Here is a 122752-nt window from a genome sequence, read left to right as displayed (position 1 = left end):
GGGCGGGGCGGGGCGGAGGCCCTATGGCCCTGCAGCTGGAAGTGTCATGTCTCCGCGTTCAAAGGGCGTTCTTTTTGTTTTCGGCCCCGTCGCGTCCTCGGTCTTCACCCAGCACAATAGCAACGATCTCTTCATTATTTTTTTATTGTAAAAAAAAATTATTTTCAAGCGCCTGGTTTTCTTACTTTAATTAAAAGGAACCCTTCAACCAGACGGACACCTTTGAGCGAAAAATGTTTGTTCGGCTGCTTCCCGCCGCGTTGGTTCCGCTCGCCGCCACTCGGTTTGCGCTTAATTCGGTTGCCGGAGCGTCAATGCTGCGAAAACGTCCGCCACAAGTTGTCCCGCGCCACCCCTCGCAGTCCTGAGACGCGCGAAGAGCACACGACGACAACCCCCGCCCCGCCCCGCCACGCCCCGCCACGCCTCGCGCCAGAGCGCACGACCCAAGTATGGCACAACCCTGTCCAAGTTGTTTACTTAGTGTGCCTCGGCTGCCTTGCTGCACAGTCTGCTGCCCGCCCCGCCCCGCCCCGCCCCGCCCCGCCCCGCCCCGCCGCCCCGCCCCGCCACGCAACCCACATAATTCGCGCCATAACAAGAAGAGCGCCGGCGGCGTGGGCCTCGGCGAGGGCGGCCTTGTCCAGCTCCGCCACGCCCCGCCGGACCTCGGCCCGGCAGCCTGGCCGAGCTGGCAGCCTGGCCGAGCTGGCAGCCTGGCCGAGCTGGCAGCCTGGCCGAGCTGGCAGCCTGGCCGAGCTGGCAGCCTGGCCGAGCTGGCAGCCTGGCCGAGCTGGCAGCCTGGCCGAGCTGGCAGCCTGGCCGAGCTGGCAGCCTGGCCGAGCTGGCAGCCTGGCCGAGCTGGCAGCCTGGCCGAGCTGGCAGCCTGGCCGAGCTGGCAGCCTGGCCGAGCTGGCAGCCTGGCCGAGCTGGCAGCCTGGCCGAGCTGGCAGCCTGGCCGAGCTGGCAGCCTGGCCGAGCTGGCAGCCTGGCCGAGCTGGCAGCCTGGCCGAGCTGGCAGCCTGGCCGAGCTGGCAGCCTGGCCGAGCTGGCAGCCTGGCCGAGCTGGCAGCCTGGCCGAGCTGGCAGCCTGGCCGAGCGCCTGGCCGAGCGGGCAGCCTGGCGAGCTGGCAGCCTGGCCGAGCTGGCAGCCTGGCCGAGCTGGCAGCCTGGCCGAGCTGGCAGCCTGGCCGAGCTGGCAGCCTGGCCGAGCTGGCAGCCTGGCCGAGCTGGCAGCCTGGCCGAGCTGGCAGCCTGGCCGAGCTGGCAGCCGGGCCCCGGGGCCGCTGCCTGCCGGTGCCTGCCGCTCGAGAATGCCCGGCATGCCAGCGACCCGCCCCGTGTAGTGCTGTATCAAAAAGCGCGCTAAATTGGTTTGTTACTGGCAGAAAAATAAATTAGCGTCGGCGGCTGCTGCTGCTGCTGCTGTGTGTGCTCAAGCAAACAAGCCCCGCCAAACTCTTTTTAAAGTTGGCCCCTCTTCGCCCGGAGCAGGTTCCAAGAAAGAGGGAGAGGGCCAACAAGGAGCCGCGCGGCGCGCGCTCCGCGGGAGAAACCAGAAGCGAGGCAAAAACGGCGAAGAGAACAACAGCCGCGAAAAAATGTCCCACGTGCTCCGTTTATTGGGAAAAGGGGGGCCGAGGGGGCTCGTCCAATGAGAGCTTTCGCGACAGCCGGAAATCCAGACGCCATCGGCCTCAGCCAGTCGACCTTCCCCCTCCCGGAACGGGGCGAGAGACACAGCGGCTTCATGGACTCGCCTCCAACTCATTTTGGTTCATCGTTCGCTTCTGTCGTTGAAGATTCAAAAGTGGTCCAGCGGCGGCGGGCTGGCGTAGAGACGCCTGTGAACTCCAGGGTAGGCAACCCGCTCGCCACCAGTGCGGGCCACACGGCAATGCGGCCTACCTGCCAGGCGCTGACTGCCCCCTTAACCGTTCTTGGAACTGCCCAAACCTTAGGCGGATTATTTTCAAGACGAAAAGAAGGAAAATGCGGTGTAATCGCTCCTCCGCCATCCCCCCTCCCTCCAGTCACATCCGATATATCTGACGTCGCATTGTTTCCTGTCGCTTCCTCGCAGCGTTCCGACCGGACAGCTCCGGATAGTGTGCTCGCTGGGGCTTGCGCATCTGCCGGCCGGCCGGCCGCTCCCTGCGGGGGAGCGAGAGAGAGGGAAAAGCATTCGAAAACGCGGTTCGGGACAGCGGACGCCAGCAAAGCGGATTCAGTGGGGCAGCAAAAGTGGGGGGGGGGGCCTTACGCTCGAGAAGTTGCCAAGTAGACGCGGCTTAATCCGGAGTCGTTCAAAGTCGCACCGCCACTTCAGGACAACATTTTAAAACTGCAAAAACAAGCACACTCGCCGCACCACTTAAGAGCGCTGCTTGACGGGAGAGAGAAAAAAAACGATAGAAAAGACAGCTTTTCCGCCACGTTCCAAGTGGCGCCCTCAACCTGTCATGTCGCGCTGCCTGTGACGGTGGTTAATTCGAGCCATGCAGACGGCCAGCATCCGCCCCGCCCCACCCCGCCCCACCACGCCCTCCGGCTGTTGTGTGCCAGTTTATATCCATGCCATTCTTCTCCCCTTTCTTCTTCTTCTTCTGCCGCTTCCCCTTTCCGATAAACCATCAAGGAAATAGCGCTATTGTAGTAAAGGGCCATGATGTGATCCATCTCTGGGGCGCGGCGCGGTGCGGTGCAGCGGTGCCAGGCGGTGGCCATGCCAGCCCGGCAGCCCCGCCACTACAACTTGGCCGACAGCAACTAGCGCCACGGCCCGGCCGCCCACCACCTCGACGTAATGAACTGTGTTTTCCTTGGGAATTAGGGAGGGGCTTTTGTCTGTTTAGAAGCACGCCTCCAGGACTGTAACCAGGCGGGGCGGGGCGGGGCGGGGCGGGGCGGGGCGGGGCGGGGCGGGGCGGGGCGGGGCGGGCGGACGTCGGCAGAGATTGAGCGAGAGCGCGCGGTGGACGGCCTGCTGTTCCCGCCCCGCCCCGCCCCGCCCCCCCCGCCCCGCCCCGCCCCGCCCGCCCCGCCCCGCCCCCCGAAACCGCCGCCCCGTCGGACCGGTCGTCTTTCGGCCCTGAGGGCATCCGGGGCCCCGCGGATCCCCTCGCCAGCCCTCTGGACACAACATCGCCTGCGGTCTCCCCCCCCCTCCCCCTCCCCCTCCCTTCCCCATCCGCCTCTCTTTTTTCCTCCCTTTTTCGGCCCTTCGACGCACCCCCACCTCCGCGGCCGCAGCCCTGGGGTCACAACAGCCAATAGCAAGAGTAACCCTCAACTCGTCCAAAGTTCAGTCGCCGTGGCGTGGCGGGGCGGGGCGGGGCGTGGCGTGGCGTGGCGTGCCCGTCCAGCATCCCCTTGCAGTGTTTTGAAAGCACTCCCCGCTGGCCGGAACACGGCGCCCGTCCGGCCAGGCACAGCGAGAGCCCAGCCGAGCCGGATAACCTTTCTCCAAAACTAAAACGTCTCTTTTTTACAGAGGGACAGAAGACCGGCGGAGGCGACCGAAACTCTAGACGTGTTTTGAGCTACAGAGTCGCTGAAGAGGGCTCAAACCGGACGTGTGACCCCCCACCAATGGATTGCTCTCCGAACGACGAATCCATTGGTGCGGTCACACGCTCGGTTCGAGTCCCAGTCAGCGACTCTGGAGCTCAAAACGCGTCTGGAGTTTAGGCCGCCGCCTCCACCGGTCTTCTCGTCTCCTGCACGGTCCCGCGCCCCGAGTTGGCCGCACTTTACAGCGTGGCAGCGGGGCCCTCTTTTAATTGGCCGGGGCGGCGCTGGCACACTAGTGTGCGCGGCTTGCGTTACCACGTTACCACCACGCACCACGCGTCGCCGTCGCAGAGTACACCGAGTCGGCCGGCACACCAGATTGCTGATGACAAAGTTGCAAGAGAAACAAACCGGCCAGCCGTCCCACTGATTCCGCACACACATCGCCGCTGTCTCTCTCGCACTCACGGGGCGTCGCGTGTGGGTGCGAGAGACTGTAGTCGCGCTCTTCACACACCGTCACTCACCGCTCGGCCCGCTGTAATCCGCTGCCCGCCCCACGCTAAAACGGGTAGCTCGTTAAAAGGCCATGCAGGCCATGAGGGGCAGCCTCGCGGCCTCGCGGCGCCTCATTGCTCAGGTGAACAGGTAAAGGCGCTCCCCATAAATCATTCATGAGCCGGCCTCAAGTTTCTTGCAAATTCGCTGAATTATATTCCGCCAAAGCCCCACCCTTCCCTGGCGGCCCGTGGCGTGGCAGTGGCGTGGCGCCGCGCCGTCTCCCATATTGCAGCGACCGGGCTAAGCCCCGGCGGGGGCCTCACACGCGGCGACGCGGCGACGCGGCGACGGCCCCGATGAGCGCGGATATGAAAAATGTTGCGCTGCGCGGCGACAGACTCGAGGGGCGGCCGCGGTCCTGGCGGCTTGTTGGCCCGGCTTGTTTTTGTTCCGCCAGCTTGAGGAATAGGAATTAGGATTATGGTGATGGTCCCGGGGCGGCTCGGCGCGGCGCGGCCCGGGAAGAGCTTTCCGCATTTACCATCATCAAGCCCGAGCCGGACGGCCCAGCGGCCCAGCGGCCGAGCCCTTGTCCAAACGCCCCGCCGCGCCGGCCGAGCGGCACAAAGTGGCCAAAGTGACTCGCGGCGGCGGGATCGAACCCGAGGCCCGGGCCTGCGAGCCGGGGGCGGCGACCGGGCCGAGCCGGTCACTAATGGTCATTTCTCGTGATGAGGGGGGCGGGGTCACAAAAGACCATCTCCTTGGAGGCGGGGCGGAGCAGGCGGCGGCAGGGGCGGCCCTGCCGGGCCTCGCCGGGCCTTGCCGAACCCCTGCAGCACCTTGCCGGCCTGGCGGGCCTGGGCGAGGGCCTCGGCCTTCTGCTTGCTCATCGTTATTGGCTCTTCGATAGTGCTGGTGCCTGCTGCGGCCGCCCAGGCCGTGCCAGTGTGCCAGCCCGGGGCAGGGCAGGGCGAGGCAGGCCCTGCGGGGCCTAAGTACGTTCCATTAAGGCAAGGTAAGTGAATGACGGCGAATAAAAGCCACGTGCATCCGACCGCCCCAGCCTCGCCCGGCCTCTGCCTTGCAGTGGCGCGTCCCCGCGGACCGGCCAGCTGTTGGTACGGTGCGCGCCGAGCTTGTTCGGGACAGACACATTTAGCAAGTCGTTGCGACGGCGACTCACCAACTCCCAGTGGCGTAGAGCAAGGGGTAACGGCGGCGCTCTGATTGCATCGGCGGTATCGATAAAGGCGAACGGGCGGCCAGGGCCACGGCAACCAACGCACAGTGGGCCAGAAGACCGGTGGAGGCGGCCGAGACTCTAGACGCTCGAACCGAACGTGTGATCCCACCAATGGACTGCTCTCCGAACGAGGAATCCATTGGTGGGGTCACACGTGAGGTTCGAGCGTCTAGAGTCTCGGCCGCCTCCACCGGTCTTCTGGCCCACTGTATGCAACGCCAACCAGCGGCCTGTGGTGTTGCGGTCACGTGGCGTCACACTCCATTCGCCACAATGGAAAAGCCTTCCCCCTCTCCCTCTCTTCATTCTTTCATTCATTCCTTCATTCATCCTGGAGGTGTCGCCCAATCCATCTGTCTGCAGCTTTCCGCACCCCACCCCACCCCACCCCACCCCCCCCCGCCCCGCCCCGCCCCGCCCCGCCCCGCCCCGCCCCCCCCCGCCCCGCGGCGCACCTTTTGACGTGGCTCCCCTCGTGTCTCCGTGTCGGCACGCCGCGCTTCCTCAATAGAGACACCGCCCGAGCACCGAAACAAATAAGAGCGAGAAGAAAAGAGAGACGGAGTGAGTCGCATACCGCGTCTCTTCCTCTTTCGCTCTTTTGTAATCCGTCTCTAAATCCCTCGCATTCCTATCTCAGCCCCCCTCACGTGGGGCCCGCGCCCGCTGGGGAGGGGCGCCCCAAGCCTTGCCGCCCCCTCCCACTCTCCTTTTTTTTGGCAGTGCTGTCCACGCTTATTACTCCCCAAAACTCCGCGGCCCATATTTTATGCATCGCGCAGCTCTCATCAAAAAGAGCCTCATTGCGGGGCTCACGATGCGAGTCCGACGCCTCCCCGCATACCGCAGCGCTCTGTCTCTCTCGCACCCCGCAGCACAGTGGGCCAGAAAACCGGTTTTTTAGGCGCGTTTCCAGCTCCAGAGTCGCTAATCAGGACTCGAACTGGACGTGTGACCCCACCAATGGACTCCTCGTTCGAAGAGCAATCCGTTGGTGGGGTCACACGTTCGGTTCGAGTCCCATTTAGCGACTCTGCAGCTCGAAACGCGTCTAAAATTTCCGCCGCCTCCACCGGCCTGCAAGAAGAAGCCAGCACCACCCTTTGAAAGTCAAGGAGGGCACGGCCGTCACAGTCCTGGGGACAACGACCTGCGCAGGGGACGCCGGCGCCGCGCCGTCAAAAAACAAAAGGGCTTCCGGGGACCTGCGCGGCGCGGGCTCGCGTTGCGGACTTGGAGAGCGGCTGCAGGCTCCTGGCGCGCGCGGTTCATAGAGTTTGCAGATTTTCCCGGCAACTGACGCCTTTCCCACGGACTGAGGTGCAATTGTGAAGCTCTGCGATGCCGTTCGGACGCGCGCCTTGTTTGGAATGACGCACCAGACTCAGACACTTTAGACAGACAGACAGACAGACAGACAGACAGACAGACAGACAGACAGACAGACAGACAGACAGACAGACAGACAGACAGACAGACAGACAGACAGACGCGAGCATGCCGATGCGATGCGGCGCGAACAGTCGGCAAAAGTGGCCGTGCGCGCTGTCCGCGAACGCGCCGAGCGAGTGCATTCATGGTCCATTCCGCATAGCGACGCGTCGGCCCGCCCCGCGCCGCGTCCATTTCGCGAGCCAAAGTTGCGCCCTTTTTGCTTTTGGCTGCAGTGGACGCGGCCTCCATTCGGAGCGGCGTGCCTCTCATTCCAACTCCGAGTCAAAACGGCGGGAAAAAAATGAGGAATTCGCGAGTGGGGAACGCAACGCGGGCAGGCAGGGTGGTTCCGAACGTGGCTCTGTCTCTCTCGCTCTCGTGGGGCGTCCCGTGAGGGTGCGAGAGAGACAGGGGCAGCGAAAGCGCCTCACAGTGGGCCAGAAGACCGGGAAGCCGGCCAAAATTTTTAGGCGCGTTTTGAGCTTAAGAGTCGCTTAACAGGACTCGAACCGAGCATTTGACCCCACCAATGGATTCCTCGTTCAGAGAGCAATCCATTGGTGGGGTCACACGTTCGGTTCGAGTCCCATTTAGCGACTCTAGAGCTCAAAACGCGTCTAGAGTTTTGGCCGCCTCCGCCGGTCTTCTGGCCCACTGTGCGCCTTCCAGCATGCCAGAGAGGCGCATATCGACAATGAGCCAAATTGAATAAAAGAGCGCCACTTTCCGTCCTCCGTCTCGGCAGTCTCGGCCAGGCGGCGGTGCGGCGAGGCAGCGCGACGCACCAGAGATTTCCTGATACGGCTGTCGAACGCGCCACGGCCAGCCAGCCCTCCGTCGCCGTCTCCCTCGCACCCCGACGCGACTGGCGCGACGCCCCGCGAGTGCGAGAGAGACGGAGCGACACGACGGCGCCCCGTGGGGCGGGCCATAAATTAGGCAGCGCTGTGTGTGCAAAGCAAAGGGCACGCCTCAAAGGGCCCGCCAAGGCCAGCCAATATCACGCCGCCCCGCCCCGCCCCGCCCCGCCCCGCCGCGCTGCACCGTGGACGCTGATCGGTGATCAGGCAGAGGAGGGTGTTGAGCGCCCCTGTGATTGACTGATTGGCTTTCCCTCTCCCTTTTTCCCTTTTGTAAACTTGGCGGCCTGGGGGAGAAGTTTCCCGCGCGAGGAAGGCGGTGGTGAGCGGCGGGCGGCGCGCGGACGGCAACGACGGCAACCGAGTGAGGGAGCCTGCGAGGGCGGCGAGGCGAGGCGAGGGCCGACACAGCACTGCCCAAGCCGCGTTGCCTGCGGAGGCCTAAATACAAGACTTTCTCGTTGCCAGCGGCCGGCGGCAGTGGCGTAGCGCCTGCGAGGTAGGCTCGCCGCGCGCGGCCCTGCGTGGCGGGACTGCCTACCCGGCGGTCCGCAGGCGGCGGTGGCCGCCTGGCAGTGTAGCACGGGTTCAGTCAGTCCGGCCCTCCGCGAATGCCGAGAGTGGAGCAGCACGACAACGACAACCGCGGCGCTCATTTCATTTCATCGCAATAATGGAAATTGGTCGTCAAGGGCCGCGGCCGCAGGGATCCCATCACCACACAGCCGCCACCACCGCTGCAGACTGATTCCCAGAGTCGTTTTCGTCCCTTTGTCTCTCTCCCACTCACGGTGCGTGCCGTATGAGTGCGAGAGAGACAGAGCGTCGAAAACGACTCTCGGAATCAGTTTGCAGGGCGGGCCGCGCAGCGGCGCACGACAAACGGATCCCCGGGCCGCTGGGCCCGTTGGGCCCGCTGGGATTCGAACCCCCGACTTGTCACTATTCACTTATTCACCAGCCCCTCGCCGCGACCTCGCCGGCGCGCCCCGCCGAGAAAGCGCGCTGCGGCTTTTTCCCCGCCACGCCACTGCAAGGCCCGGCCGCCACTTTGATCCATCCGACGATCATCACTGATTCTGATCCCCGTCACGTCCGAGTCGGCCGAGTGCCGCCGAGGCCCGCCCCGCCCGCCCCGCCCCGCCCCGCCCCGCCCGGGGGTCGTTCCAGCCTTCATATCCACTGCCTGATCAGCACCGAGCCGCCAGCCGCCCCGCCGCCCCGCCCCGCCACGCACAGCAGCCCCATGCCGAACAGCGCTGTCGGCGCCCCGTCTCTCTCGCACTCACGGGCAGCCCTCCGTGGGGTGCGAGAGAGACAGAGCACCGACCTTGCCGTTGGCTTGTTCGGCGTGCCACTGTACAGTGTGCTGGCCTCCATGGCGGCCTCAATGCAGCGCGGCAGCACAGCGCGCTAGACACCCATTCTGCCCCGCGGCGCGTATTCAAAGAGTTTATACGTTCGATTTGGCGGGGTGCCATCTATCAGGGAATGCAGGACACGCCAGAGTACCACCCCCAAACACAGACACACACAGACACACACATACACATAGACGCACACACACTCACACACACACACAATGTGGCGCCGCTTTCCATGAATAACGCGAAAAACTAGCGCGGCGGCCGTCCGGCGCAGAGTATTGGCACTGGAAATGAACAAGAATTTCACAGCGAGCGGGAACAGCGGCGGAGCGGAGCGCCCCGCCCCGCCCCGCGTCGCTAAAGAAGGCGCTGCCTCCGCACAATAGGTCTGACTGATGGCCTTAATTAAAGGCCGTTGGAAAGAGAAAGGAGAGAGAGGGGGCGGGGCGGGGCGGGGCGAAAAGTAGTGTGCCGGACCGGCTTGCGCGCTCAATGGGGTTCGCGACGAGGGTCGGCCCGCTTTGACGCTCTGTCTCTCTCGCACGCCTTCGAGCCGCCACGCGAGTGCGAGAGAGACAGAGCGGCGCGAACACTGGGCTGCCGGGCGGTACGCTAAAGCAGCCTCGATTATGGCCCCGGAGGTCAGGCGGGCCAGGCGGGCCAGGCGGGCCAGGCGGGCCAGGACTCAGGACGCCACCTCCGCGACGGCCAGGACGGCCACGACGGCCGCCTCGCGCCCCTCATGGAGCCCCTCGCCTCCTCCTCGACACTTGTTCCTCGCCATAAAAAAAGCATAAAACACAGAAATATTGACCCTCTCGCCTGTCAGGAGTCGTTTGGCATGAATGGATGGACCCCATTGTGAGAAGCGAGCCGTGGGGCGGCATGGCGAGGCGAGGCGCGGCGAGCCGCGAGCGAACGCGCGCCCCAAACACACTCAGGGGGGGGGGGGGGCTTTCGTGTTGATGTATCGGCCGGATGCGGTGCCGTCGGCCGGCCAGCGCGTGCACTGTGCAGCCTAGCCTGGACTCGCGGTCGCGGAAAATAGTCATAATTGTTAAACGGGCCAAGGAGAGCCGAGACGCACCCGCACGCGCCCCGCCTCCGCCTCCGCCCATCATCTCACTGGCACTTCGCACCCCTTCCCCCTTCCTCCGCCTCCGCGCGCGTAAAACCCACGCGGACGCCCCGCCGCGCCGCCGCCAGCCCCGCCAGAGCTTCCCTGGAATACTGGGGAGGAATTCACGCCGGAGTGGATGCACTGGAAAGAGTGCGAGCGGGTTGGAAGAACGGAGCGGGTTAGGTGCTTCGGGCACGGTGAAAACGGTACCTGGTTTTCCCAGGAACCCCCTGGAAATCGCCTATGTCTTTACCACAGTCTCCTGGGAAAACCAGGTACCGTTTCTGCCGTGGGTGGAATTCTGAGGGGTGTAAGCACTTTGGTTGGATTTACATAAGGTGGAGTTCTTGGGGGTAGAGTTCTTGGGGGGTGGAGTCCTTGGGGGTGGAGTCCTTGGGGGTGGAGTCCTTGGGGGTGGAATCCTTGGGGGTGGAGTTCTTGGGGGTGGAGTTCTTGGGGGTGGAGTCCTTGGGGGTGGAGTCCTTGGGGGTGGAGTTCTTGGGGTGGAGTTCTTGGGGGTGGAGGTACTTGGAGATGGGGGTGGAAGTGCATTTGCCGAGGGGCGGGGCGACCAGGCGAACCTCTCGAAGGGAGTGATCCTGGAGGATAGCGTTGCTGGAGAGGCGGTGCCGCCACCACGCCACTGCGGGCTGCTGCAGGCCTGCAGGTGCACTGGCATCCTGGGCTATCTCGGCGTGTGCGGCCGGCACTGCCGCTGCCAGTGACATACTCAAATGGGATCGGGGGTTAGGTGCGGAATACAGTCGAAATTGGGATTAGAGATTATGGTCAGGGCTGGAGATGGGTTGCGGCTGCCGTGGCCGTGCGGTCGGAGGACCCGAGGACCTCGTCTGGGAGGGGCGGGGTGGGGGATGAGTTAGTGTCGTCATCGCCCGATCGCTGATCTCCGCGTTGATGGATCACTCCGCGCATAATGCGTTCCGCGACACCGACGATACGCGCGTCCAAATTATGGGCCTCCAGGACGAGCACAGCGATTGTCATCTTGGCTGCAGCGGAAGGTCCAAGAAACTGGGTCGCCGCGCGCCCGGGACAGGGAGAGGGAAGAGGGCATAATTTTGGCGCGCTTTCCGAATTTTCCGCGACGGCATATATAGACCGGGCGGGCGTATCGCCCGGCGCTGATGTATGAGTTGGGGTCAGTCGATCGTCGCTGAAGAAATATGCTGGCGTGGCGCAGCGGGGCGGGGCGGGGCGGGGCGGGGCGGGCGGGCGGGCGGGGCGGGGTGGCTCCATGTCTCCGTGCCCGCGTCATAAATCACAATGCGGCGGCAACCCCTGCAATGCTGCGCGCTCGCTCACACACACATACACCAACACTACCCCCCCCCCCACACACACACACACACACAGTGCCCCTGCATCTCGACCCCTAACCTGCACCACTGCTGCCCCCTCCCCCCTCCTTTTTCTTTCCCCAACCCCCTCAATCTGAACGTCCAAGGGCCGCAGGGATACAAAAAAACATCCCCTCCTGAATCAGAGATTCAAACCGTTAGGAACAGACAACCCTGTCGAGGTGGGCGGGCCCCGGTCACTCGTGCAAAACCAGGGTTCGCGAAGCACACCGCCAACAGCCCCACACTGTTCATTTTTTTTTCAGCATCATTTGGAACGTGTTAACAGGTTTGCAATCTCGCGGTTCGGGTGGGGCTAAAGAATCGGCCGCGCCAAAGAAAAACATCCGAATGAGTTTAGAGCAAAACGCCTTTGATCAGTCAGGGGCGGGGCGGGGCGAGGCGGGGCGGACACAGCAGGTGTCGCTGGAAAGTTGAAGGCGGCCCCCCGCGGCCCCACGCGGCCCCACGCGGCGCCCAAACAGCGCCACCTAAGGCACTAAGGCGACGCGGACACCCCCGCATTAAAAGTCGGCGCGCCGCGGCGTCGGAGTGGCGCGGGGAATTTCATTTGCGTATTCCCGCACAACTTTTCAAGAGTTTTAATACTGAGAAAGTCGCAGTTTATGCAGACGGAGATATAATTTGATGAATTTTAATTAGCACTTTTCAGGCTACCGCTTCGCGCTCCGCTCCGCTGCGAGGTGGCTGGCGGCCAGCACACTGTGCAGCAGCCGCCGGGAAAGTGGATTTGTTTTGGTCTCGAGAGTCTCGGCACTCCTCTCTTTCTCCCACTCAAGCTGCGGGCCGAGGCCGTCGACAGGGAATGCCCAGTGTAGGCAAGGCGGCTCCAAAACCAAGGACTGCCGATCTCCCTTGCTGCAGGCTGGCGCCGCGCAGCTCGTGAGTCGCAAGTTACATGCGTCTGGCCCATGACTATTTTATCTCGAAATTGTTACGCTATCGATAGGTCCCTTCTTTAACGCTCACCGTTCCAGAGACATCGACCGCTAAGCTGCGCTGGCGTCCCACAGTGGGCCAGAAGACCGGTGGAGGAGGCCAAAAGTCTAGCGCGAGGGGTCCCACGTCCGGTTCGCGTCTAGAACCTAGGCCGCCTCCACCGGTCCTCTGGCCCACTGCGGGGGGGGGGGGGGGGGGGGCCACTTCGGTGGGATGTCTGGGAAGCCGTAAATGTTTCCAAAACATTTATACCGACTGATAATTTTTTTTAGTGAGAAAAGTTGATCAATCGATTTATTTCAACAGCTTTCTCTAAAAAGAGGGGACTTTCCAGGGTCGAAAAGTGTTGTCCTTGCGGTAAACGATTTCACAAAAAAACTCCACCAAACCAGCGTGGCAGTGGCCACGGGTTGCCACATACCTGTAGCATGAAGATGACGAAGAGAATGGACAGGCTCGGACGATCGGTGTCTTGCGGTGTGTTGTTACTCCAGCACTTTGCTCGCAGTCACAGGCTCACTCGGCACACACGACGACACGGTACGGACCGGCCCGTCCGCTTGGTCTGACTGTTGCGTGTCAAGACCGTCGAGATACGGCAGTCCGGCAGGCAGTCACGCCACTGTCACGGCAAGCCAGCAGCGGCGAGGCGAGGCTCCAGGCGCCCTAACCTCACGGCCCCGCGGCTCCGCCGCGCTCCGCTCCGCGCACCCCCACTGCACCGCCTCCCCTGCGCTGCGCGCTGCTGCGATGCGCACCAGACTCGCGCAGCCCCTCCGCAGCCTGAACGCGACACGGACACTGCCACGGACGGCAACAGGGACGGAGCGAACCGTGGACCGTTCCGCGAAGCACGCAGCACACCCTTGCCGCGCGGCACCCGACTGAGCACTGGCACTGGCTGCTGCGCCCGCCGCCCGCCCTGCCCGCCCGCAGCCCACGGTGCCGCTCCGCCCCTCCTACGCCCCCGTGCCGTGCGCCGAGCGCCGTGCCGTGCGTGGGAGAGAGACGGAGAGGGTGGAAACCCGAGCGGCAGCGGGTGAGAGCGCCCCGCCCGACCCCGCGGCGAAGCAGTGAGGTGCCTAAACCCCGACCACCCACTCCTTCCCGGTCCTCCCACCTTAGGTTCTAAGTTGCCTTGTCCGCATCCTGACCTCCGTTCCAGCGTTTGAAGCTTGTGATTCGTCACAGTGAGTGTCGGTGTGTATCTCATCGTTCCCATGGAATCTCTCACCGGGGTGACGGAAAGGGTTGCTGAGAACAACAAGACAGAGTTTGCTTTTGGGTTTTTATTGTTTAATAGAAATGAAAAGTTAACATCATTTTGTCATGAAAATGAAATGTTCAATACAAATGTTCAGAACAGAAAAGGTTAAGAAAGGGACCAAAAGCTAAAACCTACAAGAACTGGGATTTTCGTTGCCTGACAATTCAGAACAGCCATGGTTATTTATGCAACATTCCTTGCAAAGTTTATTTACAGTTCCTGTGGCTCCTCAGTCAGACTTGTTTTTGATTGTTTGGTCAAAATTAAGTAATACATTCTTTGGATTGAACAGTCTGGCAAATGAATGTCTATGAAGTAAGGTATAAAATTGATTCAGATACAAAAACCTGCCCCTCACGATTCCAGGAACAACAAAAATACCTGCACTACTGGAAATATAGGGTCACACTCGCCCACAATTTAAACATCTACATGACTAAACCACTTAAAGACTGCATTGAGAAACACAAAAAAAATTAACACGAATCAACTTAATTCATGCTACTGTAAAATTAATCACAATAATAAAATATTGAAGAAGGTACACAGTATTTAAATAAAATTGGCGGCCATGCAGAAAACCATCTTTTTCATATCGCAAGGTATTGAATGCATTTCAGCAATACCTTCCTATTTCACACTATAACCACACTTGCCAGATACAATACTCCAATATTTCAGATGAGGCGCATGATGAATCTCAGACACATAAATTGATGAATGTTCATAACATACTAACCTTGTTACACGATTCAAAAATAGGGGGGAAAAGCCACCACTTTATCAGAAATCACTCTTTTCAGATTCATCCACTTAAAAACAACCACTTCACTTCACTTTCTTAATAATTAAAAAGGAAACATAGCATCCAGATATTTAGAAAGATGTTAAATTTACATTAGCTTTTAATTGAAACCGGTAACTCTTTCTCATCCTGACTATCACTTTCTTCACTTGCTGATGAGGCCAATGACTGATCTGAGAGGTCCTCGCTAGGTAGATCAGTTGCAAGATCTCTCCTTTTGATCTCAATCTTCACAGATTGCCTACTTCGCCCAGGATTCGGCGAAGTGTGAAGCAACCCTCACAAGTAAACAAAATTGAACCTAAAGATAAAAAGATGAATAACAAATCAATTTAAGTGTACTTCAAAGAAATAAAAATAACAAAAAGATTTTAACACACCTGCAGAGGGCTTGAGGAAGGGATGAAATGATGGGGCCGTATCCCTGAGCGTTATCGTACAGTTCGAACAAGGGAGCAGCAACTAGCTTGTAGTTCTTAGGAACTGCAAAAAGAGCTGCAAACAAAAGAGTCAATATAAGATACATGGAAGAGGTTCCTGCACCAGACAATTATAAATCATACACATAGAGTGGGTTTTTATCTATGAATAGTTTTCACCAACTAACGGTACACAACAGATAACTTGGAACTGAATGAGGAAATCAGTGTAAAATCCATTTTATTAATTTACCTAAATTTTACTATGATTTAAGTCTTTTATATTTTAAAAACAATTTATTCTTGCCAAGGGACACTGGGGGTCCATCCAATATAATAATAAGGTGATTTGAAGCCCCACATGCCCTAAGTGTCCTCAACTGTGCAAGTGAGCATGATAACTGTTTGAATAACCAATCAAATTATAAATCATTTGGCTAATAAAAACGAGTTATGTAGTCTCCTGTGACTATTATATTAACTTATGTCCATCCTCATGCAGTAAGGTGAACCCCAACCACTGATAAAAAGCAAAGCTCAAATTTCACAACCAGCAATAGTTATTTCCTTCAGATAGAGTCTTAACAGAAAGGAGCTACAATAACATCATGAGCCCCCTCACCCAACACTCATAACAAAACTGTATATCCTTCACTTTCACAAATACCTTCACTGGAAAACAATACAAGTGACTTTCCTGCTATAAATCTAATAGCCTCCTGTGTAGGATCGTAAGATATACAAGATCAGCCAAGAGTGAGTAATCAATTCAAAAATTTGAACAGTAGTTACTGGAATTCCTTCACTGATGCTATCATTGCAAAAGAAAACAAGTGCATAACAAATTTGTTTCATCGCCACCCGCACAATTCAACAGTGAGCGGAAAAGCCAGACAGAAAGTAAAGTCCCTTAAGAGGGGCAATAAATGATGACAAACAGAACATTATCAACAGACATTTCAGCATACCCTGCTGCTCTTGGTAATTTATGTTTAACCATCTTTTTTTTATTATTAGCAAAGTTGAGTCAGAAATGTTTATTTTACATTGAAAAAGAATGAGTTGGACAAGTAGATGTAAGGAAAGGAAATAAAGACAGCTATATTTTGAACTTCACGAAAAGACAATGTAGAAACATGGACGATATAGGATTCCCTGACAATGCTGGCAGCAATTCTACCACGCACAAAATATTGACAAAACAAAAACAAGACCAAAAAATAAGAGTAGATGTGATGGGTGAACAAAAATGAGCACTAATAGGAGAAGTGTATTATGAAAAATATGAAGTGAATATTGAAACATTTTTTTAACGTCACATGCAAGGAAGAGATCCCAACCGAGTAAGCAGAATAAAAAGCATGGATAGTATGGTGCTTGACAAGATAATTAGTTCTATTGCCTCGAGTTAGTATTAACGTACAACAGTAAATGAAAAAATTTCAGACTACTGATGCTAATAATCTGAATACACCTCTTGAATTATTTCAGTGAAATGAGGAGACATGACAATGCTGTGACTGCCCATCTTCAACATTAAGTTGTTTCAGTAACCTGAGTTCCAATATAACAGATGCTTGCAAGTTCAACAAAGCCAGCCCCTCTTTAACAAAACTTGAAACAAACAACAATCTCCTATTATTTAAACCCAAAATGTGCAATCCATTCAGGTTTGACACTTTACCAAATTATTGGGAATTCAGAATTTATTTTTAAAGACACAGAATAGACCAAATACAACTGAGGCAGCTCAAGGCCATGCCCTTGAATAACTGTCATAGATTTGTGACATGCTTCTTATAAAAATACATAAGCATGGGAGAATGTCACAAATCTAGCTTAATATATTGGGGGAAGGGAAAAGTAACACCATTATCAAATGGAGGGTATGGAGCAAAGCTGAATTCAAGAAGAATACAAGATATTTTGCATCAAAGAATAATGCGTCCACTTCACCATGACCCTAAGATCACGACCCTATGTTAAAAGAAAAGACTAGAGAATACTCCAGTATGAAAGTGTTAAGTGCATTAACCGCTTTTTAACATGGGTCCTCCATTTGAATAAGATACTTAAAATTACAGACACTTAACATTAAGTTTAAAAATATGTATCTACAAAGCAAACATATCGCTGACAACTGCTACAACCAGTCAAGATATTTTTGACAGAGGTGAACCAACATTACTGAAGTAACAACATGCAAAACTGAAAAACAGTCACATCACAGCATGCAAATTCTTGTAAGAGAAAATTGATTGAAGCTTCTGTGGGTTCCATAGCGTCAAAAATATCTTTCTGGACAGAAATAACAAGATCAAATACCACATGATATTCCTACCCTTTTCGGCCAACTGGACAAGGAAAAGTCGCTTGTGCTCTTTCGGCTTGGTGATGTGTGGAGGCACGTATGGGTACTGTGGAGGCTCAAAGTTGGGTCGCCACCAGTTGCCTATTGTGTCCTCGATCACCCATTCTTGCTTAACACCATCCTGACGACCGAGTGTCTGCAACGAGGAAAATGTCGCCACGCCCAACTCGTACAATCTTCAAAATACAATCTTCATAGAAGATACAATTAAGAGAGTGACACTAGCATGCAGGTATCCAGAATAAAAAAAAATTAAAAGGAAAAAAAAAGGTGCAAAGTGATAGATACCACATTATTGCAAAATTTGGATTCCTTGATAGATAATTTTTTAACATTAGGAGAAAAACACAAATGGGCTGTCAAACCCATGATTCAGAATCATCAGAACTTTCAAGGGATAAAAGTAATTTAATCATGAAAAGAACCAACCAATACACATTGAGTAAAAACCAGAGCTAACCAGAAGACGGATTAATAGCATCAACATATACTAGAAAACATGACAGTGCATGTTTGCTATTATATATTCATTTTTTGTAAAACAAAAATTCCGATCATTTACAACTTGCTAGGATCCACTTCACTAAACTGAAATTAAGGACTAACTATGAGTTCATGACACTTGATGATCACATCCTTTTATCTTCAACAAGACATCAAATAACAGAAACCAAGGTCATGGAGGGAAAAGAAAGAGGGCAGACAAATATGAACGTAAAACCTCAAACCAATCAGTCAGCACAGCACACAAATAATTCAGAATATTGGGTGGGGATAGTTAGGAGGGGGAGGTAGGGTGGGAGATAGTCAGGGGGAAAGGGGTATCATTTTGCTTCTGTTAACGCTGCTGACAACTCTGACAGTAACAACACAAGGCTCCATGTTTATATATATGTATATTGGCTACAAACCGTTTTAAGAAACGTCAAAACAACAAAAATTTCCAAATCTCTTGTGGCTAACTGGAAACCATCTTACTATTTGAAAAATACTAAGTTGTCCAAGAGATACAAACTCCTCATTGAAAATCACAATTATTAAAACTTAACCTGCCTCACACGATTGTGAGTAACCCCATCGCACACTTAAGATAAAACATTTTGCTATGTTAATGAACATAAGCACTGCGAGACTTTAAGCCAACTTTAAGGGGAAGTAAAAACAACTTCAAATTAACACTGTCGAATGGAAAAGGTCGTGATATAGGTTTCAGCTACATGAAATAAAACCACATCAACATAGCATAGAAATTATTTCTGAGGATAACAAATGCCGAACTTTCTTTTTTCTGATCAATTTAAGGCCATCCTTACTAAGAAATAAAATTGTCAATTAAGACGGTAACATTAGGCCCCTTTAGATAGAGGGTAAAAGTTCCACAAAAGAAGTCTGAACTACGGTAATTTGAACAATGAGTCAACTTCAAAAATACGAACTCAAAATATAGACAACATTAGAAAAAGGAAATTTGGTTGACATTAGTTCAAAGATGAGACAAATAATAGGGCTGATACTCAACAGAAGGATCAGTCACACCACAGTCCTGGTCAAATAAAAATTAAAGTAATTCTTTTGGTTTCCACTCTTTGCCATGACAAAAATAAATGGCAAATGACAAAAATTAGGATAAAATGTCAAAATGTAGATGTGGTACAAGGAACTTCACAATCCAACGAGACACATGACAGCGATAAATTTAGTTTCATTAACATCAAACGGAACATGCTGACTACTATATCTAGAAAAGGAATGTAATACACTATAAATAAAGATTTTAAACATACCTCTGTTAAAAGGCGCTTTAAACCTTCAACCTCATCTTCACCAGCATTCAATTCACCACCAGGACTAAACAATTAGAAAAAAAGAGCGACATTGATTAAAACATTGATATTATGGGTGGTAACGCTCATTCAGATAATGAAACTACTTACAGCTTAAAAAATGTGGTGCCGAGTTGTAGAAGAAGGACATGCGGAAGGCCATGTTCATGAACAAGCAATACTCCCTCAACACTGCGTCTCATACCAATTTTGTCGAATTCCTCTCTCATTCTCTGAAATCTCGCAGGGACAGACGGATCTTTTTCAAATAATGGTTCCTTGGTGCCAAAAGTGTAGTTAGTAAGAGGATACCTGAACAGAATTTAACAAACACTTCAGTACTCAGTGGGCTCAGTAGAGGTCGACGTGGAAAGTGAGATATTCAGAACAAGAGAAACCTGGAGGAAACAGCTACCTAAACAAGTATACTAACGAACATAACCTCCTTAAAACAAAGTACACAAGTCCAACAAAAAGCTGTATATCACAGATCGCAGTAAGTCAAAGGTGCCGCAAAAATTATGTTACTTAAAGAAAACGCGAGCCGAAAACAATCCTAAAAGGACTTGAAGTGATTACAAGCAATTTATAAGGCTTCTCCAGGCACACATGAACGGACGCCAGGCTACTCACAAGTTGATTGGTCTGTTTATCGCCGTGTTTGTTGAGTTGGCCGCAAACTTTTGATCAAATGGAGATGTTTGACTTGCCCTTCGCGGCCAGCCACTACCTTTAATTTGGGTGCTAGCCATATTACACTATTTAAAGACTTTTAAATCAACTGAAAAAGCCCCTTCTCTGAAGATGCCTGAACCTCTGCGCCTGCGCTTCGCCTGCCTCGCCGCTCGCCGCCGCTTCGATCCTTCACCACCACCGTACTACGTCAGTCAGGGCCAATAACTTGTGGCCTCGGTCCTTTCCACAAAATAGCCCATAGAAATGCCAATGGCCCAAAATTGTCCTCAAAACAGCTGCTTTTACTCTATTTTCGTGCGTCAATTTTATGATTTTGGAAAAATACTTTCGAAATTGTTTTGGTAGTTACTTGACTGTTTGCTTCTGTGTCCGTTTCCTGATGGTGGGGCGCCAAACTCACGCAAAATGTGTAAAATGGGCAACAAATCGAGTCATTTTCTTTTCGGCCTTTCAATGTTTAGCGGAGAATAGGGATGTTGCTCTAATGTCACAGACCAGTGTTTGTATTTTCTACCTCTCATTAAGTGTGTACAATAATTCAGTTTCTCCAGCTGCATGGTGCTTCTGCTGAAGATATGAAATGAAATATAAAGGTCTCAACATTAAAAGTTTGCATCTGTTTAACTTCCTCAACTGGGTTTACTGTAACTAATTGCAACACACAAGGCTCACAATTTTATCAGATAAAAATACTGTAACATGCACACCACTAAAAATACATCAAAATTTTGTTTAAAATTAAAACAAAAGCAAAAAAGCAATGAGTGATTACATGTCATAAAATCATCTTGCTACAAAAAGCTTTGCTGCAGTCAACAAACTTGCATACACAGGATGACCACATTAACATTAAATTTCACATTGAAAGGCCACAGTTCACAGAGGATGGGTTCCAAAACCTAGATGCACTTTCAACAAAGTTACACCATTTTGTCCCACTCTACATGATCTCATTTTTCTTCGTTTGTTTTGAGAGTACAAGTGTTTGTGAAAGTGAATGTGCGCTATGCAAGTACTTCAAACATTAATCAACACCCAAACCATGAAACTGACTGACTGACTGACTTACTGACCTTTCTCAAATGTTCTCTGACACAATCAACCAAATACAGTATTTCAATTTTAATTCATTCCCTCCCTGAAGCTGCTAAAAAAAATTACAAGTGATCAAATGTGTTAGAGGTAACCCTGTTCACTGAAATGTTTTTGATGTTTTGTTCATTTGTTTTAGTTTAACTGAAACATACAACTTCAAAATACTGCTCATAGCTCAATGCAATTGGCAGCCTATTGACATAAATTTTCAGTCAAAAGTTTACAAGCATATAAGGCTAAAATTTAACACTAAAAACCTATTTGGTCTGACAGATGTTAAATAAAAGTCTGAGTGATCACAAACAAGTAGCGCATTAATGGAAACAAATGTCAGACTTCAATCTTTGTCAATCATAAGTAGTTTACTCTTGGAAAACAGAGCTCAGAAAATTAATGCAAATTGAATGCAACAGTGATTCACAGATGATCCAGTCACCAACAATGAATGCAATTTTAATCTTAAATTAGTATAACACAGAAGTTTCAATTCCAACTAACTACTAGGGATTAAAAACAAGTATACACTTATAAATATCCATCACAAATACAATGAACATAGTAAGCATGTCTTGCAGAAGGTATTAAAAAGATACAAATGAAAAACTGAAGGTAAAACTCAATCAAAGGTGTATTTCAAACAATTGGAAGAAAATTGAATGATCTCCTGCATAAAATCTTAACTATAAACATTCACAGACATTTGCCCTCAGAATAAGGTACATAATTTTCTCCCCTACCCCTTCCCTATTTTGCATCGAAATAGACAAAAATAACAAATTAAGATTGTATCATATACAAACAATCACAATCAACACAGGCTTAAATAATTAGCGCACTTCTTGGAACTATAATTATTACATATACAGGTTGGGTTACAGAAATATTTGACCACTTTCTCAAATATCAGAGTACACATACAGAAAATATGTAAACACTATGAGGGCAACAGTGATTTTGGTTCCAGAGGGATTCACAGTTAATACAACAAATAAGCTGTTCGAAGCATATCACAATATACTGCTTTATGAGCAGCATTTACTAACAGCATATTCTTTATGAAAGCTCAAAATTTCCACTTGTCTTTAATTTAATCCATGTGAAGGGACTCGCTAGACCCATAACACAGCAATATTGTACTAAAGAAGTGTTAATCACTTTTAGCCATACAAAATTGATTTACACAACATATTACAGGTAACTCTTGATAATTTAATACATTTAAAAACAATCACAACTTTTTCGAACCATATGTTGAAAATTGAGAAGCTGGTATCATGCCAAGTATCCCATCAGATTCTGAAAGTTCTAAATCGTCAGACACAAATTGAGCAAAGAGATCTTGATGTTAAGTACAAAACATACAAAAAGAAGCTCATTAATTAAGGGTAAAGAATATTCTTGGCTTGATGTTGACTTCCAATTGAAGCTATAGTGAAACAAGTTAACACAGTAACTAGACAGGCAGCGATTCGTTCTATGACAGAAAAAATCAATTCAGTCTGCTTAACTTTCCTGAAAATCCCATACTGGTTTGAAAGCAGTTACACAAATAACATACTTTGGTATAGCCACCTACAGTACTTATGAATGCAATCAGTACTTACAATATAACTTCCTTTTAAACAGGGTGCCAGTCATTCACCAAACGTGTTTAACATACCATATTTACATTGTAATCAATTACTAAACACAGATAATTATCCGATATGCACATTGAATGTTTTTCATTGGTTGTGTATTGCATGCCTCAAATGAGATCTATATCCAAGTCCAGCTTCACATATGCACATATTTCAGCATACTTCCATTCTTTTAAACCAGATGAGCTAAACATTTTCACTTGATAAATCTTCACTGGTGGTAGTGTCTATTTCCCTGAAAACACAAGCCAATGTGTAAGATAAAAGTAAATCCTGTGAAAAAGCAAAAACCTACTGACATCATACCTCTTTTCCGGCAAATCCTCTGAGGCAATAGGTTCTTTAACATCTTCCTCTGAATGAACATGGACTGAAGCATGACTTTCATCTTGGGCCCCTCCCAAAAACCTGAAATATTTCAAATTAGCCATAAAAAGTAAGTATTTTTTATTTAGTTTTGTATTATTGTTTTGTTTGAAATTGAGTACGAGTTCATCAATCAAGGCCAACCCCTCAATCAAGGTGAAAATAGGTCGAAGTTTATGCCACCATGAATAAAAATTAATACCCTTTCGTACCTTTGATTATCCAATCCAAGCTTATCTTCCACTACCACTCGTACTGCAGCTACAGCAGCTGTTGCAACCTCATCAACCATAGCAGATGCTGTGGAAGTTACTTCATCTGTACAAGTTGTGGGGTTGGCATTGGCATCAGCCTTCACAAAACTAGAAAGAACACAGAAGGAAAACATAAGAAAGTAGAAAATCAAAGGCAATGGATAGACTATATAGGGAAGGTAAATGCCTTCAATACCTCACTCCTACTGCAATCGGCACAGCCGAACTTCCCGTTGAGGTGGAAATTGGATCCTGCACTCCTTTAACATCCATTTCAGAGGTGGAGGGTAGAGTTTCAACAGAAATAGCAGTGTTGTCAGGTACTACCATCTTCTCAACATTTTCCAGATCTGTTGTCAATGCAAACAAGTACATGAATAAAATTCATGGAGTTTTACCATTTAAGATTCATCTAGTGCAAAGGTTACCTTCAGGATCATCTTTTGCTGACATATCGTCATGAAATAAGTCTGACGGTTCTTGAGATTTTTGAGCATCATTAAGCTGGGTGCTAGAACTAAAATTAGTCTCAAAATTAGAAAAATCTGCCCAGCCTGCGTCTGGGACACCAAAGGTGTCTGCAGGAGGTGGTGCGGCTGGAGAGCCTGAGCCCCAGGGGTTTTGAAAATCGGCTATTGAATCAAGGGTTGCAGCACCAGATGACCAAACTGTAAAAAAAAGTTTTAAGCAATGTACATATTAAACAAATTTAGAGCAAAAATTTCACATTGTTTGAGGAAGAAACATACTGTCATTGACGTCAACTTCCATTCGAACACTTGCTTTGGAAGGCCCTCTTATATCGTCATCCTTGTCATCGCCCTCTTCTTCTTCATCTGAACTGCTGTGTTCAGGAACCTCTTTCTCAAGATTCCACCTGCTGAAGTAACAGGTTAAACAACATTGTAGTACATGCATCAACTGTTTATCTTAACAACAAAAATTAATAAAATAAGCAACATAGAAATTCAGCATTCAAGCAGAAAAGTTCCACATCTCTCTAAAATCAATAAAAATAATTCCATTTGATATGCAGTAACCAATGTTAAAAAATGTGAACGCTTCTCCCCCCTCCCTCTCTTTTTTCCCTTAAAACAAAGGACCATTCAAAGAGTAAAAAAGACAAGAAAAAACTGTCACTGAAAGATGAAGATGAAATATTCTAAAAGATCATGGGTGCAACCTTCTGGAGTTTCTATAACAACTCCAATGCATGGCTGAGTAAAAACCACACCAAGAACAAATGCCTAAAACAGGAATAATATCGAACATATAATTTGAATGGTCCCTTGCCATGTTTGAAAGCTGCATGATGCAGGATAAATAGTATGCAAGATGTAGGATTAGATACATTATAAATGAGTGAAGCTTATTTTGGTGAGTGGAGGCATTCAAAACATCTTAACTAACTGCTAGTCACATAAAATACACAAAAGTTCTCAATTTTCAAAACTTGATTCGATGTACCTGGGTTATTAAAAAAAAAATGTGCTGTAAGTAAAGCCACATACTCAAGCTTCTGTTTATTGATAGATAATAATTCCAAAGTGAGGGTAAGTGATGTAGCAAAATCTCCAGAAAAGGAGTTCTAAAACAGATGCGATATATCAAAGATACTTTAATGAAAATTCTTCAAGATAAGATCATTTAACTTAAAACGTCACAACATTACAACACTTTTAAGAAGTTTCTCCACTAAAAATTTAAACTAAGGGGCACTATAATCCAAATCTCTTCAAGAGCTGTGAACTATATTCAAGCTGGACTGTTAACCACACTTTGTTGCAAGTAAAGCACCAATAACACATGCTTTTTTATGAGGGAAAGGGGGAATAGAATTAAAAGGGGAGGGGGAGGGGGGACTGTTAACACAAGATCTGAGCGTGCTGCACCCTTTCTCATGCCCTCTGCGTTAGTAAGATCATCAAGCCATCCTGCAAACAGCTAATTCTTGTCAATATTATATCAAAAGGGACCACCCTCGATTGACTACGGAAAATATTGGGGTTTTGTACCTAGATTCATTTTCAGAGGTTTGAAAACTGCCTAGGTCGGTATCCTCCCAAGCGTTTTCCTCAGCATCTTCAAGGGAACGTACATTCTTTGCGCAGACATGCTTAAACCATTCATATTGTCTGTCCTCATCCTCATTTAGAGCAACTGCCATGTCAGGAAGGCGATCCACCGATGAGCTGTATAAATGTGGCATATTTCAATGTTTCAAAGCAATTCATGAAACTGATTGATAGTAATCAAAAGCCTAAAGTGCCTCAAGACAATATCAATTGACAGGCCACTCTGGAAATGTGTTGGAGTTTAAAATCACAGTATACCTTTGAGCAAGACTGAAAAAAACAATGTTGCTTTGAGGCTGTGTGAAAGCTCTCCTGCTACATTCCTGGAAGGATGGGTAATAGAAACCTGTACACAATTAAAAACTTACTGCAAAGTGTCCTCTGGGTCGTTGAACTCATTATCATGAAATCCATAGTGCTCATTGAAATTGGGAGCCATATCTTGTAATTGATAATCTGTGTACGCCTGAAGTAAGAAGGCAACATCAAAGAATCAGTAGAAGATAAAATATGCAAGAATAAATAGTACCTAGGTTGTGGGAATACGCACTTCATGATGTGATGTCTCAGGGGGGAAAGCAACATGTTTGTAGTTGGCTTCTTCTTTGTCCAATCCTATTGCTAGCGTAGGTGGAGCTCCGCCCTAATTTGAGTAAAATAAATTAAAAATATGGGTTGAAATATCTTAAAATTTGACATAAAGATAACAAAATTGGAAAATATTCCACTCACCAAAGCTATATTGTGAGTCTTGTTAATTTCACTTAGAGTGCATTTGACAAATTCTTCCCACACAGCAAGTACCTCAGGAGGCAGCTGATTGGCTAGCACAGGCCTTAAGGAACATTTCTCCACTTGTTCTACAACAAGGTTGGCTATCTTAATCAGGTGACCCATATATCCTCGTCGTTGACACTTCTCTTTAACCCTTTACAGAACAATTCAAAACCAAATTTAAGAAAGAGAAATTAAGCAAAATACCGGTAATTCATATGTCCTTTTTTTTTGTTTCGTTTGATGTTGGGTATTATTTCATTGTGCACTTACTGGTTGGTTTCATTCTCTTCCCAAGCATCTAATATCCTTTTAAACAGTTCACACTTCACTAATAACTGCAAAAAATACAAGGTTATGAGTAGGAAGAAAAAAAGATAATGCAATTATGCACAGATATGGAGGCTTACATTTTCAACAAGACAATGCATTTGAGGATCTCCATCCCCAGAGGCTTTGGTCTGGTTTTTCAGGGCAGCAGATACACATTGCTCTACTTGAGTGTGAAGGAAGTTATTCCATTGATATTTAAAAAACAGGTTCTAAAACAAAATAAATAATAAAAAAAAAACTATTATTGCCAACTCTTTGAAAAACATACTAATTTCATGTGGAATTCAGTTTTACCAGCAAAACATCAATAGTGCCCAGATTGGCTAGTTCTTGATTCATCACAGGACTGTTGGTTGCTATAAGAGCAGCAATTAGTCTTGCAACTTGCAGACGAGTGTTGCCCAGTGGAGGGTCTAAGGTCCCAACAGTTGTTTTCACGGGTGGTTTCTGAAATAAAGAAATGCTTCTTATAGTGGATAGCCACGGCAAAACAAAATTTCAGACTTCATATCTACCCAATAAAAAACTTCAAGCAAACACATTCAAAGTACCTGAGGTGGATTGAGCAATAAGTCGTGAAAATCTTTAAGTCTTGGTAAAATAGCAGAAATTGTTGTGTGTACAACAGGGGGTACAGGTGGCACATCTTCTTCTTCTTGAATTGATAATGATGCACCATCATCAGCATAGGGAGTTGTGTCCACAGGCCTAGAATTTAATGTACAGTCAGTCAATTGTGGATTGCTGTGACAGAATCAGTTTTCATTTCAATATTCGCTTTGGATAGCAAAAATTACCGTGGTTGTGGAGTTTCCATTAACGTCAGCAAAACAGCAATGCCACCCACAATAGCAGATTCACTTTTGACTTCTCCACTCAAAATGTTGTCCAAAAGCTCAGCAACAGTTTCTTGCCTGAAAAGTAGAAAAATGAAATCACACCTAATGACCTAACAGTCAAAAGAACAGGTTACATAGAAAACAAAACATTCTACTCACTTCTCAAGGGAAGTAAGGATAGGATCCTCCAATTCAGTGGGATTTTCTCTCAAATTGTCTCTTGCGGGATTTTCTCTCAAATTGTCTCTTGATTTGCGTATGACATCAGAAAGCAGCTGGGCAACATTAGAGTGTCGATCTGAGTCGACCTCTGGCTTTAATAGCCCAATCAATGAAGGGATAACTTTCTGTGATTGAAGCCACTGAAAAGATATTGAAAACATGTTAGGATGTTGTGACAGCACTGATCAATTGTGCTCTTTATCACCTACCTTAATTAAATTTTGTCTCATTTCTGTGCCTTCAACTTGAGTAATAATTTTGAGCATCAAATCCATAATAGCAGATGTTCCTAAGTGATTTAAGAGAAGAGAGATGCAATTTTCCTTGGATTGTAGGAATCCAATCACTTTTAAACATGTTATCTGGTATGAATACCAATGCTGAAAGGAAAAAAAAATTGAAGTGTCAAACGTTAACAAAAGAGGGAGGCTACAATAAAATCCTCACAAGTACCTGCTCGCTTCTCCGGGCTACTAAAATGCCAAGTGTTTTGCTGAAAAAGGATGCAAGAAGGGGGTTCAGTGGCGGTTCCCCTTCAAGAAAAGCATATAACTTGCTTAAGGGTACATCAGCTGCCAAAGCCTCATTTATGGAAAGTACATCGCTAGTTAAAAGTTCACATGCTAGGTTGGGGTATTTAAATCTTGTTTTTTCATCTAAGGTGGCCGGTGGTTCCACCGTTGCAAACGTCACCAATTGTTCCATCACTTCTGGTCGAATCAAGCTGTAAACAAAAAGTTGTTAGTTTTCAAACACAGCAGATACAAGAAAATTTAATTTAATCAGCACCAAAACTTACAAATCAACCAGCCTCTTGTTCTGAACTTTACATTCTTGTAAAATATTCTCCTCATCCATAAGCTCTAAAAGGGTAACATCCTGCAAAAACATTTCAAAAACCATTAACTCACATACAAAACTGATCAAAATTCACACAGGGTAAAATAACTGCAAGTACTTACTGGCTTGTTCAATAATGTTTCTATGCTGTTTGAATTTGTAGTTGTATATTTCCAAAACATTGTGAACACCTAACTTTGACAATATCACAAAATTTACTGAAAAAATCAGAGTAAAAGCGAACAAATTAGGAAAAATTCTTAAAGTTGAAATAATTTATACAACTAAAGTCAATATAGCAGTATCAGGTACATTGATTGGAATCCACAAATGAAATACTCTCGAATGTCAAAGTTTGACATTAATAGGTGGTGAGTAGATAGAAGTTCAGTAACTGTCCAAAACCAACACAATTTAACGGACAGATTTTGGCCAATTAGAGGGATTTCAGTCATTGAAGAGCATCAACCAGTCATCAGATAAACGAAGAAAATTGATTTCCACAAATAAGGCCGAACAGTATCATCTTACAAAGGTATTACAATTAACATTGAAAATGAATACAAAGATGAAGACAGGCAGGAAACGAGAAAAGGTCACAGAACAATTAAGAACTTAATTGAACAGCTCTCTAAATATAGGCTAATGGGTGTTTTCTTTATGTACAGCCTACAAAGACCAGACATTTCGAGGTTACCTTCTGTTATCCTAATATATTGAAGGGTAAAGGCTACTAGTTGAGTAACAATAGAAAAGCGGTTGATTCTTACATTATCAAAGTTATCACTTACGTTCAGAAAACCTGTAACGGGTGAGTGTTGCTGTATCTTGATCGTACAATGATATCAAAACTACGGGTCTACGGCCTAATGTGTAACGAGACGTCATAAGAGAAATGGCCGAGAGAGGGCAGCACTGTGTCAATGAAGTGACGCAAGACAGTCTGTCCACCCACCAGGCCTTCACTGGTCTTGGCCTCTTGCCTTGGCGAATCTTTCTGGAGAAAACTCGACGACGAGAGCAACACAGGCGTTATGACTGAGTACATTGTAAAAGGAGCTACGCAGGATTCACCTTGCAGCTCCAATCTTGATTCGGCTTTCCGTTTCTTTGATTGTGGAGATTTTCGCTGTTCACCGCTTTCCCACTGTTTCCATTGTGTAAGGTAGAAAATTGATGACACGTACATGTCGTGTTGATCGCAGTATCATTTCAAATTTGAATCAAGCTGCCGTCATGAGCGTTTTTCTCCAACCAAGAGATAGTGACTGGGGAGAGCGGATTGGAGCAACCCGGCACAAGGGGATTTTCGGCAGCAAGTGTTTCTGAAACTGAATCAAATCGCAGCTCCTTTGTTCAAATTGGCGCAAACAGAATCAAACGCCGCTCCCGTGCAAGACCCGTGTCGCAAGTTCCGTTAGTTAGTACGGTAGATTCTGAGTGTTCCAACTCTCGCGCTAACTTTGATTGCAGAAGCTGAGAATTGAATGGCACAGGTTCATTGGTTGTTTGAAGCGTGAGTCATTCTTAGCCGTTCCCGGGCACAGATTGGGGTTTCCCCTTCGCGTCGCTTAGCGTGCGGCATCGGGGCGGCCCTAGTACCGGGGGCCGATTCTAATCACGACTCTGGCTCAATGGATTACGTGATCGTCAAACGAGTAAATGCGTACTTACTGCTGCTATAGTTGCTCGTTGATGGGGCGCGAAAGCAACAACGAGAGTCTTCGTGTTGTACCAGAGACATAGCCTGCAGCGGTGCAGCGTGCAGCCCTGCATGCACCCTAAACATGGAACCGCTGGGGATGCTGCACGCCGTGCTGCATCTCATCGACCTTGAACGAGTCAAGTGGGTTATTTCGGGTGGCGGGGCACCCTGGCTGCCACACCCTGGCGGCACCCTGGCGGTAGAGGCACCCTCACCGAACAACCCGCAGCACCCGCGGCCAGAGCGCTCTGCGTAAGCCCTCCAATACCGTTTCGATTGAACGTTCACCATTACCCATCGGCCCTTTTTGCGAATGGTGAACGAAAAGGAAAACGACGAGGAAGAACGGGAGCACAAAGAGGAAAAAACGGACGAAACGGGGAGATCGATAGGAAGAAGAGCGAGAAACGGGGGAGAAAACGAACGAGGAGATGAGAGAAAATAGCGACGAAAGGACCGGGATGAATGAAGAATGAAGGGAGGAAGGAGAGGAAGAAAAGAAAAGAGAAAGAAGAAAACATCGATTTCCCCTCGCCTCACCTCCCCGCTCTTCCATTTTGCTACTCCCCCTCCCCGCCCCCGCCCCGCCACCCCAGCTTGCCACCCCTCCGCTACCCCCGCGACCCTCGGCGGGGCCATGGCGGGGCAGGCGGGGCTGGCGGGGCCCTGGCCGGGCGAGGGGGGTGAAGGGACCGCCCCGCCCGCCCCGCCCCACCCCGCTAGGCTCTGCCAGGCTGTGCTCTGCCATAGTGAGGCTCACAACGTTCGCTCCGCCACGCCGCGCCACGCCGAGGGTACCGGTCTAGTCCCCGACGAGGCCAACGAGGCCGAGGCCCAGCGCGCCGCGCGTGCTGCGCGTGCCACCGGCGTGCCGAGCGTGCCGCCGTGCTCCAGGACGCCCACGACGTCCAGGATCCTCCAGGACTCCAGGTTCCGGCAGCGTGTTGCGCCCAGCCTCCTCCACGTGCTGATCAGAGGGCAGCGCGACAAGCCGAGAGACGCGGTACGGCCTGGGTCGCTGGCCGCGCTCGCGACTCGCGACCCTCCTCGGCGCAGCGCGCAGCTTTGCGCGGCTCTACCGGCATCTCTCTCTTCTCTCGCCGCTCTCGCCGCGTCGCGGCCTGGCCTGGGCTGGCCTGGGCCTGGCCGCCGCTCCGCGTCGCGCCGCATCGCGCCATCGGCCCGCGCTGCAGGACCGACTTCGCCTTGTGAGCGCCGGCGCAGCCACGGCGCAGCCAGCAGCCTTGCGCAGCGCGAGCAGCGCGCAGCCGGCCCACCCCTACCTCCCGCTCGACAGCCCGACCCGACGGCATGCCGACGGCCACGGCGCCCACGGCCCGACAGCATCACGCACTCTTCGGCCAGGTCAGGGATCCCCTCCGCCACCGCGGCCTTCGCGGCCTTCGCGGTGACGTGCCGGCCGCGCTGCCGCGCTGCAAGGCTGCAGCCGGCGGGTTGGAGCGACACGCGGCGCACGCACGGCACCCTTCGGCGCCAATCTGCCGCCACCCGCGCCGCGTTGATTGAGGTCCCCGATTGCCCGGCCGCGCCGCCCCTCCCCCGCCCGGCGCCCACGGCCACCGACGGCCGCGCCGTAGCCCCTTGTCCCCGACGTCCCCGACGTCACCGACGTCCCCGACGCCCTCACGGCGGCCGAGTCCCAGGTACCGTACCGTATGCAAGCACGCAAGTGGGCCGTCCCCGCGTGCGTCTGCTCCTTTGTCCCCGCCCCCCTGCCCGCCGAGCCCGCCGAGCCCGCCCCCGGCAGCTGGCGGAGCTGGCGGCGAGGATCTATTCACCCCCTCCCCCTCCGGAGGTGCGCCCCGCAGCCCTCCTCGCCACGCGGCCGTCGTCGCCGGCACCCGCCGACCCCGCGAGGAACGAGAGGACCGGAGGACCGGCGGGAAGGGTTCGGCGCGTCGGTTCGGCCTTCGGCGTCGCCGTGGTTCGCCGGCATTCGGGATTCGGGCTTCAAAGTGCCCTGACCTTAGACTTGGACAGCGCCGCGAGCACTCAGTGTACGTACAGTACGCCGAGGCGCAGCGTACGCGGCGTGCGGCGTCGCCATGCAGACAGCCAGCCGCTGTTGTTGCGCAGGCCGAGCGTCGCCGCGCGTCGCCGCGACCCCTTCTCCACTCCGCGACCCCCGCGGACGACGCAGCGCCAAATACTCTGTTGCTCTCCATCCTTTTGCCTCACGTGTCCCTACTGATTCACCCCGGTGGTGATTCACCCCGGAAAGAGAGCGCGATGCGTCGGCGGCTCCCTCGCCCCCTACTCCCCCCTCCCCCGCCTCGCCCAGCTAGCGAAAACAAGACGCGATAGGGCGGCGGCGCCACACGCACGCCTAAAAAAGGCTTAACTTAGTTTCTGCCGAACCAATAGCTGCAAAATTGGTGCTTCGTCGCGTCGTATCTCCACAAGAAGATTGTTGTACTCATTTTTGTTTGAATTACTTTCGGGCTCTTTCTGCACCTCGGCCACCTGTTCTGCATGGCACTGTCCAAACAGTGCGTGCGGTTTAGACGTGTCATGGGATGTGAACACTTCCGAGATTGATTTCCATGGCTGACTGTACACCCTGCGTTGTGCTGGCTTTTCGGGAGGGAAGAGGGGGGGGGGCAGGGCGACCGTCGGTGTAGCTGGAACGCCGGGCAAGGGGAGGGGGGCGTTAAAGGGTGTACAGGGGGTGGGCAGGGGGTGGATGGTGACCCTGTGTGGGGTGAGGGGGAAGGGTGGGCCGGGCCGGCCGGGCCACCGACGCTGCAAAGAGCCTCTGCAGCTTCCCACCCAGGACCATCGGACCGTCCGCACGCTTTCCCACGGCGACCGCGTGACGGGGGTTCGAATCCCGGTGCCGGCGACACGTGGCGGCTATTTCCGTTTTCTTCCGGCCAGGTGACTCCATTGCCGGCATTGCCCCCTCAGAGCTTCGCTTATTCATAGCCGTGTCTTGCCCTGGCGTGCAGGGCCAGGGTGGCGCTCGGCAGCCTGTTGTACACACACCGGCACGCCACTGGCACGCCAAGGAGGAGAAGCTGGCCCTGAGGCCCTCAAGACCTTCAAGGCCCCCGTGGGACGCTCTCGCGCAGGCGGTGTGCCGGTGTGCCGGCGTGCCGGTGGTCGTGGCTTCCAATACGCTGTCCCTCCCCGCGGAGTGCCGCGGAGCGGAGTGCGGCGCGCTGCCCGCTTTTCCACCCCCGCGGCTGCGCCATGGCATGGCCACGGCCGCGCGGCGCCACGGCTCAAGGGTGGCGGGGCGGCAGGGCAGGGCCTGGGCTGCCACAGGTGATGCGTGTCGACAGGGCATTGCTATTCACTCTCTCGTGGAACTCGGGCTGCTGGGTCCTGGCTTTGCCGGCTCTGCCACCCCACGGCCACGCGGTCCGAAGCCAGCCTCTGCCAGCCGTCTAGGCGAAAGGCCGGCATAGGCGCACCCGCGCTTTTCTAAGTTCGTCTTTAATTTGGCGCGGTCTCGAGTCCGAGTCAGGGCGATGCCCGCGGCGCTTTGTTGGGGGTCCTGCTGCAGCCGGTGGTCCACTGCACCGGCAGGTAGTGCCACAGGGCCTAGCGAACCAGCTCGACGGTAGGCAGTAGGCTACACTTGGGCCCCCTGCCCCTTCCCCCTTTGTCCTCGCCCCTCCATCGATTTTCCACCCCCCGCCCCTCTCCCGCTAACGCTCTCCACCCCCGCACCACCCCACCCCCCAGCCACCCCCTCCCCGCCCCTCCCCTTCTTCTTGTTGAGCGCCGCGTTGCCACGCCGCGCTTGGGCAAAACCTGGCGCGGCGTGGCGGGGCGTAGCTGGGCGGCGTGGCGCTGCGGCCCCGAGCGCGCAGCACGCAGCACGCCCGCGGCACGCCACGCCGCGGCACGCCCGCACGCCCGCCCGCACGCCCGCCCGCACGCCCGCACGCCCGCACGCCCGCCGCAGCGAGGCCGGGCAGGACGCCGCGCGCCGCGCCTGCTCCGCCGGGCCCGACGCCGCCACGCCCCAGAAAGGGGAGGGGTGGGGGGCACGGAGGGCGTTCCACGGTTCCACGGCGTTCTTGGGGCCGCGTAGGGCGCGGCGTGTCTGCCCAGCCTGCCCCCGCCTGCCCTGCCCACCGAAGATGCCTACTCGCCGAAGCAAAACAAGATGCAAATGCGGGTGGCTTTTTGTTTCTCCCCGACCGCAACTAGACTATGGCCCAGCAGGTCGTCATCAGTCGCGTGCGTCGCGTGCCGGCCGAGTGAAGTGCCGATACAGGTTGTGTCATCGCCGCCCTACTTGTTGTTCTCGTCAGTCTTGTTGTTGGCCGGGGGCCGCCGGGCAGTTGAGCGGCGTTCTGATGACGTCCCTGTGTGAGGCCACAAAGTTGTGTGATGCTGCAGTGTGCGCCACGTGTGCTAGAGCAAGGCAGCTGAACACTTACACTTTCCTTTCCCAGGGGAGCTTCCCCTGTGACCCAGTGCCACTGGACGGGGATGTGACGCGCTCCTGCAAAGGACGCCAAGGCGCCTTCGCCGCGGCGCCGCGGCCAGGTGTCTGGCCCTCGGGCTGTCCTCGGCCCTCGGCGCCGGCGGCGTCGTGGAGCGCGAGCGCGAAAGGCGCTTTGTTGGGTCTCCCTTTGCTCTGCAGGCCTCTTTTCTCGATCCCGCGTCCAGACAGGCCGCCCGTCAGCCCGGCAGACAGACAGGCAGGCAGACGGACAGACAGACAGACAGACAGGCCTGGCTCCAAGGTGCGTTCACAGGTGCATTCAATTTCGTCATGGTCGGCACAAAAACGCCTCGGCCGCGACTGTCTTGGGTGACACATGTTTCAACAAGCGAAACTCCGCGGCTGCATTGCGGCTCGCGCGAGCTTGCGATAGATGTTGCCACCGGTCAGCATTGTGCTTTTAGTGGCGCGATACGACGCTTGCGGCGGATCTTAGACTCAGAGGCCTATCCGGGCAGTGCTCAGACCAAAGCCAGCCACGCTTCGGCCGCGGCCCCTTCAACCAGCAACCCCGTGGAATGCGACTATCCCGCAACACAGCGGAGCGCTCTGCACGTGGATGCGGTAGAAAGAGACGGAGCTACGCCCACTTCAAGGCGGAAGTGAGAGTGAGAGAGTGAGACGGCGGCAGGCAACGCGGGCTGCCGAGGTATGCAACCCGGCGCGCGGGCGCGCCTCGCAGTGGTGCCAACGTGAGGCACGCACTGCGTGGCACTGCGGTGCTGCCTGCTGCCCCCGCAACCAGTACTGTTGCCGCACGCCGCACTCGCGTGCGTCGCAGCGCACCGCGTCGCTTGCCGCCTGCAGCGAACGCAGCGAACGCAGCAAGCGGCGGCGTCGTCGCCCGCAGCTGCCGCACCGCGCCCCGCCGCGTCCACCGCGCCCCGCCGCCGCGCCGCGCCCATGGCTTACTCATCCTATACCAACATACTCGCCGTGTGTGTGAGTGTGTGTGTGTGCGTCGCCGAGTGCGGCGGGAAGAACGGGCTGGACTGGGAACTTTGTATGAAACTTGCACTTTGAATGAAAGCTTATCGCCAGTCCTTTCAATGGATCGAACCCATTCATTCGTCGAGGTGGTGATTTACGAGCGAGGAGTGCGTTCGCGGCTTCGCGGCTTCGCGGCCGCGGGGCTGTGGCGCGTGCGTCCGGCAAGTGCTCTCCGCCAAGACGGCAAGACGGTCAGCACAGTCCAGTGCGGCCTTGCACTGCACCGGCGCCGCGTAGCGCCGCTCCACTGTGCGGTGTGCTGTCCGTCCGGCCCGCCCCCGCCTCCCGCCTCGCGCGACGAAAGGGAATCTGACGCCGCGAGTCAAGCTTGGTGGCGCCACGCTAGAATACGCGAGGGACGCGAGGCGCCTGGCCCGGCCTGGCCTGAGCGCGCCGCGTCGCGTGCACTTCCGGTCCGCGTGGTCCGCGCCATGCGTTTGAATCGGTTTGAATGGCGCCACGTGCGCGGAGACGAGCCGGGACAAACACTCAAGGTGCAAGTCTTACGCCGTCTTATCACTCTTGCGTGATGAGGGTTCCCTCTTCTTCTTCTTCTCCTTCAACCTTGGCATTCGTCCCTCAGCATCCGATCGCTTATTCGTTTCTCACCTCAACTCGCGAAGCCCGAAGCTCGCGGAACGGGTTTGTTTGGTCTGTGATTCTACTCGGTCGGCCTGGCTTCGAATCCTGCCTCCTCTACTCGCGCTTCGCGCATCAGTGGGTGACCAGGTCCCGGACCAGGTAATCGGGGCACGGGCATAACGATCCGGATGCGTCGCGCGATGCAAGTGCTGTCTGAGGGCTTAATTCGACAGACTTATCAAGTCTTCCTTAAGGCCCCCTTAAGGTCCCGAGGGATCCTCTCTCTTTTCTTCTCTCCGTCTCTCCTTCCGTCGCTCTGAGGTTGCCTGCAAGGCAGGCCTCTTCCTTGTCTCTCTCTCTTCCTTTTACTTCTTGCGCCCATCAGCGTCTCTTCCTCACATCCTCCTTCTCTCCGCTCCCCCCTCCCCCTCCCCGCTCGCCCTGCCCTGCCCCGCCTCGCCCTGCCCCTCAACCCCCGGGACCCTCTCTTCTCTTCTCTCTCCTTTCCCTGTCTCTGCCTCCTCCTCCTCCGCACGTTTATCGCAGTGTTGCGTGTTCCCCCTCGGTTCGCCGCTGCCTGCCTGTCGGTCTGCCCCGCCGCGGCGCTGCTGGCTGCCCGCTCGGTCTGACCCGCAGTGTGCTGCTGGCTGCTCGAGCAGGCCAGCAGGCTGCCAGCTCTGGCGGGGCGGCCCGAACAGCAGCCACACCAACCAACCGCGGAGCACCGTGCCGTGGAGCTCCGTAGCGCTGCCTGCCAGCCCGGGCTGGCCGCCGGGCGGACGGAACGACACGGGGCGGTTCAGTTGAGTCCGGTTCACTTCTCCAGCCAGCAGCCCCTGCGTCGTGGGTGCTGGGCACACTGTGCTGGGCACTGGGTGGGTAGGGCGCGCGTGGGGCCGAGGGCCGCCGAGGGTCGCGTCAACGCAACGCGTGTGAGGTTGCGTCCGCGGCCCCGCCACGGCCCGCGCCTCGCACCGCGGAAGTCTTCTCACAGCCGCGCTGCCTCCAGCGTGCCTGCAGCCGCTCCAGCAGCCTGTCTCCAGCTCCAGCTGATCGTCTGGCGGCCAGACGGGCCAGACTGCTGGACCTGGTCCAGTCCTGACAGCCCTGCTGGCGTCACCGCGTCCTCATGGCCGTGACCACCGCGACTCAGGCCGACGACGCGACGACGCACACCTTCCCCGAAAGCCCTCAGACCCCCAGGGCCGCCTAAGGGCAACGCCAGGCAAAGCCAGGCAACGCCATGGGTTAGGCCCTTCGGCCCTGCACTCGAACGTTTGGGCGTCTGTTTGTTAGCCAGCCGGCCAGCCAACAGCCAGCCAGCCAGTATGTCCCTCCGTCTACTCGTGCCCGTCCGTCCGACCGTCCTCGACCGGTCCGTCCGTCTGTCTGCGCTGCGCCTGCGCGCCCGCTACCTATCTATCCGCTCTATCCGCTTCCCACCTCCCCTCCCCCCCTCTCGCGCGTTCTTCCATTCCCTCTATTCCTCCCCTCTGCTCCCCTCGTCGGGCCCCTCACCCCCTTTGTCCGTTTCTCCTTCGTTCTCCGCGTCTTCCTTGCGTCGTCTCCCTTGCGCCCTTTCAATGCTCGCTCCTCCTCTCTTTATTTTCTTCGTCGCTTCTTGCGCTAAAGCCCGAAATAAGATAACAATTTTTGATGAAAATTAGGCCTGGGCCGTGGCGATCGATAGCGTTCGAAGCGATTGAACGCCCCCACCTCGCGCGCCGAGGACCAAGGTAGACCAAGGTAGACCAAGGCGGCGGGCACGTGGTGACACTTTGACGGCTGTCTCGCTGTCTCGGTGTCAGACTGTCATAGACCGGCACTAAATGCCTCTGCAATGAGACCAGTGGGACTGAAGGGCGGACCGCCACACCGCCGGTTTGCGCGCTCGGCTTCAAACGAGTCGCGGCAAGAGACAGTTTTGGAGCACGCCTTTCGCGTCGAAATCAACGCGGGGATCACTTCCCTTTACCGGAACCGGTAGATGCAGTTCCCTGCTTCCCGAGAGCCCCATCCAGAGGGAATGACACTCTCAAATTCCCGCAATAATAGACAAAATTTAACAAGTATCAAAACGTGTGAATGAGATTTGACATGGCCCGAGACGCCTATGACAACTGCCGAAAAAGGCATCCCTCAACCCCTCTGACCCTCCCAGGTTTCACCCTCCCCCCTCCCCCCATTCCGAGAACGGCTCCGCCACTCTCAATGTATACGTCACAACTCACAATTTTCTGTCACGTGACCTACAGCCGCCATCTTGGCAGTTCTCAACGCTGCTGGCGGAGGGTTAGTGACGTCGGCTAACGAAAATCTCGTTATTTCTCGGTGGCCGAAGGATTATGTGAACCGTGAAGTGCGTTCGGTGTGTTCAGGAGAAAATCCAGCTTTAAAATTCGTGATGCTGAATGTGTGAAAGGTATTTATTTGAGTGTTTCCGAGCGTCGAACGCTGTAGCGGCTGTTGAGGCGGCTGCGCCCGCCCGCCGTTGCTTCCAGTAATGTAGGACCTCGCTAGAAGGAAATGGCGGGAGCTTAAACCCCGCCGGTACAGTTTTCTAGTGATTGTGAATTCGAAGCAGACTCGTAGAGTCGCGGCGGGAGAATGGTTCTTGCGCCCTTTTCCGACATTGTCCATTGCGAGTTTGAAATGTCCGAGGGAACCAACCTAAACAAAGTACGCGGGGTTGTTCGGTGCCCCGCACGCGCTGTACTATGCTGCTCTCTGGCGTTGTAAGCTGAAAGCATCTGTAGTGTCACTGCCAAGAGGAAGTTTAACCATTTGTATCGGCTCAAACAAACTTAAATTTGCCATTGCTTGTGAAACTGGACACAAGAATGGCTAGTTCTTCCTATTTCGATGTCTAAATTAATGTGAAAATGTGTGACACACTTCCAAGATGCTTTTTACACAATCGAGCATCCCTGCCCGAAATAGGCCTTTAAACGGGCAGGTGAGTGGTTAGAGAGAGAGGTTAGCCACTTACGTAACCCTCAACGCCCATTGTGAAATAATTTACGGTCACGACGATAATCATTCGCTTAGCCAAGTGTGACATTATTTCAAGGTCCAACTAGAGCACAATTTTGCCATGTTTTGGCTCGCGCTCTAGCGGCCGCGTACGTAACTACTACCACTACTCTGGCGATGTGAGTGTGTGTGTGTGGCTGCTTGCTTCACAAAATCGTCTGGAATATGCCTTGTGTTTGAGTACACACGACGGCTTTTCGATCAAGACGATGACAGGAACTCTGCATGAATTAGTCCTCCGAGCTCCGGGCGTACGTTAGCGAAGACCAAGTTCCATTGCCTATTTGAGAGCCAGACGCTGGTACCGCGAGGCCTCCTTGAGGTAAACATGATGTCCTTACGAGGAAGTACAAAACTTGTTTCCAAATGTATCGTGCCCTGGGCCGCGGTTTTCCATTTGGCCACTGAATGCCACACTATCAGTCGGTCGGGGTCGAACGACCTTGGTTAGAACTGACTTCACCTACCGGCGTCTTACATCGATAGGCTTATGGGGCAAAGCGACGACGGCTGCTGATTGGCTTAGCCTAGACGATGGCGTAAAGCCGTGGACGTTCTTTGTGAGCGCGTGTGTGTGAACTTGTGCAAATTCGCTTGCTAATGCTTCAAAGCCGACCATGTTCGGTGTCCTAACCTCTATCATCTTTTGTTTATACCCATTGTCTGTAAACAGAAGGGTGATATTGTGCACAGTGTTGTAGGTTATGATTGAGCTCGTGTGCTTCTCTTGCCCCTTCATCCAGTAGTTTGGTCACCGTGGCCGCCTACCAATAAATGTTTCATAACTTGTCAAAAAATAACAAATTTTGAAAAAAAAAATTTTTTTGATGAGTTTAATTTGTTCACAGTCATTTATTTAGGAACTGCAAACTGTTAAATTGCTAGATAAATTGTCAAAAAATTAAAGGAAAAAGGGGGATATATTTTATTTTATGTATGTTGCAGGACTGACTGACTAAACCACAAAATTTAGGCTTAATTTTATTTTACGTATGTTTCAGGACTGACTGACTGAACCGCAATCATGGAGGCTGTAACTGCTGAAAGTGGTGAAAACATTAAAGAAATCGGAGGCACGTCTCCTGGTCCTGAAGGTTGTTTTAGGTTTTCTTGATTTATGTTGTACTGGTTAATTTCTTTGATAGTTAACATTAATGTTGAAATTTACTTGGCAGGCACCAAGGTGAATGGCGATGTGAATGGATCAACAGATGAAGCCATGGACGTAGATGCTGCGGATGCTGCGGATGATGCCCCAGCCGCCAAGGACTCTTTGCCTGAATCATCAAGTGTTCAAGAACCACAGGATGAAGACAAAGAATCAAGTAGAAATGAAGATGAACCTATGGAAGTAGTAGACAATAACATTAGTGATCTCTCTCTCAAGAGTGATGTGCATGATAGTGATGACCATGCTGATGGTCAGAATACTGATAGCTTTAAGAATGGACCTAGTGCTGACAAGGTAGAGGACAGTGTAGGGGAAAATAATGGTGAGAATAGTGGGGGAAAATCAGAATCAAGTGATATTAGTCATGAAGTGAATTTAGACAAAATAGATAATAGTGAAAGTGCTGATAATAAAAGTGCAGATGGTTCAGCTATTAAAGAAAGTGTTAGTGATAGTGAGCAAGAAGGAGATGGAGAAGGTGATAGGTCAAGTTCATTACAAAATGGTGAGGCAACAGCATCAACTGAAAATCTTGATGCTGATGAAGTCACAGATCTTTCTAAAAAGAAAGACGAAGAGACACCTGAAAGAAGTGAAAGTGAGAGAAATGAGGGTGATAGTGAAGAGTCCCCAGACGGCTCAACTCCAACCAAAAAGGGGAAAGGCCGCAAGAATCCTGCTCCGCTTTCCCTGACTCCCCGGCGAAGCTCTCGAAACTTAAACAAACAGAAAAGTTATGCAGAGGAGAAAGAAGAAGTTGTGGAAAGAGATGATGGCTCTGATATTGAGGAGATCACCATGGTGGACCCACTTACAGCGGGGGATAAGGAGAACACCAAGTCTAGGCTTGGTAGGACTAGCACCAACAAAACAATTGTTGTGAATGATACAAAACATCTTGTTGAAATAGCTTCTGGCAGCAAACAGTCTAAAGGCCAGAAAAAAGAGCCTACCTTGGTTATAATAGATACTAATACTAATTCAATTATATCTGGTAGATCGCCTATGTCTGGTACTCAGACTAAACTACCATCACGACCAGGTCTTCAAATCACTCCTGCCCACATGTCAAGTGCCTCACCTTCGTCGTCTTCGTCTATTCAGCAGAGTTTCTCTGTTGTACCTGTGGGTAGTCATAATCAGACAGTGTTTGGGAGTGGGGTTACTGCACAACGAGTGTCAACTCCACCAGCTCCTGTTCAGGCAGCCAAGCCGCCAGTCATCCTTCCTTCCCTCACAGATGATATGTACGTGGTTGAAGCACCCTCCTTTATTGTGCCCTATGTATATGAAAAGCCACCCATTAAACCATTGAAAGACTATATTGAAGATTTGGAAGAAGCCATCAAGAAGCAGAAACTGGAGGATGAGAAGAAAGAAAAAGAGCAGGATGAAGAAGATGCAAAGGATGCCAAGGATAAAAAAGATGAGAAAGATGAGAAAGACGAGAAAGATGAGAAAGAAAAGAAAGAAGAGAAAGAAGAGAAGGATGGTGAATCAAATTCAAAGAAAGATGATGAAAAAGCCAAAACTGGTGACACTGAAAAATCTGAAGATGAAAAAATGGATGTGGATGAGGACAAAAAGAGTAGCAAAGAAGGAAAGGATGAAAGTAAAAAAGATGATACAGCTCTACGGGAAGGTTCCAAAGCTGATGACAAGAAAGAAGATGCTTCTAAAGCAGATGGTGATAAGGCTGATGACAAGAAATCATCATCTTACTTTGACAACCCTCTTGGGAAATTCTTCATGTCAATTGGTACAAATCTTGTTCAAGAACATGTACAAACTGACCTCCTTAGATCACAGAAGAAAAAACGGGAGAGGGAAGGTGGTAAAGGAGTCGCCAGCACTCAGATGGCCATTTCTTCTTTGGAACAAACATTAGAGTTCAGCAAAGAAAATAATGAACCTTTCCATCTAAAACAGAAGAAATGTGACTACTGTAGTTTCAGAACTGAATCTGCTTTAGTTATGGCTCATCATATGGAAACTCCGCACATGAGGAACTATATTTACCGGTGCAATTTTTGTGATAAGGAAGTCCGCTCCCCACATGACATTTTGTTCCACATGGAAGCAGAGCATAATGTGCGAGGAAAGTTAGAACGTGGACCAGCTTTCCATCAATGTCCAAACTGTCCCTTTGAGGACAATCAGAAGGGCAAACTCACAAGACATCTTGTGTCCTGTCAAAAGAAGTACCGTTCTGAAAAAAATCAGGTAAATATGATTGATTAAGTGCAAGTGAGCAACATTTACATCCTAAGTACTAAGTTTTTAACTCATTTCTGTTTTTGTAGGAGCCACCTCTCGATTGGGAGCCACCAGCAAAGATACCTCGAGTGTCTCGCAGCAGGCCCTTCCCTATGGGCAGCTCAGCCATGAGTGGTATGGGTGTCCCTCAGAAGCCTGGAATGGTTGGACAACAGCATCCATTACTTCCAAAGTTGCCTGTTGGTTCCTCCATTGTGGGCCAACCTACAATAGGTCAGATAGCAAATTCGCTTGGCAGAGGGCGCGGACGACCGCCCGTGCAGGGTCGTTTCCCAGACCTCAAACAGACAGGCATGCAGCAACAGAGACTGCAGGCACCCATGTCAGGTATGCTCATTTCGAATATTTTACTCTTAAGCTAGATTATCTTGTAATTTTTTTATTTTTTTTTAAATGGTGGTTTGATTTTTTAAATTGTGTGTTCTAGGGATGCTGTATCGTCCATCTCCATCTGGTGCTTCTCAAGTGCTAGTCCCTACTACCTATCAGATTGCTGGCAATCCGATTTATCAAGTAAGTACAGTAGTTGGGACTTCCAAGTGCTACGCTCCATGTCCGTTTTCCAGATTTAGATTTTACTGTCCTTGTACAGGGAATATTCTATCCTTTTATTTCCAGACCATACTAACTCAGTAGATGATTGTTCCTTTCAGTCAGGTTTTGTGTGTGTGGGGTTTCTCATTTTCATTGTAGTAGCTTCACCTGGTGCATGATAATGTGTAACTTGAATTTTCAATAGCAACCTTATCTAATCTCATTTGGATCCTTCCTGAAGAAGTTTCAACATGGTTCTCCTTCTTTGGCATTTCAATTTTATCTTATTTAAATCCATGGATAGTCTCTGCATGTTTGGGTGTCCTACCTGTCTTGAATTCCAGGTTTACAGATACATGGCTGTCACCTGAACTTCCCTGCATGCCACTGAAATGAAGGAAATTCCCGTGTTAAAATGGTGTATCATGAAGCTTTGTGCTAAGTGTAACTGGTTTCCTTGCTGCTGCCTGTGACAAATGACAACTGCCTGCTCAATTTCCTCCTTTCTTAGTTATTTGAGTATTTAAATTTGAATCAATCCCAATGAGAATTCATGGGGAAAGGTATTATTGTCAAGTTTTTAATTTGGGCGCTATTATTTGAGGTGTGCTTTTTCAGTGAGGAAGTCATTTCTTTCATAGAGTATTTTAGTCTAAAGTATATCTCTGGGTGCATGTCTCAATCTAAACTAATCAATCACACATTTTGTCTGAATGTGTAGTGAGCTTTTTAATTTGTGTTTTAAATGACCTTACTATTTCAAGTCAGGTCTCCATGTTAACTAACAAGACTGTTTATGAATTGAAAGCAAACTTGTTTTGCTTTACTGTAGCTATAAAAGCAACAACAACAAATATACCCACAAACTTTCAGTGTTAAAAGTATTCTAATTGTATTATTTTCATTGCTTTATAACATTTTATTTATCTTTAACAATCCTTTTTTGCTAATAACATCAAATTGGAGCACTCTCAAAGTTATTTGCTCATTGATTCTTAATTTCATGACTGAGCTTTAAGATTTACCCATGTTCTTTCTACCTGCTATCTTCATGGTACTTCTTGCAGTTTGCAAGTTTCCTAAGAGGAGGTTAAGAGCAGTCGGTGTTTCAGGTGGTGGGAGGGCAGGTGATGAAGGTTATGCCACGGCCAGGAGAAGGGTCTGCCACCTTACCATTTGCTCTCGTGCCAACAGGCAGCAGTTCTCAGGTAGGCCTGCCATCAATTTTGGAGCAGGCATTTTCAAACTATTATCTTCTGAATGATATGATTTTTCTGAAGAGTCAGTTAACATATTCAGTGCAGATCCACATTTTAACGGGCGGTGTTGAAAAATTTATTGCACTGAACATGTTAATCAAGACAGTTCATGTACTCTTTCTACTTAAACAGTTCAAACAAATTTCAGGTTTCTCTGTTGTCATCTGAGGACAATCGTTAATTTTTTGTGTGTCAAAATTGATCTTTTTGGTCACACTTTGAATGTACATGGGCTGTCTTTAATTTGGCCATTTTGTGTGTTGATTTTTTTTTCCTATCAAAAGCAGGATTTGAGATCTGGAAAATAATGCACTGAACTAAAAGCATGTGTTAAATGCTGTGCTTATGCTTTTATAGAAAATTTAATACTGTGTACCATTTTTACCAGCAGCTGAAATAATATGGGCACTCTCTTTTTCTTAAAGCCGATCCTGATCTACTGATGTCTTTATCTTGTCTTAACCTGTTTGTTTTGTTAACCTTGTGTTTTTAGACTCCTGCGTGTGTGGTTCATATCTTTTCAACTCTTGTGCCTTTGCATTGTATTGAATGTTGGCTTGGTGATGTTGCAGAACTCCAAGGGACAAGCAAGCAAACTCCAACAGCAACCAAGCATTTCAATTACACCTCTGCCACGGCAGCCTAGCGGCACTCCCCCGGCGGCGCACAGCACGGGCATGCCGGCCGGGAGCAACAAGCCTGGCCACCCAAGCAGTGGCGGCAAAGCAACCTTTGTCATTTGCGAGATCTGTGATGGCTACATTAAGGTATGACAAATCTGCAATAAGAGAAACTTGAAAATTTTCACTGGGGACGGAGTTTCTGCTATGATTGTGTATTGGATGTTTTGTAGGACTTGGAGCAGTTGAGGAATCACATGCAATGGATACACAAAGTGAAGATTCATCCCAAGATGATATACAACCGACCTCCATTGAACTGTCAAAAATGTCAGTTCCGATTCTTCACTGATCAAGGGTTGGAGCGCCATCTTTTAGGCTCCCATGGTTTAGTTACCTCAAGCATGCAAGAAGCAGCCAACAAAGGAAAGGATGGTGGAAGGTGTCCTGTCTGTGGCAGAGTAAGTGTTTCTCTTAAGCTGTTTCTTAGTATGTGTCAAATGGTTAGAGCTTATAGCATCTTCTTGTGTTATCCAGGTGTATCAATGGAAACTACTCAACCATGTCGCTCGGGACCACAGCATGACTTTAAAGCCTGCACACTTATCTTATAAGTGCACTGTATGTACTGCCACCTTCGGCATGTACAAACAGTTCGAGAACCATGTCTACTCTGCCCACTCTGGTGTCGCCAAGAGAGTAATGGACAAGAAGCCTGGTGGCACTACAAGTACCGCAAGTCCTTCAGTTAGTCGTTCACCTGCCCCAGCACAGCAGGGAGACTCATTACTCATCAAGCCCTTAAAAATAAATGACGAGATTACAATAATTCCTCAGCCCACGCGTGCCGCCCGGCCGTCCCCCTCCGGACGCAGCGGACCTCTACCTGCTCACATGCAGGGAGGCAAGGTAGGGGCCATCTCCATCTCCACAGCATAACCCTCTGTGCCATGCATAACAGCCCCGCATTACAAGAAGATGGTTGGCTAAGGCCGTGCCTTGCTGCTTTTACTAGCTCATTCCTTTTTTAAAGAATCATTTGTGCTTTTTTCCTTATTCATCTAATTGTCACATCCCTGAAAAATCAGTTTTTTCCCTTTCATGTTGAATTTTCACCAATCCCAGTAAATGTTTGCTCTGTGGTAACATTTCATTCTCATTCATTCATTCATTCATCCATATTTTCGCTTGGTACAACATCCCCTGCCATAAGTTAGCCCCGTTGGGCTGCTGCTATTGCTTGATTGTGACGTCTTGGTGTAAAGCTGGGCCTTTATGAGTGGTACCTTTGCTTTTTGTGGCAATGTTACGTCCAGTCTGACTGAGTCTAACCTTGATGCAGCAATGATGTGTGTTCACAGGCAGGCGAGGACCGACAGCGGCGGCCTGGTGGCAGTGGCGGCAGCAGGGATGAAGGAGTTCAGATAATCGATCTGGATGACTCTCCATCCAAAGACGCTCTTACTGCTGTTCAAGAACGGCTAAGGCGTAGGACAAGCCTTGAAGTTAGTCAAGTGGAGACAGATGAAGATGGTTCATCGGCTGCTTCCAAGAAGAGCCGTAGGGACTGAAGCTGTGTTTTATTTTGTTAAAATGTGACGGGTGAACTCATTCCGCAATGAATGAAGCGGTGAAGCAAGTGTGACATTAGTGCAAAGCCTATGTCAGGCTGGGCTGAGCCTTAGCCTCAAAGGCCTCCACCTTAACCTATTATTGTACATCTGAAGATTTTCCTTTTTTTAATTTTTACGTAATGCCAACTGATTAATCAGTGAGGTGCGCATGTGCTTGTACAGTTTTATTGGCCATCCAATCAAAGGTTCTGTCCCATCCATTTTTATTTAATGTAATTATTCATCTTTTTAGAAAAGAAGTGTTTTGAGAAGTGAGAAGCAATAGTGTGATGGTGTTGGTGTGAATTGCCAGCCACACTTGCATGTTTGCAGCTACAGAAGGTACACAGTGTGTCTTGTGATGGTACTCCATGGACTGTACAAAACACATGATGTAAATTTGCTATTGTGCCCTGTAGCTTGGCTGGTACTTGTATGTATAGAATGTAGAGTTGTAAGGTGTAGAATGTATTTAATGTAATAGACTTTGGGGAAAATAAAAGTGGTGAACTCTCATTACTTTTGGTTTCATACTCATATTTATGATAGGTTTTAGCTCTGCAACAAAATGGTCTTTTAAATTAGTGATGCAAGAATGAATTTATTACAATTTGTCAATGAATTTTGTGAACTAGTTTCAGCTAAGATGCATTCTGAACTAGTGCATTGAGGAGACTGTGTCAGATCGGCCTGCCTGTGTGCCTGACTGAGCTTTGCCATGGTAAAGAAATGGATTGAATCATGTGAGAGTGGCACTGCCAGCTAAAAGGACCACTTAACAGTGTATACTTCTTTTTTAAATTTTGTGTTAACATTTTTATATAATATACTGTCTTGGAATCTGTAAGGAATCAGCATAAATTTAACCTGCTTGTAAATGGAAAAAATTGTAATCTCATTTTCCTTTTCTTTCTTGTTTTGTTTGGCTAGAATGGTATGCTTGTTGCACATTGTTTTGGAGTCGCGTCTGTCTTTGAGCAAGCCTAGGTCGTCTACCAGAAAGCTGTGTCCTAGGCACTCTTGTCTTGCCAACAAGTTACTTATTGCTAGTGCTGGTACCAAAGTTTTCGGCTGTTCCTACACAGACACAATTCCAAAATGCACTTTCTCTATTAAAAAAAATTGTAAAATAAAGTAAACTTGTACTTATGAGAATTATAAGATAATTAGGTTTTTTATGCTCTCTTGTTATTCTGAATCCTCGTCAACTGACAAACTTCATAGGCTAAGCTGGGTTATCACTTAAAGAAAACAATATTTTCCAACCTTAATTTTATTTTTTTTAAATTAGATGTCAGTACATATACAGGAAATATTTGAATTTTATACTCTGGACCATTCAATATAATTGTTTAGGAGGAGGGTTTCCAAACAAATGACTCCATGATGGTGGGAAAACAAAACTTTTAAGACCACTGTCCATCTGGAAAGATTTGAAAGAATTAAATAGACTATTAATTCAATTCTAATCGAAATGGTCTGCAATGTTACTTACCATTTTCAACCAGTCATTCAGCTTGGATGTCATGAAAAGAGCATCAGGAATATTATCTCCTTCACTGCAGAATTTAATCAGAACAGCACATGGAAGATTGTTTGCAGAGCTGGAAATAATGCCACAAGCTTAAAATTTCATGTGCACCCATACATAAATACCATGGCTGATATTTAAAATTTGTGCTCACCACAGTGCAAGCAAACGCTTGGCAAAGCCACCACCAGGAATTACTATCTGACCAGTCGACTCTGTACTTTCAGCTTGGTTGTCAATCTTTGACAAGGCAGGGAACTGAAACCGCCTTTCTAGAGCAGTCCATCCTTTTGACCTTTAACACAACAAAATATTTAACCTCACAAAGAAAAATTAATGGGTACAGCTGCTGAAAATGGTTACAGGTGTATCTCAAATATAAATTGATTTCAAGTTGAAAAATAATACCTTAAAGTTTCTGCAAGTTCAGGGTAAACCTCTGATGTAACCAGATATCGGAATGGCTCACTATTGATCTGTGCATCAATACGTTCCTCATTACAGCTTCCTGTTAAGACGGCAACTTGGGAAATACCACAAGATTTTATCCACTTTATCAGCTCATTCAGAAATAGTTTTCGGAGCCTCTGTTAAGGAATAAAGAAAATCATGAAACAAAATGACAACTGCACAACTTTGAAGCCCATCTATTTGGACTGATGTCAACGAAATATCTCTACCTTTAGGATCGAAGATCTCAGCTGCAGAACAACTAGCTTGCGACTTTCTGAGTAGAATACTGAAAGGGTTAAAATATATTAATTGATAAAGAGACCACAAGCAACGGTGAATTCATGTTCAGCATTATGAAAGTTTTACCTTCAGCAGGCAAGGCCAGGTCAGGTGATGATACTTTGAAGGGATCAACTCCCACTACAGGCAAAATTGCTGAATGCCATAAGTATCCAACCTTTTCACACTGAAGAGAGTGAATCAGTAAGTCAGAACATAACTGACCAACATTTCCAACTGACACTGACGGCTAAATACAAAAAGAAGCACATGACATGATGGTTAAGGATGAGCTTAACATTTGGTAAAGGGTAACAATGAAAGAACAGAATAAATCAATTTAAATAGGAAATAGAAGGATGCAGTTAAAAAACATAACCTTCATCAATGGATCACAAGAGGAAAGCAGGAAACAAGAGAAACAATGAAATATTATCAAGTGCAACTTACAATTATCAAAGTGCATCCTTTGAAATTCACTTCCTTTAAAGGAAAAAAGATTTGAGATTGTTCTTGGGAATTGTCTGTCATGATGATTCAAGTTTAGCGCAACTATACATTCGAAAACAAACAAGAACTAAAGCCATACCTGCAAATAAGCACACTATGAGAAATTCCTCATTCAAAAATTTCAGTTCCTTGACGTTTCTTCAAAGACTTAGGATTCTTGACAGTAAACTGTCCACATATTTTCGTAGTTATTTCAGAGACTGTCAGAAAACAATTTTATTACAGTCAATCGTCATTGTGAATTTTTTCAGCATCGCACTGTGGTGGCAACATTGAGATATCCGCCCCCTTCCTGCTCTGCAGCCGGCCAATCCGTTGTTTACGTTTGGCAGACGCTTTTGCTTTTTGGCACAAGTTTATCTTAAGTTTTAAACCCAGAGCATTATTTTTTTGCAAGGTATGTCTGTGAAGTCTATTTTCTAATTATGGCGTTTGCCTTCATTTGATTCAGCTCTTTTGGGCTGAATCTCCCATGAACATTTGTGCAAAGAGTTAATTGTAGGTTGTGTCTGTCACTCACTTGCTATTCGTCTTTCCTTGTACAGTATCTCTTTCATTTGATTTATAATGGAAGCTCACAATAGTGACTCTGAAAGGAAAAAAGCTCTCATCACTGGAATAACTGGACAGGTAACTAGGCCTGAAACAATTGTCCATTATTTGTACTGTGCAGACTCTGAATACAACTTTATGTCTTTCTCAAAGACTCATTAATCTTTTTTTTTTTTAAAACTTTTCAGGATGGCTCATATTTAGCCGAACTGCTTTTGGAAAAGGGATATGAAGTTCATGGAATAATTCGTCGTGCCAGCACATTTAATACAGGTCGCATCTCACATCTCTACAAGAAGCCGCAGGAACATACTGGTGGCTCCATGAAGCTGCATTACGGAGATATGACAGATAGTAGCTGCCTTGTTAAACTTATAGGGACCATACAGCCTCATGAAATTTATAATTTGGCTGCACAAAGTCATGTTCAGGTAAATTTGGAATTCTTTCATATAAATTTATAAATTAATCTATCTTAAAACATCTGTACCCTGTAAGTTTACCCTGCTTCTTCTCGTTCTTCTCCTCAGGTATCTTTTAATCTCAGTGAATACACAGCTGAAGTTGACGCTGTAGGAACACTCCGTCTACTGGATGCAATTCGCACTTGTGGATTAGAGAAATCAGTCAAACTATATCAAGCTAGCACATCAGAAATGTATGGTCTGGTCCAAGAAACCCCACAAAAAGAAACAACACCATTCTACCCTCGATCACCTTATGGTACGTTGTCTTGTATAGTATCTCTGTACTAAATTATCTGCTGTACGGAGCTGTTTAATTGAATGGAGTTTCCTTCTTCCTTCAGCATGTGCTAAGCTTTATGCTTATTGGATTGTTGTAAATTACCGTGAGGCTTATTCAATGTTTGCTTGCAATGGAATTCTCTTTAACCACGAGAGTCCAAGAAGAGGAGAAAACTTTGTCACAAGAAAAATAACTAGATCTGTGGCTAAAATCCATTTAAACCACATTGAATGTTTTTATCTTGGAAATCTGGATTCTAAGAGAGATTGGGGACATGCAAAAGATTATGTTGAGGTAAATCTGAATTTTGGTTTGATTTGGTTTGATTTTGGTTTTGCTGAATACGATAATATTTTTCTACTTTCCAGGCCATGTGGATGATGCTGCAACAAGAGAAGCCAGAGGATTTTGTTGTTGCTACTGGAGAAACACATAGTGTGCGGGAGTTTGTCGAGGCATCTTTTGCATATGTTGGAAAAGAGATTGTGTGGGAAGGTGAAGGCATTAATGAAGTTGGGAAAGAAAAAGACACAGGAATTGTAAGAGTAAAAGTGAACACCAAATACTTCAGGCCAACAGAAGTAGTGAGTATACATTATATTTAAATCTTAAACTTTTGGTTGTTTTGATTTTTACAATTACTTAAACTGAAATTCCTTTAATCAGGATTTTCTCTTGGGTGACGCCAGCAAGGCAAAGAAGCTTCTTGGGTGGAAACCAAAAGTTTCATTCGAGGTTTGTAGCAGTTTGATTGTGTATTCATGAACTTTCATCTCTGGCTGTAAAATCCTGCACTCTGTAAAATCCTTGTTTTTTATAGGAACTAGTGAAGGACATGATGGATGCCGATTTAGATTTGATGAGAAGAGATCCTACAGCATAATCTAATCTCTCACCCAAAGTCAAGAGGATTCTTGGCTGAAATAGTTGGTGTCTTGACATTCCACTGCCTCTATTGTGCTGTAACTGATCATTATTCTGATGTCACCAAGGAGTTGCATTGAGTTTCTTGAAACTATTCTTTTTTTATAAGATATTCTAGAATGATAATGTTAATGAAAATCAATTCATCAAAATCATGTACTGTTCTGTTGTTTTTAATCATATATTTATTGTGACTTGTATTTCATTTACTCAGCTTAAAATGATTTATCACTTGTGAGGGTAACTGTGCAGTGTGTACATGTTATATTTCATCTGGATGATGCTGTTAATTTGTTATGCAGTATGCACTGTACCACAAATACTTTCCAGTTATTGAATTTATGTTTTTGATTGAGCACAAAAATGTGTTATTTGATGATGTGATACGCAGTGAGGCAAGTTCATATCATTTCACACTGCTGCCCCTAGCTGAGATCAATTAGGGAATGTTTGTTTCACTTTGATGACTGACAAAGCTCTGTTTGGTCAATTCTGTCATTTGGCCAGTATTGATCTGTTTCTGTTATTTTATGCATTTTGATGGGTCTGTGGTACTCCAGTACCTGCTTGAATTTGTGATTTTACTTAAGTTTTACTATAATCATTATGTTGCATTTTATGATGTATGTTATACCAGAGTTATGTTTATATTTTTCTTTGTTTTGTTATTTTTTCATAAAATCCTCTCCTTTAGTGAAAGTAGTAACTTTCTTTTTGGTGTGGAAATTGTATCAACTATTTTATTTCACCAATGTATTTAAGTCTGATTCAAGATATGGCCTATTGAACACAAAGTAATGATTTTAGAAACGGACGACGCATGTTACCAGAAAGGGGTGTCACACCCACACCTACCCACAATGTAAATAAAATGAAATGAAATTTTACAGCATGACTTTGTCTATTACTTGCAGTCGTTTTGTCAATCCCGCTTCAGTCCCGCGTAGTCGCGTACTGTAGTGGGCGCCAAAGTGGTACTCGGACTTATCGCGATGGGGCGGTAACCGTGGCGCGCGGCCTGCCACAAGGGCCGCTCGCTCAGACCAGAGTAGAGTCAGGGTGGGCCGGCCGGACAGCCAGACCATGGCCAGACGGGCCAGACGACCGGCTGCGCTGGAGATGGATGCCTTGTTGGCCCTTGTTGGCCACCGGCCCGGCCCCTTGCTCCCGATTAGGGCAGCGAAAATGTTTGGCCGCATTGCCTGAGTGGGTGGCGCGGCGGCAGGGAAGTCCACGAAGGGGCGGGCCCAGGTCCCTGTACCTGCAGTGTACCTGCAGGCCGGCCCAGCAATCGGACACAGAGTGGACGACGAATAGAGAGGCAGACCACCGATTACCGACTGCCAAGCACTACCTTGGACGCGTGTTGCACCGGCTACACTGTTTGCACAGGCCTTGCACTCGGAAAGTGACTTCGGAAATTGGCCGCGTCGCTGTAACTTTGACCGAGGCACACCTTGCCGCTCGCCGTCGCGGCCTTGTTCTTGTTCCCCGCACAGTCTCGCGGGGCTCGAGCGTGGCGGGGGCGGAGCGCGGCGCGCGGGGCTCGTCAAAGTTGAAGTGGCTTCCGGGATCCCCTCGCCATCTTAATTCCCGCTCGCTCCGCTGCCATATCTAGTGATCCTCATCTCATCGCAGCGCTGGCGGCGTGGTCCTTGACGGGACGCGTGGCCGGGGCGCGCCGGCGCAGCGTCGCGCGGCGTAGCCATGGCGTAGCCAGTGTGATTATGTGCCGAGATTCCCCCTAAACTCCTCGACGCTCGGCACTCGACTCCGCCAACTAGGCCCATTCCTCCTCGACAACGTCTCCGCCTTCAAGTCGACCCCACCCTCCACGACGGAGTCGTTGACCAGGTCCCCCCGGACTGGCCGTCCTTGTCCTTGTCCGCCCCGGTCCGCCCGCTGGACCTCTCGAGTCTGCGGGGCAGAAGGATGGGCTGCCCGAACGCCCTGGCCGTCGTCTTGGTGCTGCCCTCGTCGTCGTCCTGGTGCCGGCCCTGGCCCCCGTCCTCGGGGCCGCGCGGCGCGTCGCGGCGTCGCGGCACAGCGCGTGGCCGGGCCGTCGGGCGGCCGGGCGGCCCGGGCCGTCGGGCGGCCGGGCGGCCCGGGCCGCGGCTAACTTTCCGGCAGCGCGCTGCGCGGGGCGCGCGCAAACTCGCCAACTTCAGACGACTCAGTTTTGGAGGAATATAAGGGATGAATTATGGATCATAGAATTAAAAGCAATTACGTTGAAGCACTCTGGCACAGCCAGCGAGCTAGGCAGATGCTGGGCAACGCGCATGCCGCACGTGCGCGAGCATGTGAGTGTGTGTGTGTGTGTGTGCGCGCGCCATCTCATTTCGCGACTCGCTCTTTGCGCTCTGCTGAGCCCCACTCCAGAGGGAAATACCACTTTTAATTTTTCCGAAGGCAGGCGGAGGCCCAGGCGGCCGGATGCTGGATATCAACGGAACGGCCCCAATTTCGGAGCGGGCAAGGGTTGGCGGCTTGGCGTCGGCAGCAAAGCGATCTGCTGGAACTAAGGCAACTTGGCGGCGGCGGGGCCTCTCTGGGCGTGCGCCGTCGTCGTCGTCGTCGTCGGCGTGCCCGAGTTACACAGTGGTTGCGCCTGAGTCCCTCCGCCAGGCCCGCCGCCATCCAGGCCGCCAGCCCCCGAAACGCGGCAACGCGGCCCACGGCGGCACTGTGTCCTCATAGAGCCTTACAATGGCCTCATGGAAACTAGGTCCGAATAATAAACTAGCGAAATGTCCTGGGTGCTGCTACTGCAATTAGTGAGGCTCGCCCCGGTCTGGCCTGGGCTGCCTGGGCTGCCTGGGCCGGCGGCGCCAATGTATGTGCCCCAGCAGCTGCAGCGGCGGGGGCGGCGGCGGGGGCGGCGCTGGGGCGCTGCGGGGGGCGTTTCTACCACGGCTACACCCGCTCCACCCGCTCCACCCGCTCCACCATTCCTCAGACTGCCTGGCCCGTAAAGCTGCTTGCAGTCTTGCGCACACTCGCCCCGAAATTCGCAAAATCCTGCTCCAAAAAACAGACTATTTCTACCCGTGGTCCGCGCGGCGCCGTCCCGTATTTGAGTGCGGGCGGTCGCGGTCACGGCGAGGCCATGCGGGCGGTCAGCGCGGCGCTGTAAAAGGGGCTAATGATGGAGGGAGGGAGTATGTTACGACCCGGGGGTCATGACGGGGAGGGGGAGGGGAGGATTAAGATTCACGGTGCGCCGCGTGCCGCCGGCGTGCAGTGTGCGCTGCGTTTGTTACTGCCGCCGTGGAACGGCGGGGAACGGCCGGAAGGCCAGGTGGGCGTGAACCGAGTGAACCACTCCGCGGAGTACGGAGGGCGGCGCACCACTCACTCCGCACCCTGCTTCGCCTTCTCCGGGATCGGCGCCGAGCGCCACCCTCGTGGGCCCCATCGTGGCCGCGTCGTGGCTTAGCTGCGGCCGCCCGACCGGGACAGGCGTTCATGTTTGTAAGGGATGTCGCCGTTCCCAACTCTCCGGCGCCTCCCTGGAGAGGGGGATCGTGCACACCCCGCCCCGCCCCGCCCCGCCCCGCGACGTGGTCGGCCTGACCGGGGCTGGCCGCCCCCCGAGGGAACGCCCGGACTAAGTTATCGCCGGCGCCGATGAAACAAACCCCATTTATTGGCTTACCTTTGGCAATTGCTCCTCCGGCGCGGCTGCCTGGCGGCCCAGCGTGGCGGCCCAGCCTGGCTGCGGCCTGTTTTTAGCGTCTCTGCGGCGCGCCCCCGGCCGCCGCGTGGCCACCCCCCGCCCCCGCCCCCGGGGCCGGCCAAGTTCGGCGTGGTCTCGCGCGCACCCCTCCGGCTCTGTTATTGGCTGTCGCTCATTGAAAATTAGTGGCAAGTCTGCGATTGGGGGCGGGGGCGCGGTGGCGCGGTCCATTGACTGACGTGGCCGCCGCGCTGCCGCCGCGGTTCGGATCACGGAGCCAGTGGACCAGCACCACCAAGGGGTGGCCGTCGTCACCGGGGCACACCGCGTGGGGCGAAGCAGGCGAAGGTGTCCTCTGAGAACGTCGCTGTTGTTGTTTTCCTTCGGGGAGGATTACTGCTCTGGCCGGCCGGCCGGCGCTAACCCCTCGGCCAGGCCGCTCCGGACGCCCCGGACTTCCAACTCCCCTCCTTGTCGTGCTCGGGGACGCCGCCGGACGCGCACACCTCTGCGCACACACGCTCACAAAGTTTGTCGGCGTGCAAGCACATTTGGCGCGGCCAATGGTCCCGCCGAGCCGAATTAAAGGACCTGCGGTTGGCCACACTGCGCGCCTTGCGCGCCTTGCGCCGCCTCGCGCCTTCAGCCGCACCGAGTACACCAGTAAACCGAAGCGACGCGTCAATTCCGTCCGCCGCCTCCGCGGCGCCGCGTCTGTAAGACGCTTTTCCCTTTTTCGGCGAGGACAATTTTCCTGCTCCAGTTGGCAAATGTTTCCTCTCATCTCGTGCGACACGTTATGTACAGCCCGGGACGGATGCTCACCCCTTCGCTTCCCTTCCTCCAGCCCCGCCAGCCCCTCCAGTTCACCAGCCGGATATCAGACAGCGCCACGTCCGCAAACGGGGAGGGGGGGGGGGATGCCCTGCGGGTTGCATATTGGTGCGGGGTGGAGGGGCTGGCGCCTAGGGTGATGATGACTGGGTGACGATAGCCTCGCCACGGAAATGGGGACGGAGGGAAGGGGGGGGGGCTGCAAAACCGCCAAAAACCGCGGCAAGGACGCGGAGGGGGGGGGGGCAGAGATAAGCGCGGCAGAGGGTTTTTGATCTCCAGCGCGTCGAAAATGTGTCGGATGGCGCCACAGCGCGGCGGCGCGTCGCAGAGGGGCACAAATAGAAAAATGCAGAGCTGGGGGAGCGAGCCGCGCGCACGGAACGGGCCGGGACGGGGCGGGACGTATGCCGGGGAGGCAGGACAGCGATGAGCGATGCGGGGGCGGGGGCGGGCCGGGCGCGGGCCGGGCGCCACACCGGTGCTTGATAAGCGGTCCGCGTGGCGACCGCCTTTGCCAGAGATAACGGCAGCACGCCATTCCACCCTTCCTCTCCTCGATAGTGACCCTCGCCCTGGCGCCCTGCGACCGCCCCGCCGCACAGTGGGCCAGAAGACCGGTGGAGGCGGACAATACTCTAGACGCGTTTTGAGCTCCAGAGTAGCTGAATGGCACTCGAACCGAACGTGTGACCCCACCAATAGATTGCTCTCCGAACGAGGAATCCATTGGTGGGGTCACACGTCCGGTTCGAAGCCTGTTTAGCGATTCTGAAGCTCAAAACGCGTCTAGAGTTTCGTCCGACTCCACCGGTCTTCTAGCCCACTGTGACCGCCCCGCAGCTCCGCCGCCCTCGGTGCATGCAGGGTCAAGCCAGGGCTCTTCCTCCCCGCACTGCCCGTGCGGTGTGTGAATGTGAGTCCGACGCGGAGGTCGTAGCGATTTCGGCAGGGAAGGGCTCGGCAGGTGGTTCTGCACCGTGTTGCCATAAGAAAGCAAAAAATTCCACGATACTGCCACTACACTGGTTTTTCAAGTTGGTTACAAACGACCGCCAATCATGGTCCGCGAGAGGTCAGGCGGGGCGGGAGATGGCAGGAGAAAAATATACGCGCCTTCCCCGGCGTCGAAAAAAAAACGGGGCCCGGGCGGCGGGATTCGAACCCGCGATGGTGGCGCGTACGTTATCATCAAACGGCTGACAGTGAAACATTATTCAGTAACGGCCGAGTCGAGAGGACCTCGGAGAGGACGTTTCGCGGGATTGCGGCCTTTGGGTGGCGGTGGCAGTAGAACATCCCCTCCCCCTTCCCTCCGCGCGATCGGAAGGGAATTCAGCCGCGTGGAATTCCCTGCTCGGGCCGGCGCGGCTCGGCGTGGCCCGGCCTGCCCAGCCCGGCCTGCCCAGCCCGGGCCGGAAAACAAGTCAGGTGGTTCCGCTGGCCGGGCCTGGCCGAGGGCTGGCCCTCCCCTGACTGCTTGCCTGCAGCTCACCAAGGGCTGCAGGCTGTACGGAGACAGACGCACCCTTGGGGCCCCCTCCTCCCGGCCTCGTTTCCCAAGGGGCGGCCGCGGGGGCTCGGGGCGAGAGGGGCGAGGCAGGGCCGGGGGCGCCTGTGACGGCCTCCTGGAAGGGGGCTTGCACCAGCACGACGGCTCGCCCAGGACGGCCAGGACGGCCAGGGAGCCAGGAAGGCCCGCTGATGAGGCAGACTATAATTCGTCGAGTTTGAGGGCGGGCTGGAACTAGGGTCGATGTATACGTACGGCAAGGCCCAGCAGGCCTCGTACTCTGGCATGCAGAATCGTGTACACCGAATTATTACCAGTTTCGTCGCATCAAAACGCGGCCAACATTTTAGCGCTCGCCATTGAACTGGTCTGCTCCGCCACAGGCTTAACCCGAGTTACACCACTAGCCGCTCAACATTCTGCCAAACGCGTGATGCCTCAACTTTTGCCGTGTCTCTCCGAGTTACGGCCCCAAGTATTGGTAGGGCAGTGCCGTGCCGATCTGGAATTTGTGCGAGTGTGTGTGTAGGTGTGTTTGTGTGCGAGTGTGCTTGCGCGGAATCGGCCACTTGGATTCGATATAGAATTTCGGCGGTGCAGCTGCGCGTCGCATTCCACCGCGAAGGGGCCCTCCCCGGCCCGGCCCGGCCAGTGTTCGACGGCGGAGCGGCAGACATCCCGCGGAAAACGGCGCCCGGGATCGGAGTGGCCAAATCCAAGTTGAGGCCAAACTTGGCGTGGGGCAGCGCGGTGAACGCTGCCTGGCCTGGCGCGGCGTGGCGCGGCGCGGCGGGAGCAGTCAGCTGTTTTATTCGCGGGGAATCGCATTCATGAACGCAATAAAAATGCCATTCCGGCGCGCCGATTTCACACAATGCCGCGAATCTTTGGCCGCGCTGTTCGGGACCGAGGAAAAACATCGGCGAGCGGAGCGCCAGCGCCTAGACAGACGGACGGACGGACGGACGGACAGACGTCGTGGTGGTGCGCCCCGCGCCGCGTGCACACGGTTCGCCAGATTTGTGACGTCTGCACCGCAGGGCTGGAGGGCGGGGCTGGCGGGCAGGGACAGGGTGGTGTCAGAACGCTCTCGTTGTGGTTCGCAGCCGCCACGCCGGGACGCGGCTTGGGCTGGGGCCGTGGCACCCTGGCTCCCATCCCCGTGTCATTCAGACTCGCTCAACTGGCGCGCGGCTCGGCGCGGCGGCTGCTGGGGCCGGCAGTTACGCCCGCCCTGGTTGCGGCCGGCGGTTGCGCTCGTTCGGCCGGACCCCCTAAAGCATCCGGGTCTCCGTGGGCTGCTGCCCTGGCCCTTGGCCTCCAGGCTGCCGCCAGGCCTCCTGCGCCCCGGGCGGACGCTGGACAGGCTTTTCGCTGTTCCGGCTCTTCTGCTCGCCGAGCCACGCGCCACACAGTGGGCCAGAAGACCGGTGGAGGCGGCCAAACTTCAGATGAGTTTTGAGCTCCAGAGTCGCTAAACGGGACTCGAACTGAGCGTGTGACCCCACCAATAGATTGCTCTCCGAACGAGGAATCCATTGGTAAGGTCACTCGTTCGGTTCGAGTCCTGTTTAGTGACTCTGGAGCTCAAAACGCGTCTAGAAGTTTGGCCGCCTCCACCGGTCTTCTGGCCCACTGTGCGCCGGCAAGGGTCGGCCTGAGTGACTAGTTCTGCGAGGCTCCCCCAGGGGTGCCCCCAAGGGTGCCCCCAAGGGTGCGCCGCGGTGCGCCGGCAACACACGCCCCGCCGAGCCGCCCCGCCCGTGCATTATCATGCGCGACAGAGATATTATGCGCACGTCGGCTTGGAGCGGAATGCACGCACACTGCAGCCAGGGATGATCCCGGAGGACGGGCCCCGTTCCGTGTTCCGTTCTTGCGACGCTCATCTGGCTCTTCTTGCTGGTCCGCAGAGCGGCGATGCCGCAAGTACGCAAAGCTCCCCGCGAAGCACCAAAATGGCTGTCAACCTCAGCCAGCCTGATACGCTGATACGTAAGCGAATTCTCGAGAGCAAAATAGATGTTGCTTGTGGTCTCCCCTCTCAAGTTGAAGTTAGTGGGCAGGCTGAGATCGGCAGCCATTGCGACACTGGTGCATCGAGGGAATGCCTGCGTACTTAATGCCGGGGAGCATCTCGTTCTGCCCGGCGTCCCTCGTCCCTGCCCCTCCGCGGCGACGTCAACAGGTCTGGAAGTGTCCTTGGGCTGAAAGCGACGCGCAGCGCGCAGAGCCACACTTGCGGTGGTGCCAGCGGGTTGGGGCAGGCCGGGGCGGGTCTTCACGGCCTCCGCTCAGCGCGGCTCCAAGATGAACGTCGTTTGCGACACCTGCCCCCGGAGCGAGCCGAGCGCGGCGCCGTGAAGGTAGGCCGTGCGTGGCCGTGGCGTGCCGCGCCAACCCGTGGAGGGGGAAGAGGGCGCGGGGCCGCCTGTGGGGTAGGCAGCCCATCCGGCACCCAGGCGCGGCGGGCCACGCTCCGGCGCATTACCATTACCATTAAGGGCTAGACCACACATGATCGTATGCCATTTCGGGCCCGACACATGCTCGCCTGCACTGCAAAACGAGACAAGGTCGTCCTTACTAGGGTGACACGTTATGCCGGCGTAGAAGAACCTCAATCGGCTACATGCTCCCGGACGCTGGGCCACGGAAGAGCCGGGAAAATCTCATCAGCCGATTGCAAAGCTGAAAAGTGGAACGGAAATAAATAGTTAGATTTGTCCGACATGACGCGGAGAAGGCGAGGGAGGAGTGCCGAAACTGCGGACGAGAGCCCAGGCGGCTAGGGTCTGCAACTTCTTAGGGTCTGCACCACCTATTAGTGGGGTTCTAGGAAAAAAAATTAATATATAGGTACGCGATTCGATGTTACGAGGTCAGTGAATAATTTGGGCCCATTTTCACCATAGGATAGGGAGAATCTCGTCACCGTGAACATTGGGCGGTGGACCTTCCTGTACAATCCATTTCGTTCGGAGGGATATAGCTAGATTTGCGCGAGCGTTTCGATCTCAGAAAAACTCACATAATGTCTTTGAAAAACTCGTGGTATGGGCACTATCCTCCAAGCAGCCCGCGCTCCCGGGCGGATGTCGCGCGTCCGCTTCAAGGGAATTAGAGCCCCTGGCCTTCTTGTGCGCCCTGTACGACGCAGGTAGACGCTTGTTTGGCGACGTTTTACCCACAGAGCGGCGGCGTGGCAGCGCGGCCTCGGGAGGACGACGGCGGCCTCGTGACCCCCGGGCCCGGCTTCGGCGTTGTGCCAAGTTGTTTGGAGCATCCCGCAGCCAAGCCAAGCCACTGCACATTAGGGTGGTCATAATAAAGGACACGCACACACTCGCACCAAAATGGTGAGAATCGTGTTGAAATCGAGGTTCTGGCTGACTTCGCGCGCCCACTGCGTCCAATCCAAGGCGAGGAAACGTACTCCCTGAAGGAGCAGTACGCGAACTTTAGTAAGCCTTTTACGGGTTGCGATTTTAGGCCTTGGTTTGGGAGCACACGCACTCTCTCCTCTCTCTCTCTTTCATCTCTCTTCTCTTCTCTCCCCCTCATCTCTCTCTCTCTCTCTCTCTCTCTCTCTCTCTCTCTCTCTCCACACACACACACACACACACACACGCACAAAATCACACCCACGCGGGTAATGCACTCTCGCCAGCCATACGCCTTATCACCCACACGTCCTCCATCATAATAAATACCATTTGTAGCGCAGGGCCGCCGGAGCGGCGGGCGGCTTGTTTTATTTCCACGATCGACTCCGATAGCCGGGCGCACAGAACCCAGTGGCCTGTCAGCGGGCCGGTTCCGACCGGACTGCGCTTTCGTCGCTCTGCCTCTCTCGCGCCGACGCGGGACGCCGCGTGGGTGCGAGAGAGACGGAGCGCGACTGTGTTTGGATCCAGCATGTAAATCAGATTCTTCCGAACTGGATCATCGGGGCCGGCCGAGCCACGCCTTCCGCGCGCCCGCATGGGGTGCAGGGACACTGTAACGCTGTGCCGCGCTGCGCCGCGACACTGCGACGGACGCCGCGGACAGCCGTCCAGTCCAGTCTCAGTCCAAAACAAAGAAAAGGGGGAAAAAGCAATAGGAAATTCAACAGCAATAAATAATACGCGCGTGTACGATTTGATTCGGGCTGTCGTCTGGAAACGAGGAGGGATTTTTCCCCGCCGGGTGTAGTCACGAACGCAGCGGCACATCGATGCATGTTCGTACTGCACACGCCGGTTTTGGTACCCGGGGCACGTGCGCGCCGAGCCAGGCCCAGCCAGGCCCAGCCGCCGTGGATGCTGCAGAGATGCAGTCGAGTGAGCGACGTCTACAAATTGGGAAGTTTGGGCCGGTATCGTACCAGGCGAGAAGAGAAAGGCGGGGGACGGGGTTCCCTGTCCTGGCGGCGGCGCGGCGAGAGGCGAAGATACCCCCCACCGATGTGGCGGACGTGCCCCTCGGCGTGGGGTATCCACCGACTACGTGCGCGCCGCCGCCACCGGAAAAAAAAGCGCGAAAACTTTCAGCATTAGATACAGTTTTCAAAAGCAGAAACCGTTGGGTTTAAATGACAGCATTTTAAGGTTTTACTATTTATTTGTGTCGTGTCAGTGGGGTAGAGCAGTGCATTATCTTTTGATGCGATTCCCACACAAGTCGCTCGGTCGTCCGAGTCCTCTACTCGTCGCGCTCCTGGCACGGAGGACGACGCGGACCCCCCGCGGCCTCGGGGACAATGGGAGGAGCGGGTCGAGCGGATCGCAGCGAGGTGTCGACACGGTAAACGACAAACCAGCGCCGTCGCGGCGGGGGTTGCCCGGCCCGGCGCGGCACGGCACGGCAGCGGCAAGGGCTTAGGGAGCGTTCCAGACTGCCGCGCGTCGCCTTGAAGAATGACCGTCGGTCAAAACAATCCATCTCCCTGGCCGGGCCGGCCGGCCGACTGGCGGCCGTCGCGACCAAATTGTTACCCCGATGCTCACGAAAATGATGGGGAAGTGGTGCGGCAGCTCCTGAAAAATATCCGTGCATAACCGCGGGAACAAGGCCTTCGTGTTTATGGAAGCCGAAGTTCGCCCAGGCCATTCGAGGACGACCCCGACTTTTTAATGAACCGTGGCGGCTTAGGCGCGGCCCCGCGGACCCCGAAAAAAGTGATTTATCCATTTTGCGCCGCCGAAACCGATTAGCCGAGGCTGCGTGCGGACCGCGGGACTTCGGGCGGGCTGCCGTGCGAGCGGGCCGCGGACGGCGGGGAGGTGCTAAAAATTAAATTAACTGCAAATGAAAGCATAAAATCCGGGGGAAGCGCATCACGTTGTGCACTTTGTTGCAGCGCACGTCGCTCTGTCTCTCTCTGTCTCGCCGTTCTCGCCGGGTGCGAGAGAGACAGAGCGACGAGGCGGTGTTCGGGCTCCATTAGCGGTGCAGCGGAACCGCGCCGACGTCGCCGACGCCGTGCTGCTGGACGCGTGGCGAGTGGCGTGGCGACGCACGTGGCGCCGCGACGCCGCGCGAAGCGAACCCCAAATGGCGACGGCGCCACGCCTTTGTCCGGGCGCGCCTTGAAGAAGGCCAGGGCCGCGGTGTGCGAGAGAGTGAGGTCATGTCCGCTATTAGCCGAGCCTGCTGAGTCACACGGGGGATGGAAATCCATTAAAAACGCGTCGCGTGCCGCAGCCTCGCGGACGGCCGCCCTGTCTCTCTCGCACCCCTACGGGCCGCCTCACGTGCGAGAGAGACGGGGCGGCCGGGCGTCGTCGGGTATCTGACGCCGTTCGAAACACTGGCGCGTTGAATCAGCAGAAACCCGCTGCAGCCCGGATATTACCGAAACTGCTGATGTCAGCCGCCCGTGTTACCCAGTGTGCAAGCCACCCCCGGCCCGGCCGGTGCACCCGAGGGTGCAACACTTAGCCTGCAGTGCCGCCATGAATCCGCGCGCCTTTTTGCAGCGATTCTATTAGCGCGCGAAATCGGGGTGAAAATGGAGGTTGTGCCAGCTCGACGGCGGGTGGAGTGTTCCGCCCTGGCTGCGCCACAGTGGAGGTACCCGGCGGCACGGGGCTCGGCGTGGCCTGGCCACTCCCCGCCCGGCTGCCACTCGCCTCTTTCGGCTGTTATGGAGAGGGCCCTTCGCCGCGGGAATCATCACCATTCCTTACAAACGGCCAAAAAGGCAGAGCCAGGCCACGCCGGCCGCGCCAGCCCGGAGGCGGCCAGGCGCCCACTATTAGCATCAGAATGTCCGCCAGCCCGCCGCCCCCGTCGGCCCCACCGCCACCCCGCGCCGCTCCGTGGGAACAAGTGTGCCCAGCCGGCCGGCCACTCGACGCGCTCGACGCCAAGCACCCCCGCGTCATGGACGTCGCGCGCAGGCCGCCCCGCCCCCCCCCCCCGCCCCGCCCGCCCGCCCCGCCCCGCCCCGCCCCGCCGCCACCGCGGACGCCGTGCCGCCATTCGGTGTTGTCAGGAAATAGAGTTGTCCGAAAACATTGCCGTCGGCCTGAGGGCCTGGAGGAACGTCGCGCGCCCGTCGCCGTGCTTGGCCATGCCCCGGCCGTGCCCGCCGCGTGTCGAGTGGAGCGGGGAAAATAGCTCGCCAAAAAAGAGGGGAGCAGAATGATGAAAAAGGACGAGGGCGAAAAAGCGGCCGTAATGGAAAGACCGCGTTTTCCGTGGATATGACGCCTGCCAGGCCGCCGGGCCGCGCGGCCGCGAGGGGACGGAGTGGTCATCAGCAGGCCGTCGAGGGCCGGGACGACGGCCGGGACGACCGGGACGACGCGGAAGTGGAGGCTAACCTGGGGCTGCTATGCGCGGCTATTCTGAGCGCTGGATTTCTCATTCTCCTGGCTGCTTCCGAAGAGCGTCGCTCTATCTTTGTCGCTCTCGTGGGGCGGATCCTAGGGGTGCGAGAGGGGCCGGAGAGAGGACAGTTCGGACTCGGACGACAGCTCCTTGACGCAGCAGACTGATTCCGAGAGTCGCTCTGTCTCTCTCGCACCTGCAGGGGACGCCCCATGAGTGCGAGAGAGACAGAGCGACGAAAGCGACTCGGCCTGCTGGCTGTCGGGCCGCGCGATATGACGCCACGCCGGCCTCTATTTTCGCTGCATCCCCCGGCAGTGGCGTGCCGCGTCGCCGTGACAAGGGTCCGGGACGCTGCACCGCCTCGCGGCCCCGCCTCGCGGCCCGCCGGCCTGCGTCGCGGCCTTTGACGGCTGGCGCGGGAAGAAGATTTGTAGGCCGACGAGCGCGCAACACCGAGGGGGACCGAAGGGGACCGAAGGGGTGTCACACACAACCCTCCTCCGTGCTAGGTCATAGAGAGACGGAAAAAAAGGACGCTGCCACCGCGGCGCAGTGTCGAAGGACGTCATTCCGGTGTGCCAACATAACTAGCAGCGTGCCCCAGTTTACCCCGTTTGTTCTAAAAATAACGAGTCACGCCCTCCAGGGCGTTCTCGCTGCGTCCTCGCTGCCTCCCCGTCTAGTCCACGGCGACATCCCTCCCGAGCCGCAGTTTTGCATTCCTGCTGTCAGTCCATTACAAACATGGGGAGGGATGAGCCGGAATTTGTAGCCACCCTAATGGCTCTGGTGTCGACCCACAGTTTAGAAAAACGGAATCACAAACAAAAACAAGAGGCAGTGTCTGGTGGCGGTGGCGCGGTGGCCGGACACCCCTTGGCGCGCTCTCGTCAACCCCTGCCGGTAGACTGATTCGAGTCTCTCTCGCATCCCTACGGGACGCCCCATGAGTGGGAGAGAGACAGAGCGACGACTCTCGGCATCAGTCTACAGCGCTGCCACGCCCGCCGGGCGGGTGTATGTCGGGGAAGGGAGCCGAGATGTCATGATCCAATATTCATATTCGTCAGGCCGGGATGCCATACTACGCGGGGTTGTGGAGGGGGGCACTAATTTGCAAAACTTTGGCGGCTGGCGCAGCTGCACGCCGTCCACGCCCATTCCGAACGGCTCTCTCTCTCTCTGCTCTCACGGGGAGCCAAGGGGTGCGGGGGGGGGGGGGACTCCTTGCGCCCCCCTGCTCCCCGATGGCGAGCGAACGATATATTTTTCGCCAGATCCCAAGTTGGACGATTCCTCGACGCGACGACTTGCCTCCGCGCGTTCATTTTCAAATCGCGGTGCGACGAACTGTACGCCCGGCGGGCCGCTTACGCCGACCCGGCCTCCATATTTGTCTTAATTTAAATCTTTTATGCGTCGCGAGTCAAAACGCCTTTCCTGACGAATGAGTCAAGAGACACCTCATTGCGGCGGCAGTGAGGTGCCGTGCCGTGCCGCCCCGCCCTGCCTCGGCGGCCATGCATCAACGTCACAGGGGGAGGGGAGGGGAGGGGAATCGGGTCGTGAAAAATCTGAAATATGACAGCGGCTCTAAATATGGGCGGACTTTTTTAAAAATATGGCGCGTTATTTTGAGGCTGTTTTGGAGGCGTTTGTCTCGGCTGCCCGGATCCGGAAGGAGCGGCGACGCGGGATTTGGGGCGTCGGGCGGATGACGTCATCAGTCACCGGGAACACTATGGCGGCACACTGGCAGTGCTATATCCAGTTAAGGAAGCCCGGAGTTCCGCCCTGGGTTCGGCCCCGTCTTCGGTCCTGACTTGAGACCCGACTCAAGCACCAGCCCTCCCGGGGAGACCAGAAATGTCATAATAATGTCAACATGAAATCAAAGCGAGTGATTTCGGGCAAAATTATTTTGTCTTGCCGTTAATTTCAAGACTACCCAGTCGTCTATGACCTCTTTCCCACTCCTATGTCGCATGAGGTACGCAAGTCAGGGCCGAAGTCAGGGCTGAAGTCAGGGCCAAACCCAGGGCTGAACTCGGGTCTTCCTTAACTGGATATAGCACAGGTGGCGCCGTCCGCCGTGATCGTCGTTAGTCGCTCATTTATGGGCGCTTTGATTCAGTCGCCAACGGCGCTCTGTCTCTCTCGCACTCAAAGGGCGTCCCGCTAAGGTGCGGGAGAGACAGAGCGACGAAAACGACTCTCGGAATCGGCCTGCTGACACACGCCACACGCCAAGAGGAAGTTCCTGGCGGGTCGAAAGGTTGACCAGTGTATCACGGCCCCGGACACTCTCTGTAAGGGTGCGAGTGAGAGCGACGACTGGCCGAGGGACGAGGAGAACTGACCGGGCGTTAAAGGTTAACACCGCAATCGAACCTCTCGCCAAGAACGCTTCCCCGAGGACACGCCGACATGGCCGCGGTGCCGCGGTTCGGGAAGGCGAGCGCGACGTCAGCAGCCTCTGTCTCTCTCGCACCCATGCGGCACGCCCCATGAGTGCAACGGAGACAAGGCGACGAAACGACCCCCGGCGGGGCGTCCGGCAGCAAGTTCAAGTTCAAACGGCGTCTTTTTGGCGCGCGGGGTGGGGCGGGGCGGGGCGGGGCGGGGCGGCTACTTGTTGGGGTGGCGGTCTGGCGGGGCAGTGCCGTGGCGTGCCAGCGCTACGCGAGTCGCCAGAGGGCCGGCCGCTGGCTGCAGTTTATTGCCCCCCAAAGGACTGCAGACTGGCTTTGCCACTACTCCACCCCACACGCTCGACCCGCCACTGGTCACACCGGTTGCCTGCCGGCGCCTGGAGAGTAGGCAACCCCTGGCCTCACCGCGTGCAGCGCCCCGTAACTCAAAACTGAAAGCGAAAAAGCCCGCAATCGGCCACCATCTCACATCTTTATTCCACACACCTTCCGCCCTGTCGCCCTCTCCGTCGCGCCCCGTGTCGACCCGTTCCCGTTTCGAGCCCCGCGTCGCCGCGTCGCGTTGTGAGTGCGACTGCAGCGCTCATTAGAAGCCGGCTCCCATTGCAACTAAGTTATGGCGGCGAAGCAGCGAAGTTGTTGTTTACGACTTTAAAAGCCGCGCGCGGCGGCCGGGCAGCCGGGCAGCCAGGCAGCCCGGAAGGTCGAAACGCGTCCCTACACTTTCTTTTTACGGCCCCGTATTTGAATAAAGGGGTGTGAATGTTGTAATCTAAGTTACGGGCCGCGGGTTATGCGATCATGAACCACGGCCGGACGCCAGCAGTGTGGCACTCTTTCCGCGTTTCTCTGTCCCTCTCGCACCCTTGCGGCCATGGCGGGCGCGCCCCGCGAGTGCGAGAGAGACGGAGCGACGGGGCGCGCAGATGTCCGCCAAGCAGTGCAGCCGAGAGTGCGGCGCGTAGCGTAGCTAAGCGTAGCGCGGCAGCAGGCGGCGGGGGCGGAGCGCGCCAATTTTATCACTTTCGCCGACGAGCTCGCCAATTGACCAGCAGACTCATTCCGTCCGAGCAGCGCTCTGTCTCTCTCGCACCCTTGCGGCCCTCCCGGCCCTCGCGGCACGCCCCGCGAGTGCGAGCGAGACGGCGCGACACAGATGTTTTCGCGGCGCCGAATCGCCGCGTCGCCCAATTTCCCGAACTCGCCTCCCCAAAGTGGCGGACGGGGTGGGAAGGGGGGGGGGGGAGGCGAGATGGATCCGGCTGTGGGTTAGTGGGCCGGAGCATTGTCGTCTTGCCATTGTGATGCAGTGCCGTGCCGTGCCGTACCGCGTGTCATTTGCGCGCTAAACGGCACGGGGACTAATCGGAGAGGGGACGACGTACTATACGGTTGCCACCGTCGTTGGTATCGGTTCGCTTTTCAAACCAACCGGCATTTATAACATTTCGGAGTTACCCCCCCCTCCTACACACACACACACACACACAACACACACACACACACACACACACACACGAAAAGCCCCGACGGACGGTGTTCCGGCCGATTCCGCACACCAGCTGGGGCCGGGGCGTTTTCCGGCTGGGTTGCTGGAGCGCCGCTGGAAAACGGCTGGAAGGCCGCTGGGTAACGCTTTTGGAACCGAGACGGATTAACCTTCAGGGAAATTACGGCTCGGAGATTAGATTGGCGACGCGCTAAAACGAAAGTGAAACGAACGGGGGCGAGTCGAAGGCGATGCGAATTAACGGAAGAGTTGCCCCAACCGCGCTTATCATATCGCTTTCGAAACGCGCGCGCGCATGTGTGTATGTGTGTGTGTGTGTGAGTACGAGAGAAAGAGAGGGAGAGCGAGCGCGTTGTCGCCAATGTCCCGCCACATTGGAGGTGGCGGCCTGCGTGCGGCCTGGCGGGCCTGGCGGGTGCGCGCACCCCGCCGTGCTATCACATCACAATCACCTTGTTATGGCTGTCCATTGCCCCATCCATGCACCTTATTCGCGTGTGCACACAGAAGTGTGGATGCACGCGACCGGTCATTTGTTCGTTCGTTTCGTTTTGGTTTTTAGTTCCGTTTTCTGTTTTCAATTTTCTGTTTTCTGTTTTCGTTTTCAGTTTTCGTTTTTCTGTTTTCGTTTTCTGTTTTCTTTTTTCTGTTTTCGTTTTCTGTTTTCTTTTTTCTGTTTTCCTTTTCAGTTTTCTTTTTTCTTTTTTCGTTTTCTGTTTTCTTTTTTCTGTTTTCGTTTCCAGTTTTCTTTTTTCTGTTTTCGTTTTCTGTTTTCTTTTTTCTGTTTTCGTTTTCTGTTTTCTTTTTTCTGTTTTCGTTTTCCGTTTTCTTTTTTCTGTTTTCGTTTTCTGTTTTCTTTTTTTCTGTTTTCGTTTTCTGTTTTCGTTTTCGTTCGTCCAACAGTGCTGCGCGTTACGTGCTTGTAGCAAGGCCGCGGCACTGACCCGAAGTCCTCTCTCTCCTGCCCCTGGAACTTGGGCAGCCCAGAGAAAGCTCTCCGAGGAGGACGCCTGTTCGGCCCAACTAGCGGCCACCCTGGGAGTACATTCTACGCTGAGACACGGAGCCCAAGGAGCCGGAGAGTGTGCGGCGTTCCAGCTTGCCGACCGCCACCGCCGCGCCCCCTGTCTCTGTCGCACTCGCGGGGCGTGCCGCAGGGGCGCGAGCGAGAGAGACAGAGCGGCGCCGCCCCCGGCCGCCCCCGGCCGCCCCGGCCGCCCCCGTCCCGCCCCCCACACCTGGTTGGTTCTGCCCAATCAAGGCAACGCTGCTGCAGCTGGCCGTGGAGCGCGTGGCGTATTCCCTGTTTCACGGCCTTTGATTAATGGCGCTGCACTGTAGGGATGCGAGGCTGCAAGGCGGTGGGCTCGCAATTACAGCAGCTTCGCTTTCATGTCGATTGCAAAGTATGGCAGGCTGAACACTGTGATCCCTGATCGATCCCCCGCCCAAAGCGAGGAGCGATTTCCCCCTAAAAGTGGCACGCTTCCGTTCCCGCGGTCCTTCGTTAGTGGCTGCGAACACTGGTTCTGACAACCGCATGAGGGGGACGCTAAACAGCTCCGTGTGCCTAATCCGCAGTGTCAACGCGCAGACACTTTTTTGGCGTTTTAATATTTTTTGGAGTACAGTGTGCATACGATGGGGGACTGCTTCTCGTCCACCGTGGCGACACCGCGACACCGCGGCACCGCAGTCGGCCGACGCACCCGGTCGGCAAATGGCCGCAAATCGGAAAGGAAAACAAAATGTTTGCTCGAGGATTGACTCGGTGATTGCGATATGGACGCGGCGGGCAGCTGTCTGTTGGCCGCCTCGCCGCCCCGTCAGCCTGCAGGCCACGCAAGCCGCAGCCCGCGCAACCCGCGCATGGGGGAGCATGGCAAACAGCTTTCTAATCCGCGCTGGGGAGGGGGGGGGGAAGCAATGCAGCCCCCTCGGCGAATGGCTCGACGAACCCCTCGTCAATGCGAGTCCTGCAGCCCCAGTTCGCCCTTTGTGCGAGCGTCAAGTCCTCCGGGGGGCGGGGGGCGGGGGCGCCACTCCGGGGCTCTAGTCTGCATCATTCCGATACGACTTACACGGCGCGGGATCGGTTCTGTCATGTTGGCGGCACTGGCGCTGCACGCGACCGTGTCGCTTCCGAAAGCGCGCCGCCGCCACCGCCGTCGCGCGCCCCTCGTGTGTTGTTCGGCTGTTTCCGGAGGCAGCCGAGCGCCAGCCGAACGCGAGGCGCGACGCATGCTGATGCACGATTGTGGGCTCTGCGAGCGACAGGGGCTGGCGGCGGGTGGCGGGGCGGCGCTCGGCTGGGCCGTGATGGAAGGGTTGATAGGATACAGTGACTAGCAGATTGGCGGAGTAGCCGGCCCGACTCTCACATGCAGGCAAGCGGCCTTCGCGCTTCGCAGTTCGAGTCGAGTCGCTCAAGGCCAAGCCGGGGCAGCTCGGCCAGCCCGTCCGGTCCGAGCCGAGCCGGGGCAGCGCGTGTGTGCTCGGACCTGAAAGCGCGCGTCCGAACGCCCGGAGGCTTGGGCTATCGGCAGGCAAGTGTGACTCGGCGTATCCTGCGAATAGGGCCCTGCAGGGGTGCGAGGGAAATGGACAGAGTCATCGTGTGTGCCGAACAGAGCGCGCTAAACTGCACCCATTATGGAGGGGACAAAAACGAGGGCCAGCCGAAAAACACAGCCTGTGTTGGGTCCGTTGGGTCGGCGGCTTGAGTTCGCTCAATCAGCCAATCAGAGGCTTAGCACGCGCTTGGCCGAGGGGGTAAACACTTCAAGAAATCGTGTACAGACTACTCGGTATTACGCTGTATTACGGAGGTATTACACGTGTATTACGGCCTAAAAATGCAAAAATTTGGCACATTCGACCCGAAAAAGGTATTACGACCTCGTGTATTACGCGTAATACACGGTTTTTGTGTACAGGGTATTACGCGAGTGGTTACCCCCTCGCGCTTGGCCCATCACGGCCTGTTTGCCGACTCGCGGGGATTCTGGACCATTGTGTGCGCGGCGGTTATGTAGAGTAGCCCGGGGGAGGGGAAGGGGGAACCTGACGTGGAGGGTCATCTTGCTCCTGATTGGCCCGTATTGACAACCTGACGCAAGCAGGATGCCTTCAAAAGTGGTTTAAAATCGGCTTTGAGTCCCAATCGTCCACCCGCATGCCGCGTGCTGGCCGCGTGCTGGCCGCGTCGCCGCGTCGGGAGGCACCACGCTGTTCCCTTTAATTAGACAAGTGCTGTGCTCTGGAAAATCACTTCGGACGATGCGCTGCCAATCGGAACAAGTCAACCGGTCAGGACACTGATTCCGAGAGTCGTTTTCGTCGCTCTGTCTCTCTCGCACTCACAGGGCGTCCCGTATTGGTGCGAGAGAGACAGTAACGAAAACGACTCTTGGGATCTGTCTGCAGGCGGTCAACGCCCGTGGCCACCTCGTCAGGCCGACTGACCCAGACTGACCCGCATCACGCGAACACATCGATGAGAAAGCCCCCCGGAAGCCTTCGCGCGTTGTGCGACGCGGTGGGACAAACTGGGCGGTCAGGAAGTCGGACGGCGGCGGCGCCAAGCACGCCCCCAGCTCTGACGCGGGGATATGCCAAACTAATCCTGCCCGGGCGGTTCATGCAAATATTTGCCCCCGCAGGACAGGGGCGGGGCCGGCGGGGCACTACTGGTGGGGCGGCGGGTGGCGGGTCAGTGCAAAGAGGCCGGAGTGTCATACTGCACTCACTCAGCAGTCCCGGGCGCTCACTCAGCACTCCCCAGCACACATGGCGCCGGCCAGGCAAACAATTCATTTGCAGCGCAGCAGAGCAGAGGTGCCCCCGGACGGCCGCTAGTGTACCTCACTGAACCCTCGGCCCGCTCGTCCTCGTCGTCGTTAACGTCGACGTCGTCGTCCTCTTCCTCGTCCACGTCCAGGCGGTCGCCGCCGTCGTCGTCGTCTTCGTCGTCGTCCTCAACGTCGTCATCTTCTTCTTCTTCTTCTTCGTCGTCGTCATCGTCCTGGTGCACCACTCATCCCGACCGCCAGGAGCCCGGCTCGTTGATTGCCACCTGAAAGACGCGACTGAACACACTCTCGTGTACATGAAAGGGGCTTCCCTGGAGTCCACCGGAGTCAGGGGGCAGAGAGCGAGGCCCCGCCGGATAAAATAAAGGTCTTCTTGGCCAGAGGGCTAAGGGCCCACGGCGGGGCAGGGCCGCAGGGCCGCAGGGCCGCGGGGCGGCGGGGCCGCAGGGCCGCGGGGCGGCGGGGCACTGGAGGGTGCTCGACTCCGAACAAGTGTCTTCGGGCCGCTGGACGCGCTGGACTTGGTAGGGGCGTGCCCTAGTGGCCGCCAGACTGATTCCGGAGTGTCGGTTCGTCGCTCTGTCTCTCTCGCACTTGTAGGGCGGCCCGTGGGAGTGCGAGAGAGACAACGACACGCCGTCACCCCGATGAATCACAATGCGACGCGGTGGAGGTGCACTAGAGGTGCGTGCCGGCCACCCCTTAGCGCTGTTGCGCCACTCAAGTGTAGCGGCTATGATTTATAGATGACGGGAAGAAAGCGGACCCGCAGGCCTAGAGAGCCCCTCTAACTTCCAGGCTGCTTCCTGGAGAAATTCACGCTGGCGGCGCGGCACAGTCCAAGGCGACGTTCATGCGAACCCGCACGAACAGCAACAACATCGTCACCACCACCAACAAAAACAACAGTGACACTTAGTGGGCCGGAAAACCGGTGGAAGCGTCCGAAATAATTGATGCGTTTTGAGCTCCAGAGTCGCTAAATGGGACTCGAACCGAACGTGTGACCCCGCCAATGGATTGCTCTCCGAACGAGGAATCCATTGGTAGGGTAACATGTTCGGTTCAAGTCCCATTTAGCGACTCTGGAGCTCAAAACGCGTCCAGAATTTTGGCCGCCTCCACCGGTCTTCCGGCCCATTATGCGCGACGTCGCCACATACCAATCAGTGATGCTCGAATTCCGTTAAATTCACAACCATCGTAATTTCTCTTTCTCCCCCTTTTTTTGCTCTTTGAAATCTGCAAAGTGGCAGACTTGTTCAGCGCGACTTTTCCAGGCGATGTGTCAGAGTCAGGGGCCGAGGGGGCCACCTTGGCGGGGCGGGGCGAGGCGGGGCGAGGCGGGGCGAGGCGGGGCCAGGGCGCCCCGCCGTACTCGCCGCCCGCTGCGGCTGCTGCGGCGTCGGGACCAAACCATGGCCACAAATCATCGGATTTAGAGCCCAATTTGTGGTACGCTGCCGCCGCTACGACCCCTGACTTCCCCGACGGCTCACAGAACTTGCGGGGCCCTCTCGCCCTTCACCTCACTTTCCTCTCACGCCGTGGCCCTCCGATAAAAAGGGCCAAATAAAGGTGGCAAAGGCAGGAACAACAACAACAAAGGCAACAAAGTTGGAGACAAAAGAATGGGGCCCTTGTTTAGTTGAGATGACGTCCCTGGATCAAAGTCAGTTTAAGGCACAAAATGCGCATTTTATGATAGAGATAGACAATTATTATTTAATTTAAACAGAAATGACGCCCTCGAAGTCCCCGATGAAAGGTCGTGTGAGGTCCACGGGGTCGTAAAGTGCCCTTAATGTCTCTATCCTTCTTGCTCCTCCTCCAATTGACGTTTTTCCCCCTGCGTCCCGGCTCGTCCTGCCGGTGCCGGTCCGGTCCGGTGGCAGTAACACCAACTTTGTGAGCTCGTTCGGCCCGCCCGATGCATGCCTTGCCTTGCCCTTGGCCGCGTGTGGCCGTGATGGTTGATTCCCAGGTTGTAATGCCTCCGAGGAACATCTGCTCGGAAGGCCCCCGCGGAGCGGCCGGCCCTTGCTTCGCCATTAGAGAGGCGATGAGGGAGGGCAGGACGATTTCGGTTGTTTTCGGCCGATGGTGGCGCGAGATAGGCTGCCGTCGGGTGTTCACCTGTTCCAGGAGAAAAACAGAGAAATGCTCCCGCCGCCTCGCCCTCACAGTGTCCCTGCAACCGCCACCGCCGCACAGTGGGCGGTGGAGGCGGTCAAAACTCCGGACGCGCTTTGAGCTCCAGAGTCGCTAAACGGGACTCGAACCGAACGCGTGACCCCGCCAATGGATTGCTCTCCGAACGAGGAATCCATTAGTGGGGTCACGCGCTCGGTTCGAGCTCAGCGACTCTGGGTCTCAAAACCCGTCAAGAATTTTGGCCACCTCCTCCGGTCTTCTGGCCCACTGTGCGGTGTCCCCGCTACCGCCGGCCACTACTTTTCCTCCATTGTTGTTGTTTCGCAGTTGGCGCACCTGTAGCGCCTGTTTACCACCGGAAATAACCGGCGAGCGTTTAGCGGGCACTCTGGCCAGCAGGCCCAAAGCAGGCCGGCAGCAGGCTGCTAATGGAACGCACTTCGCACCGATGGCGATAATCCACGCCCCATTTACCCCTACTCTATTGCAACTCTTTTTTTTAACGAGGACATGATGAGTTTTTAGCGCTTCGTTGAAATAACATAACCTGGCGCGTTTGTTGTTTTTATGACCGTTTTTGTTTAGTTTTTGACCGGTGTGGAAATCCGGTCCAGAAGCTGGTGCAGCTGTGCAGGGAGTGGGCGGGTCCAGTCGTAAAGGCGGTGGAAATCTGGGAAGACTCTGAGGTGCGTGCAAACTAATGGGCCTGGAGGGGCCGCCCGAGCCTAGCCTCGCCGACAGGGGCCGACAGGGACAGGGTCTGGGACAGGGCGGCCGGGCTTTGCGGTCGCAGCGGCTCGTTTGAGCCTAGTGCGCCTTGTGTGAGGTCCGGGATTGGGGGCGTGGCGGCTATTCAAAGTCACCGCCGCCTTCTCGTGGTGTCGCAGGGTCTTCTCACCTTCTGGGGGTCTGCAGCTCGCTGCGCTCCACCTGTAACACAATTTCGCGCAGCGCCAAAAAAGTGTCTGACGACAAACTTGTAATCCGATAGTCACAAGTTAGATTTTGTCACAGGATTTGACAATGCACAATTTTTTTTAAAGCCCAGAATCAGAGCATTGAAAAGAGGTGGTGTCGAGGTAAAGCGCAGTAAAAATCGACAATTTCGCGCAGTTTGGGCGTGCCAGTCCACTGCCGCCTCCAAGCACGTCGTCACCGCCTCGCCTCGAGCCGGCGCGGTGCGTCAACCCTTTTCTCAGCTTGTTAGTGAGACGGGGTCCCGCGGTGCATCGCGGTGCATCGCATAGAGTCGTCGTGAGGGCGGGCGGGGCGGGCCGCGTGGGAGGTCCGCATTGTCCCCCACGCCCGCCCCGCCCCGCCCCGCCCCGCCCCGCCCCGCCCCGCCCCGCCGACCTGTCCACACCTTGTCGTTGGTGGTCGATCATCGACTCGAGCATCGCCTGGGAGCCCCCGCCCCGCCCCGCCCCGCCCCGCCCGTCTCCTGAATGCCGACTGAATCCGAATCTAAATGTTTGGCAAAAAGGGGATTCCGATTGTCCGCAGCGACCAGCAGCAGCAGCAGTCCCCGTTGCCACCGGTTTTTACGCGGCACTCCGCGCGACCACCCAGGCAACTCGCTTACTTTTTAAAAGGTTTATTTTCTGCTCATTAAATCGGGCTGAGCTGCGGAGAGAGAGACAGAGCGACGGACGACTCGGCGGATGAATGCTGCATGGGGACGCGGACGACTGCGAGGAGCGCGTCTATTCGCAGGCATTCCGAGACAACAAGAAAGGACTGCCTATAACGCGGAGATGCCTTATTCACAGGGCGGGTCGAGACAGCGGGGCCGATGGTGCAAAAGTCATGACATCGAGACTGTAAATAAGGCAGGGACATCACTTCGGCCCCCGTCACGGCGCTCGCGCCGCGCGCCAACAAAAAGGGACAGCTTCCCTCAGACTCACTGAGCGCCGCTGGTCCGCTGACCCCCCGACCGATGACCAAATATTCCGCCATAAAAGCGATTCCGAGTTCTCCCGGTTTGATACGGTGAGTGCTTCCGCGGGCCTCGCTGCTTCGCATACCCAGGAAGGCCGTGCCTGTTGCTCGGGGGAGGCCTTATTTTATTCACATTTCTGCGATGCACATCGCTTACCGTCCGCCACTGCACAGTGTAGTCCCTCCTAGTGATCCTCCCCGCTGCACGGAAGGGGAATATTCATTGCTTTCCATTCCGTTTCAATTTCCAGAAAGAGACCCCCGGTCCGTACGACCGGTGTGGTTATGGTAACGGGCCACCACACTGGTGCGCGCGTGCGAGCGAGCGTGTGTGTGTGTGTGTGTGTGTGTGTGTGTGTGTGTGTGTGTGTGTGTGTGTGTGTGTGTCGCGCGCGAGCGCGCGTGTGTGCGTGCGTGCGAGCGTGAGCAGGAATTAGTGATGAGCGTGCGCACGCCCTCTTGTAGGACTGCCGTTCCCCCGCGCAGCGCGAAAAAAGACGTAAGGGAATGGGGTAACCGAATCTGAAGCGGCGGCGTGGCGCGGCGTGGCGGTCTCACATGTGTTGCGTTTGCATCTCAATATGAGGTAAGCCCGAGGTAGACTGCGGCGCGTAGCGGTGCGGCCCTACGAGGCACTACGAGGCACTGGGGGGACGTATTGTGAAGGGGAGGACTTTGTGCGCGGAATCCACTCCCAGTCGAACCCCTTCGTCGCCCCGTCTCTCTCGCACTCGCGGCGCGCCCCTAGGGGGTGCGAGAGAGACGGGGCTGTTCGGCCCGCCGCTGGCGCACCTGTGGCGAGGACGAGGAGGATGCCCGGGTCAGCAAAAATACATGAGTGAGTGATAGTGCGCGGATAACGTGCTTCCAGTGTTCCGGAGGAAATGGACTCGGAGTGGGAAGCGAGGGCCGAGTAACTCAGGAAAAAAAAAAGAAGGTGGGATTAGTTTATAGTTCGCAGCCACATCCGACGGGGATGAAATTAATGTGAAATCTCTCCGCGAGCCCCTGCATGCATCGGGTGGCATGAGAAATGGATGACGTCACCACGGAAGCTGGGCTATTGAGAGAAACCCAGCGGAGCGGAAAGTAATCTTGTTTGTGTTGCACAGCGAATCCCTGAGGTGTTGCTCGCGATCATCCCTTCTCGCTCCCGCTCCTCGGACGCTGCCAAAATCGTCATTGAGAAGCAACCCAGAAAGGGGCCCTTTTTGAACCGCGCGTCATAAGCGATGGCACCCCGTCCAGTGAATTTTCTTAATCTGTCTCGTTTCCCTATGGGCTATCGGTTTAAGAACGTCATCTTGAGGGTAAACGGCTCACATTAGGGGACACCACCCCGATGACCCTGTGGTTTTTCACTCAAGCACGTCCCTGGGGGACGCCAGGGGAACGCTCCCCATTAGTGCACCACGGAGCGCCGGTTTTCAAAAAACATCACGCCAGCAGCTGCACACACGCACTCACGGAGCAGCGGTGCAAAAAAAATCAAGTCAAGCACAGTTGGCTTGCCCTTTTTAGTCGACAAAATTTTTTCCAGTCATCGTCCCTTTTTCCTTTTTTTCCCTTGATACCGTTTGTTGTTTCCCCTCAACTTTTCTTTTCTCTTAGTCCTCTTTTCTTTGTCAACGAACTCAGCACGCGCCCATGCGGTGACCCGCCGTGACCCGCCTTGCACTCACTTCCTGGCTCTCTCGCACCCTCGCGCGACGTCCCATGGGTGCGAGAGAGCCGCAGCGACACTGTTCTACCTCCTGATTAACAAGCTAATGCCCTGGCTGCTGGAGGCTGGAGGCAGGCTGGAGCGAGGCTGGAGTCGTTGCCATGTCAACCGCGGGCACAAAACAAACACTTCGGCATTCAGCGTCCCTCGCGCAATAATGAAGGACGTACATAATAAATACGGGCTGCGCCACGCTGCAGACTGATTCCGCGAGTCGTTTTCGTCGCTCTGTCTCTCTCCCACCTGCACGCGACGCTCCATGAGTGCGAGAGAGACAGAGCGGCGAAAACGAGTCTCGGAATCAGTCGGCTGCGCCGCGCCGCTCTGCGCCACCGCGGGGCCGTGGGGCTTGTCGCGATGCCTGGTGGCAGTGGGCCCCCTCGTCCCCCCTTTCCCTTGATGTTTTCGCACGGCCATTGTTTGGGGGCCGCGCCAAAAACTGCTGATTGGGACACACGTGGTTCGGCCGAGTGCCGCATCTGCCGGGTTCTGTTTGAGTTCGGGACTGTGGTTGTTGCCTCGTGGGTACCTGGTGGTGGAAGTGGGGGAAGAATTCGTCTCCTACCAAGCGCAGCTTTAGAGGAACTTTCAGGTTTAGGATTGATCATCCTTGCTGAATTTCATCACAAAGGCTTCAAAAAATAGCAGAAAGGCTTCATCAGCAAGGAAAGAGTTTATTAGATTCTACGAAGGCTGCAGCAAACATTCTTGCTCAGCTGGTCCTACAATCGGTTGGAGCGAGGCTGGAGCAAGGCTCCGACACTGCCCGGCATGGGTTTAGCCGAGGTCCGCGATAGTCGTAAGGCCTCAAAGCCGCATTAAAGATGCACCCCTTGGCCCGGCTCGGTCGGGCCTGCCCTGCCCGGGCCTGCCACCTTTCCGGGCTCTCCAAGTGTTTGTAGACCGGAGAGAGTTTGACGTTCCCTGTGGCCGACGCGGCCGGGCGGCCAGCGCGGTCCGAGACACAATGCGTGGCAGTCAATTGCGTTTGCCCACGTCTTGACGACTCTTCAGCGTGGCTGGACTTCCGGCCGCCATTACCGAAGAGACAAAAAAATGATGTTTAATTGCGACTGCGGCCTCGAACCGAACGTGTGACCCCACCACTGGATTCCTCGTTCGGAGAGCAATCCATTGGTGGGGTCACACGTTTTGTTCGAGTCCTATTTAGCGACTGCGGAGCTCAAAACGCGTCCGGGATTTTGACCACCTACATCGGTCTTCTGGCCCACTGTGCACCGCAAGGGCACTGCATGGGGAGGAAAGGGCGTGAATAAATTACGCGACTTCATTCTTCCTGCATCGCCTTTCCGAAAATGAGAAAATTACAAGTTGCATCTAATTTGGGCGCCAATATTTGGCGCGCGAGGGCCGGCCTTTATTATGCCGGGTAAAATATGCATGGAACTACCGAGGGGGCGGAAGTGGATTTCAATGTTCGCGAAGGAGAGGAAGAAAGAAGGTCTTCCAGGAGGAGGGAAAACAGGAGAAAGAGAGAGAAAAAGGGGACTAACGGACGCTTGCTAATCGAAGTGGGCGGCAGGGAATGGCTGCAAAGGTTACCAGGGGAGTTGCAGACCTCCCCACTTGTGTGCGACCTCGAATGTGTTCCAGCCGCAGCAAAAAGTTGGAGGCAAATTTCCTCCTCCTTGAGCCTGCTCAGGATGTAATCACAATTATAGAACACCAGCCCTTTTTCTTCAGTGTACGAGTGAGTGAGCGTTGTGTGCGCCGGTGTGTTTGTATCCTAAACGTCCTGCAGCAAGACGGGCCGCCACCCTGGCCGGGCCTGGCCGTGAGTGTCAATAGCAGATTAGGGAAATATTTGCACGACCCTCACTCGAGTGCAAACAAGGGCCGCGCGCGTGAAAGTGTGGAGATAGTGACACTACCACCACCGCGCACAGTGGGCCAGAAGACCGGTGGAGGGGGCCAAAATTCTAGACGCGTTTTGAGCTCCAGGGTCGCGAAATAGGACTTGAATCGAACGTGTGACCCCACCAATGGATTCCTCGTTTGGCGAGGAATCCATTGGTGGGGTCACACGTTCGGTTCGAGTCCCAGTTAGTGACCCTGGAGCTCAAAACGCGTCTAGAAGTTTGGGCGCCTCCACCGGTCTTCTGGCCCACTGTGCGGCGGCGTCCTCGGCGTCCTCGGCGTGCTCGGCCAGTCCGCCGTGTGTGCGGAGGTACGTCATGGAGAGGAGCAAGTCGTGCCCCGGCATCGCGGCCACGGCGCGCCCGTTCAAATATTGCCGATTGCTATCCGCGGCGCTCCGCTGGCAGACGGCGCGACGGCGGCTCGACATGCACTCGCCCGCCGCGCTGGCTTCACTCGCTGCAGGCACTCAGTGACGTGCAGTACACTGGGAACGAGAGCGCCGCTTCCTCTTCCGGCGCCGCCAACGCAACGCCAGCAACGCCAACACAACGCCGCGGCGCTAATGAGCAAGGCAGGGTTACCAACCGAGCGACACACGGCACGCCGTCGGCACGCCGTGCGGCAGCAGCCCTGCGCGCCGGCCGGGACCCATTCAGACCCGAACAGGCGGATCATTTTAACAAACTTGAAACACAAACCGGCGCGCCCTGCCGCCAACACGGAGCCGTGGGCCAGTAGATCGGCGGAGGCGGACCAAAACTGAAGACGCGTTTTAAGCACCAGAAACGGTGAACAGGACTCGAACCGAGCGTGTGACCCCACCAATGGATTCCTCGTTCGGAGAGCAATCCATTGGTGGGGTCACACGCTCCGTTTGAGTCTCATTCAGCGACTCTGGAACCCAAGACGCGTCCTGGATTTTGACCGCCTCGTGTGGCCTTCTGGCCCACTGTGCGTGGCAGCCAACCCCTTCCGCGCCACGCGCTGCGCCGGGTCAAGCAACTTCCCTACCCCTGCGGTGGGTACGCGGCACGCGGGGACCGGCGGCCATTTGCCTCCGAAATGGCTCGTGTTTTATGGACGGGCCTTGGACGTGGCGGTTGGCCGTGGCGTTGCCCATCCACCTGGATGGATCCGCATCACGGTGTGCCTGCATGTGCCGGCGCGGCCCTTCGCCACTACACTCGCGCCGCCCCCGGCCGCCCCCGGCCGCCCCCGGCCGCCCCCGGCCGCTCCCGGCCGCCCCCGGCCGCTCCCGGCCGCCCCCGGCCGCCCCGCCCCCTTCGCGCGCTTTCTGCTTTATTTTTCATCCGCGGAGGTGTCACCTCGAATTGGCGCGGCCCGGCGCGGCCTCTTTTACCGCATGCGGCTTTTGCGGTGCCGCGTGAATATTCGGTCGATTCGTGTGTGTGAGTGCGTGTGTGTGTGTGTGTGAGTGCGCGTGTGTGTGTGTGTGTGTGAGTGCGTGTGTGTGTGTGCGCCGTGTCGGAGGCTGTGGCGGCATTATCGCTAAGCCAACACCACTCGCTCCTTCCGGAGTCCCCCGCAAACGAGTGTACCGTACCGTACCCCCGCGGCGCGTCCCCGCCCTTCCCCAGCCCGGCCCGCCCCGTGCCGCGCCCGCGCCGTGCCACCCTCCCCGCTATCGTGGCCCTCCTTCCGGTGGCGTGGCCTGCATAGGGCCTGCAGGGCCGAGAGCGGCCGAGGGCCAGTGTGCGGCAGTGCGCGCCAAGCCACGCCACTGCCACGCCACCGCCACGCCACCGCCACGCCCGCATCAGCCTTCATTACCCCTCCCTCATTAGCACTAGCATGGTTCATGACCTCCGCCTTCTGTGCGCGGTGTTCAAAGGGCCGGGCCAGCACAGCGGCGGCCGGGCCGGACCAAGGAAGGCAACCCCGCTCGCGGTGCACAGTGGGCCAGAAGACCGGTGCAGGCGGCCAAGGGACTCTTAACGCGTTTTGAGCTCCAGAGTCGCTAAACAGGACTCGAACTGAGCGTGTGACCCCACCAAGGGACTCCTCGTTCGGAGAGCAATTCACTGGTGGGGTTTCACGCTCAGTTCGAGTCTCATTTAGCGACTCTAGAGCTCAAAACGCGTGAGTTTTGGCCCTCCCGACGGTGTTCTGGCCCACTATGTCCGAGTGCAACACCCTTCTCCTCATCCTCGCACGCGCGTCCGCCTCGCCGTCCTCGCCCTCACTCTTTCTAATGGGCCGGTTAAGGGCGCCTTAAGTTGGCGCAGATAACACTAATTAACCACAGGTAGGTACCGCACTTGGCGTAATTTGCAGCGCGCTGTAGGTCAGGTAAGCCCTGCCCGGCACGGCTCGGCTCGGCTCGGCACGGCTTGGACGGTGTACGGCCCGCGGCGTATGCCTGTTGGGGAGCAGCGCGGGAAAACCAAGCCGAGTTTCAAGAGTTAAAAGTTGCCCGTCAAGTTTTCCCTCGGTTTTTCTGTTTGAATCAAGCAAGCAGGTGCTGTCCCCTCCAGGCCGACCCAGCGCAGTGCAGGGTTACAGCGCTCCATATCGCTACACGGAACGCCCCGTGAGTGCGAGAGAGACAGGTGAGGGGTGTTGATGGTCAGGCGCCTCCCCGGTTATCATCCACGATTTATCGCTGCCCTAATCATCCTGGTGCCCCGCGGCTTACAGCGCGGCATACGGCGTGTCCACTGTGTACTCAGCACGCCGAGCCCAGTCAATACTGTCGCCAACGCACCTGCCTACACGTGTCGGCCACCCCACTGGAACAAAGAGTTCTTCCTCCACACAGAAGCGGTCAGAACCGTGGTCGATCATCCCTGGGGTTCAATTTACCGCATGTTTGCAACAACTAGGCCATCTGCGTATTGACCGCGTGGTTTTGTGACGCACGCGAAGCCCCTCTTCTTGGTTAATAATGTGGTGACGGCTCGCGAGACCACCACACCGCTCATCGACGTGTGGCTACCCCAGCTTGCCCCAGCTACCCTCTGGCCTGGTGAATTAATCCCGACTAACCCGCCCGGCTAGCGCGCCATAAGGTTACTACCATAGACTGGCACCGCGGCGGCGGAGAAAGGAAGAACGGTCAAGAACCGATGAATGAATGATGAAGGAATGGAGGATAGATGAATAAATGAATGGGTGGGTGACGGCGACAGGCGTATGAAAATAAACGAATAGTGGACAATGAATGCTAAAACAACTCTAGAAACTGAAGAGAGTGCATGGCATGCTCCTCCTAGGAGTCAACCACAAAGCACACTCTTACCAAGAGCATGCTTGCAAGCACACTCTTCCCAGGAGCATGCTTGGCAAGCACACTCTTCCCAGGAGCATGCTTGACAAGCACGCTCTTCCTGGGAGCATGCTTGCAAGCAAGGAGAGTGCTTGAAAGCATGCTCCTGGGAAGAGTGTGCTTGCAAGCATGCTCTTGGGAAGAGTGTGCTTGCAAGCATGCTCTTGGGAAGAGTGTGCTTTGTGGTTGACTCCTAGGAGGAGCATGCCATGCACTCTCTTCAGTTTCTAGAGAAGTAATTGTATGAAAAATAGTTAAGTGCACCCACATGGATGAATGAATGAATGAATGAATGAATGAATGAATGAATGAATGAATGAATGAACCAACGAACGAACGACTAACGAATGAATGAATGAATGAATGAATGAATGAATGAATGAATGAATGAATGAATGAATGAATGAATGAATGAATGAATGAATGAATGAATGAATGAATGAATGAATGAATGAATGAATGAATGCGCCCCGCAGGACGCAACGACGAACCCACTTACCGTTAGTTGCCTTTACGTTGCAACGCGCCACTGCCGCTGCGAATTTAGAATGCCGTTGCACTGTTTGTCGGTGGTTGCCGCTTATTACCTTTGCTTTGCTGCAAATTTAATAAACGTGGCCTGCGAACGAAAGGCGCTCAAAGGGAGGAGGTACCGAGAGTCAAGAGAGACTCTGCAAGACACGGTGCCGCGGCCCGCAATATAGTGGACGGGCCATGAAAGGCCAGCGGCCGCCAGCGGCTTGGCCCGTGAGGCCCGAAAGCCCCGGGCCCGAGTTGAAGGGGTGTAGTTGGGGCTTATTTACTTAAGACGTGGGCATTTCAGCCCCGCGGCCTTGAACACAGAAATAAAATGACGGGGAAAAGTTGAGTCGACAGCTAGCGCGCACCCAGCGCGGCGTCGCACTTCGCTGCCGAGGTCGCTGGATTCAGCAAAGTGGGAGGGGCAACTCCAGTGGCGCGATCACCTTGCTCCAAGGGCACGATCTGATATTTCACAGCACCACTGGCAAAAGAAGAAAGGAGCGGGGCTCTGAACACCCGTCACCATGGGGGCTGCTTGGCCAAAGAAAGTGGCGTCGTCTATACCCCTCGCGAGTTTGACGCGCGGGGTAGCGTCGGTTCGGTTTTCGAATGAGGGTGGTTGCCGATGACATTTTTCTGCTAAGAGAGGGAGGAAAGGGGGAGGAGACGGGTGCAAGGGGCGGTGAGGGAGAGAGACAGGAGTAGGGGTGGTTGGTCCAGGTGTGAGGGGCAGCGAGCGAGAGAGAAAGAGCGAGATGGCCCGAGGCGGCCGGTGACGGTATCGAGGTCAGAATGTCGGCCGGTGATAAGGCGAGAAGGTTGCTGCGAGGCGTACCGCCCCCAGGCCGCCCCCAGGCCGCCTCCAGGCCTGCAGGCCCACCCACGGCCAGAGAGCTATGTAGTGGAAGTTATGGAGCGACTGGAATTTATACGGAATACTTTGTAAACACTGCGAGGCGCTGTGAGGTGAGGCGCGGTTGCGAAGTGGCAGCCAGCAGGGTGTGGGCCACGACCCGGCCACGGCCTGGGCCGTGCTAATTTCACTCGCGTTTTATCCCAGAGCGGTTTTCTCATCAGCGGGGCCGGGGCAGCGTGATATCGTTAACACACTGTACGGAGGGTCATTCCCTGGGCGAGGCTGGAGCCTCCAGCAGGCAGGCAGGCCAGGGAGTGTCATTACCTTATCTCGGTCGTCTTCCCTGGCCGAGCCGAGGGCCACCAGGGCCTCTCTCCGGGGTTCGCGATAGGCTCGCCGCAGGTTCGCCACCAGCCACTGCAAAAAAAGAAGAAATCGAACCAGTTTAGTACATGTGTGTTTTGTTCCTCATCTCGAAAACAGCGGCTCCCTGTCTAAAAATCAATTTTCTGCACAGTGCGCCAGGCCGCGCCGCGCCACGCGCGCAATAAGGTGTTTGCGCGGCTGGCTGGTACAGTATGATGTCCTGGAGTCCTGGGAGGGGAGCAGGGAGATTTCGGCCGGGAAATTGAATGGTCCACGTAAGACAGGGAGACCCGGCCATGCCAGGCCATGCCCAGACGACGCCCCGCTATGCATTCCGGGGTGCCCGCCCTATGGACGCGACGTGCAGGTGTGTCTTCGGCAAAAATAACAAGTAAACATTTTTCTCCGCGGCTCTCTCCGCTGTGCAGGCAGAAAGTAAGACCAATTTCCATAGGACATTCAATTATTCTGGTGTACAATTGTCAGTATGGGCCTCAAAATTTTCAACTGCGAACATTTTTTCGTCCTCTTTTTTGGCCGTTGTAGTATTTAATTGCTAACGTTCGTCCGAACATTGGAGCCAAAATTCCCACCCACTTTTCAATCGTCCTCGATGATAAAGCGGCCCCTCACAGCGACATACGTCACAAAAATGGACACTATGCGATACGGGGCGCTCATCAGCGGCCATCTGTCTCACTTCGAGCCCCTTGGCCGCTGGATGGATACAAATGCGTTAGGCCCACCGGCAATTCGAATAAATTCGAATCAAGTTTATGACCCCGCTCCCCCACGGCCCCCACGGCGAGCTGGAAGGCAGGCAGTCCGGCCAACTAACACTAAGTAGAGAGGAAGTGCACAATGGCGGCGTCAAAGGGTGGCACCACTGGCACCGCGGGTACCATTACCTTTTGCATTACCTCCACTGACTACTCCATCTCCTCCAAGAGCGAGAGGGACAACACCCCTGTTCTTACACCTCCATTACGGAGTCTAGGCCGCCTGCAGCTTCCAGCTGGAGGACTGCCGGCCCTCGGAGAGCGATAAATCTCGCGAAAACCTCCCAAACAGAAGTCTGTGCCTTTGGTGCTCGGTTTGGCACGGGAAGGTTGGTTCGATGAACCGGTACATCTCGGCCAAGGCGAACAAGAAAAGAGTTAACTTCCAAGACGTATCATGAAACTTTGATCCAGGACGGAGTAAAGAGCTACTCCTTTTGCAATATTTATTTTTTCGCGGTGTCTTCGTGTATCACGGCCACGTGGGTGACATTCCCAAGCGCATCGCCGCCCCACCGAGTCTCTCCCTCCTGTCTCCTCCTGCATACAATATACACAGGCATAAATCTGGGATTCTTCCGAGCCGCTATAGATTTTAATTTCTCACCGTATATAAAATGTTTTGGAGCCGCGGCGGGGTGGCGGTGGGGCGGGGAGCGGGAGGGAGGGGCCGCAGGGGAGGGGGTGTAGATCCGCGAGGTCCTCCAGCCGAGCCGGCCGAGGCGGCGCGCGGGCATGTGGCTTCGGAAGGTAGTAAGAGATTTTCCGTGTAGAGCCAGGGACTGCTTTGGCCTGCCGGGGGTTGTGGGGATTAAGGTGTACGGGGAGGGATGAGGGTTGAAAAGGAGAGGAAGGCGGTGGGTTGGGGGTGGGGCGGATGCAGGTGAACCGGTCTGCGTTGGAAGGCGGTGAAGGGCGGTGGAGGAACTACAGGAGGGGCTTTGAGCCCGCGGCGCGCGTTTTATTCGGCCAAAATTAATTTTCTATTTAATCGCGAGAGCGCAAACTGGCACTGGGCAGGTGGATCAGTAGCTGTGGATAGAGTAAGCGATCGTGTGACATTTTAAGGACAATGGCCGAAAAATGACTCAAACAGAGGACTTGGTTCAGAAAATTATTTTTTTCAACGCACATTGCAAAGGGCAAAGGCCGTTTCTTCTTTTCTTTCATTTCCACCTTTTTTTCGCGGTCTGATCCTGATCCCTCTTATGGGGGTCCTGTGACGGACGCGGCTTCCAAGTTGGAAGCCCTCCGCCCTCCAGATATCCCGCTGCATGCGTTGTCGCGGCCGGCGGCCCCTCCACCGTTTCTCTGCCGCCGCCGTGCCGCCGGGTTTGGCCCGCCGCCCTTCGCGCTGCCGTTTTGTCCTGACCTCATATAACTCGACTGAAACAACCATGAACTGCTCTCCGCGAGGCGAATAACATTTTTCCTCCCCCTTCCCTCTCTTTCTCCCGGAGACAGGTAAGGCCTGGGAGCGGCGCCACGTGCCTGTGTGTGCCTCGGCGTAGCCCGCCGCTTTGACAGACGCTTTCCTCTTCCGGGTGTATCGCCCACCCGTCTCTCTGTCTCCCTCGCACCCCCACGGCCTACGGCACGCCGCGCGAGGGCGAGAGGGACAGCAACCAAACTTTGGCACAAGCTGGCTGACCCCCTTAATAAGCCTTCGGTGCAACAGAGTAAGCGACAATGATTCACTTTATGCATATCCTTGTGGGATATATCAGGCGGTGCGGCGCGGCGGGGATGAAGACGAAAAAAACCGCCCGAAGGGTGCGCGCGGGTTCTGGCGCGTGGGGTGGAAAAGAACGAAGGGAAAAAAATCTGAATTAATGAAATGATAAGGCATGCGCGGGGCAGGAGGAAAGAAGCGGAGGAAAAAAAAAACACAATAAAATGAGTAGCACATGTGACATTGATATCGCGGGGCCCTGCCACGCAGGAAATGCGTCTTGTCGAGAGAGAAAAGTCTGTCGATTTCTCCGGCCGTTGCCGGCAGGAGAGGGAAACAACAAATTGATTTTCGCTGCTCACAACGACACGGGAATAAAACTCGGCCGCAGCCCCGTGATTGATGACTCTGGCAGTATTTGTGGCGCGCGCCTGCACGCTCGGAATGTAGCAGATCGCAAATCGACTGGCGAACGGCTGCTAGGGAACGGCCGTCACGGCGACGTCGGCGACTCGACGTGAAATCCAAGAAAACGGCATTTCGGGCGGTCATCTGGTGCCGGTGGTCGAACCCGGGTCCGCGAGGGCGATTCGGACCGCCATTACCGCGCCCCACCCCACGCATCCTCTGCCTGCAATTAGGAATGCAATCCCTTAATCGCACCGCGGCCACGCCGCGCCACGCCACGCCACATGCGCGGCCTTCGATGGCCTGGAGGGATCTGCCGGGAAAAAACGCGACATCTGGGCGGGGAGTTGAACCCGGAACAGCAAGGCTCGTTGTGTTTCTGTCATGTTCTGTCGTAAAGCCCTACGAGCCTGGTCCTGGGCCGCCCCGCGGGTCCTGCGGCTGGCCCTTGGCTCTCCCCCGATCCCTTGGGCCCCAAAGGGCCCGTCAAAACACGCCCTTCAAGCCGCCCACCTGCATCCAGGCCCTTCATGGAGTGTCCGCAAAACATTTCCCCTTGCAGTCTTTTGCGTGTATAAACAGCGCCGAATGCCGGCGGGCTGGTTCGCCCGTCCGTTGCAACACCCTTTATCCGATAGGGACCCTCGCGGACGCGGCGACGCCACGGCCAGGAATCGTAAAAAAGTAATATCAAAAGTGGCGGGCCTTTGAGGGGCCCTGGCGGCCACGCCACTGCGAGAAAACGAATCAACGTGGCGGAGTGCAGGCGTGACAAATTAGAACACATCGCATACGTTATAAAGCTGATGTGGGTTATGGCCGCAAAGGGGACCGCGCGAAAAACCTTTTATTGATAAATGTGATATGGGGTCTGTGTCTGTGAGTCCGTAGGGAATCGGCGGCACGGAGGGAGGGAGGGATAGGGTGCGCTTCGGAGAGGGAGGCTTTAGGTGCATCTGCGCCGTGCGGCCCACGCCAACCCGCGTGCCCAGGCTGTCCGACTCAAAACCTAAAGTACACTTTCTATCAAAAACGATACGGTACACAGCTTTGAAGTGTTTGCTGCGAGCAGAACAATTGGCGTCGTGAAACGCGACGTGTTTGCGCTCCGACTTACCCTGATGAATTTACATCGGCACATGCTGCAGAAGCGCGAGCCGAGGAAGAGCCCGCGAGCGCATGCCTGCTCGACATCGACAGTTAGATGTCTTGTTTTATTTGAAACGGGAGTGCTTATTGCGTCCCTGTACCAATTGTTACTTTGCTGTCTGGTCAACACAAGAAAAACACATTGATACTTGCTATGGTTCATAACAGGACAACCTTTACTAACGGTTGTGTCCATACATAACCTCACTTTTGGTCGCTGTGGTTTTTCAGCAATGGAATCATGCTTTCTAGTGTAACCAAACTAAAGATGATGACTTAAGTCAGCACAATGTAATTCGGAGTTTGTTCGAAAGCAATGATACCGCGTCTCGGGACTGGCAGGGCGAGCCTTGGGCGCCTAGGGCCGAGTGCTGTGCCCTGTGTCCACGTGCCGTGCGCTTTATGCCGTGGGTCCCCAAGGGCGGCATGGGCGGTGGCGGTGCAGGCCGCCCGGCCGCCGCCCGGCCCTTTGACGTGCAGACATGTACTTACGACTCTCTGGAGGGTTTTAGGTTTTACGTTGTGGACAGGGAGGGGCGGCCCGGCCACACGGCCCTGCTGGGTGAATGGCTGCAAGCCGGTCGCCGCGTCGGCCCACAGGATGCCGCCACGCTACGCGCTGCTACGCCTCCTTCCCCTCCGGACTAAGCCGGCCACCCTGGCCGCCCCGGCCACACCGCCTAAACACCCCTGTGGTCTGTGGCACTGGCACACGGACAAAAAATGTGGAGCATCTCCGCTTTGACTTGCCCTGCTAATCTGGCTTCGCGAAACGCTCTTCGCACTGGTGGCTAATGCCATTTTTTTCCCCGCCCATAAACTCCCCAGATGGCGCTGCTGACCCAGAGCGACTCCCGAGCACTGACCCTCCACCCCATCCAATGCACTTCACCCTTCTCCGCACACAGTGCAGGCAAAACAATTTCACTTTTCTGCCTGATGGATCACCTGCCGGACGCTAATTCACCTCCTCTCTCTTTCCTAGTCGCCTCTCTCTCTCTCTCTCTCTCTCTCTCTCTCTCTCTCTCTCTCTCCCTCGGGCCCTGGCAGGAAACAAGGACACGCGCGCTGCAAACTCGACGAACAAAAGAGTGGAGCAATAAATGGCAGTGAAGAAAGTCCACAACAACAAGCAGCGCGCGCAGTCGCGGGAAAAGGGACATGAAAGGAGGTAGCGACTGATCGATCTCAATTCGGGTCGCTGCGCGGCGCGGCGCAGCGTGCTCCGGCCTGATAAGAGAGAGACACAGTTGTCAAGCTCAATGCGCAAGAAGGTGGCGGCAAATTTGCGTCGCGTGGTGTGTGATGGATCGGTCATTACTCACGAATTTCTCATACGCCTCATCCATCCAAACTACACGGCGGTGGAAGCGGGAGAGAGGGATTTTACGGAGACAATGAACAGCGAGCGATGGATTTCGAGTTTGGGGAGTGGTAGTCAAAGTTCCACCGCAGCAGGGCGGAGTCACTGCCTTTGTTTTCTCTCCTCTAAACAATTTGAATTCGCGCGCGTCAGATCTGATTGCCGGCTTCCGGCCCCCGCGGTGCAGCGCTGCGCACTGTGCACCAGGCGGATTATGAGGATCCGTCGCGTTGCGGGGTCAATTAACTCTGTGACGGGCAAATTACGCGCGTCTGCGTCGGTCTGTGTGTGTCTGTGTATGTGTGTGTGTTTAGTTTTTCAGTGGTTTTAATCGAATGGAGCCTTCAATCGAATCCCAGGCCCGCGCGAAATGACAAGCCATTACATCATTGGCCAGCCATTGCGTGCCGTTACTGTAACTGAAAATCACGAAGAAGAAGAAGAAGCAGGAGCAGAAGACAGCAGCGAGGCTTCGGAACGAACCGACGGCAGACGCACGACAGCACCGCATGTACGAGTCGTTCCGGCATGCGGCCAAAGTTGTGCTAATGGCGCTTATCGGCCATCAAAAGCCAATTTGCCGACGGTGCCCCGGCGGTGCCCCGGTGGCATCACGGCTACTCCGAAAGGACAAGTGAGTCATGACGGGCCGTGCCGGTCCCCGCCGGTCCCCGCCGGTCCCCGCCAGTCCCTGCCCCCGATTTGCGCACTAATAGTAGGCAGGCACGCAGCGACGAGTATTATGTCATGACTTGGCGTGCAGGCAGCGCGGTGGCAGCGCGCGGGCAGCCCTCGTGAAATGATGATACCGACCAGCGAGCGGTACGTGGGGCGAGTGGGCATGCGTCCGTGAGAGTGATTGTATGCGCACGGACATGCGTGGTGTGTGTTTGCGAACGAGTGTGTGAGCCGCTACTCGGCCCAGTGATTGCGGTTTCAATTTAAGTCGAGCTGCGCGGGATTGCCACTGTTTCGTGGCATGCACCGCAACCCGTTGCGATCGGAGGCGAGAGGACGACCAAGCCAATACCCTGCCTAGTTCACGCGTCTGTGACGTGCAAACTTTGCGGAAGGCGGTGCGTAGTATAGGTGGCCCTGGGTCACCACTGTTGCGATGAGTAGTATAAGTGCCCCTGGGTCACCACTGCGGCGATGAGTAGTATAGGTGCCCCCGGGTAATCCATACCATTGCAGTGAGCGAGAAAAGCTGTCGCGTGAGCCCCGCGAGCGCCGAGTAGCGACGACGGGTCAATTCTTTCTGGTGCGGCCCGAGGCCTGCCGGAGGGCTGCCGGAGGGCTGCCGGAGGGCTGCCGGAGGGCTGCCGGAGGGCTGCCGGAGGGCTGCCGGAGGGCTGCCGAGGCCTGCCGGAGGGCTGCCCTGGGAGGGCTGCCGGAGGGCTGCCGGAGGGCTGCCGGAGGGCTGCCGGAGGGCTGCCGGAGGGCTGCCGGAGGGCTGCCGGAGGGCTCCCGGGAGGCTGCCGAGGGCTGCCGGAGGGCTGCCGGAGGGCTGCCGGAGGGCTGCCGGAGGGCTGCCGGAGGGCTGCCGGAGGGCTGCCGGAGGGCTGCCGGAGGGCTGCCGGAGGGCTGCCGGAGGGCTGCCGGAGGGCCGGAGGTACAAGGCGTGAGGTTCCCGGGTGTCAAAAGACATACGGCACGGAATGTCGCACAGACAAATGGCCGCGCCGCCGAGCCGACACTGCCGGCTGACAGGGAGTAATGTCTCCGTCGGCGGGGTGCCCGCGTCCACGTCGACGTCCGCGCCGGCCGTCAGCGTTCCCGTTCACCGAGCGAGTATCTCGGCGCTCTTTCGCGGGCCAATTACTGTTATTCCCCGTATCGATCCGCCGCGCAGAGACAGCTCTGTGTCTCGCCGCTCGGTCCCGCTCGCACTCGCGGGGCGTGCCCGGCGTGCCCGGCGTGCCGGACGGGTGCGAGAGAGACAGGCGACTGAATAATTGGGCGCGTCTCCTGCTCCTCCGACCGTGTAAACTCGCGCCAGTCGATTCCACGGCGGCGGCGGATGGGGCAGCGCATGGAGAAGGCACCGTGGCACTAATAAACGTGTTGCTAGACGCCTCATGAAATAGTCAGGGTGGAGGGCAGCGCGCGGGACATGCGTCCGCCACGTCAGCGACGTCAGCCTCGCCAGCCAGCTCACCTGCCGCAGCAGCCGGCGTTCAGCGCGCTACAGTTTTCAGTCGCTTCCAGCAACTTCAGGAACTCCATTCAGCTTTCAGAAGGCGCCAGAATGAGTGCAGTTCCCCAAGAAGCAAGCGGGTACGCTACTCGCTCTTTTCTTTTGCTCGTGCATGAAATACGAATATGCGAGAATACTTTTGAACATTGAGAAGCATGAGCCAGACAAGCCGGTTTTGAGACAAATTTCAACCAGCCTGCCGTCAGCTGCTGCCAGCCTCCTTGTCGTTCCAGCAGCCTCCAGTGGAGGCGGTCCAGTAGCCGAAAACAATTTAGGAACCTTGCTAGGTGGTCCAGGGCACAACCATTTCCAGCCCCAGCAGCCCGCAGACTCCGCCAGCTTCTGGCCGTGACTGCCACAGCCGCCTCTGGCCTCGCCTCTGGCGCCGATGCTGAATTCAGGAGTGTGGGCCAGACCCGCCAGCAGCCCCATGGAATATGGACTACACGAGCGGGCCGGCAGCAGAGCAGAGCAGCGCCGGCTCACCGCGCACGCCCGCAGCCCGCCACGGCATGCCGAAAGCTCGCCGAAAGCAGGTGGACCGCATCAGCCAGGCCGCTAGAGGGCGCTTCGTTCGGAGTGGATTTTGGCACCTGCATCGCCGCCCCCTCGCCATGTGCTCGCATACTGACACCAGCACACACAGACACTCACACTGACGCACGCAATTCACGCACACAGTGCTCTCTGCCTAGTCGAGCTGTGCATCTTTCATGGAGCGCTGTGATGGAAATAATTGAACAACGTCCGGATCGCCAAGCGCTCCCCCTCCCCCACGACTCGCGCGTCTATGTTTCCCGGTGCGTTGGGGGCAGGGCTGCCCAAAGGGCTGCCCAAACGGCCTGCAACCTCAATTATTAGACAGTAATGAGGGTCGCAGGTGATATCGGCACTGGAACTCGATCCGCGCGCTGGCCGTCCAGGCGGCGTGTGCCGAACAGGGCCAGCAGAGCCATTACCAAGTCCGTCCGCCGGTCCGCCGCGAGGGACGCTCCCCGCCTGCCGTAGCCTGTACCCGGGCTGCTTCCTCCGCTTCTCCGCGCACGTGCGCCGCCACTGCAAACATAGCAGCCCGCTCCTGTTGTTCTCCGCGTCCGCGAGCAAGCAAGGTACACTATAGGGTTGCCGCCTCTTTCATGATTTCAAAGTTTGCCGGGCTGGCGTCGTCGTCGTCCCCGCCCTTTGACGCGGCGCGGCCCCGCGGCCCCACCGGGGGCCCCATACAGCAGTCCGATGAGTTATGAGGTTGACGGAAAGAGCTCTCTTGAGCTTGTTCAACGCGATGCGCTGCTCACCGGATCAGCAGCACGCAAAAGTAGCCCGGGGGTACAGTACAGTGTGCCGCCGTGCCGCCGCGCCGCTCGCGAGAGGCAGCCGCTGAATCGGCGGGGCGTGGCGCGTAGTTGGCTGCTGCACAATGCGGGGCTGTACCGATCCGACAAAGCGGGCGACGACGGCGACGTCCCCAGCTCCGCGAAGACAGCAAAGAACGAGAACTCGAACTGCTGTGCCTATACCCGCCGTTGTCTACGCGACACCTCGCCGCCCTTCGCCACCACGCAGCCGATGACTATAGGTCCCCGTCGTGGACGGTGCTCGTCCTTTCTCAGCCGCCGGGCTATTCATCTGTGGCTCGACGACAACAAGGGCGTCGCGGTGGCGGCCCGGGGCTTAGCGGCGCGGCTCTGGGTCGGCCGAGTCACGCGGTGACAGAGATGGACTCGAGACGGACGGCGGAGAGACGCCGTGACGCCGAGATGACGGACGCGGGCCGGACGCCTTACCGGGGGCATTACTTCCAGGCTGAGGTTCCAGCACACACACACACACACACACACACACACACACACACGACGGCAGCACGCTCCACTGGGTCAGTGGCCAACCCCCCTTGAACGAGTACGCGGGCGCGCACACACATACACCACCACCACCACCAACAACAACAACAACAACAACAACAACAACAACAACAATGTATGATGCATCGCATATGGCCGCCGCGCTCTACGCGGATGAGTACTCTTGTCCAGAGTTTCACTCATTGTTTGGACTCGAACATTCTCATACACAGCATCGCGCTGCTGCTGCGGTTTTGATTTCCTTGGGTTACCCGCATCCATGGAGAAGACGTGCAAAGCGTCCGGATACCTTGCTGCCCCGCGCTCTAGCGCAGATGAAATGCTCTTGGCGGAAATCTCCTTTCCCGTTAGCGTGAGCGTCCTCTGTACCCGGTAGGAATTAGGATAAGACAGCGATGCGAAAGGGGGGTAGGTTTCAAAAAGGATGTGGACGAGACAAGTGCGTGCCCCGCCTTGTTGTGACACGTGTGTTCTCGAGCGGCCGGGGGATCCGTCTTGATCCTTCGTCGGTGTGCGGCGGGGCAGATTAATAGAAACCAGGAATGTACGTACCGCCACGGCTACCGGTCCGGCGGAAAAACAACACAACACAAAAAACAGAGCACGGCGGGGACACTGCTGCTGCGGGGTTTACCTGTCTGGGGCCCTCTCGCGCACGTGGCCGTGTGTGTGTGTGTGTGTCCGGCACAGCGTCCCGGATGAATGTAAAGTGGACCGCGCCACGATGTTTCCCACACACCCGCTAATCGCCCGTGGCTATTGAAAACGGCCAAATTGTTTCTCTGGGCACAAAAGCGGCGCGAGATTGGTGTCACGCCCCGCCCCGCCCCGCCCCGCCCCGCCCCGCCCGCAGCCTATGGTGCGTCTACTGCCCCTGCGGACGGGCAACCCGCCGATGCTGTGTACGCCTCGCTGCGTGACGGCCCGCCCGACCCGGCTGGGCTCGGCGCACTCGTGTGTAACTCGACTGGTCAGACTCAAACTGAAATGGACCCCGAAAAAAAAAAGAAACAGTCGTCGGGAAAATAATACAGTGTCACGGTTGAAACACGACTCGAGCATCGTCTAACGGCGCTCCCCGTGTGGCGATCAATTTTTCAGTGGGTGAAAATAGGCGCATTTGACGTCAGTACGACACACACGCGTACGAAGAATATAGATCTCCGCCAAAGGGACTTTGGGAGTGTCACTTTTCTCTGAACAATTTGCCAGAAAATCTCGATTCTTTGCAAGTGTTAAAAGAGGCTAGCTGCTGTGGTGGTCTGCTTTGATGTGCTCTCGCTTTGGCGACAGAGTGTTGACGGTGGGTGTAAAAATAAATTGATCCGAGGGTTTATCTCGTTGTCCAAAGAATCTCTGGCGAGGGAAGCCACGCGTGCTGGCCGGCCACACCTGCGCTATCGACGGCAAACAGGGCGGCGTGTCTCTGGCAAACAAATTATGGATGATAAGGGCAAGGGCAGCAAGGGTCGGCCGGGCAAGGGCCGACTGGCTAAGCAGCTACACTGCCGAAGTGTCCAATTTCGGCCTTCGGTGAGCAAAATGTTGCCGCGATCGGTGCGTGCGTAAAGTTCGTAGATTTCGAAAACCTGCTGCGAGAGCTTTCGGTTCCAGCAGCCTAGAGTACTGACAGCAGCAGGTAGCTGAGGGGCCGGAGGGGTGGATTTCGCCGCGTCATGGGTGCCTTGGCGCGCCTTGCCCTGCCGTGGGTGCCGGCCTGAGTCGCCTAAACGGAAGGATATTAGGGCTGCAGGACAATGCTGGCTGATTGATCGAGCTGCTGCCCTATCACGCCGCGAACAAAGCCCGCACTTTTTCCCGGCTTAATGAAGACTGATATAATAAGGTGGCCTCCTCCTCCGGTCCCTCCCACGACGTCCCGGACGGTCTCCTCGCTCTGCAAATAGTGCGCCCTGCCGATAAGGACGGCGGCGTTTTTTCGCCCCCAATCAAACAGCCGGGGCCTCTCTGTGAGGAGTGTCATCCTGGATGGAGAGTCCTCCGTTCATCCGTTTCATTCGACCAGTCCTCCAGAGGATTCATTCGGTTTTACAGTGAACCATCGTGCGGGTGCGACGCAGAGCGAGGGCAGTGGCAAGTTCGTTTCGAGTGGCGGGGGAGTGAGTGTGTGCACTGTATGTAATAGACTATGACTAGTTGATGTCCAAACCTCCTCAAGGCGTGATTGGCTGAGCGAGAGCGTGGGCGTTTCCCACGGGACAGGTCAGTGAATGGGATGAAGGGAGGAACGCAAGTAACGATGTTGTGCGCTGTGTGTCTGGGTGTGTGGCCAAGCTTGACCGCGCCGAGCTGAAGAGGCCATAGGCGGGGTCAGGTGGGCGCAGTGCTCGCACCTGTTCCATTGTATTTCCATCCGTTTACACGAGCCCCGTTCTGTCGCTTCCGGCGGCAACGCCACGCACAGTGTAGGTGGAGTCTCCCTGCGACAATAACATGAGTCGTAAACAAGGCGGACGAAAGTCTTCCTGTTCGCATCGCGATGGCGGAGTAGAGTCTCTGCCGCCCAATGAGGGGACACTGGCAAACTTACGCGCTGTTCGACACAGCGCCCCCTGCTCGCTGGCAGGGTTCCAGTTGTAAGCGCACCGACTCCCAGAGGGTCGCTCTCTTTTTCCGGAGCTTCATAAAGAAGTGACCCCAGCGTTTTGTCGCACCTCCACGGAGCGCCCTGTGAGTGCGACAGAGACCGCTGCTCGGAACCACTGCGGGGCTCAAGCCGCGCGACGCACAGATACAATCTCCACCTAATTTACAGGCTGGACTTCCCCGACTTCGGTAAGGGGCGTGCTTTGTGACTTCGTCATGCCGCCAGAATACATTTTCAACTTTTCCACCCATTATGAGCTCCTTTTTGCCTGTCCTTTTCCTGCGAGTGAAAAATGGCGTGCCCCGTCTCTCTCCAGCACACACACTCCCCCCCCCCCCCCCTCATGACGCCGCCGTTTTGAGAGTGGCTTGGTTATTAATAAAATTCCCAACTTGACGGACTGCAACGCAATTGGCTGCCTGCCGCGGACGGGGACCAACTTCTTGCCGCCTCGGCTGGGCGTTGAACCCGCAACCCGCAGACCGGCCCGCCAACCGAATCCAAAGTCTGCCTAAGAGCAGCCTTCACTCCGAAAGAAGACCCTGCCATTCTGGCGTTGGACCGAGGTGCCCTTGCGTCGTTAGTTTCAAAACAATCACGTCGGGAGAAAAATAATTTTTGGTGAGTCGCGTTGGTACCCGGTTTCCCATTATGCGCCTTGTCCCTTCTTCCGGTGCGTCGTCGAGGAAGCCTGGCGGGGCTGGCGGGGCTGGCAGCCAGGCGGGGCTGGCAGCCAGGGGCTGGCAGCTGGCGGGGCTGGCGGGGCTGGCAGCCAGGGCGGGGGCTGCGCCGGGGGGGCTGGCGGGGCTGGCAGCCAGGCGGGGCTGGCGGGCTGGCCAGCGGGCTGGCGGGGCTGGCGCCAGGGGGGGCTGGCAGAGCTGCAGCCAGGCGGGGCTGGCGGGGCTGGCAGCCAGGGCTGGCGGGCTGGCAGCCAGGCGGTGGCGGGTGAGCCGCTGGCTGGCGGGCTGGCAGCCAGCGGGGCTGGCGGGCTGGAGCCCGGTGCGGAGCTGGCACCAGGCGGGGCTGGCGTGCTGCGCCGTGCGGGTGCGGGGCTGGGAGCCAGCGGGGCGGCGGGACTGCGCCAGCGCCGGGTGGACCGCAGGTCGGGTGGCCCGGCCCGCGGCGCAGCCGCGGGGGTCCTGGGCCAGGGGCTCGGGTGATGGCGGGTGGCGTGGCGCAGTCGAGCTCCAGTGGGTCGTTGATTTCGAACAGAATTGGTGTGTTGGGTTGCGTCTCGGAACAAGCCTATCCCCACCGCATGGTGGCCCGGGCCGGCCGCCGCTTTTAGGGATGATCTTTGCTTCATACCTGTTGCTGCTTTTTGAGTTCGGTCTTATCTGGAAAGGCCGACAAAGCGAACGCCGCGAACGCGCAGGTCGGGAGCGGCAATGCGCGCACCGCGTTCACAGTGGGCCAGAAGACCGGTGATGGCGGGTGGAACCCCGTTCGCCTTTCGAGCTCCAGAGTCGCTAAATGGGACTCGAACCGAACGTGTGACCCCACCAATGGATTGCTCTCTGAACGAGGAATCCATTGATGGGGCCACACGCTCGATTCGAGTCCTCTTTAGTGACTCTGGGGCTCAAAACATGTTGAGAATTTTGGGTCGGTCTTCTGGCCCACTGTGGGGTTGGAAGGGGGGTTGGGGTTGGGCTGCCGTCGAGAAAGTCGGTCCCAGATGCAGCAGGTGTTCTCGGAAGGGTTGACTACTCCTTCCGTATCGAAGTCGCGTTCCAATCAGTCCACGAAAGAAAAGAATCCTTCCATTCAGTAACGGATGATTGCTTGGCACAGCTGCAGTTGCAAAACATCTCCACAATTTTTTTTTCGAATGAAAGAGTATTGCAGAGTACCTGTTCCCGCGCTCTGCGCGCTGATTGAAAAATTATCGGAAAACCGTGGATGGTTACCTCTTCTCCTTCTTCTCCTCGTTTGCTCTCCACATGGCCCGACGAAGGGCGTCCGTAACGAAATGGACCCCCTGCAGCAGTCGGGACGTTTATGCGCTCTTTGTCGTCATTAAAGCCACCCTGCTGTCCAGCCAGCCAGGCAGCCACCTACCGCGACGCCACTGCCAGGCCACTGCCGCTAGCCATCTGCCCGCAGCCGCCTGATTCGGTAATCGTTCTTTCCTGTCAGTCATTTTCCCACCCCACTCACAGGCAGACCCTCTACTCGATGGCCAGCCTGGCCGGCCGGAGCTTGACGGTGTGTGAGTGCGACTCGAGAGCGAAAAAAAGCCGCAGCCGTGTGCGGCGAACTCGTTCTCAAATCGACGAGTCATTGCGGATCGAATCCGCCTCCGGGCGTCCGGGTTCCGGCTCGGCTTCGACGTGTGTGATGCGCTTACTCGAGAGCGACAAACAAGCCGGCAGCCGTGCGGCGAACTCGTTCTCAAATCGACGAGTCATTGCGGATCGAATCCGCCTCCGGGCGTCCGGGTTCCGTTCGGTTCCACCTCGTTATGCGTCTTCTCGGAAGGTCAACAAGCGGAGCAGCAGAGCAAGCCATGCAAATGGACCAATCATCTCCGGTCACTTTCACTCACACACTCACACACGCCGCACGGCTCGTTATGGATAACCTCGCCTAATCGGGGCCCACGTGTTCCACACGTGTCAAAGGTCCTGCGGGGCGGATCGCAAGACGGACAAGACGGATGGCGGGCCCGAGGTCGGGGCGGGGCGGGGCGCTTCGGACACGGTTGAACACCCACCGCTGTATATAGGGGTGGGGCAGCCGGCCAGGCCAAGCATAAGGGCCTGCTGCTGCTACGCTGGAGAATCCCAAAGACTATACGTAGCTGGAGAAGGAAGGGGAAAAAAATAAAGGAGGTCGCATGCGATATTGGCTTCCGTTTCTCGTCTTGTTCATCGGGTCAGTGCTGCAGCACCACGCGCCGCCCCGCCCGCCCCGCCCCGCCCCGCCCCGCCCCGCCCCCCGCCCCGCCCCCCGCCATGCCGACAAAGGCAAGAGAGACATGTACGGGGGCGTGTGCTACTGACTACCCTCGGGGGGCCGGCTGCCGCAAAAGAATGCTGGGGGAGTGGCATGAAGGGAAGGAGGGGGGGGGGGCACAGTGTGGGACCGACCGACCGCCGGCCACGTCGCGTCCCCCCTTTGGACAATGCCCCTGGCCATGCCCGGCCCTGCCCCTCCAAGCGCTACTGTGCTCCACACGTGAGGCAGGTCGGGGGAATGGAGGGGGAAAGGGGAGGGGGGGAGTTGTAGAATTGGATTACCTCACGGCGACACGCTTCCCCGTGTGAGAAACACACTAAAAGAGCGGCCGCGTCTTTTCAAGGAGACCGAACACGAACACGCGGCGCTGCCTGCCCCCCCCCCCCCCCCCCCCCTGCAAGCCTGCCTTCTGCAAGCCTGACTCCTGCAAGCCTGCCTCCTGCAATCTGTGCCTTGGCCAGGAAAGAAAACAAAATTAAAGTTTGCTAGAGCTGTCCGTACCGCAATCCATAAAATTTAATTTCAATGACTTTTCTTTCATTTTTGCAGTGTACGGCTCCGCCACCGCACCGCTTATTGGCGGACAATGGGTTCATCACGGCGTGCGAATGTGCGTGCGAATGAATGAATGAATGAGTGAATGAATGAATTGAATGAATGCCCGCAACGCGACGCCCTCTGCTTCTCGTGCTTCTCGAGCCAAATTAGGCCGTGAATGGCCGAGTGTCATCCGCTACCTGCGCCGCCACTCTTCCTCCTGTTCGAGGAGAGCCTCTCCGTCTGCAAACCGTCTCCGTCGAGGATGTGTGAGTTTCGGATTGCCATTTCGGGTGTCGCGTCTCGGAGCAGCTGCAGCGCGCTGCCTCGGTCTCGGCTTTCGTCGCCGCAAAATCGCGTAATGCGTTTAGGGCGAAGAAAAGAAAGTGCGGTGGCGGTGCACCAATTCACGTAACACTGCTAATCCAGCGAGCAGTGCAGGACCGTGGACGTCGGCACCCTGGCCGCCACTGCGGACTGCCGGCAGCGAAAAGGAGAGCATTTCGCTGCTGAAGCTCAGTTTCTGCACGCCTTTCACTGGGAAAAAGGTTGTCGCGAGGGCCCCCTGTGGGGCTCGCGGGGCGGGGCGGGGTGCGGGGCCCCACCCACCCCTTGCTGCAGCCGGTGGGACCCTACTCGGCTCAGAAGCTCAGTCCTAAGCAAACACAAGGAGATCGACATTTTCTTTCCGTTCTCCCCGCCATTGTGTCCCCAACACTCCCCGGGGCCCTGCTACCCCAGGGCCGGCAGCCCCGCCAGCCCTGCCACCGACTCCCCCGCAAGGATTTTGCAGGCGGATTCCATAGTCGGATATCCCTCGCTAAGGCCGGCGGGCCGGGGGCCGGAGGGCCGAGACACTGCAGAGGCGGAGCGCGGAGCGGCGCCCGGCCGTGCTGTTTTTCCCACGGGCCGAGGCTTCGTCACTGCCGCCCTTACTGTTTTTAGCGCGCCTCGATTATGCAAGGAAAATGGAGGGAAAAACGGACCGGGCGAACCGATGCCGTGGGACGCGCCGGACGCGGCGCAGAGGCAGTGCAGTTGGAGGCGGCCAAAACTCCAGACGCGATTTGATCTCCAGAGTCGCTATACAGACCTCGAACCGAGCGTGTGACCCCACCAATGGATTCCTCGTTCGGAGAGCAATCAATTGGTGGGGTCACACGTTCGGTTCGAGTCCTGTTTAGCGACTCTGGAGCTCAAAACACGTTTAGAATTTTAGCCGCTTCCGCCTTTATCTCTGAAGTGAGTGTTGTTTTTGAAAGTGTCAGAAGCCGCAGAAATAGAACAACACCCTCTGGAGTGCTACGCCGCTGGCTTGCCACTGGCTTGCCGCTGGCTTGGCGTGCGGGGTTTTAATCAGCCTGCTCGCGCCCCTCGCGTGGGCGCGGCGCGACTGCCGGTGCTCGTCGGTGTGGCTGCCTGTGGCTGCCTCGCTGCTTCTGCCGGGGACACGGACACGTTGCCGCCTCGGGCCTCGCCTTGCCAGTGTGTTGCCGCTGGCAAGGCCTGTGGGCCCTGTGGGCGTGCACGCCATAAGAACGTGATGGATCGCTTCCGTCGATCCCGACACCTTCACGTCAACTGATTACGGCTGGGGATGGCCCGCGCCCCGCCCCGCCCCGCCCCAGGAGGCGTTAGACCCGCGAGGCACTTGCCTGTTTTTCTGCTTTTGAATTTCCCCGCGTCGCGCGCGGAAGCGAGGGCTCATCTTCTATGGGCTGCCGCCGGTCCTGCAGGCTGATTCCGAACGTTGCTCTGTCTCTCTCGCACTCGTAGAGCGTCCGTGCAGGTGCGAGAGAGACAGGACGAACGAGGCGACAGGACCCGATGCCCGTCCGATCGGCGTGCACCCTTTCCACGCGTCTTCGGACCCTCAACTCCCCCCTTCCCCCATCCCTGGACCGATCCCCAATCCCTTTGTGATCCCGCTTCCCTTAAACCCTCCCCCTGGATCCCACCTCGCTCCTCATTGGTCCGCGAGGAGCTTAACCAGAGTGTCACCCCGGCCTGCCCCGGGCTGCCCCGGGCCCTTCCTTGGAGTTGGGCCTGCCGATAGAGATCCTGTCGCCACAAGGAAGCCACTGTCCCACATGCAGGATGCGATAGCGATCACCACCCCAGCCAGCTGCACAGTGTGGGAGCACCGAGCACGCGGGACGCCAGGCGTGTCCTTCGATCGGAGAACAGTTGGATCCTCCAATATTAAATTTTTTCGATGATATTTTTTTTTTTTTTGTGTAGGTAGGTACTGCACTAAACGGAGCAGCCCAGGCGGTCCTCCGGGTCGCTCGGGTCGGCGGAGTCAGGACTATTCGTTCCAGGACACGGCCTAGGGTGACGAGGACCGCCGCCGCGGGGTGGGGACTTCGCCGAGCCCGACCGCGCCGTCAGTCTGTCTCTCTCGCACCGTGACCGAACGCCTCGCGAGTGCGAGAGAGACAGAGCGACGCCCGCCGGCTTTTGTACGGCACTATTCGTCACAGGCAGCCCCATGTATCTCTTCCCCCCAAATCTAATTAAAAATGTACGAAACGTGCGGCTCTCCGAGCAATAAGCGGGCAAGCGGACAGGGGCGGCGGACAGAGGGAGAGAGAGAGATGAAGTATGGCACGGCCGGCACGGCGAGCAGGTGGTTACCCCGGCCGTCGTCTTGGAGGGTCCTGGACCGACCCTGGACCGCCCCTGGACCGTCTGGCTGGATCTGGCTGACCGCGACGCACTGACCGCTCCATTTGGTGCGTCTGGAGACACTCACTCACTCACTCTGACACGCATACACACACACACACACACACACACACACACACACACACACACACACACACACACTCACTCGCACACATTGACGCGCCGGGCAGCGCGCTTGCCAACGTCAATTAGCAAGGGGCGGCGCGATCTAATAATGCAAATTAATTTGACCGGCAAACAGGGAAGCGCCATTTACAGCGTGGGGAACAAAATGCGGATCAACATACAGTGTGCGTCCCCCTCCCCTCCCCCACCCTCCCCCTTCCCTTCACAGTGCATCGTCCCGCACCCCAGTGCACCGTGTCGCTGATTCCCCCGAAAAGGCGCTGCTGGTATCGGGGTGGATGTGCATGTGCATCCCGTTGAAGCGTTTCGGATCAAATGGCCGGAATAAGGTGCAGTGTAGTACACAGTGTAGTGCACATCAAACGGCACTGCCTGCTGCTCGCTGCTCGCGCTTCTGTGCGGTACACTGTAGAAAATATTTCCTCGGCTGCCGCATACAACAATTATTGTCAAGAATTTTCCTGAAAACGAAAAGTAGACAACGCTTTTTTAAATTTTCAATTTGAGTCCTTTGAGCACATTTTGCGGACTGTTTGCTTTTCATGTTTTTGAACTTTTTTAAAAATCTAAATTTTTTGTAGAAAGTGCGAACGGTTTTTAAAATTTTTGTATTCGTGCGTGTTTGGTGGCCACTTGCCAGTGTACTGGCGGCCGTGCACACAGTGGGGCGGCGCCACGCGCTGTCCCTGAGGAACTACCCGGGCTGACTCCGAAGGCTGCCACCCTGTCTCCCTCGCACCCGAGCGCGGCCCGAGCGGGACGCCGCAGGAGTGCGAGAGAGACAGAGCGACGGAGGCAGCCCCCACCATGACGACGGCGTGCCGCCCATGCCGCCCCCGCGGCGTAGCATGCCATTGCTTCAAGTAGGACTGCGTAGTACTCCGCGTGCATTACCTAATGGATGGCTAGATGACAGGCTAATGCACTAGTGGTTGTTGTTGTTGCTGCCCGCACGCACGCGTCGTCGCGCTGCAGCCCGGGCCGCTCCCGGCTACTCCAAGCACCGCCAGGGCACCGTAAGGGCACCGCCCGGCGTGCGAACACAACCGCAAGGGTTGCCCGGCGTGTGCGTGCGCGTGCACGGTGCGCGCATCGGAGCACTGGAGCGGGGCGGGGTTGATGTCTGAATCGAAATTTTCGTGGGAATCACACCGCCGCATCCCCGCCGCGAGGCCGCGAGGGCCGGGACGTAAATCTGACGCGCATCCCACGAACCCGGGTCAACCACACTGAAAATTAAAAAGTTTTTCACAAAAATAAAACTAACAGAATTGCCTTTTGAAAAAAAATAAAAATCGACATTTTTGTTATTTTGTGTCAAAATTTTCGCGGCGTCCTCGGCCATAGCGGACTGATTTTGAGAGTCGGCTTCGTCGCTCTGTCTCTGTCGCACCCCCGCGGCACGCCCCATGAGTGCGAGAGAGACTCTCAGCCTGCAGGTGCTCGCCGTCTGCGGCACTTCCGTCGCGCCGTCGAGGACTCGGTCGAGGACTCGGTCGCGGCCGGCTGGATCGACTCAATCGAGATGCCTCTTTTGTTTTAATTCGTTCCCTGACCGCGGACTGCGGATGTAGACAGGGCCGAGTCCCGTCAAGCAGAAGCCTTTTCCTTTTCTCGAGGGGAAGGGAGCCAGGGGGTTGTTTTGATTGGCTGTCACACGCAGGAGGGGGGAAGGGCCGAAGGGGGTACGGATGTGGATGTTTGCCGTGCTGTGCCCCGACCGTGCCCCGTGCCCGTCACCGGCAGTGTTTCCCCCCTTAAAGACATCTTATTCTCATCTCGCTCTCTGACCCGTCTCCCCCTCCCCTCCCCTCCCCTCCCGCCCCCTCCCCTCCCCTCCCCCTTCTCTTCCCGAAGCCGCTGCAGGATTATCGCCGGCCGCAGACTGATTCCGCAAGCCGTTTTCGTCGCTCTGGCCCTGTGCGCGCGAGAGAGACAGAGCGACGAAAACGGCTCCCGGAATCGGTCTGCAGATGGATCCATCGCGAGCAAGCGGAGGGGCGGAGCCGCAGATGAGGATAAAGTGAGGTTTGGTCCAGTTGTGCCACATTCTCGAGAGCAGTTCGCAAAACTTTGCCGCCAGAGCGCGCTACTGAGTCAGCAGCAGCAGCGGCGGCGGCGTCCCGCTCCAAGTGAAAATAGAGGGAGCCGAGGGACAGCAGACACGGGGTGGAGGGGGGGGGGACATATTTCGAGCGTGATCCGGCAAACTAAGAAGGGCGGAACCTGGGTGCGTGAGCGTGCGTGCGTGCGTGGGCGTGCCAACACCGTGTTGTCGCGGAGGGCGTGAGCGGCGTGAGGGCGCTCGGGGGGGGGGGGGAGACGGACAGACGGCACGGGGGCACGGCACGGCACGGAACGCGTGTCCTCCGGGACGCCGCCACCATCACTCTTAGCCGCGCCGCGCCGCGCGCCGCCGTAGTGGGTGGCTGCCTGGTCGGCCAGCACGCTGCAGCGGGGCGTTTCGGTGACTCACCGCGGCACTCGCCGCTTCGTCGCTCTGTCTCTCTCGCACCCGTGCGGGCCGCACGCAGAGTGCGAGAGAGACGGAGCGACGCAGTTGGGAAGCGGCGTTTCTCGCCGCCAGCGGCACCACAGGTCTTCCATTTAGCGCCGATCCCGGCAACTCGGTGCGCTAAGACTCGCCGGGCTTTCTCACATCCCTTATTTGTCCGGGCTACCCCGTGGCGGGGCGGGGCGGGGCGGGGCGGGGTGCGGCTGGCGGGGCCCCCAGGGGCGCCGTGTTCGTGCCGGGGAGGGGGGCGCAGGCGAGGCGCGGCGAGGCGCAGGCGAATCAGAGCCCCGCGTATTCCTAGTTGAGCCCCCGAACAAGCCCCGGTCGGCCCACGCGAACCCACGCACAGTGGGCCAGAAGGCTGGCGGAGGCGGCCAAAACTCTAGACGCGTTTTGAGCTCCAGAGTCGCTTAGCAGGACTCGAACCGAACGTGTGACCCCACCAATGGATTCCTCGTTCGGAGAGGAGCCCATTGGTGGGGTCACACGTTCGGGTCGAGTCCCATTTAGCGACTCTGGAGCTCAAAACGCGTCTAGAGTTTTGGCCGCCTCCACCGGTCTTCTGGCCCACTGTGCGGCGGCGCGGCGCCGCACCGCAGCCCTCGCGGAGTACACTCCGCGCCAAGAACACGGCCGTGCAGCCAGCACACTCGTACGAGTCGAACAACAACAACAGCAGCAGCAACAAGAAGAAGAAGACCGAAAAGGCGGTCTGTAAATGGAGCGCTTGCATGTCGAGTCGCTCGCTTTTCAGGGGATTGGAAGGGAGCCACTGCAGGGCCGTGCCGCCCCTGGGACTCTGGGACCGCGGGCATCAGATGCAGCGCGGAGCGAAGGCACTGCACTTGCACTGTCATTTATATCAACCGGACTCTTTTTATTTCCCGCCGCCTCCTTCCCTGCGATTCGCGCACCGCGGGTGGAGCCACACGGAGCCCCTGCCCTCGGTCACAATTAGCGAACCCAGCTGCGGCCCCGAAGAGGCTGGCAAGGCAGCAGGCATTCGGGCAATGGGCTTAGGCAGTGTAGGCTTAGTAGGCAGTCAGGCAAAGCACGTGGACCGATTTCCCTGTCGCCCGAACCTGGCTCGAACGGCCCGTCATGTTTTCCGGGATCCGGCGGCTGTGTGTGTGTGAGAGAGAGAGTGTGCGCGCGTGCGTGTGTGTGTGTGTGTCCGTGTCTGTGTGCGCACACACACCAAGCCTGGGCCGCGGCGTGAGTCTCATGTGCGGCGGCGGCGCTACTCTTGTGATTATAGCAGCCAGGCGTACACACTTAGATCAGAACTAACAGGACAAATAGAGCACGGGTGCGCTTTGGCGGGTGGAATAATAATGAGCGCGGCGCCCTGCACACACACACACACACACACACACACACACACACACACACACACACACTCGCGGCCTCTGCCAAAAGAGCAGGAGGACGCCGCGCTCCTTTTGGACGCAGTGCGGCCGCGGCTCAGACTTTGGCCAAATACTGTGAAGCAGCAGTGGAACAGAACACAACAGAGCGCACGTGCACGCCTCGCTGCAAGGCCTCGCGGCTCGCGGGTGGACACGTGGAGGCGCCGCGCCCCGCCCCGCCCCGCCCCGCCCCGCCCCGCCCCGTCTCCGTCCGTTCATGATAAATTCAATTGCACCCGCCCACCGCGCCGCGCGGCTCTGTACGCTGCAGCAAAACCAACAACAGTGCTGCTACTGGTTGCACAAACACGCCGTCGGCCGGTCGGCCGTCGGGCCCACTGGCACTGGCTGGCCCCTGCACTGGAGACTTTGGCCGCTGCCAACGAGATCAGGCCGACGAGTGCTGATCCGGAGCGTCTGTCTCTCTCCCCCGCGGGACCACCATGCACTGTCAGAAAAAAGTACGGAAAAAGTACGGAACATGTCTGATCAATAATTTGCCTGGACCGTCCGTACTTGCCAACTACGGAACGTTCCGTACCTTTTTTCCGTACCCATTTACATGGGTTCATATGGAGCAAGTACGGAACGTTCCGTACTTTTCTCCGTACCTCCGTACTATATTTTTCTGTACCGTTTCCGTACAAAAGTACGGAATTTTTTACAGTGTGGGTGCGAGAGAGACGGGGCTCTCGCAGCGGCGACTCAACGCCCGAAGCGACGCCGGCCCGCTCGGCTCGCGAGTACGGCGCGTTGCCTACGCCAAAGGCGCTACTGCCGCTAGGCCAGCGGCAATGCCAGCTTGAGAGGGAAGGGTGGTGCAGCTCGCTCTCTCACTCACACACACACACACTCGCAACTCTCGCACTCTTATTTTCGCTCTTTCCGCGCGAAATTCCAGCACTGCTGCGCCCAGTCGGCGCGGCGGCGGAGAGAAAAAGACGGACGATTCGGACCGGCAGGCGGGCAGGCAGGCCCATCACAGAGAGAGACGCAGACAAACTGAGAAAGAAAGAGAGATGGATGGGGAGGGAGGGCAACGTGTAGGAATGGCCGGGGCCTAAATTGTTTCCGCGTTCAAAAGAGAGGCGGTCCGCCAGTGTGGCGGCGGCGGGCGGCAGGGCAGTGCGGGGCCAAAGGGCCATTTCTCTGATGCATGGTAAACCTGCGAATAAGCCGCCCCACCAGACAGTCGACAGACCGACAGGCATCAGGGGCAGCACGGCGATGCCTCCCCCTCCCACAGTCTCGTCGAGTAAACACACGAATTATTTCTCCAAGACGGCCTGACGGACTGCCTGCCTAGTCGGCCTCCTTCCCAGCGATCGCCGAATTGCCATCGCTGCCATTTGCCATTATTTGCCCGTTCCATAATGCATCCCGGATTAGACCGCCAGCCAGCCAGTCAGTCAGGCAGCCATTCAGACGGCCCGTCATAACTGGGCGACTCCTTTCAACGAGGGTCCTTGAGCTCGTGTGCGATCCACTGCGATCTCGCCCCCGGCTGCTTCTTCAGAACCTTTGCACCCCGGCCAGCAGGGCCACGCCGAGGCCACGGCCAGGCCCCAGTGCCCGAGGCAGCGGGCTGCTGCGTGCGGACCGAACGGCGTCGCTCTGTCTCTCTCGCACTCGCAGAGCGTGGCCTTGCAGTGCGAGAGAGACGGAGCGCCGTTGGGAGCCGGCCGGGCCGCATTCATTGGGCCCCTGTTTGTCGAGCAGTGAGTGCTCAGCACTCCGCGTCAAGTCCTCATCGCTGCCGCGCGCCCGCCATTCGCTGGCCGAGCGTCGTCCTCGTCGCTCTGTCTCTCTCGCACCCGTACGGGGCGCCTCGTGAGTGTGAGAGAGACAGAACGACGACTCTCGGAATCAGTCTGCTGCTCCGTGCCAGGTCAGACTGGGGGATCGTCGCGGTGCGCAGGGCACGACGGCAACCCGCGGACTTCCCCTGGACTTCCCTTCCCGCTGTCAATTACCGCGGCCCCGTCGCCCCGTCGTCGGCGGCGTGCATGTCGCGTGTCCACGACGCCGTCCCGCACACTGATTCCGAGAGCCGTTTTCGTCGCTCTGTCTCTCCCGCGCCCGTGAGGTGCGCCCCACGAGTGCGAGCGAGACAGAGCGACGAGAACGACTCTCGGAATCAGTGTGCTGGCGGTGGGTCTGGCGGCAGGGCTGGTGGTCTGGAGGTAGCCGCAGCGCCGCAGCCGACACGCCGGGCAGCCCGCCACGTCTGGTCGCGGCGTGGACAGCTAGGACAGCTTGGACAGCGCGGACAGGGGCCGAGTGTGGTGCTTCCATTTGTCCGACCGGCCTGACACACTGGCCGCCGTTTCCCCCGGCCAAGCAAGGCGAAACACGGTGTCGCGGCCGGCTCGCTCCCTCCCTCTCGCACTCACGGGGCGTCCCGAAGGGGTGCGAGAGAGACAGAGCGACGAGAGCGCCGTTCGGATTCAGACGACAGGCGAAGCACCGGAGCGAGTGGACGGAGAAAAAGCTGTCGTCTGGACGGTCGAGCCAGCGCAACGCCGCTACACTGCGAAAACGCGGAACAACGGAACCGCGGCGGAACAAGCGAGGAACGAAAAGAACAACGGGAGGGAAGTACCATCGTGTGCAACGCGCCGCGCAGCGCAGCCCCCTGCGGGCCCAAACAAACCCCTACAGCACACGTGTGTAATCAAATTATTGCCACCGCCACTGCAACCTCCGCGCCAACAACAGCAACAACAACGAAAGCAGCGTCAACAACAACAACAACCGCGGCGACGGCCACCCCTCCGCGTTCGTCTCGTGCGTGGACAGCGCTAATAATAATTCGAATCGATCAATTCGCCAATAAATCACGGTGAGGCGATTCGAACACACGCGGCCAGCCTTCGGCCAGCCCACCGGGCAGCCTCATTGTGCGACTACACTGCCAACGCCACTTCCGGCTGGCCGGGCCGGGCCACCGCCACCGCCACCACCACCACCTGCCCACCACCGCCGCGCCCCACCCCGCCGCAGCACCCCGCCCATTTGCATTGGTGCAGCCTCGGTGCAGCCGGGGGGAGCGATGATAGTTTTTTCGCCACACACACACACACACACACACACACACACACACACACACACACACACACACACACACACACACACACTCGCCCCCTGCAGGCCGCGTGCGGCGCGTGCCGCGGCGGCTCTCTCTCGCATGCAGCTTGGCTCCCCTCTCCCCCTCCGCTCCGTGAATCCCATTTTCCCTGTGTGGCGAGCCCAGACTCTAGCCCAGGCGAGGCCGCTCCGAAATCTACGGCACCTCAGTGCGGTCACGCGCCCCGGACGACGGCTGCGGCCGGCGGCTCGAACGGCGAGGCGACGGCGAGGTGCCGAATTTGGGCGGCATCGAGGCGCATTGTCGTTTAGCGACCGGCCCCTTCGGCCAGTGTGCCGCCCTCCAAGACCGCCGCCACCAGCCACCTCGCCCCCGGCACCTCGCCAACGGGAAGGGCGTCCCGGGACGCGTCCGGGGACGCCGGCCGGACTCCGGGGCGCCGCGGGGCAACCCTCGGCGCGGCCCTCGCGGATGCACAACAGAAGCTGGCGCGCCGGTTCCGGACGTTCCGGGCGTTCCGGACCGGACTCGCTGCCTGGGGTGCTTATTACTTGCAGAATCGTTATCGAACTCGGGCGTCGCGGCCCCCGACCCCCGACAGCAAGGGCTCGGCGACGAGAAAAAAGATACCCCCCGGCGCCGGGGCGGGGATCGAACCCGCGGCCGCCGCCGCGCTGAAAGCAGGATTATCGCGCTACCCGAACTTTGGGCGAACCGAGGTTGCCGTGCGGCGTGGTGGGGGTGTGGATTTTCTCCGGCGACCCCGTTGAAGGCTACTCCGACGCTATCGGCCCGAGTTGGGGCTGAGGCGTGCCCCGCCCCGCCCCGCCCCGCCCCGCCTCGGTCGTGGCAGTAGCGGCGCCCCCTGGCGGGCATTCCGCGCGAATTCCGACGCGTTCTCTCTTCATTGTGACACTGGGGCGCCGGCGCCACAAGCGCCACATGGCGGCGTCTCTGTCGCGCTCATTGTAGGGCCTGATTGCGCGGCCCGCTGTGTTGTGTCGGACCTTCCCTTCCACACACTGTCCAACTATGCTTTGTGGTGCCGGCGGGGCTGGCGGGGCTGGCGGGGCCGGCAGCGGACGGCAGGGGCGGTCAACGCACGGGGCCCCAAGTCGAAACAAAAGGGTTAATTTTCATCCGAGGCCAGCCCCGTCGGCCAGCCGGCCAGCCGGCAGGGCCGCAGCACCCCAATCCCCGTCCCGGGTCCAGGGTCCGGGGTCCCGGGTCCGGGGTCCGGGGTCTGGTTCTCCCGCCAAAATGCGGATTTATCTGTTCGCCTTCAAGCTGCGAATAAACATAGGCCGCTGCTGTCTGCGTCCGGGGCGTTCTGGAAAGCGTTCTTGAAAAGGCGTTCTGGAGGGCGTTCTGGAAGGTGTTCCTACGGGATGGACAACTCGGAGGGATGCCAAGAGCAGATCGGAGGTGCTTTCCATAACTGAAAAAAAAGGCAAAAAAGAAAAAAAGAAAATTTAAAATTTAAATAAAGTGTAAACAATTGGTATTTTTGGTGGACCGTGAAATTCGTCTGCTTTCGGAATGACTACGTATCTGCCACTGCCGCCGGCTCCGCGTTGCCCCGCGTGGCACTGGTGCTCGCATGCCGGGTTACCTGGCTGCCTGGCTGTGGGCCCATTGAGTACAACCGCGCTACCCTTCCTGCATTCAGCGCACACACAACAATACCGCGGGATCGAATTACGTGGAGGGGGATGACGCGGATGAAGTTCTCTTGTACTTTACAATACTATTGGTGAGGGAGATAAAAGCCTCCGGGCGAGCCGCGGCGAGCAGAGCGCAGGGGATGCAAGGAATTTATTCCGTAAAAAAAGTACCGGAGTGCCTTGAAGAGTCTCGAGATGACATTCTGGCACCGCCTGCACTACGTGTGCGTTGTTTCGCCAATAACGGTTGGAATGAGTGACAAGGCGCTGTGATCGGTGCGGTCTGCGAAGGGACGTGTCCAGCCGTGCTGGTTTTCTTCTTCATCTTCTCCTTCTTCTTTTTCCAGTGCAGCACCGCCACCCCTACGCCCCACGCGGTGTCGCGTTTCATCATTGTTTATAACGTTTGCGTCATTAGAGACTCCGGTTACACTGCCAACCCCTCAAGCCGCCAGCGCCAGCACCTGTCACCTGCCTGCAGAATTACACGGACAGTCAATTATTTATTTTTTTTCGCGTTGGTGGTAGTGTGTTTTAGCAGTGTAGCGCGTGGCGCTGTGCACTGGTAACGCGGCCGTGGCGTCGAGATGTTCCTCCGTCCGTCCGACTTGCGGTTTTCAATACAACTCCTCGAATCGAGTAATAGTTTGGCGAGCGGTGCACTTCACGCCCCGGCTACCTCGCGGCGGCCGAGCCGCACCGAGCCGCGCCGAGCCGCGCCACGCCGACCGCAACTCGCTCAACTATTCGCGGCCTGACCATCCGATGCACTGCAGCATCCCCCCCCCCCTCCGGCCCATTCACTACCTTCAGTGGACGCGGCCAAAACTCTGGACGCGTTTTGAGCTCCAGAGTCGCTAACCAGGACTCGAACCGAGCGTGTGACCCCACCAATGGATTCCTCGTTCGGAGAGCAATCCGTTGGTGGGGTCACACGTTCGGTTCGAGGCCCATTTAGCGACTATGGAGCTCAAAACGCATCTAGAGTTTTGGCCACCTCCACCGGTCTTCTGGCCCATTCCGGCCATTTCGTGGACGCTTCGTTGTTAAAACTGTGCGGGAGTGTGGGTGGGTAGGCGCCCATGACGGACAGGTTCATGGCAGTGGCAAACCCGGCCGAGCTCTCCGCCTCATGACTGCGGCCTGCATTCATAGGGTTTTCTGAATGCCATGAAATCGGACAGGACTTTCCAGTGGCTGCGTTCTTCCAGGACGCCTGCCCGACTCTGTCTCTCTCCGCGTCGCTCGGCCGCTCTCTCTCCCTCTCTCTCTCTCTCGCCCCGGCGAAAAAGGGGTAAGCGGACAGCATCAGGCCCCCTGAATAATGCAGGCCCCCCGATGCCAAGGCCCCCCTCTCTCTCTCTCTCTCGCTCTCTCAGCTCTCTCTCTGACCGGCCAAACGGACTTGATCACTTAATGCAGATTAAATCCTTCCTTTTCAAAGTTGCTCGCGCTCCCGTCGCCCGGCGGACTGGCCGTTGCGTCCCGAGTCCGGCGTCGCCGTCCGGCCCTCCAAACATTGAAATCGACCCCCGCCCCTCCCGGCCGTCTTCCCCTTTTCCGGAGTGCCGCGGAGTTCTCTCTGATGTCGGCCGGACCTCATCGCCCACCTTGACGACGGCCTGCCGAGTGATTCAGAAGCGCGACTGTCTCTCTCGCGCACTCACGGAGATCTCCAGAAGGGTGCGAGAGAGACAGAAAGACCGACCGATCTTTTGAGTCGCTCTGCTGGCCGCCCGGCGGCGTCGCCGTCGCCCCCTTCAAGGTAGGCAACCCGGCTTTGTACACTTTGTGCGGCGTCGCTGCCGCCCCCACCCCTCCACCGCGGCGGCGACGCGCTCGGCCAGGCAGAGGCAGGCAGCCGCCAGCGCCAGCCAGCCCAGCCAGCAGCCAGCCAGCCAGCCAGCCAGTCGCTCCCGCGCCGCCGACGAGTCGAGACGTGTCCTTGCCGCTCGCTGCGCTGCGCTCCGCCCCGCCGTCGTGGCGCCGATCGCGCAGAGCGAGCCGAACCTCGCGGAAGGAGGGACGAGGAAGCCAAGTCCTTGCCTGCGCCCTGTGCGCCCGTGTGTGTGAACCATGCGTTGTGATTGGCGTTTGGCAAACACGGCCTGCTTGCTGTGAAACAAATATTATCGCGAGTGATTTTGTTTTATTCCTGTGTGTGCACGCCCGTCGCGTCGCTACGACGACGGCGCTGATTTTGAGTGAACGTGTTTGCACGTCGGCGTGTGTGTGTGTGTGTGTCGCCGGCTGAGTGATTTTGTGAAGGCGGCGACTGGCTTTTCTGGATACCGCCGACGCGCTGCCTGTTCAGGATACCGTCGGCCACCTCTTCGTCTGATCGGAAAGGTGAGTCCCGGAGGGCTTTGGCCGCCACGGCCGCCTCGTCGCCGAGCAGGCTGAGGCACTGCAAGTTGGCGGCCGGTGAATAGCACCTGATGAGGGCGCAACGCAGCGCGACCAGCATTGACACGCTCCGCGACGCGCGGCGGGCCACCCCGCCCAGCAGGCAGCCAGGTGACGGCCAAAACTCTAGGCGCGTTTTGCGCTCCAGAGTCGCTAAACAGGACTCGAACTGACCGTGGTCTGACCCCACCAATGGATTCCTCGTTCGGAGAGCAATCCATTGGTGGGGTCACACGTCCGGTTTGAGTCCCTTCAGCGACTCTGGAGCTCAAAACGCGTCGAGAATGTTAGCCGCCTCCACCGGTCTTCTGGGCCCACTGTGCGGCAGGCAGCCATAAAAAACAAGGCGCATGAAATAACCGTCTACCGCGCGAGTTGTCCGAGATTGGAACTGCGCCCCGCTAGAAGGCCCTCGAGTGCGTGGACACAGCGCCCCGCTTGTCGGCGGCTCTGTTGGGGCCCTTGGCGGCGGCGGCCGTTCAGACAGCTGTTGCTTTTCGAGCTCGCCACTCGCTCTAATCAGATAGCCTGTTTGAATATCGCGCCTCCGCGCCGGCCCTACCAAGCTCGCCTCGCCTCCAGACCGCGGCACGTTGAAGCCTGTCATGGGCGGGGCTGGCGGGGCTGGCGGGGTGCACTGTAGGCGCCGGGCCGCCGCGGCGCCGGCCTGGGATCGCTCCGAACCTCCAAACAGCTCCAAACAAACGCAGTGAAAATATTTGGAGAGCCCCTAAAGGCGATGCTGCCGCGTTGCTGCTTCGTCGTGCTTCGCCCTCCGCGGCGCCGTGGTTTGGAGCCCGAATCCGCTTGGCTGCTGTCGCTGAGGGTGTCCCTAGCGGTGTCCTGGACGCCCCCGGGACTCGGGCCGACTCGGAGCGCAATGTTCACTCCCGACCTGAGGTTGGAAGCGGCTGCACTGCGTCGTCTGACTCGCGCCTTGGAACCAACTCGAGCTGCTGGGATTCGCGTTTCAATTTTGGATTCATTGGAACTAGAGCGCCGTAAGAGTTCGAACATGACTTTTGCTTTATGTTTCTCTTTCGCATACTCATGGGTCTGCTGCTTGCCAGATTACCTACGTCCGTTCCGTTGTTGACGGTGAGGTGTGCTCGTACGCCGCTGGTTCGGCGTTGACGCGCCTTTGCCCCGCCCCGCCCCGCCCCGCTTCATTACGCCGCTTGATAAATTACCGCCGCGGCCCGAGCAGACTGAGCAGACTGAGCAGACTGAACAGACGACGGGCTTGTTTAGATTATCGAGTTGAGTCGTGCACCAGGCGTCGTGGAACTTGTCCGTCCACACTGCTAAGCTGCACGGCCTGTCTGTCTGTCTGTCTGTCTGTCTGTCTGTCTGTCTGTCTGTCTGTCTGTCTGTCTGTGAGTACGTGCTTCTGTATGTGTGAGCATTTGTATATATGCATGCACGCTGTGGCGGACGGATTTGGTCGGCTTCGGGCTCCGCCACCCGCACTGGTAATAAAAGTGAAAAAGTGGAAAAAGCGCGGTTCCGGGCCAGGGCGCCACCATGCGCCGCCATGCGCCGCCATGGAGTCATGTGACACGCTGAGCGTGAAGCGGCGGGGCGGGGCGGGGCGGGGTGCGCCGAGTGCCTGAATGGATCGACTAATGACACCCATTGAGACTGCCCTGTGCCCTATCTCTATCTATGTATTCCCTCTCTCTCTCTCGCTCCCGCTTTTGTCTCTATCGCCGTCCCCTTCTGGCAGCGTCCTTTTGCAGGCCCCTGACTCAATTTCTGCGCAGCCTCGGCCGTCTCGGTGGCGGAGGTGGTGCCGGATCGTTCAGCCACAATTAAATCTGCGCGCTGCACCCGGTAGGCTGAGTTCTAACAGTCGCTTCCTGTCTTTCCTGCACTCGTGGAGCGTTCTTAGGCCAGAGAGACAGAGCGATGAAGCAGGGGCGCAGGCGCCTCTCTCGGTGGCGCAGCCAGAAGGTTCCTCCAGTGGCGGTCAAGAGCGTCGCTTTTTGCCTGCCTCCCTCCTCTCTCTCTCTCTCTCTCTCTCTCTCTCTCTCTCTCTCTCTCTCTCTCTCTCTCTCTCTCTCTCTCTCTCTCTCTCTCTCTCTCTCCTCTCTCTCTCTCCCTGCCAGGCAGACGGCTGGAGTGCTGGAGTCACGACCTGACCGGAGCCTTTGCCCAGCCGCCCATTTTTCAGCCGGCTCTTATGCGGTGAGCGGCGGGCGTCTCGCAGATACGTCACTGACGTTAACTAGGGCGTGGCGGGGCGGGGCGTGGCGTGGCGGGGCGGGGCGGGGCGGGGTGCGCTTCCGCTCAAACTGCCCCTCTGATAAGAGGGGATGCGACGTGTGGGGGTTTGCCGCCTCGGTATTTATTCAAAACGGGTAGCAGCCCGACGGGGCGGGGCGGGGCCGCTCCGGTTTATGGTCTGCGCCTGCCCGTGGCTGCCCACGGCTGCCCATGCCTGCTGCCGTTGGATTTTTCTTTTATTGGTGCTAAAATTTGGTGTTATTAGGACTTGTACACGAGTTATGCGTTGTACTTTATCGCGGGAGTAAAACAGGAGGGGAAAGGGGGTGGGGGTGCGCTCCGCTGCCGCTCCGCGCCAACAGTTAACGTGCAGAGTGATACAGCAGAAACTGTTTAACAAGTGGGCTTTATCCATGGAGCGTATTGTTTTCCCGCCTTTTTTTTTGCGTTCGCTGGAAATAAAGTGGGAATAACGATGGGCAATCTGCAGGGCGTCTTGACGCCGTCCTCGCCGAGCAGCGCGTCATGGACTGCGCGATCCGCCCCGACGCCATCACGGCATCGCCGCCCGGCAGGGCTCTTTTGCTCTTTTCCCTTCGATGCCTTTTGATTAGTCGGGGCGGGGCGGGGGGCGGCGGGGCGGGCGGGGCGGGGCGGGGCGGGGCGGGGCGGGGCGGGGCGGGGCGGGGCGGGGCGGGGCGGGGCCGGGGGGGGCGACGGACCGACTGTTTGTTTGCATCGCTCGGCCACGCGCGGCGCATCTTTTCCGCCGGGGCGCTGCCGGCAAAAAACGAAGCGGCCTCTCCCAACAAAATCTTTTCTCGATTTCATTTTTATTTAAAAATGTTTTCTTTTTATTTGTCGTTTTTGCGAAAATTCCCCCTTTTTCGCTGGCGTCTGTCCCACTTCCCCTGTGCTGCTGCACTGGTCGCGCACCCGCCGCGCTATGCGCCACTGCCAGCGGCAAGCTGGATGGAACGAAATAAAAGTTAAAAGGAAAAGTAGACGAGAGAGAGAGAGAGAGAGAGAGAGAGAGAGAGAGAGAGAGAGAGAGAGAGAGAGAGAGAGAGAGAGAGAGAGAGAGAGAGAGGAGAGGGCGGGAATCCGCGCGAAAAAAAGGCCGTCGGGAGAGTGCTGGCCGGTAGGCCGACAATCTGCTTGCATAGCAAGTAGTGTGTAAATAGCTTGGATGCGGTGCAAAGGCAACGCGGCGGCGCCATGGAGGGCTTTTGGCCTTACCCGCCTTACCCCCTCGCGGCCCCGCGGCGGCCGTAGCGCGCCAGACTCCGCGCCGCTCACTCACACAACAACAACAAGGGTAAAAACAAAACAACAACAACAACGCCCTAAAACGCACGCCCTTTCTCTGGACGCGATGGAGACGGCGGCCCTCCCGATTGCAGCGCCACTTAGGAGCGTGTAATTACGCCTACTCGGTGCGAGAGAGAGAGAGAGAGAGGAGAGAGAGAGAGAGAGAGAGAGAGAGAGAGAGAGAGAGAGAGAGAGAGAGAGAGAGCTAGCTTTGCATGTTTCGCGAACGCTTTTTGTCGGCCCGTGCGCAGACATACATATGCGTGCCAGCGCGCGCGGCAGACTAGACCACGGCGAGACCCTCGGCTGGTGGCGGCCCGCCGTCCTCCCTCTCACTCCCTCTCACTGGTCCGCGTGCGGCACGGCCGGCACGTCCGCGTGGCGCTGCGGTTATTAGGAGTGCCACAAGCCGCGCACACTCAGTTTTATTTCGTGCCCCAACAATGTAATTGTGTGTGTGTGTGTGTGTGTCTGTGTGAGAGAGAGGTGGAGGAAGTAGTACGAACGAACACCCCACGGCAATGCTATGCATTTGCCGCGTGTGTGCGGCTGCAAGTACGTGTACCACTAGCATGCTGCGATGCATTTTTCGCGCGCTGTGCGCCTGACGGCTTGCCTTGCCTGGTGACCGCGCCGGTGACCCACATTGCCTTTGGCTGGCTTTAGCTTTGGCGGTGTCGTGGTGGGTGTCATCCCAGCGGGCCCGTCGCCCGTCCGGCCTGGCTCGTCCGACCAACCGCTTCCAGGGAAATCGATCTGATTGGTCGATGGGGGCGCGATCGCCGCCGCGGCGCTGCGGCCCCGCGGTCTGCATTATGTACCAGTGTACCAGCCCGGTCGTGACCGCACTCGTGCCAACTCGCGGCGACGCGCACACGCACACAGGCACACAGACGGACACACACACACACACACACACACAGAGGCCAGCCATCCGCCACAGAGGTGCATGTCGGTGGCAGGAATAAAACACGTGCTTGGCGACGAGCGCAAAAGTAGCCCCGTCAGAGAGGACGAGGGGTTGGGGAGGGGGGGGGGGATGTTGGCGGCGGCCGGCACCGCAGCAGCGACGACGACGACGGGGTGTGTAATTTCCCCGGCTGGACGGCTGGCGAGCACGCGCGCTGCACGTCACTGAATCTTGCAGCGACGTCCACCGCCTGTTTTCCAGTGGCGTTAATAACGCAGTGCTGACTGTGTACTTCCAGTGCAGCGGCCGCTTTGCTTGTTCTCGGTGGGCTGGCCGGCCTGACTGACCGCCAGCCTGGGCGGGGCGGCGCGCTTCCACTCCGGTAACCAGGTCAGGCATTGGTCACGCCACGCCACGCCTCGCGGGAACGTCGGGACGGAGGTCTCGTACGGCGCCGCGATGCAAAGCCAAAGGCAAGCCAAAGGCAAGGCCAATCGGTACACGGGGCCATTTGACCAGTGGCTGGCTGGCTGGTCTGGGACTGCCACTCGTTCGCGCTCGCCGCTCCTCGCCCAAGCCGGGCGGCGGAGAGCGCCGTGGCGGCAGGCAACCCGCCCGCTCCCGTGTTTACCGCGTTGCCTACGCGCAGGCGTTCTGCTCCGCGACGCCCGCCTCGTTCCCTCTCTCTTTCTCTCTCTCTCTTTCTCTCTCTCTTTCTTTTCCCTCCTCTCCCTCTTTCGGGCGCCACTGCCGCGGACGTTGATGTGTGGAACGGGGTTACCTGCTCCGGAGGTGCAAATAGGAATGTATGCGTCACCGAGTGCCGTTGCGGGCGTGGCCGGGCGTTGCGCAAATGTCTTGGCCCCGGCTAGTTTGCCGGCAGCGCGCGCATTGTTGTTCCGTCTCTCTCTCTCTCTCTCTCTCTCTCTCTCTCTCTCTCTTCTCTCTCTCTCTCTCTTGCGTTCTATCCTTTCTAGCGCTGCCGGGCCCCGCCCGGACCCCCACAGCCGTTTGGTGGTCGGTCCAGGCAGCCGGTGCTGTCTGTCTTCTCTCTGTCTGTCTCGGCCAGCGGCGTAACTTATGCATTACGTGGCAGCACGGGAAGGAGATGAGCAATAGACTCACGTCTGTGTGTGTGTGTATTTGTGTGTGAGTGTGAGAGTGTGCGTAAGGTGCTAGGACACAATGCGCCATTCCCTCTCGTCGTGGACGTGACTCATCCTGAGGCCCCCGTCTTTATTCAAGACTTTTTCGTGTGTGTGTGTGTGTGTGTGTGTGTGTGTGTGTGTGTGTGTGTGTGTGTGTCCGGACGTCGTATCGAAATAAAGACGAGCGCCTTGCCTAAAGGGAATCGGCATCCTCCTCGCACGCGTCACGCGACGGCCGTGCTGGGGGCGGCAGGCCTCCCGTCTCTCTCTCTCTCTCTCTCTCTCTCTCTCTCTCTCTCTCTCTCTCTCTCTCTCTCTCTCTCTCTCTCTCGCACTCCTTGGGTCCACCCCAAGCGTGCGAGAGAGACGGGGAGGTGGGTGTGGGCGGGCCGGCGGCACGCACCCAACAATTTCCCTGGCGGCGCTGGGAAAACAAGGAAAGCTCGGAAAGCAAGGGAAACAAACGGGCGGGCGGGCCGTGTGCCGGCACTGCCGGGTGTTTGCCACCGCGTCGTCCGCGTCGTCCGCGCCGTCCGGCAGCAAGCGTTAAGGGCTCCGTCGTTCCGCCAACAAGACCGAAACGCGTGGCCCCAGCGGAGCGGGGCGGGGCGGGGAGCAGCATCGGGCAAGACAAGCGAAGGGCGAAGGCAAAAGGGGAGTCGGAGATCGATTCCGAACGGGACAGTGGCCCTGCCAGTGGCCCTGCCACTTCTTATGACGTGACACCGCACCGTGCCGTCGTCGGCCCCCCCGGGGTGCGCCGGGGTGCGCCGTGGAGACGGGTTCGTCCTCCCCGAGTCCTTGGCGCACCTACACCGTCAACGGTCCTCGCTACGTTGAGTCCTGCAGCACGGCCTGGGCGTTCTTGTCGCGCCGCTGCCTCCGCACTCTGCGTCCCACCTGCATAAAGCAGCGCTATTCGCAGCAAGGCCGCGCCTGCCAATAGCGCTGCTGGCCTGCCCGGCCTGCCGGTGCGGAATCGATGTTGTGTCTTTCCCCTGGCTGTGTGTCCGCCTGTCGGTGTGTGTCTGTGTGAGTGCGGGGAGGAAAAGCGAGGTCTGTGACAGTGCCGGCCGCGAGATGAATTTCATGAATAATACGACGTGCTGCTGACGTCAGGGCCACGAGGACAGGTGTCTCTCTCTCAGGTCCTGCCTGTGAGTGAGTGTGTGAGAGAGAGAGAGTATCTAGGTGACATGCATACAGGACGTGTCGCAATTAAACGTTACGGCACCCAAAGGAAATCCGTGTCGATATCATATTAGAGCCCCCTCCCCCTTCCCCAGTGGGGCCACCACGCTGCGCCCCACGGCGCCCCACGGCGAGGCGACGGCCGGACCCTGGCTCGCTCGCGGCGCCTTCCCGACCGTCCTGCGGCAGGTCGCTCTGTCTCTGTCGCGCCCCAACGGGACGCCCCATGAGTGCGAGAGAGACAGAGCGACGAAAGCGCTGTTCGGCCTGCAGCGCCCCGTCCCTGTGTTCCTGGCTGCTCCTCCTGGAGGAGGCGGTCCTGAGCTGGAGGCTCCAGTGGGGGGCTGGCCGGCCCACTCTTAACGCCCCTGGAGATTTACGGGAAGGGAGGCCCTGCCGCGCCACGCCGTGCCAGCCCTGCAGGAGATGAGCGCGTAGAAACGCCTCCCAGGTACACTGATAGATGCAGGCCCCGCTCCCCTCCCTCGATAAATCCGACCAGCAGGGTTCAGGTGCGCGGCGTATGGCAAGTTTGCGTGTCATGTGTGAGACTGCCGGGCGGGCGGACAGGCAGGCATGCAGTCAGACAGACAGACAGGCGGGCGGAGCAGCAGGTTCTCGAGGCGCCTTGCTCGGTGCTAGCTCCCGGTGCCTAGAAGGGCTCTGGGGTCTGTCTGGCGGCTAGAGGCGGCCTGAGGCGGCCAGCCACAGCACGCCGGGTGAAGGGCCCCGAGGGACCCTGCGCGGCCCTGGGCGGCCCTGGGCGGGGCGCTTGAATCGATGGGGGTACCCATGTGTACCAACACACACGCACACCTACAAACGCGCACACACACACGCGCGCGCGCAGGGGGACATTGGCGTCACTGCCGAGTTGCAAAGGGCCCCCTGGGCCGCCATGGTGACAGAAAGGGTTAAATTACCCCTCCCCCGCGCCCCCTCCTCGTGCTGCATGTCTGTTTGTGTGTGTGTCTGCGTGTGTGTGTGTGTGTGGGTGAAGGTTCCGGGGCGCCCGTGAGGTGCGCGCGTGGGGTAGGGTGAAAAGTAGCCATAGCTCAGTGGGGTGAAAGGGGGGGGGGGAGATAGGCGTGGCGCAACACACAAAAGAGGGAGGCGTCGGACAAGAAGGTCATTGATAGACGGGCCCCTCGCTTGGAGGCAGCGCTTGAAGGCAGCGCTTGAAGGCAGCGCTTGAAGGCAGCGCTTGAAGGCCGCCCCGAAGGCCGCCCGCGCGCGCTTGACTCGTGCAGTATGCAAACATGGGGGGCCGGGCTGCCCCCTCCCCTCTGGAACTCTAATGGTATGGAAATAGACCTTTCACAACTTTGGACCCTGCCCTGTTCCCGGTGGTTCCCGGTGGTTCCCGGCCTCCACCTTCTCTCTGCGCTTTAGGTGTATGCGTCATTAAGATTCGCCGCTCACCGGGCCGAGGCTGGCTGGGCCGAGGCTGGCTGGGCCGAGGCTGGCTGCCGGCCAGCCCGAGCAGCCAGCCCGGCGGCGGCGCACAGACTCTGCTTGCGCGCCGCCGCGCACCGCGCGCCTCAAAAATGATTTTTGATCTCATTTGAAATGCGCGCCGCTCTGAGGGGGGCTTTAAGAAGATCGTTACGAAACACTTAGCGGCCAAGTTTGCGTTGCCGCTGCGGTGGCGGTGCGCGGCGCACGGCGCGGCGGTTCAACATTTTGAGGCGCGAGGCGGCCCGCGAGTTTGGCTGGGCTTTCCCTGCCGCGCCTGCCGGGCCGGTACGGCCTGCATCAATGA

At 56.1% G+C, this 122752-nt stretch overlaps 5 protein-coding genes across 13 annotated transcripts; 2 read left to right on the top strand and 3 right to left on the bottom strand.

The window, feature by feature from the left end:
• Positions 1–13633: 13633 nt before the first annotated feature.
• On the bottom strand, positions 13634–19920 carry LOC117639943 (cleavage and polyadenylation specificity factor subunit 5). The gene is made up of 6 exons (XM_034376039.1): positions 19678–19920; positions 19156–19356; positions 19006–19069; positions 17192–17357; positions 14812–14926; positions 13634–14732 (listed from the first exon to the last, which is right to left on the bottom strand). Exons 1-6 carry the CDS (start codon positions 19794–19796, stop codon positions 14711–14713), a joined length of 687 nt encoding a protein of 228 aa, XP_034231930.1. The 5' UTR covers positions 19797–19920; the 3' UTR covers positions 13634–14710.
• Positions 19921–20355: 435 nt separating this feature from the next.
• On the bottom strand, positions 20356–29120 carry LOC117639942 (serine/threonine-protein phosphatase 6 regulatory subunit 3). Of its 2 annotated transcripts, XM_034376037.1 has the most exons (21): positions 28970–29120; positions 28301–28396; positions 28138–28217; positions 27792–28062; positions 27548–27718; positions 27276–27478; positions 27075–27191; positions 26829–26985; positions 26572–26724; positions 26355–26486; positions 26218–26282; positions 25903–26098; positions 25721–25813; positions 25539–25636; positions 25111–25287; positions 23845–23975; positions 23524–23763; positions 23292–23445; positions 23054–23203; positions 22782–22883; positions 20356–22710 (listed from the first exon to the last, which is right to left on the bottom strand). In XM_034376037.1, exons 2-21 carry the CDS (start codon positions 28358–28360, stop codon positions 22662–22664), a joined length of 2799 nt encoding a protein of 932 aa, XP_034231928.1. In that variant the 5' UTR covers positions 28361–28396; positions 28970–29120; the 3' UTR covers positions 20356–22661. The 2 variants fall into 2 exon arrangements, with proteins under 2 accessions (XP_034231928.1, XP_034231929.1); XM_034376038.1 differs by lacking the exon at positions 25111–25287.
• A 2106-nt stretch (positions 29121–31226) lies between these two features.
• LOC117639844 (MOG interacting and ectopic P-granules protein 1) lies at positions 31227–47623 on the top strand. Of its 8 annotated transcripts, none has more exons than XM_034375785.1 (10): positions 31227–31248; positions 39973–40065; positions 40147–42365; positions 42446–42746; positions 42847–42932; positions 44066–44161; positions 44785–44979; positions 45066–45293; positions 45370–45741; positions 46194–47623. In XM_034375785.1, exons 2-10 carry the CDS (start codon positions 39996–39998, stop codon positions 46401–46403), a joined length of 3777 nt encoding a protein of 1258 aa, XP_034231676.1. In that variant the 5' UTR covers positions 31227–31248; positions 39973–39995; the 3' UTR covers positions 46404–47623. The 8 variants fall into 8 exon arrangements, with proteins under 8 accessions (XP_034231676.1, XP_034231675.1, XP_034231678.1 ...); XM_034375784.1 differs by lacking the exon at positions 31227–31248 and adding an exon at positions 36791–36813; XM_034375787.1 differs by lacking the exon at positions 31227–31248 and adding an exon at positions 38177–38360 and having other exon boundaries at positions 46175–46336.
• A 77-nt stretch (positions 47624–47700) lies between these two features.
• Positions 47701–49317, bottom strand: LOC117639846 (proteasome assembly chaperone 2). Its single transcript, XM_034375789.1, has 7 exons — positions 49159–49317; positions 48796–48958; positions 48657–48715; positions 48385–48563; positions 48131–48271; positions 47941–48049; positions 47701–47868 (listed from the first exon to the last, which is right to left on the bottom strand). Exons 1-7 carry the CDS (start codon positions 49237–49239, stop codon positions 47785–47787), a joined length of 816 nt encoding a protein of 271 aa, XP_034231680.1. The 5' UTR covers positions 49240–49317; the 3' UTR covers positions 47701–47784.
• A 142-nt stretch (positions 49318–49459) lies between these two features.
• LOC117639845 (GDP-mannose 4,6 dehydratase) lies at positions 49460–52333 on the top strand. The gene is made up of 8 exons (XM_034375788.1): positions 49460–49615; positions 49764–49848; positions 49959–50201; positions 50301–50493; positions 50579–50811; positions 50886–51101; positions 51184–51252; positions 51338–52333. Exons 2-8 carry the CDS (start codon positions 49786–49788, stop codon positions 51398–51400), a joined length of 1080 nt encoding a protein of 359 aa, XP_034231679.1. The 5' UTR covers positions 49460–49615; positions 49764–49785; the 3' UTR covers positions 51401–52333.
• Positions 52334–122752: the final 70419 nt, after the last annotated feature.

The sequence above is a fragment of the Thrips palmi genome, unplaced genomic scaffold (assembly GCF_012932325.1).
Source record: "Thrips palmi isolate BJ-2018 unplaced genomic scaffold, TpBJ-2018v1 HiC_scaffold_12, whole genome shotgun sequence".
Lineage (NCBI taxonomy): Eukaryota > Metazoa > Arthropoda > Insecta > Thysanoptera > Thripidae > Thrips > Thrips palmi.
Note: the sequence above shows the minus strand (reverse complement) of the source record. Positions and strands in the feature narration are given on the sequence as shown.

Bases quoted from the DNA above. Each gene is read 5' to 3' on its own strand.
- LOC117639943 (XM_034376039.1), bottom strand. From the start codon at position 19,796: ATGGCTAGCACCCAAATTAAAGGTAGTGGCTGGCCGCGAAGGGCAAGT. The intron at 19,357-19,677 runs GTGAGTAGCCTG...AATTCTGTTCAG, and splicing joins ATAAACAGACCAATCAACTT to GTATCCTCTTACTAACTACA. The intron at 14,927-17,191 runs GTAGGAATATCA...TTTTGTTTGCAG, and splicing joins TGTCCAGTTGGCCGAAAAGG to CTCTTTTTGCAGTTCCTAAG.
- LOC117639942 (XM_034376037.1), bottom strand. From the start codon at position 28,360: ATGTTTTGGAAATATACAACTACAAATTCAAACAGCATAGAAACATTA. The intron at 26,725-26,828 runs GTACTTTGAATG...TCTTTATTTCAG, and splicing joins TATTGCTCAATCCACCTCAG to AAACCACCCGTGAAAACAAC. The intron at 23,204-23,291 runs GTATTGAAGGCA...TGTTCTTTCTAG, and splicing joins CCGATTGCAGTAGGAGTGAG to TTTTGTGAAGGCTGATGCCA.
- LOC117639844 (XM_034375785.1), top strand. From the start codon at position 39,996: ATGGAGGCTGTAACTGCTGAAAGTGGTGAAAACATTAAAGAAATCGGA. The intron at 44,162-44,784 runs GTAGGCCTGCCA...GTGATGTTGCAG, and splicing joins CAACAGGCAGCAGTTCTCAG to AACTCCAAGGGACAAGCAAG. The intron at 44,980-45,065 runs GTATGACAAATC...GATGTTTTGTAG, and splicing joins TCTGTGATGGCTACATTAAG to GACTTGGAGCAGTTGAGGAA.
- LOC117639846 (XM_034375789.1), bottom strand. From the start codon at position 49,239: ATGACAGACAATTCCCAAGAACAATCTCAAATCTTTTTTCCTTTAAAG. The intron at 48,959-49,158 runs GTAAGTTGCACT...TTTTGTATTTAG, and splicing joins AAGGATGCACTTTGATAATT to CCGTCAGTGTCAGTTGGAAA. The intron at 48,272-48,384 runs GTATTATTTTTC...GTTGTGTTAAAG, and splicing joins GAACTTGCAGAAACTTTAAG to GTCAAAAGGATGGACTGCTC.
- LOC117639845 (XM_034375788.1), top strand. From the start codon at position 49,786: ATGGAAGCTCACAATAGTGACTCTGAAAGGAAAAAAGCTCTCATCACT. The intron at 50,202-50,300 runs GTAAATTTGGAA...TCTTCTCCTCAG, and splicing joins CTGCACAAAGTCATGTTCAG to GTATCTTTTAATCTCAGTGA. The intron at 51,102-51,183 runs GTGAGTATACAT...TCCTTTAATCAG, and splicing joins ACTTCAGGCCAACAGAAGTA to GATTTTCTCTTGGGTGACGC.